Genomic DNA, 134,407 nt, shown 5'->3' with positions numbered 1-134,407 from the left:
CAGTTTTCGGAGTGGGCGAGGACGCCGAGCTCTTGAGGATAAAATATCTGGTCCTACAAGTCGCGGCAGCTTATAATGCCATCATAGGGCGAGGTACCTTAAATCGCCTCCATGCAGTGATATCTACGGCCCGCCTTGCAGTAAAATATCCCTTACTTTGCGGGAGGATAGGAAAACTGGCAGTAGACCAAAAGGGGGCGAGGAAGTGCCATAGCCATTGCCTCAACCTGTATGGCAGAAAGGGAGCTGGCGACGGGCACAGGTGCCACGAGATTGGGACGTCTGAAGGCGGTGAAGGCGAACAAGAGCGTTTGGGAGCACAAAGCCAGAGCAACGACGATGAAAGGAAGGGGAGGAATCAGGGCGAAGAATCTCATAGGATAAGAGAAGGCAAGCTCTACGCTCAAAAAGATAATGAGTGGTATGACGAGGACTGGGACATGAACGCTACCAGTAGAGGAATACTGGCAATCAAGCCCAGACTCACCAAGGACCAAGAACAACGCTTGAGTGAACTCGTAGAAGAGAACATTGACCTCTTCAATTGGGGGAAAAAAGGAACTGTTTGTGGGGAGCCACCTGCATTTGCTTGACCCCCTCGGAAGGCAGGAAAGGGAGAAACTCATTGCCAGACCAAGAATGAAGGAAAGGAAAGAGCACAAGGACGGGGTAACAAGAGGGAGGCCGAGCAACAAAGAGATGAGGACAGAAGACCAACGAAGTCAGCTCGGCCCGCCAATCGCGAGGAAGGGCGGGGACAGATCCCTCGCCACGGCAGAGAAGGCAAATAGGGCGAGGAAGACAGGATGCTGGGAGTAATACTGTGATTGAAAAGGAGACCAAAAAGCAAGGACCAAAATAAAGATGCACTCTTTTTCTCCGACACGGGAGTTTTTTAACGAGGCATCCCTTGATGTAAAATTTAAACAAATCAAGTACAAAAGGATATTCTTAGCAATACTCCTAACTATCGAAATGAGACGGCAGCCTGGTGGGAAAAACTCCCTGAAGGTGGCGATCCCAACACGACCTTGATGTTTGGGGATCGCTCCGGAAAGTGCGGCACTGACCGTTGTAAAGGAAAAAAATAAAGATGTACTCTTTTTCTCCATCGCGGGGGTGTTTTTTAATGAGACATCCCTCAATAAATGTAAAAATCTCTTTTTACGATCAAATACAAAAGGATATTCTCAGCAATACTCCTAACTCACAATTGAGTTGCACGATCGCTCGGTGGGAAAATTCCTTGAAGGTGGCGATCCCAACACGACCTTGATGTCTGGGGATCGCTCCGAAAAGTCCGGCGCGACCGTTGTCACCCGTTGGCAACGTGTGCGGATAAGCTCCTTATTCCAAAAAGCTTCCCCGAAATATGGGCGAGCATCTCTAACTAGGCTAAGCCTCGGGCAACCCACATGGCCATTGGGACCCCAACCACCGTAAGTCCTCGCCAGGAAAAACTGGCAAGGCCACACCTGATCTCACAGGAAAAGCGTGTGAACAAAGACTCAGTTCAAAACTGAGCAAAAGTCATAGTTAAACCCAGCACACACTCAAAGTCGTTGAATGCAATTCAGACTTAAATCGAAAACAAACGCAAAAGAAAACATGGCAAAACGATAAGCAGAAGAAGACAGAAAGAGTCGCAACAAATTTTCATTGCGTAAACTATTCAATAGATATAAAAATAATATTAATCTAGCATTTAAAACAATAAGTACAAAAGATAAAAATAAAATAACAACTCGAAGAAACCAAAACAAACATTTCGTAAAAAGAAAAAACAAAATTTAAGAATTCATAGTCTAAAATAAATTTATATCTTTTAATCAACAAAATATATTAAAAAAAAAACACACACACACACACACACACAAAAGCAAAAAATGAATATCCCCGTGCATCGCACGGGTAAAAAGTAATAGTTGACATATAAAATTAGAGGTGGATGGTGGCACCAAGGTGAAGTACTTAGTGAGTGTTGTACCAATACAACACCTCTTTTCCACCATTAGATATATGTTTAAAATAATCAATGGTCAGGATTGACCATAGGCTACTGGATGAGTGGGTTTTCTCCTAATACTAGTCTAGTCCCCAATCTTTCAAGTTTCCACTTTCAAACAAGTGGATGGGTACATTCGCTCCACGACCTCTTTTTGCTCAAGATCGCTCGAGTTCCCGGGTGGATCCGCCATATCCACTTCACCTTGTAGGTGGCCAGGGCTGGGCGATGCCGCTTATCCAGCGCGACAACTTCCTGGATTTGTGATGGGTGGACGTGAACATCGTCGAACCCTCTAGTGAGCCTAGCTACGTAGTGGTTGTCGTCAATTAGGGAGGTGGTCAAGTATCTCAAGCTCGTGAGGAAGAGAGGTGGCATCTATGGTGCTTCAAAGTGCAATCTAGAAAATGTAATCATAGTGCTTCACCATATACTATAATTTACTTACTTAAAAATTGTAAAATTGAAATCTAGAAAAAAAGTAATAGTTAATTAAATTTACGTGATGATAAATAAATTAAGATGAATATTTGAAAAACTCATTAATTTAGTGATTAATTTCTCAATTAATTTTATTGAATTTTGAAATATAAAAGGACACAAATTAAAGTGAAATTGAGATTGAAACTAAAGATTTTCTCTTATTTTTTATTTTATTTTATATTAACTCATTTGCATTTCATCATTATAATATTTATTTTACCATAACTAACACAATAGTCAAAACTTCAACAAACATGATATTGTCATGATTGAAATATATAACAATTGTATTTTGTTGAAAAATCCACATATCATGAGTGCACAAAATGTGATGACCAAATAATATAAATAGGCATAAAATAGAAGTTTGGTATTTAAAAAAGCATTTAAGAGTGCACCAAATGAAAAAAAAAACTCACACCATTTCTAATTTTTTGGATTATTTTAGCTTTTAACCTATTTTCAGAACATTTATTGTTTAACAATTTGCAGTGTTGTTTGACGGCGGAGAGAAAGAGAGAATGAGAATAGCGATTTGCAGTGTTTTTTGACGGCGAGAGAGAAATTTTTTAGCACTCCTCTAATTCTTAATAGTGGTAAAAAAATTGAAGAGTCTACTTGTACGAAATGTTTTTTATAAAGCAGAAATATATTGAATTCAGAATGCTACAAGATATAGATCCTCTTGACAATGAATTTTGTACAACGCAAAGCAACGAAATCAACAAAACACGAAACAAAAACAAACCCATGACACTATACGAAATAAAAATAAAAAACGTAACACAACGCAAACAATCACGGAGCCTGAGATGCCTCAAACTTCTTCGGATGAGTAGCTCTAAGATACTTCACACAAGCCTGCAAAGCCTCCTCATCAGTCTCGGAAAACACAATTCCGCATAATTTCCCGGTCTCCAGCATGCTCCTCGCCCTATCAAAAAGTTACTAAAAAAAAGTTTAAAAAATGAGAATGTTTTTCACTACTTAGTGAGAAATAGAAATGAACAGATGTAGTGTGTTTTTGCGCGGGCACAATATCACCCCCACAATGTAAAACTTGTGGATCCGTCTGCAAGCAAGCAACAACTATAGAATTGTGCAGACACGCCAAATCAACCCCAATTGCGTGCTTCCAAAACCTCCCGGCGTACAACAATGGCTACTTCGAAAACTTCTCCGTGTACTATTCCTGAGTCGTTCCACTCCGCGCGTTGTACCGGCTGCCGTAAGAACCTCCACGTGGGGCAGGGGGTGACGGAGTTGTCGTGCCTTAACTGTCAAATGCCGAACACATTCGCCAACACGGTTGATCCCTCCATCGCGCAACTTCGCTGTTCCACCTGCAAGTCCCTCGTAATCGCGCTTGTTAGCCTTTCCAGGTTCCCTTGCCCTCAATGTGTTGATGAGCTCGACGTCCAAGTCGACAACGAGGTATTTACTGTGATTTTGCTTTCACCGACTTTTTCACTCCACTAGAGTATCCATTTTTTGACCTCATTTTGTGATTTTGTTTAGATTAGATGGTACTTTAGTTTAGATTATGGTTTGGGATGCCATTTATGTGTGACGTAGGAATGACAATTCGAACGCCTGGAACAGAATCTAAAATTTGGGGTTTACATATATTCATAGATGTTGATCTCATTATTGATGTCAGGGCCGGCCCTGGGCCTGTGCAAGCAGGCCCACAACCCAGGGCCTCCAAAAAGAAGGGGCCCCAAAAAAAATTGACATTAAACTTTCCCCAAAAAACAATTTAGTTATAATAACTAATGTTCAAGATGTAATTAATAACTTTAGCTGGTCTAGTGATTAGTAACTGTTTATGTTACTTTTATGTACTGGGTTCGAATCCCACATGTTGGGTTGATAAAAAATTTAAAAATTCAAATATATAAGAGGTCCACGGGATTTGTTTTTTGTTGTTGTTACAGCTCCACGAGATTTGTGGTTCTGAAATTGAGTCGAATGGTCGGACCCGTCTGCAATAGCTTGTGCAGTGTTGTGGGCCAGGGTTTGATGGTCTTATCATTTTTGATGAGGTATGAAACTTTCTTCTATGGAAATAATTGCTACTTGAATTTAGTATTTCCAGTGTTTAATGATGAAGGGTATGAATTGATGATTCAAATATTTCTTCTATTCAATTTATGATTATTCACCTTTCATTGCTTAAGAGTGTCTGTGGCTTCAATGTAGTGTCATAAAGCAAAACCTTTGGTCCCTGAAGCTGGTAAGAAGCCATCACAAACTTGTGAAACAGTACTTGATATCCAGGTTTGTTCTTCATGCTCAGTATCTCAGAATAGTGGATTAAACTTCGAGTATCCCTCTTTCTATTTATAAAATATTGAGTTTATGTTGAGGTGGCATTTATTGTGGCTAATATATATTGCTTTTATTATAGTTTTTCGAGCCTTTTAATCCTCATATATTTTTTTTCTGTATGTGAATAATACATTTTTTTAACCTCAGCTAGTCGAAATAGCCTTATGTTGTTGTATATGAATAATACATTTTTGGAAATATTTTGCAAAAAGATAAAGCTAACTAAACACTGTACAATGTATAAACTAGAAACTGTATGAAACAGCAACATTTACAGCTCAGATTTAGTATTTCTAGAAGACACAACTGCTACCTTTTACCTCTAGAGGCAAAGGAAGAAAATATCTTCTCAATATCTATGAGTATATCTTTATGTAGGGATAGGATAACATTTACAGTTGATGTGCCTATCCCTCGTTAGTCGTTACCTATTGATACATATTTTCCCCTTAGCTAGCTGTTAGATAAAGTGATGTATATGTTTGGTTTTCAGATCATGGCTATTTCAAAGTTCTGCTTCTACTGAATTGCAGGGCGATATTGGGCCGTTTTGCTACCTTTAATTTTTAAGTGTTTCTTGTTTCATCTACTTTTGCTTGTGTTTTTCCTTTCATCTTTATAGTTGAATTTGTTTCTTCCTATTAAAATTTGGATGATTTCATGTGGATCCTAACCTTTTCAGTACTTGATAAGATTGTAATTAGATAAGCTACTAATAACTTTTGGTTCATTAAAAGAATATTTGTGGTTGGTGTCCGAGGTTATGTGAACTAGGAAGTGATCTTCTCATTATTGCTTCAAAGTGTGGATGGGGTGGGGGTGGTTGAAAGTTTTCAGTTTTTCGGTTCTTAAATGTAAATTTTGAAAATGAAACATGTTCCGCAAAAATATAGTTGAAATTGTTTTTTGCTTGATTTCAAAATGATTTCAGCCCATTTTCTAAAACCACAAAAGTGGTTTTTTAGTTTCAATAACATGTAACACCTCTATTCCCATCGTTTTATTCTACCCCTCTTCCACAACCATTGCTACCACCACCCAACAACCTCCACTGCCGCCGCTCATTGCTACCCTCATCGACGCTACCACCACCACTACCACTGTGCATCCTCCATTGCACCCACCCTCCACCATACCACCATCCAGTATCCTACATCGCTCCTTACTATTCGACTCTCTCCAATGCCGCCACGTCCCTGCTTCCTCCACCACCACTGCCAGCATGGAAATACCCCCTGCTATCCTGCACGTCCCTGTTTCTAATTTTTTTTTGTAAAAAATAATGACTTCTCTGCAGCAAACCACTAATTTTGGCTTAGGAAAACCTCTTTATGCCCTCTTTCTACATGCTTTCTCTACATTGAGCATGTGTTCCTCCTACTCTAACTTTGTCAATAACCATGTCAAAATCAAACCATTATTTTGTGATGTAATGTATTAAAATTGTGGATAGTCATTTCAATCTAATTTTATAGGCTCGTCTACCTGAAGCTCGTGTTGTTTATTGCTCTGCCGCCGGTACATCTGAATCTCGCATTATGGCTTATATGGTTCGACTTGATCTTTGGGGAGATGGGACTTCCTTTTGTGATTTTGGTGAATTTCCTGGTTCTGCTCTTTCTTTTATCTTGTTTTGCAATGTAACATTTATACTTTTTTTTTCATTGTTTTTTTTTTCGTTTATTCATGACCTAAACTTTTGGATATATTTACTGTTGGGCCTTATTTCTTTTATATAGTAGTTGCTGCAGTCTTTTATGAAGGAAATCTATTTCTGTAGTTGATATAGTAATTTGGTCATTTGGCATATTAAATTATTGCAATTGCAAAAAGTAGTTCAAGTTTTTTATTACAATATATAGTATTTTATTGTTAAGTAACGTATGCTACATGTAGAAATATTTGATAATTTTCATTTTGTGTTAATTGATATTTTAGGTTGTATTGATAGTATTAACTTAAAGGAGAAGAAGGATAATCCCTATGTATCCCGATATAATCTTACCTGAAGAAATGATAATTGAGATCCTTCGAAGACTTCCAGTGCGGTCTTTGCTTCGTTTTAAAACTGTTTGTAAGAGGTGGCTTCCATGGATTTCTAATTCCAAATTTTGTAAATCACACTGTGATATGAATTATGCACCCACCCACCGCTTTCTTCCGGAGAAAGTTGACGATTATGAAATTGAGTCTTTTGACTTACAAGCATCACTCCATGAAGATTCTGCTGTGGTGAAGCTCAAATTCCCACCCTACCGAGCTCCAGGGGCGGATCCAGACGTTATATATCAGTGTGGCTAAACATAAAAGAAATTATAGACTAAAATATATTGAAAATATAATGAAGTGTATTTAATATTTATAATGAAAATCATCTACTATCCATTTTTTGAAAATGAGCTAAAATAACATCATCGTTAATTATTCCAAGAACATCTCTTTCTATAAAAGTTACAAGATGATCATTTAACCATTAATCATCCATTTTGTTACATAACCGACTCTTCACAAATTTCATACCTGCAAAAACACATTCCACGTTTACAATTGCTACCGACAAGACTATTGCCCTTTTTTGTTTTCACAAGTTTTGCAAAAAGATATGAAAGTCATTTTAACGTTGCAAATTTTGAATCACATCGAACATTTCTAACATAGTTCTGAAGCTGATGTCGCACTACCACTTCCGTCACAGCTACAAAATCATTTGGATAAAGTTCAATCATCCTCAATAATTTTTTCACATCATAAGCTTCAAATGAAGATGAGAGACTCAAACATCAAACACATTATAAAAGTTCAATATTCTCTTCAAAATGTCAAACAATTATCAGAAAACAGTTATATATTATTAGTGTTCAATATGTATATCACCAGCCATGTTGGTTCATCTGGCACACGTCTTGTTGTTTATAACTGTCGGTCCTGGGGTATGAGTTCAAACCCCATCCCTGTGCACCGAAGAATTCCTCCTCATTTTGACAACGGGTTCAGTTTTGGGTTTGATGAGTTGAGAAATGATTATGTGTTTGTTCTAATCCAATGGCCTCAAAATAGTTTGAAAAGCCTCGACAGTTGTGTCCCTGAAGTGATTTCAAGACCTCCAATTGCGGTTTTATCAATGAAAACCAATTTATGCTCCTTTTATGAAAATGAAGTTGAGTATGTCAATATCAATTATGAGTCCAAATGGGGTGTGTTCTTGAAAAATTCAATACACTGGTTGGTTAAATCCAACCCTACACAGGTTCATGTTTTGATTGCCTTTGATTTGGTGGTAAGAAAATTATCAGAGATTCCTCTTTCACGTGATTTGGCAGCGGAATTGTCAATATATAAAGAATGTAATTTGAGGGCACTGGGAGGATGTCTTGCTGTGTGTTACTCTAGTACTGGTGGTCATATTATATGGGTGATGAAAGATTATAAAGTCCAGTCTTCTTGGGCTATATCTTTTCATTTGCCAATTGCTAATGATTTGTTATTTTGGCCATTGTTTTTCGCCAAAGATGGTGGTGTTGTAGGATCAGATGATAGCGGATCTTTTAAGAAATTCAGTGATAGTTCTGAATTATTGGAAACTTTCACATATGATGAGGAAGACAGAAAATGTTCTCTAAGATTTTTCGACATGTATAGGGAAAGCCTACTTACACTCCCACTGCCTGGTGACTTTCAGGAAGAAGAGACTGAAGATGCCTTATAGTAAGCCCTGTGTCCGTAACCCTTTTTAGATTTTTGTTCTAATTCATCTTTGATTATGCAAAAAAATAAAACTATATGCAGAATGCCTGATAAATGAATGGAAAATGGCAAGGACAGATGAAAGTATTTGATTTCTATTTACTCAGAAAGGTCAAAAAGGAAATTCGAATAGAAACGTCTTTTGGACTAAAACAATTAGTATTTCCAATTAGATTTTACAGTACTATTTCAATTATAAAATCTTATAAATTATCAAATGATATTTACAATATAGAAATTCATGGTTATACATCATACTGTGTCACTGCAGGAGCTTGAATTCGGGGAAGAGGATAAGAACCGCAATAAACTGGTGAATATATCTTGAGTTAACATTTTTAAGTATGCTTTCAGCTTCCAAATGTGTAGTATAGTGTGCAATAGCTGCACTAGTAAAGAAAACTTTATCAGCAATGTGTACTCACTTCTGGGTTCTGAAGACTATGATCATGAATCATTTTGTGGTGCAGGTTCCAAATTGGTGCTCATTATATGTTCTTATGATTTGTTTTTCTGAATCTGGAAATGAAACCATGAAAGGTTGTTGTCATGAAATTTATGTACTAGTAAACACCACTGTTGTCTGTGATAGGCACTCACATATTGTCAATGGAAGCTGGCAGAATATTGGTTATTACTTCAGCATATTTGGTCTTTTAAATCAGCATATTGCATTTATGTACAGTTGTAACTGTGATACTCTGTAATTACTCCCTTAATTAGAATAGGTCAGCAGTTAAGTCAGCATATTCCTGCATTATGTAATTAGAATAGCCAGCTGTAGGATACATTTCTGGCAGTTTAGCTAGTTTTAAGGGATATTATTATTCTATTTATATGAGAATTCTCCAGCAGGAGAGAACACAATTCAAACATATCTTTCTCAGAGTTTAACTTGGTATCAGACTTGGTTCTGATCCTATCCTAGCTTCACCTAAAATTCCTAGTTTTTTGTTTCTCTCGTTTGTCTCAAGCTTGTTCTGGTCAAGCAAGTTCCTTTTGTTTCTAGTTCATACTTCACTCCTTGTGTTGTTCTTTTTTCCTAGGCCTCTTGTCTACTGAAAAGTATGATGTTTTTTTTGGTTCGCCTTAATGGCAAGAACACTCTGCCTGGGCATTTCATTTCCAGATCTATGTCAAAGGTAAAGAACTCTGGGTTCATGTTGATGGCAGCAGCCCTGCCCTGCTCCTAATAAAGAGACACATAAAAGTGAATATGACAAGTGGGAAGTCAAAGATAATCAAGTCATGGCATGGGTCATAGGCTCTGTTGATCCAAATATTGTGCTCAATCTTAGACCATACGACACTGCAGCCAAGATGTGGGCCTACCTGAAGAAAATATACAGCTAGAATAATATTGCTCGAAGGTTCCAGCTTGAACATGACATTGCCAATTTTCAACAGAATAATTCACATGGTTTAGTTAGTTGAGTGAGGGACTTATCATATAATTAGGTAGAGGGTTAGTTAGGCTTGTGCCTATAAATAAGAGGGGGTTAGAGAACATTTTTTTTTTGGTTACATGGAGGGCTATGCCCGGAAAAGAAAAGAAACTACACTAAGATAGTGCGAGGGAAAGTGATTCCCATCCGATCAAAAAAGAAAAGATTCAAGCAGCTAGGAGGAGGGGTCTCAAAGTAGTGCAACCCCAAACTGAGGGCATGAGATTCATTTGCCAGACAATCTGCAACTTGGTTCGCCTCACGTAGGATATGAACACAAACAACATTCCAATCTCGAGCTAGGAAGACACGGATCTGATTCACAAGGGACGCGTACGGGTGAAGGATAGCACAACCCTCATTTATCAGATTCACAGCAACAAGAGAGTCACTCTCAACCATGATCCTACGCCAACCCCTATCCCAGGCAAGAGTCACCATGGTAAAGATCGCCCAGAGCTCAGTCCAAAGAATGTTAGAAGAGCCCAGATTTCTGCTAAAACCAAACACCCAGTTGCCGTGGTGGTCGCAACACACACCTCCACAACCCGCCGAATTGGTTGGACCACGAACAGAGCCATCAGTATTGCATTTTAGCCAAGCATCCGGCGGGGGCTCCCAACCAATCTGAACCATCTCATAACGACGAGCACTGCCCGCGACTGGATCCTAAAGAACACGCAAGCTATGAGCGTAGTCCAGCTTTGTTTTCATGGCCATAGGTATCATGCACCTTAAATCAAACGGAGTTCCCTGGAAGACAAAATTAGCACGCGACTTCCAGATGGCCCAAAGAAGGAGAGCGAACTCTGGAGGGCCACTCCTGCCCATCGAGTGCAGACAATTCGATTGCAGGTTCCTCATTACCCAAGCTTTCAGGTCACCGGCGAAGAACTCACTCACATGCTGCTGATCAATCAAATGCAACCATAGCGGATTCACCTTAGAGCAATCCCGGAATAGATGAAGAGGAGTTTCATCAGCTTCATCACAAAGCGGGCACGTCGGTGTGGTCGTCAGGTTCGATTGCCAGCGTCTGTAGTTAACCCAAAGCCCATTATGAAGAAGTCTCCACACAAAGTTGCAGACCTTGAATGGGCCCTTCAAACCCCACACATAATTCCACTCCCTTGACTGGGTGCTCACTTGCGAGGTGCTCAAGGCATCATAAGCTGATTTTGATGAGAAGCTACCATCACTCGTAAGGCCCCAAATAACTCTGTCCCTCCCAATGTTTGGCGCCGGTGGTGGCATAGTGAGGATTTCAGAAACAACATGAGCAGGGAGATAGTCGGCAAAATCAGATTGTTTCCAGGCTCCACGCTGCTGATCAAAATAATCTGCCACACTTCTTACTGTATCAATAAAAGGGATTGGAGAAGTCATTACGCTATCAAGAATAGTCCCTGAATGGAGCCACATATCAGACCAGAAATTTATGTTGCTCCCATCCCCAATCCTCCAACGAAGGTGCTGACCAAGATCATCCCACGTACCTCTGATCGCTCTCCAGACATGAGATTCAGAGTGTCGACGTTGGACCACAGGGATTGCTTGGCTCCCGCACGCATACTTCTCGCGGATTACTCTAGCCCAAAGTGCATTTGGGTTCGCGACCAAGCCCCAACCCAACTTCATAACCAAGGCCCGATTAAAGTCATGCATTCGGCGAAACCCTAAGCCACCCTCATGCCTTGGATGACAGAACTTGGACCAAGCAACTGGGTGGGCTGCTCGAGTTCTATCAGAAGTACCCCACACGAAATCTCTTTGAATCTTCTCAAGTTTATTGCAGACCTCTTTGGGGAGGAGGCTAGTCTGCATGCAATAAGTTGGGAGAGCACTGATGACAGACTTAGCAAGGGTTGTCCTTCCCGCAAAGTTCAACACATGAGATCTCCAAGTGGAAAGTCGCTGCTGAGTTCGATCTAGGATGTATTGATAGGACCTCGCAGTGACTCGTTGATGAGCAAGGGGAACACCAAGGTAACGACCAAGATCATCAGTTAAATGTATCCCCGCCACTTGAGCCAGCTGCCTAGAGATATTGGAGTTGACATTTGGAGAGACCATCAACCTAGTTTTTGGCAAGCTCACCTTCATACCAGAAGCTTGGCAAAAATCTTCAAGACAAGCCATTGTGGTTTCCATTTGAGAGACTAAAGCTTCTCCAAATAATAGGAGGTCATCTGCAAAAAATAGATGAGATAGGGGAGGTCCATTGCGAGAAAGTTTAATAGGTTTCCAATCTCCACGATCAAGCTCATCCTTGATTCTATGAGACAAGCGCTCCATGCATAGCACAAAAAGATAGGGGGAGAGGGGATCGCCCTGGCGAAGTCCCCGTTGAGGCTTGAAAGATGGGGAACGATCACCATTGAAACACACCTGAAATTGGCAAGAGGTTACACAAACCATAATGAGAGAGCACAAATGGTCATCCAAGCCAATCATTTGCAAAGTCTCAAGGAGGAATGACCATTTTAGCCGGTCATACGCCTTCTCAAGATCCACTTTGATTGCCATCCAACCATCTTTTCTTTTCAAGGTCCTCATAGAATGAAAGACTTCTTGCGCGATCACAATATTATCTGAGCTGTGGCGTCCCGGTACAAAGCTACACTGAGTGGGAGAGACAAGCTCCATCATCACACGTCGAAGCCTATTTGTGATGACTTTGGTGATGGACTTATAGACCACGTTGTAGAGAGATATGGGCCTATACTGGGTGATCCGCTCAGGTGCATCAACCTTCGGGATGAGAACCAAAAGAGTGTCATTCACCTGTTCAATGAGAGAAGGGTTAGTAAAAACATCTGTAACAAATTTTACCACAGATTTGCCCACAACTGGCCACTGGGATTGGAAGAAAATCGGTTGGAGGCCATCAGGCCCTGGGGCCTTGAGAGGACCCATCTCAAAAATCGCATCCTTCACCTCATTCTCTATGAAAGGAGCCTGAAGCTTGACAAGCTTTCCATGGTCAAGAACATGAAAGGTGTTCGAGCAAAGGAGAGGCGCAATCACTCCATCATCCACATAGCTATGCTGGAAAAAATTCACAGTGAAGGACAAGAGAGCATCATAATCAGTGATAAGCATCCCATTATCATCTAGGAGAGCCTCAATCTTGTTCCTTTTGCGCCTGATGATGGTTGCAGTATGGAAAAAATTAGTGTTACGGTCCCCATATTTCAACCACATACATCTTGACTTTTGAGCCCACAACAGTTCTTCTTGGATCAAAACAGTATTATACTCCTTCCACAGCTGGCGTTGGAGATTATCAAGCCCTCTGTCAAAGGTCATATTGAGTCTACGGTTAATGCCCTCCAGCCGCTTCATCAATCTCCTTTTCCGATGAAAGATATTTCCAAAAACCTCATCATTCCAGGTAGTCACCTCCCGCCTAAAATTATTCGAGCAGGTGATCCAATCCGTTTGCTGGATCCAGCTACTCTCAACCACCTTATGGAAATCCTCATGAGTGAGCCAACTGGAAAGAAAACGGAAAGGACGAGCATACTGACGCTCAACAACTATGCCATGCAAAGCAAGAAGGAGAGGCTTATGGTCAGACTTCAGTTGTGGGAGATGAAGAATGACTGACTCTGGAAAGCTAAGGAGCCACTGGGGATTACACACCCCTCTATCAATACGCTCCTTCACGCCCCTGCCTTCCCAAGTGAACGGCGGTCCCTTGAAGCCCATATCGGAGAGGCCACAAGACATCAAACAATCATGAAACCGTTGCATTGAACTGTAATTCAGGTCCGCACCACCTGCTTTGTCCATAGCTGTCAAATAAGCATTAAAATCTCCTATGACGAGCCAAGGGTCAGCAACGTTAGGTCCGACTCCTGGAAGGCTATGCCACAGGTCAACACGCAAAGCTGCTTGAGGACTGCCATAGACGAAGGTCACAAAAGATTCTTGAGTTCTCCCCACTTCCTTCAACCTTGTGTGGACAAATTGTCTATGGGAACTAAGGACTTGAATATCAAGAACAGAGGTATCCCACAACACCCAAATACCACCAGAAAACCCAGATGCGTCCTCAACATGGTAGCCTTGGAAACCCAGCTTGTGGATGATAGATAAAGCTCTCCCACCACTTACCCTGGGTTCAAACAGTGCAATGCAAGAAACATTATGTCTCCTTATTAAATCCTTAACAAGTAAAGGTACGCCCTTTGCCGCAGCACCTCGAATGTTCCAACTCATCAGGTTTATCATCATAATAAACAATTTTGATGGGGGAAAAAAGGGATCTAGCAACATTACGTTGGCCTTCTGTTTGGAGTAGGAGAGCGGCTTCTGTCCCTTCCCGCGTCAACGACATTGATCTTTGGTTTCTATAGAGAACATTGATCTTTGGTTTCTATAGAGACTCACGGCTTGCAATAGAAATTTTGTTTCTGCAAAGTTAGTTGACACTAGTTAAATTCACGTGTTGCTAGCTGTCTTTGTGAATCCTATTAGACTAGAAGGATATATTCTACATAACTTTTTTTTTGGATTGAAACTCTACTTTAAAGTCTTGGTTTGACTATATCAATTCTCGTCGTGTACAATGTCTTGAGAAGAGAGACTCGACAACCAATTTCTTAATATAAAATAATGTAGTTTGGCACAATTGTTCATCATGGTTAAAGTCCAGCCTTTAAATTTTGTGAGTCTATCCTTAATGAAAAATGACAATTGCTAATGGAGCTTGAATTAATGTATTGCTAGAATGCATGCAATGTGCTTTTACCAATTAAACTGTATTTTCATGGAGTTGATGTTCAAACTTGATAGATGTGGTTTTAATAGTACAGTCTTCTTAATTTGATATTCTCGAAATGATTTTAAATCTTAAAAAGAGTAAATTTCTTTATGAGAATCAAGTACGGATATAAATCCTAATCCTAAACTTAGAAAAGTGTTAAATCGGTTCAAAGGTGTAGTTTATTATAGATAGACGATGTATCAAATCTGCTTTTAAAGATTGATATGTTTGCATCATAATAGTAAGGCTCAGTATATATATTATTCTTGCCATCTGATTTTCTTAATTTAATTTGGATATATGGATTGGAAAGATATATCCCAAAGTTTATCTTTTTAGAAATAAGAATGAAGCCCTTCATTTATTTATCCCTATAAGCCCGAAGCAGAAAATCAATTAAGTAAAAATTAAGAGAGTTAGAGTTGATTCATGAGGTTCTTGGATAGAAAAATAAAACATTGCATTCAACATATTATCTAGTGATTTTGTTAAAGTTTGGCACAACCTGAGTCTAATGAAGTTCTTGGATAGAAAAATAAAACATTGGAAAATATGTTGAATGCAATGTTGGTTGGTGTTTTGTACTTGATAATTTATGGGGAGAAGTTATTTAATTACATGTCTGCTTGAATTAGGATTCCTAAAAGAAAACTGAAAAGACACCTTATGAGTTTTTGAAAGGCTATCAAGCCCAACTGAAATATTTAAAAATGTGCGGGGTGTCTGCCAAGGTAATATTTCCTAATTCTAAAGAAAAAATTATAATTTTTGATTGCACATTCATTGATTATGTTGAGCATGATGCTACATATAGTTTCTTAGAAAAATGACATGTATGGTTGCAATTCTATCACCGTAATTATAGAGTTGATGAGCTTTGAGCATATTTCTGTTATGGAAAAATCATATTTCTCATTGCCAATAAGTCTAATGATTACTGTCATGAATCTTAAGATGATTATGACAATAGTAATGATATGGAAATGAGGATTTGAAAAGGAGTAAGAGGCAAATGAATCAAACCTCTTTGGAAATGTTTTATATTATGACCCTCTATCCTTTCTGATGATAATTCTTCTTATGAATCGCGTTTTGAAAGAAACTATTAATAGATTTAATTTGATTTCTAAAAGAATTCATGAACTTTTGTTGATTTACCTCAAAGGAATAACTATTTAGTTGCAAAAGATTTTCAGAAAAAGAATATATTGATATTTTGATAATTTTGCTTCGGTAGTGAAAATTCTTTCATTTGCGTTTTAATTGTTTTAGTTTCTGTCTATAAGTTAGTGATTCATCAAATAGATGTAAAAACTGCATTTTGAATGCTTAGAAGAAGAAATTTATGACTCAACCTAAATGTGTTGATGTTAAGGGTCTATAAAATTAAAATTGCAAACTCCTCGAGTCCTCATATGGTGTAGAGTAGGTTCCTATACAATGGCATGAGACATTTAATCAAATTTTGAATAGTGAATAGTTCTCATCCTTTAATGTTGATAAATGTTTGTATGCTAAACATTGGATGGTGAATATATTATAATATCTTTGTATGCTATAATTTTGTACATGTGATAGAATTGTAAGTGGAAAACTCGCTTTCATCATTTTAATATGAAAGATAGGGGTGATGCATGCGCGATTTAAGGTGTTAAAATCATAAGGAAAGAAGATAGTTTCATACTATCCCACGAGCATTGTGTTGAAAAGCATCTTTGAAAGTTTGGTCCTCATATCATTATACTTGTGAGTATCCCTCATAATTCTAACACTAAATTTAAGCAAATAGTGAAGATCTTGTTTCTCAATCTGAGTATGCCTAAATTATTGGTAGCTTTACTACCTCTGATTATTTTTTTCTCTGAAAGATAATAGCATATTTTATGAACAGATTGAGCATGTATTCTCATAGTCCCAATAAGGATCATTGGGAAGCGCTTGTAGGAATTGTGAAATATTTTAGAGTTACCATGAATTACAGTATCATATGTAGTGGATTTTCCAGTGTACTTGAATGATACATCGATGATAGATGGATTTTGAATTCATATGAGACAAAATCCACAAGTGGTTATGCATTTGCACTTGGTGGTGGTACGGTAAATTGAAAATCAGCCAAGTAATGTACTATTGCTAAACCTACTATGGAGCCATAGTCTATAGTTCTAGATTTGGCTGGTAGTGAGCTGAGTGGTTAAGAAACTACTTAGCGGAAATTCCTTTGGAATGAAACTACACCATCAGTATTAATGCATTATGATAATCAATTTCATTTGTTTATGGTGGATATCCACTCTATGAGAAGAATAGAGTGATGGTTATGAAAAATTGAATTGTGAGTTTAATGTTGTCACTTGGAGGTGTCCATATAGACCTGGTAAAGTTGTCACTTGGAAGATGTCTAAGTAGACCTGTATAAATAATGTTACTTGGGAGTCATCCAAGTAGACCTAGTGAAAGTATTAAACAAAGTTTATTACTAATTTGAGACAAATATGTATACGTTATAGTCTTGAGATAGCTACAATAGGATGGGGTTGTATCCCTAATATATGTGAAGAGGATCCGTTAACAAAATCACTATGCATGAAACTAGTGATGACACATCGAGGGGAATGAGACTTGAGCCAATTGGAACCAGTGAATAATGGTAATCTGACCTTTGTGATTGGAGATCCCATGAAGAAGGTTCATATGAGTAATAACAAGTTATTCATATTGATCTGACAACACAAATAATCTTATTGTATAGTCCATTCCTAGGGTGTAAGTGTTGTGTTGCATTTTGAGAGGATAAGCTTCAGAGCTTTTAATGATTTTCATAGCCCTTATGGGTGATATATGAAGTGCAGCATATACTTGATGGAATCACCTTTATGAGTGTGAAGTGGAGCCGCTTGCATGAGATTTTTCTGGTCTCTAGAGCACTCAAAGAATATCAGGCATGCACATGGCCATTTAGCACAATGCAGCGATAACAACGAGAAATTGTAGGGTGTAATGAATAGTAAGACCTCTAGCACGCACCAAAGCGTCTTGGTTCATAGAGCTTGCTCCATCAATTCACTTGTGTGTTAAGTATTATTAGTCTATGTCTGGTTCATAGCCCAAAAGGCACTAGATTCGAAATAATTACACTCGTGGAGGTTGCCCAGGAAATTCATTCTTTCTATTCCCTTGTGGACTGGGCGAGCCCCTAGAGGGGCAACGCCCAGCATGTATCCCGCCCTGAGGCGGGGCCCTGGACTTCAGATGGGCCTTGATCTTGGAGGCCCAATTGGCCCAATAGGTAGTACTCAAGCTCTATAAATAGGAGGTAGTTATCAATTGTAAGGGACTTTTGGCTCATTTGATGAAATAACACTTGAAATTCAGCACTCCCTCTCACTCTCATTCTCTCTTGGCACAATCCCTCTACCTCTAGGTACTATGCCTCTCTTCAATGTTCATTCCCAGAACATTTGGCGCCGTCTGTGGGGATCGTAAACTTTCTACTCCCATTCACGTGGATTGATTGTGCATGAAGTTACCTCTGATTGTGATTAGGCAATTCTCTGGTTTTCCGATTTTGATTCTGTGACTAGTGTTGGTTCTCCGATCGAGTTTGCATCGTTTCTGGTTTGGATGGAGACTCGACGCAGGAGGCAGCATCATTCACCAATGCGACAGCGGATTTCGCCGCCTCGGCGGCCTCATCGTGTGGACCTGGATTCTCCGGTACGAACGACAGGAGTACAGTCGCCTTCTCCTCTTCCATCACCACCACCTCCTCCATCGCCTTCACAGGTAGGATCTCTGGAGCGCTCACCAGAGAATTCACCTGCTCCGGAACAACAGCCGGCGGTGACACAGGAGCAATGGCGCCATTTGATGCGCAGTATTGGCAACATCCAGCAGCGGAATGAGCATCTACAGGCTCAGTTAGATTTCTACCGTCGCGAGCAGCGAGATGATGGAAGCAGAGAAGCAGATTCCGTGGCTGAGTTCCGTCCGTTCTCGGAAGATGTTGAGAATGTGGCGATTCCGGATAACATGAAAACGTTAGTTCTGGATTCTTACAGCGGAGATTCCGATCCGAAAGATCATCTTCTGTATTTTAATACGAAGATGGTGATAATTGCGGCGTCAGATGCGGTGAAGTGCAGGATGTTTCCATCGACGTTCAAATCGACGGCGATGGCGTGGTTCACAACTTTGCCGCGTGGATCGATTTCAAATTTCAGAGACTTCTCATCCAAGTTTCTAGTGCAATTCTCGGCAAATAAGAATCAGCCGGTGACGATCAATGACCTATACAATATTCGCCAGCAGGAAGGGGAGTCACTGAAAGAGTACATGGCAAGGTATAGCGCGGCGTCGGTAAAGGTAGAAGACGAGGAGCCTCGAGCTTGTGCTTTAGCATTTAAAAACGGTTTGCTGCCGGGAGGGTTGAACAGCAAATTGACACGTAAGCCGGCGCGCTCGATGGGAGAGATGCGTGCTCGTGCCAGCACTTATATTCTGGACGAGGAGGACGACGCTTTCAAAAGAAAGCGCGCGAAGTTGGAAAAGGGCGACACGTCGCCCAAGCGCGTGAAAAAAGATAGGAGCGGCGAGGATAAGGGGGACGGCAAACAGCAGAGGCCAGGTAAGGGGAAGTCGGTATTCAAACCGACCAAGGAACAGTTGTATCCACGGCGCGATGATTATGAACAACGTCGGCCTTGGCAATCTAAGTCTCATCGCCAGCGGGAGGAAACTGATATGGTGATGAACACAGATGCATCGGATATGCTCCGAGGGGCAAGCGACGCCAATCTAGTGGATGAGCCGGAGGCCCCAAAGTATCAGCCACGGGGCGCCAATCCCAAGAAGTGGTGCGAGTTCCACCGGTCCGCCGGGCATGATACGGATGACTGTCGGACTTTGCAGCGGGAAATTGATAAGTTGATTCGGGCGGGATATCAAGGAAATCGTCAAGGCCAGTGGCGCAATAGTGGCGATCAAAACAAAGCGCACAAGCGGGAGGAGGAGCGAGCGGACACTAAGGGTAAGAAAAAGCAAGAATCAGCGGCTATTGCCACAAAAGGGGCTGATGACACGTTCGCTCAACACTCTGGACCGCCCGTCGGAACCATCAACACCATCGCCGGGGGATTTGGCGGCGGTGGTGACACTCACGCGGCGCGTAAGCGCCATGTTCGTGCCGTTAATTCCGTTCATGAGGTCGCTTTTGGATTCGTGCACCCTGACATAACAATCTCGATGGCGGACTTTGAGGGGATAAAGCCTCATAAGGACGACCCGATTGTGGTGCAGTTAAGGATGAACAGTTTCAACGTTAGAAGGGTACTCCTGGATCAGGGTAGTTCGGCTGATATTATCTATGGTGATGCATTTGACAAGTTGGGACTAACTGACAATGATCTAACTCCATACGCGGGAACCTTGGTAGGTTTCGCGGGGGAGCAAGTAATGGTGCGGGGATACATTGATCTAGACACAATATTTGGGGAAGACGAGTGTGCTAGGGTTTTGAAGGTAAGGTATCTGGTTCTCCAGGTGGTAGCATCCTACAATGTCATCATTGGGCGAAATACATTGAATCGCCTTTGTGCTGTAATTTCGACAGCCCACTTGGCGGTCAAGTATCCGATAAGCAGTGGAAAGGTGGGAAAGCTGAAGGTGGACCAGAAGATGGCGAGGGAGTGTTACAATAATTGCCTTAACTTGTACGGCAAGAAGAGTGCGTTGGTTGGTCATAGATGTTATGAAATCGAAGCTTCGGATGAAAATCTTGATCCCCGGGGCGAGGGGCGAGTAAATAGGCTCACGCCAATTGAGGAAACGAAGGCGCTAAAGTTTGGCGATCGCACTTTGAAGATTGGGACCAGACTGACGGAGGAGCAGGAGACGCGCCTGACAAAACTGCTTGGGGAGAACTTAGACTTGTTTGCTTGGAGCTGCAAAGACATGCCTGGGATTGATCCAAACTTCATATGCCATCGGTTAGCATTGAATCCAAGTGTCAAGCCAGTTTCACAACTTAGGAGGCGCTTGGGTGGCGACAAAGGGAAGGCGGTGCAACAGGAGGTCGACAAGTTGTTGGCGGCAGAATTCATCAGGGAAGTGAAGTATCCGACGTGGTTGGCGAACGTCGTAATGGTAAAGAAGGCGAACGGGAAATGGCGGATGTGTGTAGATTACACAGACTTAAACAAGGCATGTCCAAAAGATTCGTATCCCCTTCCCAGCATCGATAGCCTTGTTGATGGTGCCTCGGGCAACGAACTGCTTAGCTTGATGGATGCTTATTCTGGCTATCATCAAATCCGCATGCACCCGGCAGACGAGGACAAAACGGCTTTTATGACTGCCAGAGTCAATTATTGCTATCGCACCATGCCGTTTGGACTAAAGAACGCTGGGGCTACCTACCAAAGATTGATGGATAGGGTTTTTGCTGGGCAGGTGGGAAGAAACATGGAGGTTTACGTTGATGACATGATTGTTAAATCAGTACGAGGTTTAGACCATCATCAAGATCTGGAGGAAGCATTTGGCGAAATTAGGAAGCACAGTATGCGCCTCAATCCGGAGAAATGCTCTTTTGGTGTTCAGGGGGGTAAGTTTTTGGGATTCATGATCACATCCAGAGGAATCGAGATAAACCCAGAAAAATGCAAGGCGATTCAGCAGATGAAAAGCCCTTCCAATGTGAAAGAAGTCCAACGTTTGACGGGGCGAATAGCAGCTTTATCTCGGTTTCTTCCCAAGTCTGGTGACAGATCTTTCCCTTTTTTCAAGTGTCTTCGCAAGAATGTCGCATTCGAGTGGACTCACACACTCCAGGGCGCGGAGGTCAGATATCAGAAAATTGAGAAGGCGGCGCTGGCGGTCCTCGTCACAGCCCGGCGGTTGAGACCTTATTTTCAGAGTTTTCCCGTGAAGGTGCGGACGGATTTGCCCTTGAGGCAAGTATTACAAAAACCGGATTTATCAGGTAGATTGGTCGCCTGGTCGGTTGAATTGTCAGAGTATGGTTTGCAATACGATAGGCGGGGCACGGTTGGTGCGCAGTCACTAGCTGACTTTGTGGTCGAGTTGACTCCAGATCGGTTTGAAAGAGTGGACACTCAGTGGACTCTCTTCGTGGATGGATCCTCCAATAGTAGTGGCAGCGGCGCGGGAGTAACGTTAGAAGGGCCGGGGGAACTAGTGTTGGAGCAATCCCTGAAATTCGAGTTCAAAGCAACGAACAACCAAGCAGAATATGAAGCTCTCATCGCCGGATTGAAGTTGGCGCGGGAAGTGAAGATCAGGAGTTTGTTGATAAGAACGGACTCACAATTGGTGGAGAATCAAGTGAAGGGAACTTTCCAGGTCAAAGATCCTAATCTGATCAAGTACCTTGAGCGGGTACGGTATTTGATGACACTCTTTCAAGAGGTCGTGGTAGAGTACGTTCCTCGGGCAGAAAATCAGCGGGCGGACGCGCTAGCCAAACTGGCGAGCACGCGGAAGCCCGGCAATAACAAAAGTGTGATTCAGGAAACGCTGGCGTACCCAAGCATCGAAGGCGAGCTCATGTCCTGCGTAAACAGAGGGAGAACATGGATGGATCCCATAATATCTATCTTGGCGGGGGACCCGGCAGAAGTGGAGCAATGCACGAAGGAGCAGCAGCGGGAGGCGAGTCACTATACTCTCATTGACGGACACTTGTATCGCCGTGGTTTCTCGACGCCATTGTTGAAATGTGTATCGCCAGAGAAGTACGAAGCGATAATGTCTGAAGTACATGAAGGAGTGTGCGCGAGCCACATCGGGGGAAGGTCTTTGGCTTGCAAAGTGTTGAGGGCGGGTTTTTACTGGCCCACCCTCAGGAAAGATTGTATGGACTTCGTGAAGCAGTGCAAGGAGTGTCAAGTGTTCGCGGATTTGTCTAAGGCACCGCCAAAGGAGTTGGTAACGATGAGCGCCCCGTGGCCTTTCGCCATGTGGGGTGTGGACTTAGTTGGACCTTTCCCGACCGCCAGGGCACAAATGAAGTTTATATTGGTGGCGGTGGACTACTTCACTAAGTGGATTGAGGCTGAACCCTTGGCCAAGATTACTTCTGCAAAGATAGTCAATTTCTACTGGAAGCGTATTGTTTGCAGGTTCGGGATCCCAAGGGCGATCGTATCTGACAATGGGACCCAGTTTTCAAGCAGTCAAACAAGGGAGTTCTGCAAGGAAATGGGCATACAGATGAGGTTCGCCTCTGTTGAGCATCCGCAGACGAACGGGCAGGTGGAATCTGCAAACAGGGTAATCCTACGAGGACTAAGACGACGGCTCGCGGAGGCTAAGGGAGCTTGGTTGGATGAACTTCCGGCGGTGCTGTGGTCGTACAACACCACCGAGCAATCTACTACAAGGGAAACCCCCTTTAGAATGACCTATGGGGTAGATGCCATGTTGCCGGTGGAGATTGACAACTTTACATGGCGGACTCGACCAGGTTTTGAAGAGGAAAATGAGGCCAACATGGCGGTGGAGCTGGACCTTTTGTCGGAAACGCGCGACGAGGCGCACATTCGTGAAACAGCGATGAAGCAGCGCGTGGCGGCAAAGTTCAACAGCAGGGTTCGCGTCCGAGATATGCAGGTTGGCGACCTGGTCCTCAAGTGGCGATCGGGAGCCCCGGGGAACAAGCTTACTCCCAACTGGGAAGGGCCCTACCGCATTATTAAAGTTCTTGGTAATGGGGCCTATCACTTAGAAGAGCTTGATGGGAGGCGGTTACCTCGATCGTTCAATGGTTTGAGCTTGCGCTACTTTTATAGTTGATTGCAGGCGAGAAAGTGAACAAGTCGGAATCGCCGGAGCCAGATATCTTTAAGATTTTCCGAAGTGTTTTCAAATTGTCCAATGTACTGCAACGACAAATCAATAAAATAAGACGAAAATTCACGAAATTCGTGTCCAAAAAAATTCCAGGGATTCCCTGACGATCGGAATTGCCGATCGACATAAAGAATTACGGCGATCACTAAGTGGGACAAGCTTGATCCCCAAAGGGGCTTGCTGGAACCCTGAAGGTTGTGGCGATTCCATAAATGGCCTTTGACGCCTGGGAATCACCCTCCGGAAAGTCTGACGTGATCGCCGGTCCCGTAAACGATGTGCTGGGTAAGCCTCGCCAGAATACGACGAGCGCCGTTAACTAGGCAAAAGTCTTGGGACCCCCAAATGGCCATTGGGATCCAAGCATTGTAAGCCCCGAGCGGGCAAAGCCCCGGGCGAAGTCCTCGAGAATGGAGGCCGTTTCTTCCTATTAGGGAAAAAACGTCTAAAGTCTTGGTGGTGGAATACCAAGCAACAAGTCCTAGTTAAAATTAACGCACGAAATCGTTAGGCGTAATTCAATCATATGACGCGTGAAAAATAGCGCAAGATATAAGGTCGGCGAATGAATAGGGGGGAAGGCGAGGCGAGTAGTGTACGGCGAAAGCATTCCATTATGACTTACAACATATCCAACGGCGATATAAAAAGCTATGGCGAAAGGTTGCTTAAACATAGACGAATGGCGGAAAAATACACTACAAGGTGACAGTAAAAGATAAAAGTAATGTTAAAAATTACATTATTCATTATTTTCTTTCTCCTGTTCTTCTTCTTCCTCTTCTTCTTCAGTCGCTGTCCAGAGGTTTTGGTCAATCAGGGGAGGATCGTCGGGACCAACCAGTCCTGCGGCGGTTATCTCTTTCATTACTCCCATGGCGCTAAAGTCAAAGTTCGGGTACAAATGTTGGGCCTGGTCTTTGGCGAGGTAGAAACCGCGCTCGCGGTTGTCAAGGGCGATGTCAGCGGCTTGTTCCCTCGCCTCAATGGCTCTGGCCTTCTCCGTCGCCAGCTCGTCCTCTAGACTTTTGATCTTTGCTAGTTGGGAAGCAATTTCGGCATCTTTCGTGGCGAGGGCCTCGGCATGAGTTTCGGTCGCTTTCTTGATCTCCTCGGACGTAGCCTGCATCACCGCCTCCATGTCAGATTTCGCCAAGGCCAAGGACTCCGCAGACTTTTTCTCTTGCTCTGCCAACGCCTTTTTCACTAACTCCAGCTCAGCGCACAGTATGGCAAGCTCTGACTCCTTAGCAATCAGCGCCTCGCCTCGGGCGATCAAGTCCTTCTCAGCTTGCTCTTTTTCCTTCTTGCAAGCTTGAAGGCTTGCATCAAGCTCATCTGCTTCTTCCTTCATCAGCGCCAGCTGATCCTCCAGCTCGCCGATTTTAATCCCCGCCGTGCCAATCATCTTGTCGGCATAGACTTTGTCTTTTCCTGCCTGCGTCGCCAGTTTGTCGAAACGTTTTTCCCAAGCAGCGGCGGCTTCTTGATGCTTAGCACTTTCGGCCTTCAACCGCTCAGCTTCAACGTTGGCGGCATTGAACTTCTCAAATGTGTGAGCAAAGATGCACCCAGCGCGTAGGAGGCAAGCAAGAGTCTCCTCCTTGGTGACATTCAGGCCCTGACTCAAAACTTCTTTTTCTATAACGTCACGATTGAGACCAGCAAGTAAGAATTCTGAGGGTTCAATGGCGTTGGGGAGCATATTATAGTAGCTTGAAGAACCGACCTCAGGAGCAGGGGCTTGTTCAATTTGAGCTGCTTCAGAGGTAGTGGCAGCGGCGGGACAGGATTTTTCCCCTTGATGAGGCGGGGAAGGCATGGAGCCCGCATCATGTGTTGAGGGCGGGCTAGGAGGCGCATCTTGGCGAGGAGGAGACTTTGGGGTTTCATTTTCTTTTTCCTTATCTCCAATAGGAGTGTCGGAAGATGCAGCAGCTTTTGTGGCGTTAACGCCGGCGGAGGCGACTGTGGCGCCAATAGAGGACTCAGCGGCAGAAGCAGCGGTCGCACCGGCGGAGGCAGGAGAAGAAGCCAGTACGGCGGTTGGCTCGGTAGCTGCGGCGACAGAGGCTTCAGCGACATTTTTGCCTTTAGGCGCAGCAGCAGTGGTGGGCTGAGCGCCAGGGTTGGATGTGCCGGCGTTGGAGGAGGCTTTGGTCAATCTTCTCCTCTTGGGAGCTTTGGTGCTCTCGGCTTGGTTCTCAGCACCGCCCCGTTTTTTCGCGTCGCCCTCAGTGTTGAATTTTGGGGAAAAGCGAGCCATTCTCCTCTCGCGGGCCTTCAGGAGCTCGGCGTTCGTGAAATTCATATCTTCTGTAACAATAAAAAAAAAACGATCAGTGATAACATAGGAGTCGAGAGAGGAAATGTCAATAATAAAAGTGAGCTATGGGCAACCTAAGTATTTGGGAGTTCTTGAGAGGTCAGCGCCCTCAAGGACTGTGGTGCAGTCAAGGATGGGAAGTGGGGCAAGGAGATTAAGAAAGGCTTTATCGTTGGCGGACAAGGAATCCTCTGAAGGATCGGTGATCCCGTTGGGCTTCTCTGTCCAGTAAAGAGGAAAGAGGGCGGTCCCGTCTCTGAGGGTGAATGCTTCTGGGTAGGCGGGATGAACCGCCACACGGAAGTACTTTCGTGCGAAAGAGGACTTCGCGTTACTTTTGTGGGGATGCAAACACTTCCGGCCGGCTCGGGCCTTCAAGGAAATCCATCCTTTGTTTTTGATGGACTTGGGGTCGACGTCGTAAAGGTAGAAGAAACTGGTGGGGGATGGGGCGATGCCGACAGCGGCGCTTAGGATTTCAAAACATCGAATGAAGGCCCAGGCGTTAGGGTGAAGTTGACAGGGAGCCGCGTTGATGTCGCGGAGGACGGTTTGGACAAAGGGCGAGAAAGGAAGCCTGATTCCAAGCTCGCTAAACATGTATTCGTATGCAAAGAAAAAATGGGATCTCTTTACGTCGCCGTCTGGCTTGTGAAGCCAGGGGCGATCCCCGGGACTGCAAACCCAGATCCTGAGTTTGGCGTTAAACTCATCGTCATTGGACAAGCCACCCAGGGAGTTCACGAATTGCACAATGGGATCGCTATCTTGGAAGATGGAAGGTTGATCTATAGCTTCGTGTTTGGGGGCTACTTGGACTGGAAGGGGCAGAGTGGCGTAGGTTTGTAGTCGGTGAGCTGGGATCTCCGGAACCTCTAAACGGAGGCCGCCGGCAGCGGTGGAGTCAGGGTCGCTTTCGGAGGAGGAAGAAGAGTGATTAGGGGAGGTAGGGTTTGAAGCCATTTTTTGAAGACAGTGAAGTGAAAGAAAGGAAAAGATCAGTATGTGTGCGATGTAAAGATAAAGACAAGGGGACTCACCGGAGTAGGATGTGAAGAGTGGGTAGCGGAAAGGGTGATAAGCGACGGCTCCGGAGCGGAAGTGGACAGAGGGAGTTTGGTAAGCGATTAGGGAAGTAAAGAGGGGTCTCGGAAAGGGATGACAGTGGGGAAGAAGGGTTTTTATAGGAGAAGGGGAGAAGCTGGAGGGGTGACGCGTGTTGGACGCGTGTGGAAGGTTGGAAGTCATGATGGTTTTGGGGAGGTGGGTCGCGTGCAATGGGGAGTTACTGCGCACGATGGGACGGTTATGAAAGGAGAAGTGACGGTTCCGGAGAAAGAGGGAAATTGAGGTAACCAACACAGCACGTGGGGCAGCCACGTGAGGCAGATAGAGATTTGAAAGGGTTCTAAAATAAGGGAAAGCGCGAAAAGCTTCGCCACCATAAGGATCAAACACCATCGCCTGACGGGTGACACCAACAACAAAGTTCAGTCGCTCGCCGGGGTCACCGCCAGTCAATGATTGAATGATCGGCACATGACCCATGCCTGTCACCTTTCCCGCCGGCGAGCGATCATACACCTGCTCCAACTTATCGCCAATACGAAGTAATCGTTCTCGCCGCTTGTGGACTAGTGGACTTGCCAGCTCGGGTTGCTCGTCAAGTCAGTGGACTGGGTAACTGAAAATGCAAGTTTCCTTTTGCTCGCGCCGTGTTGGCGATATAGTTTACTTCTTTTTTCTTAAGCCATGTTGGCAGTGCAGATTCTGGTGTACTGTAGGACATATGTAAAAGCATTTAAAAGACACCCTTAGCTCTCGTACCTCGAGCTCGGTGTCTTGTGGACTAGTGGACTGGGCGAGCCCCTAGAGTGGCAACGCCCAGCATGTATCCCGCCCTGGGGCGGGGCCCTGGCCTTCAGATGGGCCTTGATTTTGGAGGCCCAATTGCATTTAAAAGACACCCTTAGCTCTCGTACCTCGAGCTCGGTGTCTTGTGGACTAGTGGACTGGGCGAGCCCCTAGAGGGGCAACGCCCAGCATGTATCCCGCCCTGAGGCGGGGCCCTGGACTTCAGATGGGCCTTGATCTTGGAGGCCCAATTGGCCCAATAGGTAGTACTCAAGCTCTATAAATAGGAGGTAGTTATCAATTGTAAGGGACTTTTGGCTCATTTGATGAAATAACACTTGAAATTCAGCACTCCCTCTCACTCTCATTCTCTCTTGGCACAATCCCTCTACCTCTAGGTACTATGCCTCTCTTCAATGTTCATTCCCAGAACACCTTGAACTTTCGAAATATATGGGGGATTGTTGGAAAAATTGTGAGTATTTCAAAACTTCAAACACAATTTACATGTGCCTACCATCCACCATAATTGCCACCGTCCAACCTAGAATATATTAACTTTGTCTATTGTATTACCACCTTCTCATTACGTTTACCGCCCACTATTTAAATTCTGCCACCCATCATTTATGTTCTCCACACTATCTTCTATTTGGTGAAATCATCCCTATAAATACTAAGTTTATTCTCATGAGGACATACATATAACAAAAACCAGTTATACCTCTCTCTTCCTCTCCCATCTAAAGCATATAAGTCACTATAAAGCATATAGGCGTCATAAACATACAACCCGCCGCAAGGGGCAACTAATAAAAGTAAGTGCTAACAATGGCATAACAAACATACAACCCGCCAGAAGGGGCGATTAATAATCATAAGCGCCACCGAACCGTCCACACCTGAGGAGGTGGTCCGCCAGTTGGTGAAATCGAATCTGGGAAGTATCTGACCAGCCCAGAAGCCCATAAGACATTGCGTCTGAAGCATGAAGGCAAAGTAAGTGTCTTTACTGTCTCGACTCCCCATGATTGCATGTTGTCCCTCAAGACTCGCCATGAAGCTCGCCAATCAAATCATGGCATGCTCACCTCAAATCATGCTCACCTTTCTGAAGTAAATCGTCATGTTTTGTGTGACCTACACTTGTCTTTCTCATGTGTCAACTTGAAAATAATGATTAGTTTTTCCAACAATTATAATCATCATGCTTAATCACCTTTTTATGGCGAATCATAGTATTTTGAATGCCCTGAGCGTTACTCTTTCTTTCTCATCCATCTTAAATGAACAATAAAACTTGTATATTGGAAATTACATACCATAGAGTTACTTAAACAATCAAATGTGAATAATTATGTTCTTCAATCATGTCACCTTAAACTAAGCAACAATTCTTTTAAGAACTTAACCATATTTCAGTCATTCCAGAAAATGTAAAAATGTGAAAGATAAGTATAGAAGATGTCAAACTATGCTTTATTTTGCCTCGGCTTCCATTTATTATAGGTCGCATCATTTTGAATGAGTACATCCCTTCTTTGGAAATGAGGCGTGTCTTTTGCCCGCCTTATTTCATTTGAGTATCACATGCAACAAGAGGTTCAAACCCTTTGCCAATTTTCTTTTACTTTTTTTTTAGTGCTAAATTTACCAAGACTTGGCTCGCCATGGCGAGGCTTTACATTCATGTGCTCGATTTAAATTCGAGGCTTATGCGTGTTTTACTGGCCTTAGTCCTTTTACAGACGAGGCTTGGTTTCTAGTGGCCATTAGAATTGTCAAGGTTGTGTATGCTCAGTGTCGACGCTTTCTTATTGCGAAAGTCTTACACGCGGTAGCTTGTACCTTTGACATTTTGTCATTGTAGTTTGGAAACAAACAGAATCGACTCCTGCCCCTAAAGACGTTTCTGAAAAGTAGACGCCCATGGGCGACCCGAGATAACTGCAATTTTCTTTTTCTTCTTTTTCTCTTTTTTTTTTTTTCCGATCTATCATGTTACAACTTGTTGTAACAGGAAGGGATGCCTCAACTGCATCTTCCTTTGCTCTTCCTCAACCTACTTGCTTATCAACATGCCATTTAGCCCGCCCATCGCATATTGCTTGTCAACAACATGCTACAGGCGAGCTCAACAAGTAATTAATTTGTGGAAAGATACATGATCATTTGAACTTCATACATAAAGTGTGAAGACTTAACCACTTATTCTCTTCTCTAAGGGGAACTGGGCCTTATTAATCAACAAAAGAATCACAACATAATAAACAACATTCCCTTCATTGTTGGGTGCCTATTGAGAATAATAATTTTAGCTAGGCAAACTATAAAAGAAGTCTTAAGACATTGTACTCTCTTTCTCCCTCTTTCTGAGAAGAGAAAAGAAATCAACATCCTGACTTTCAAAAGCAACACCATTTTAAAATGTTCTAAGCAATTTCACATGATGTAAATTGAAAAGAGAACATGTTACACATTTCATTATCGCATGAAGTAAGGCATTGAAACAAAGCCTCAGCTAAATCCATTTTCTTGTGAGCATCTCAGCAAAAACTTTAAGAAGCTAATGAATTCTCTCTTCTTATCATAGAATTCAGCTCTTCATAAGCATCCAACAACAGTGGTAATTTTCACTATTCATCAAAGTTAACTAATTTTGAAATCAGCACCCTCTTAAGGACTTTCAAGAGCAGCACCATTTTAATCATCCCACATTCCAATACATCAATACTTATAAAAATGAATCATGTCAAAGTTGTTGACATTAAAACGAAACAATGGTGCATGAAAGCATAAGACAGCGATAGGGAGTACCTCAGGTCCTTTGTGAGTAGTACCATTTTGATTGTCATGGGCATTGCTCAGTGACATGCTTAATGACATCCCCATCTGCATAAAAGTTCTGCTTAAATTTCCCTGTTGCACTTCTGTCTCATAACCATCTACAAAACTGAGCCTCTTCACTCCAATCCTTTTCTATTCTCCACTCCTTTTAAGCTTAATAGAGCAACCAAAACAGTCAGCTACTAACCAGGTTGACTCCTTAAACTGATGTTGGTTGAACACCAAGCATCATTTTGGTTGTTAAAACCAGAACTTGTGCTATCATCCAAGGAGATATGACATAGAATATGGAATATATAAGTTCTACCACTTGCAAGAAAATGCTTCAAACTTCCCTCTCCTGAGTGAGGCATATTATTAATCACTTGAAAGGCAAACCTTGACCACTATGCACTTTTGGCATGACACAAGCTTGAGCTTTTCCTCATCAATCATGAACATATGAAGAAAAAGAGATAGAATTAGTCAAAAATTTTAATGACTATATGGAGTAAAAGGCATACAGATGTCAAACCATTTAACCAATAGAAAGATGATGCAAAAGGCATTCTATCAACCACATAAAGTTTAAATTGCTATCTTGTAATTTTTACTTCCCCTTTTCAGATTTCTTAATCACGTTATTCTGATTGAATAAGACCATACAAGAGAATTTTTTGGATCATAGGTATGTGGAGTTGAGGCTATAGTCACTAATCAAGTCAAAGAACTGGATCATAACCAAAAGAATGTATAGCAAAGGCGACATAACTGTTTTTTTTTATAAGGCTATCAGCAGGAGAAGCCTTTGAGTTTCACAATCCACTTCAGATATTTAGGGATACCACTTAGGCTTTAATAAAGTATTCCAGATTTAATCAGTACAAGCATAGGAGGAATTATCCAAGAGAAAGAGTCAAAGATTAAAATTATCCAAGAGAAATTTCAGAGTCAAAGATTTCTAAATTTCGTGAAATGCTTGGGAAAGCAATCAACAATTTTAACAGCAAAGATTGTCAGGAACTATGAAGCTAAATTAGGAAAACACCAACAAAGAGGGGAATGACACTGCCCTGATTTATGATGTTAAAGGTTATCGAACCACTTTGTTCATCCTTTTTCTCTCTTCTCCCCTTCTTTTTCACATTGAACATAGGCTAGCTCTGGAATTGCTGCCTTCCAATAAGCAATGTCTCACAGATGCATTTCATGGAGCAATTGGTAAGCTAGATCATCTGCATCTTCCTATTGATCTGTCATGGCTCTTCTTTGGCTCGCATGGTTGCAGTGAAGAGAATGATAATATTAGTTTCAAATTAATGGTAATTAAGAACACAATCAAGCATGGTACAGACAAAACTGGCACAGTTTTAGAGTCCAAGTAATTTATCAAAACAGCAAGAGTGGTGACTTAGTTACCACACAGCCAAGAACACTAGCAAAAACATTAAAACATGATTAACATGAATAAATGCAACTGCAAGCACTGATGTTAATTGCAAAGTTGTGTATATATCCTTTTCATTGCAGATAAAATCATAACCACAAGTCCAGACTTTAAAGTAATGCCTAGAAGGGTTCTGAATTAGCAGTAGAAAAGAACAAAAGGCAAACCTCCAACTATATGTGACTGATTTAAAAAGGACAAACAAGTTCAGAAGAAAAACTAGTAGTCTTAAAAGTAGCAGTCACACAAACAGCATATGAAAGGAACATAGTCAAGTGTTTCTTGTTGCCTATAGCAACAATTATTAAGTACACTCAAATGACTATGATTAATCATTTCATCAAACATGGTATATGCTTGGAAGCTACAATGAAAACATGAACAAAGAGTCCCTCAATTGTTTCTTCAATCAGGTTATGGGAATTATTAGCAATACAAATGCAAATTTTGAGTCGAAGCTTGTAGAAATTAAACACATTGAAGAAGCTGCATCAAGCAACCATCCAAGGTTTCAAATAAAAACTTGAAGTAATAATTAAATAAGTTATTAACCATTTCTCAACATATCAAATCATGGAAAGTTCACATATCAGTCAATTAAGTTAGTAGCAGAGTGAAACTTTTAAAATAACCAAAATCCTTGCTCCATTAGATGCCCATCCAGCCATTCACCATTAAACATCAAGCACTCAAGTAATCATATCAAGAGAATAAAAAGAAATGAAAGGGAAGCTATGCCACTTTAAAACATTGCTCAATTAAATGATAACACATAACTTGGGCTTCCCCAAAATCTGATTAATATAGCCCCATGTAACTCTTGCACCTTCTCTGTAGAAACAGTAAGTTAACTAAAATACAATCGGATACCATTTGCATAAATTAGCATTATTCCGATGTATATGGATTTGATTGACAAATTATGAACCTCAAGCATGTTTATTAAGGTCTGTAAACCAAGAGCATATACGATCAAGAGAAAGGCTGTAATTGAAATTTGAAAGTACTGATGCCTGTGAAAAGTCAATTTTATCACAAGGTGGCTCTAACTCACTATAATACCTGCTTTCTAATCAACAGGTGGAGGAAAACATCATTATATTAGGGTGTTTTTAGAACTATACAGGAGGATTTGCATGGTGCAGTAATCAGGACAGAATGTTTCAAAGCACAAACAAGGTTTAAAGTGGTGTATTATTGTGAAGGGAGATGTAAAAGTATCATAGCATGAAAACTCTAGATTTTATTTGTATTTTTGTTTTCTCTTCATTTCTCCTGGGGCGGGAAATGAAAGGTTTGGCAATTGGCTTGGGGCTGGGAGTCAATGGCAACCACTTTAGTTATGTAAGAGACCAACATATGCATTTTGGATATAACTATTTTGCATCAGTCCTAGCACTACAGTTTTTTTTAAGGATGACGTAGAGACAAACATTAACGGGGCACATAAAATGACTATATATGATAAGATCAAGAAATATATGAATTGTATTTGAATTGATTAACAGGATCTCCCTCTGAAATTGAGGTGAAATCCAGTGAATACAGAATCAGAAATTTGGGGAAGAGGATGATACAGTTCTGGTGAATTCGAGAGCACCAGAAAACTCTCCCAATTTCCACTACTGTCCCGATACCCCCTTTACCCATGTTTCCTATGTATTAATACTAAGGCCAATTCACTAGCTGACCTCATCAATTAGTTACAAAATAGAAATAGCAAATATTGCAGAAATATACTAAAGCTTAGCTGGCACAACTATTACTCTAAGAAAGTTATCTACTACTTATTCCTTAGGCCTTCTATGATAGACCTTAGTGATAGGAGGCTTGATCCTATCAATACCCGACGCCAAAAGCTTCACCTTGTCCTCAAGGTGGTAAGAAGGAAAAGCTTCCTGCATGCGCTGAACTGATTCCCAACTGTTCTCACAAGTAGGTAAATTCTTCCATTGGACCAACACTTCGATTCCTCCAGCACTAGAGTCCCTGAGTTCTAGTAATTTGTCAGGCCAAACCAGTAGCTCCTGTTCTGCAGATAACATCTCAGGTAATGGTTGTGGCTGACATTGAGGTCCCACAACTTTTTTAAGTAGAGACACATGAAAAACAGGATGAACCTTGCTGGTAGGGGGTAAATCCAACCTATAAGCTACTTCCCCCACCCTGGCTAACACCTTGAAAGGTCCATAAAATCGTGGGCTAAGCTTTTCATTCACCTTCTTAGCCAATGATTTGAGACGATAAGGTTGTAATTTGAGGAATACCCAGTCATTTTCTGCAAAAACCACTTCTCTACGATGCTTGTTAGCATGTTTCCTCATGAAATCCTGAGACTTTAGTAGATTTTCCCGTAGATCAGTCAGCAATTCATCCCTTTGTGCCACCAATTGACTGACCTCCTCCATGCGAGAAGGAATCACAGCATCCCCTAGTAAAGTAGGAGGGTCCAACCCATACAAAGCTTTGAACGGAGTCATATGACTAGAAGCATTGTAATTAGTGTTGAACCAGAACTCTGCCCATGCCAGACACGAAAGCCACTGTTTTGGTCTTGTGCCACTCAAACATCTCAAATACGCCTCCAGACATCTATTAACAACTTCCGTTTGTCCATCGGACTGTGGGTGGTAAGCACTACTATAATTCAATTGTGTGCCAGCAGCTTTGAAAAGAGCCTTCCAAAAATTACTGAGGAATAAAGGATCTCTGTCAGAAACAATGGTCCGGGGAAACCCATGTAAACGCACAATTTCTTGTATAAACAAGGCAGCCACCTCACTTGCTGTATAAGGGTGACTGAGGGCTAAGAAGTGGGCGTATTTTGTGAACCTGTCCACCACTACTAGGATAGTATCCTTGCCCTTAGATTTAGGGAGTCCCCCAATAAAATCCAAAGAGATATCAGACCAAATAGTTGAAGGAACAGGCAGGGGTTGCAATAACCCCGCAGCAGATAAGGTGGAATGCTTGTTTCTTTGACAGATTTCACAAGCAGCCACGAAATCTTTGATAGCAGCCCTCATTCCAACCCAATAGACTATATTAGATATGCGTTTGAAGGTCCTAAAATATCCAGCATGCCCACCTAATGCAGAAGAGTGAAATTCCTTTAAAATGATAGGAATTCGAGCTGAATTTTGTGGTAGCACCAACCTGTCCTTGTAATATAGTCGTTGTGCCTTCAATTCATACCCAGCATGGGAAGAAGGATCAGCTATCAAATCTTGCATGATCTGTCTGACAAAACCATCTTGTTGAGCTTCCTCTAACCAATCCTCCAAATCAGGTAGTTGAACCATAGAGATAGAAGCATATGAGCTCCTTCGGGACATAGCGTCGGCAGCTGTATTATCCTTTCCAGGTTTGTATTGTACCTCAAAGTCATATCCAAACAACTTAGATATCCACTTGAACTGTTCCTCTGCCCAAAGTCTTTGATCAGTTAAAAACTTAAGACTTTTCTGGTCTGTTCTAATGATAAAATGGTTACCAAGGAGGTAATGTCTCCATTTTTGAACAGCCTTGACCACTGCCATAAGTTCTCGCTCATACACAGATTTCCTCTGATTTCTGTCTGACAAAGAAGCACTCCAATACGCCAATGGTCTCCCCTCCTGTAATAGGACAGCACCTAGACCAGTCCCTGAAGCATCAGTCTCTAGAATAAAAGTTTTAGCAAAATCTGGAACAGCAAGTGTAGGCAGAATAGTCATGGCATGCTTCAACTTTTCAAAAGCCGATTGTGCCTCATCTCCCCATAAAAAGGAATCCTTCTTCAGAAGCTGATTAAGAGGTCTAGCAATTAATCCATAACCCTGCACGAACCTCCTGTAATAGCCCGTTAAGCCAAGAAACCCCCTTAAACTCTTAATGTCTTTTGGTTGAGGCCACAACCACATGGCTTCCAATTTCCTTGGGTCAGCTGCCACTTCTCCGGCTGATATTAAATGTCCCAAGTACTCAAGCTTGGTTTGCCCAAAGGTACACTTCTTCCCATTTATTTTCAAATTATGTTGTTCCAATAATCTCAAGACAGCGGATAAATGTTGTTGATGATCGTGCATAGTCAAACTAAACACCAGAATATCATCAAAGAAGACTAATGCAAACTTTCTTAAACAAGGCTTCAAAACCTCATTCATTAATGCCTGAAATGTGGAAGGGGCATTGGTAAGGCCAAATGGCATAACAACAAATTCGTAATGCCCTTCGTGCGTCCTAAAAGCTGTCTTTTCCACATCTTCTTCCCTCATCCGAATTTGATGATAACCTGACCGCAAATCCAGCTTAGAAAATATAGTCGCAGCCCCTAACTCATCTAAGAGTTCATCTATAACCGGTATAGGAAATTTATTGGGGACAGTGACCTTATTTAAGGCTCGGTAATCGACGCAAAACCTCCAACTCCCATCTTTTTTCTTGACAAGAATCACTGGACTAGAGAATGGACTGACACTAGGTCTTATGATCCCTGCAGCCATCATTTCTGCCACCATCTTCTCAATCTCAGTCTTTTGATAATGTGGGTATCTATAAGGTCTCAAATGGGGAATATCTGCACCTTCCTTCAAGTGTATAGCATGATCGTGTCTCCTGTTCGGAGGTATGGCAGTTGGGGGTTCAAACAACTCCTGAAATTCTTCCAACACCTGTGTAAGTTCCACAGGTTGAGCTAGCTGTGTGTCCACTTCTCCTTGTAGCATTCTGCAGTCTACAACAAAGCCTTCTCCTTGAGAGTGCAGTGCCTTCCACATGGAGTTTAAGGAAGCAGGACCCCTGATCAACTCTGGTTCCCCCTTAATCATCACTTGTTGGTCTCCCATATTAAACTTCAGAGTTAATTTCTCAAAATTAGCCCGGATTTCGCCCAAACTAGCCAGCCATTCCAACCCCAACACAACTTCTACACCACCCAGTCCAAACAAATAAAAATCTTGTTGGATTGTCACCCCTTGTATCAGTACTGAAACTCCTTTACTCATCCCTTGACTTCTCACCTTATGTCCATCTCCCACTTCCACAAGATAACTAGGAGTGTTTTGCACTGCCAAGTGTAACTTTTCCACCAACTCATGAGCTATAAAATTATGAGTAGCTCCACAATCTATTAATACCACTACTTGCTGCCCATTGATAGTGCCCCACACCTTAAGAGACCTCTTGGAAGTAAACCCAGCAATACTCTTCAGAGATAACTGTTTGAAGTCCATAATGTCTGCCTCTATCTCCTGTACAAGTTCCTCCTCATTCTCTTCTTTTTCCCCAGCCTCCTCTTCCAACAACATTACTCTAAGTTGTTTATTTTTGCAAATATGATTTGGTCCATACTTTTCATCGCACCTAAAACATTCACCCTTCCTGAGTTTCTCCTGCATTTCAGTTTCAGATAGCCTCCTAAATCCCCCTGGCCTTCCCTTGCTAACTGTTTTCTCCTGATTGCTGCTACTGCTCGAACCCACTGAAGGTGTAGTAGTTTGTCCTCCTTTCGATCCACTCTTTTGTCCTGTATCCACTGAAACTGTTCTGGAAAATGAGGAGCTCTTAAAAGCACTACTGCCCTTGTTCCATGTGTTACTACCAACCTTCATTACCGCTTGATTTTTTTGATCAATCATCAAGGTTTTCTTCATCAATGTAGACAGGTTGCCCGGTTCATACAACTTCACCTCAGCCCTGACCTCTTCCTTCAAACCATTCAGAAACACATCCATCAAATGATCCTCTCCCACACCTTTCAACATACCTGCAAATTTCTCAAATTGAGTCACAAACTCTTCCGCTGTACCCTCTTGTTTCAACGCCAGCAACGCTGCGAATGGGCTATGAGCCTCAGTTGATTGAAATCGCTCTATAATTGCTACCTTAAATTCCTCCCAACTCACTGTTTGATTACAAGACTCCCACCACTGAAACCAACTCAACGCCTTCCCGTCAAGAGCCACAATCACAGCCTGAAGTTTCTCATGCTCTTCCGCTCCTCTGATGCGGAAAAACCGCTCCAACTTGTTTACCCAGCCAAACGCATCATCCTCTCCATCGTACACAGGGATATCCAGCTTCTTCCAACGTTCGTTACCTCGATTCTCGGCGTCCACCGTTTCCGATCCGAGTCGCACCTCCTCCTCTGTGTGTCGCACCGGTTCGCCGTTCCCGACGTGAGGTCCTGATCGTTCCGATGTTGGTTGTTGTAACGATGCGATCAAACCCTCTAATCGTTGAAATCGATCATCATCTCGTTCACGATCTGCGATCCGATTCCTCCGATCTTCCTCCCTACTCGCGCCCAGAAATTCCAACAGCTTCTCAATCCGTTCTACACGCGCTTCCATTTTTGTAAGTTTCTTAACCATTCACCGAAACAATGCCACAGCTCCTGGAAAGAGCTCTGATGCCAATTGATAAGATCAAGAAATATATGAATTGTATTTGAATTGATTAACAGGATCTCCCTCTGAAATTGAGGTGAAATCCAGTGAATACAGAATCAAAAATTTGGGGAAGAGGATGATACAGTTCTGGTGAATTCGAGAGCACCAGAAAACTCTCCCAATTTCCACTACTGTCCCGATACCCCCTTTACCCATGTTTCCTATGTATTAATACTAAGGCCAATTCACTAGCTGACCTCATCAATTAGTTACAAAATAGAAATAGCAAATATTGCAGAAATATACTAAAGCTTAGCTGGCACAACTATTACTCTAAGAAAGTTATCTACTACTTATTCCTTAGGCCTTCTATGATAGACCTTAGTGATAGGAGGCTTGATCCTATCAATATATCCTAACAAAACCAGTTAATATTTGGCAAAAGCTAGACAAAAAAGTTATTGCTAACAGTAATAGATTTCCAAGCTCAGTAATGATGTTGCTCAGTTGAAAATCAAAGTGATCAAGAAAAACCAGCACATGTACCTAGTTGTATAGACGCCTGCAGCCAATGCAGTGGTTCCTCTAACAGTCATAAGCAATATGTCCCTATCAGTCAATAAGACCCTTAGACTACCTGCATGTGTTAAGCAGACAAATGGAAGTTATACCAACATATTCTTAATCTTATATGATTTCCAAATCAAACAAAGGTCATGCAGGACTGGTTTTCTGCAAATGAAAATAGTTGACAAAAAATAATGGTACTGTCACAGTAATATATATATAGCAGTGATTATTTATGGATGCGTCTATGACCTCTATAATATGACGCAACCATGAATCATTGACTCATATGCGTTCCAAACAAAGAAGAACTTGAAAAATTATAAGACAGGCTTGTATGGTATGGACTATGGAAGCAATTTTATAAGCTCATAGTGTATTGAAATTTCGTCAAAGTCAGCAGATCAACAATTTTGGGAAACATTACTGGCAAGACTTATCCTAAGATTGATTTATTCAAGAATTATAATTAGAAGTAATCAATAGCTAAGATTGATTTATTACATATTTGACCATGGAAAATTTTCACTCATGTGTATTGAATTGTTTGAATTACAATTTTACCCTCTAAATTGCCAAACTTTGTTGATAGATATAGATAACGTGTATTACTGTATTATGAAATGAAATATAACTCATGCCTAATAGCTAGTTTATCCAAGATACTTATTAAGTGGTGGTAAATTAAGAAATAGATCACTTTAAAATAGTGGGATAAGTCAAAGGGAAAGTCATTTGTTCTGCTAATGCTTTCATTAACTTTGTCAAGCTTTCCCACTGCTTCCACAGTGGGATAAGGCGCAATTATGGTATCACAAAAAGCTTAGCTAGTGTTGGTAGAGGTAGCACTAATCATCAATCAACAATTGAGATTTAAAAACACTATTCCAAGTATCTACACCCTCAAGAACAAGAGAATGAAATAAACAATGAAAGCAAATAAAGAAGGAGCTGATCATCAGATCCAAACAGTGCATCTTCATCTTCCATAGGTCCCATAACTTTTATGGCCTTCATCTCAAACTGATCATCAGAAGGAGCTGCAATTCGTCTTTGGCGCTCTTGTAATACAAGCAAATGTTTCTGGTCCAGTATAGCGCTGTCCTGTTCAGGGTCAATAGCTTCCTCATCCTCCTCATTGTGGTCAACATGCAACAATTGTGGTGAAAATGATCCAGCCTCATCTTCAGCTTCTTCAGTTAGTAGCAAATGCTTACGCATTTTAGCATGACATTGCTCTAAAAAAGCCTTGGCCTTGTATTTGTGGAGATGTTTCAAAATGGCTTCCCAGTAATCAACCACCTTAGCTCTACCGGTACGCATCTCTGAGTCGATATGAATATGTAAAGCATCCAACTCTGCAAGTGACTTCCCCAGCAAAAGCCTCTTCACATCTGGCTCAACACTGGAATGCAGACCCCTATGTTGTTCACTTGTTCTCGCTTGACCTAGCTCCCAATCACATACCACAAGGAGAGCCTCCCAATATTTTACATGGGTTGTGTCAAAATCCAGATGCATTTTGATGTCATCATGAAGCTCATTTAATTCTTTCACAGTCAAACCCTTGAAGATGATATACGGTATTTCGATATCGAAACCATCATCATGAGAGCCATTGAGGTGATGGGTTAGGGCATTGATTGGCCTCGCACGCCCTTCACGCATTCTAATCTCTGACCTAACTTTGCTTTGATGAAAATCAAACTCCTATTCCTTTATTTCCCAGTCTTGGAACTCAGCTCGAGCGCCTGCTCTGGCTAACAATGCAATTTGTTCTTGACGTTGTGCTTTCTCCATTGCCTTGAGTTGTTTTCTGGGAATTAGATTTCCCAGAATTAGATTTCCCACCCCTGGGTTTAGAATTGCCACCCCATTTAAAAGTGGGGAAAAACCAATATTGCCCCTCCGTGTTTTAGTCATGTCGGACTCAGTTAATAATAGAACAAAACTATCAATTCAGATTCACATTTGTAACGGGACAGAACATCAACTCTCGGACTGGTTCAGGAGAAGCGACCCAGAGGCACCCAAATCGACCCACACATCACGACCAAAAGCAACCAAGAATCATCTGTGATTCAAAACCGACCACACTGAGGTAATTTGTTGGAATCCACGACCAAGAATCATTTGTATTTTGAATCATGTGTATTTTGATGAGTTGGTGTTGTGATTTCAAATTTAGGGTTTCAAATTTAGGTATTTCAGATTAGGTTAGGTTTCGAATCCCTTTTTATGAGTTGATTTGGTGAAATTTCATTCCTATTGTGATTTCTGGGGTATATGGGGTTCTGAGGTGCGAATTTGGGGATATTCGTACTCCGAATCTTGAAGATTCGGACTGGTTCAGGACTTCAAGATTCGGACTGGTTCAGGACTTCAAGATTCGGACTTGAGAGATTCAGTACTGTCTCTCCTATTGCTTCTGTTATTGTTTTTCATGATAAGATGAATGGGCTGAAGATAATTTCCATGTTTTTGGCTATCTTAGGGTAGTGGTTAAGGACATAACCAACTTGAGATTTCACATTTGAATTTCATAACATTATTTCAATTGTATTGAAATTTCATAACATTAGTTTACTGTGTATACTTGTGGATTGCTTCAACTAGTTAGTTACTCATTACATAGCTATTAATCTGTTTTCCTTATTTTTTCTGATAGATTATGGCGAGGACAAAGCAAACTAAGAGGGTATCGTCTGAAGAGTTGGCCGATCGTCGTGCCTATCTCCACACTTCTCATAGGCGAGGTGATCATGATACAGATGTGTCGACTTCTCGGAAGCGGGCTAGGAAGGGTGCTAGGAAGGGGGCTCCGAAGGCGACCACTGAGGTTACTGCCCCTGCTACTGAGGTTCCTACTACTCAGGTTCCTGATACTGAGGTTCCTGCCCCTGCTACTGAGGTTCCTGCTACTGAGGTTCCTGCTCTCTCGACGCCTGAGGTTACTGCTACTGAGGTTTCTCCTCAGTCGACGCCTGAGGTTACCGCCCACGATACTGTTGAGCCTTCCACCTCTTCACTTGATATTGATGCAGTTGAGGAGCCGGAGTCGGAGTCGGGGTCGGAGTCGGGGTCTGAGTCTGAGATTGAGGGTGAGGATGTAGAGGTAGAGGATCCGAATATGCCGCCGCTCCAGAGAGATCCATCGTTTCCTGGTGGGCCGGTTGAGTTGTCACTTCTGCAGCATTACCCGGATCACATAGCGCCGTGGACGTGGCATACCCTACTAGGCACCACTGACCCTCGTTATTCTGAGCGAGGTGATTTGAGGCTTGCCACTGCTGGTACGAAGCTCGGGCTGATGACGTGTGAGGGGGACAATTACAGGGAGGTCCGCTTGATTGTGGAGAGGAGCGGACTGTATCCACTGGTCAGGTGCAGCTATGTAGAGACAGATCCAGGGCTTATATCGGCCCTTGTGGAGAGGTGGCACGAGGAGACTAGTAGTTTCCACATGCCATTTGGGGAGATGACTGTCACCCTTGACGACGTCTCCGCTCTTCTTCACATCCCGGTTGGTGGGAGATTCTACACTCTAGGAGTGGCCTCGAGATATGATGTGGCAGAGACCTGCGCTTTGCTGTTAGGGGGGGATGCAGATTTGTACATGGCTGAGTTTGATAGGCTTAGGGGTCCGACTATGAGGTTCAGCTTCTTGCGAGACCTTTACCCGAAAGCTGTTGCAGGTTTGTTTCATTCATTATCTGAACTTTTTCCAACTATTATTTATATTTACTTAATCATAATTGGTATTACATTGTAATGTAGAGGGGCGGTACAAGCATGCAGCCAGGATGTACCTGATGCATCTTGTTGGCGCGACATTGTTCGCCGACAAGAGTGGGGGGCACTCATTCTCCGCCCGTTGGTAGGCATGCTACAGGATCTTGAGCGGGTGTCGGAGTTCGCGTGGGGCGCCATGGCCCTTGCCACGTTGTACGACCAGCTTAGACAGTCTTCTCGCAGCGGGGTCAAACAGATGGGCGGTTACACTTCCCTGTTGATGGCCTGGGTCTTTGAGCACTTTCCAGACAGGCTCGTTCGCCGGTATGCGAACCAGGCTTACACAGAGGACCAGCCCAGAGCTCGTAGGTGGACAGAGTCACGGTCGGGGCATGCTAGGCTTGACGAGAGGCGAGTACTACTTGATGAGTTGACGGCCGACGACGTCACTTGGACTCCATATGAGGCCCACAGGGAATGGCGACAGCGGGATGACAGGGCTTTGTTTTCAGGCTACATTCGGTGTCCCTATCCCCCTGCTGTGCGACCTCATCTTCCGGAGCGGGTCATGCGACAGTTTGGGTATATACAGACGATCCCGCGCCACCCTAGTGAGATGGATAGATCTCCCGCAGCTGAGGCTGTTGATGCGGCATTCGCAGGTTATGTGCAGTACTTGTTCCCTGAGGGCGACCCTGCTATAGAGGAGGGACAGGCTGTGGGCGGTTACATGGATTGGTACGCTAGAGTGTCTCATTGTTTCATCATACCGGATGAGAGGAGGATTGATCTCAGTGCCGTGGTAAATTTTAAATTTTATTTCTATTTTCTTTATGCACTTGTGGTTTTCTGTATGTGATTTACTAACAGCGTTTTTTTTATTATTTACTTTCAGGCTGCTTTGCGTAGGGCTTTAGAAGTCCTTGAGTTGTCACTTGAGGTGGATGATGCTTTGCTGCCAGGCACACAGGCCCGCGCTTTAACGGAGAGAGCACTTCGCATCCTCCAGGACTTGGCTGGGACACAGGGCATTGCTTACGCTGCTGGGAGAGGAGGTCTGGGAGCAGGTGGCCGAGTAGGTGGCCGAGCCGACGGCCGAGCAGGTGGCCGGGAGGGCGGCAGGGCAGCAGGTGGCCGGGAGGGCGGCAGGGCAGGAGCCAGGGGAGGTCGTAGGGGTAGGGGAGGTCGTCGGGGTAGGGGACAGTAGGGGACATTAGTTGTATGAGCATTTTGTTGACATTACTATTATGATATTAGGGGACTATGTATTTTGCACTACTATTTCGGATTAGTATGAGTTTTATCTTCACTTTAACGTATATTTTTTTTTTTTTTTTCACTTTTACCCTAAACCCTAATAATTTGTGAGCTTTATCTTCACTTTAACATTTTTTTTTTCTTTTTCACTTTTATAATCAACCCTAATAATTTTAAAAATCAATAACTTTTATAACCAACCCTAATAATCAACCCTTGTAATGGAAACCAAAACCTGGCACTCAACAACACAAACCCTTGTAATGAAGTTTAATCTTCAAGATATAATCCGAAACTTCAACCTTCGGATCAGTATGAAACTTCATCCTTCGGATTAGTATGAAACTTCAACTTCCGGACACCTCTGACAGATTCTACCACCTTTTTCAGCACCATTACTCCATAGCTTCACCTACCTCACCATCATTATGGCCTGCATAAACTCCTCAACCACCAAACCACCCCCCATTACATTTCACTTCTGATCACCCTCACTCCCTCACTTCCTCTTTTCTTACTACCCCTCAACCCCCCACCACCATCATTGCACCACCAACAACAACCTTCATGCACCACCAACAACAACCTTCATCAACCAGCACCACCTTGGTATGTATCATTGCATCCATTATAATTTGCCAATAATATACGTTTGTTTATATTTTCTACCATTTAAATTTCTCTTCATTTTTTGCCACCACCATCACTTCAACTTTTCTGCCTCGACATAAATCCGAATGTTTAAGTCTCGGATTAGTACGAAAGTTATAGTCTCGGATTAGTACGAGAGTTATAGTCTCGGATTAGTACGAATGTTCATTATACGGACTGTTAACCAGTGGCAGATTGGTTTATGCAGGCAGTATGACGAGCACATTTTTCTATGATGATGAAATGCTGCTTCTAAAACAAGATAATGATGTCAGTGAAGGAATGTTACTTCAACAACAAGATAATGTTCAGCCTATAAGTGTGGATACCACTCATTTATGGTCGACCAATCAGGTATTCATTGCGTATACCATAATGACATTATTGTTTAGTGATGCTTGAATTGATTACTAATTTTAAAATGATATGTTACCACTGTACAGATATTTGAAACTGTTGATGACCTTAAACAATGGGCTAAGAATGTTGGGAAGGACAATGGATATGCGATTGTGACTGGAAGGTCTGATTATTCCAGAAAAGGTGGAAATATGTATATTGTTCTGCGGTGCTCGAAGCATGGTGTGTACATCCCGTACAAGGACCCTAAGTCCTTCAAGTACAACTCCACCGGATCACAAAAATGTGATTGTCCTTTTAAACTTAAAGGACGACCTACGGAGGGTGATAAAAATTGGTGGCTGAAAGTGTTGGAAGGGATACACAACCATGAACCAGCTAGATCTTTGGTTGGCCATTCCTATGCTGGTCGACTAACAGAAGAAGAGAAGGTTCAAGTCGACAGCATGAATAACAATTGGGTCCCACCGAGACACATGTTGGCCACTTTGAAGGAAAATAATCCGGGTAACTTGTCTACCATCACTCAAGTGTATAATCGCATCAAAAAAGTTAAAGAATTAGACCGGGGTCATGGTGAGAAATGCGGTTGCGTGATGAAAGTCACTCATGGACTACCTTGCGCTTGTGCACTTCAGAGTATGGCCTCAATTCCGTATGCAGCAGTTGATCCATTCTGGAAGATACTTTCTTGGGAACAAGTGCCTGTTGTGGAGAGTCAAACCTCAAACAGTGGATGCATGCCGCTAGAGATTGAGGCTTTGTGGGCTCATTTCAATACCTTGGATGATGCGGGCCAAAGTATGCTGAGAAGGAAGCTTAAAGAGCTTTATTGTCCTCAAATCAGTTCATTGTGTCCTTCTGAAGTGAAGATAAAGCACAATCAATCGTCCAAGGAGAGGAAAACCAAACCTCCCAGAGGTCAATCAATAGGATCCACCCAGCGTGACCTTTCACATTGGGAACATGTTGACAATCAGACCAAAGAACAAGAATCGAAAGCTAGCAAGAGGAAACCTAGGCTCACCAAAACTCCTAAAACAACTCCAACATCGCAAGCTCCTAAGTCAAAGAACAAGAAGGCTATGACGGCCACCGGCTCCAAAATCTACTTACCGGAGTTGCCATCTTTTTTATGGCCATATATACATGAAGTGATAGATGTTGTCGGGGATGGTAATTGTGGATACAGAGCCGTCGCTGCATTGCTGGACCTTCAGAACGGTCAGGACGGTTGGCCTCGGGTTAGGGAAGAGCTGATTATAGAACTCACACTCTATGAGAAACACTATACACGCATGTGGGGTTATGATGTGGTACAAGCCATGCACAATCGTCTCACTCTCCCTCCTGATGGTAGAGCCACTAAAGCCAAATGGATGCATCTACCGGAGATGGGGTACCTTATTGCTAACCGGTTTCGGGTGGTTTTCATCTCCATCTCGTTAAAATCTAGTTACACTTACCTTCCGATGAGAGGAGGCGCCCCACCGTTAGAACATCCTGTCATAGCTATTGGTCATGTGACCAATCACTTTGTACAGGTATATCCTCAATTAAATACATATCTTCTTTTTTATTAATACACTCTCTTGTCACGTTAAACAATTTATATTGAAATATATCTAATTTTACTACTATACTCTTAAATGTAGCTGAAGTTGGTGTCTGGACATCCTATGCCGCCAATTGCTCCCCAATGGGAATACAACGTTGAAGAACCCGAGTTCGAATGGTGTAAACCGTATAAAGAGCGTTTGGATAAATTTATGGCTGAACACATTGTTTGGATTGGTCCTTGTGTTATTACCAACTTTGATTTAACAGACATAACAGAAGATTGATAATATGATTCATGTTTGTAATGTTGTAACCATGTCTGTAACCATATTATTAGCAAGAATATTTTCCTACATGTATTAAGACAATGCTCCAGTATTGTAACGAGGTCTGTTTGTCCCATATTATTGTCACTGCATTTTCACGTTTCTGTCTGTGACAGTATCTGGTTTTAGAGGTACGAATCTTGAAGTTTCATATTAATCCGGGTTTTCAAATCTCGGACGTCTTAAAAAGGGGGGGGTGGTAAATTTAATTATGAATCAGTCCGGAACTTATAGTCCTGGATTGATCCGAAACTTAAAGTCCTGGAGTGATCCGAAACTTATAGTCCTGGATCACCCTTATCAAGCAGCAGAATGCCTACACAACCAACTCTGACCACCATCAATTACAATCTCAACCACCATCACTGCCTACACAACCAACTCTGACCACCATTAATCTTCACCACCAACCCCATTACTCATTCCTCCTACACCATAAATCCCTTTACTTCCTATATTAGTCCCCTATGCACCAAAGGCATCCTACACCATTACATTACTTCCCTTCTTCCCTTGTTGCAGGAAATAACCAGAAGAAATGGAATAAGATCCACCATCAACCTTCATCCGCCCTTGCAAACGCCAAGACAACCTTGCCTCCAGCTCTCGTCCTCTCATTCCCGGCCCAGCTGGCGCCGTCCAGGCCGCCATGATTCACCGCAGATCCACCGACGACAAACCAAACATTTCAACCCAACAATTCGTTAGGCAAGTCCTCCAAGACGGCCACGACACCGATCCCGATTTCCAATCCAATGCTTGGCTTTCAGCCCTGCAATTAAACGGATCTGCCACTCCTCTGGGCGCAATCACTCACCATCATGAAAGAGTAGATCACGTCATCGGTGTTATCAAATCCTGCAATCCCAATGGGTTTGGAGATGCAACAGTTACACTCAAGGTATTTCCTTATTCCTCCTTATATTTCAGTGAAATGATTCATGTTTCTCTCATGACATCTGAGATTGAGATTCAGGACCCTACGGGCACTGTTGGCGCTAGTATCCATCACAAGGTCTTCACTGAAAGCGTATTTGCGAAAGACATAACTGTTGGATCTGTTTTGCTTCTCCAAAAGGTTAATCTATAGGCAACTTTAACATTTTAAGCTTCTTTGGACAACTTGGACATCACATCGTTTCTTCACTTTGCTTTCAGGTCGCTGTGTTATCTCCTAGAAAGTCTAATTGTTATCTGAATATAACCTTGTCCAATGTAGTCAAGGTATGATAATCTTCTTCCACATCTAAAATAAAGCATTTGAATCTTTTCCACATCTACAACAAAGCATTTGAATCTGTTTTCATTATACAGGTATTTTCAAAGGACAGTGCACCTCCACCTGGAAGCTTCACAAACATAACAGAAGATTAATATTAGTTCTTTACTAATTCTATATTAAGGACTATTTGTGTAACTTTTGAAATGCTGAACTTAGATTTCGTATTGTTATTTTGCTTTACTTTTCCAATGCTTAACTTGGATTATGTATTGTAATTTTGTTTAAATTGGATTATGTAACTTTTCAATTTTAAAGTCATGTTATATTTGCTGCAATTGGACTAAAGTCATGTTATTTTAACTGTAATTAAAGAATCCGAAGGTTTAACTCTCGGACTAGTCCAGAACATCAACCTCTGGACTGGTATGGAGGTTTAAGTCCCGGAGGGTATTCCCGGCATTTTTTTAAAAAGGCTAGGGTGGCAATTCTAAACCCAGGGGTGGGAAATCTAATTCCCTTGTTTTCTGTTCTTCACTTTTTCAATTTCCATCATTCTAACCCTTTGTCTCTCCTTCTCTAATAGAAAAAGCAAAACCTTGACCTAGAGAAAGGTCGCGCTCAATTTTCTTCAGCCAAAGAAACTTGTCATTCAGATTAGAGTCACCAAATGGATTCAACGGGTTCGTCTTCAGTTTTTTGACCAATCTCAATGCCTTCTTCTCAGCGTACCGCAGTATCTCGTCTTCCGCCACGGCACGACTAGTTCGTTTGCGACTGCAATCCATCGTCGGAGGAGAGATGGTGGGATGGTGCGGCGGCGAGAGGAGATTGGGTTTCAGGGTGCGACGGCGAGAGGAGATTAAGGTTAGGGTGCGGGAATAGCGATTTGCGCGATTTGCAGTGTTTGGCGACGAAAAAGGTTCAGGGTTCTATATATAGTTTATCGATTTCAGAATAAAAATTATTAAAATAAAACAAAACAAAATCTAATCTAATCTAATCTAATCTAATCTATTTGACCACTATTATTAACATATTCATTTTGCAGATTGTTATAGGAATTTAACATAAATCAATTTCATAACAAAATGCAAATGTAAATTACAATTTTTTTACAACAAAAAAATGCTTTATTGATCACCCAAGAGAGAATCAAAACAAGGAGTCAAAACATGAAACTCAGCCCCTCCCATAGCACAACATATCTATCCAATTAAAAAACAGCAAACAATTCCAGATGAGATTCCCTGCACAAGGCAATGCACATCACATATTAGGCTTAAATACTCTAAAAGTCCCTATAATTGTAAAGGGAATCAATCCTGGTCCTTAATTTTTTTTTGCATCAAATGTAGTCCCTAAATTTTATTTTTTAATCCAATTGGCTCCAAAGTGTGTCTGTTGCTTATGTGTCAATTTTTTTTGCCACTAAGCATTTCCACGTGGCTTTAAGCCTAATTAAAACCTAAATGAACCTCTCATCAAAATTAAATACATAATCTTCATCTTCATCATTCTTCAATCCTCAAAACAAAACAAGAATCAGAAAAATCCAGAGAAAAAAAACAAGTACTCCCTCACATAAACAGATTAGCAAAAGCTCAAAATAAAAACCCATCTTAGGCAACTCCTGTATCCTTCACGAGCCCAACAACCTTCACACTATATCTCCTCTAACAGGAATTTTCAGCAGCCAATCATAGGATTAGGGAGCAATAGATTTCAAGCCACCGGATTCATGGTCCATTCATAAATAGAATAAAGGAAGCCTTTAAACAAACCTTGTCCATCTTTGGCATCCTGCTGCAACCCAGAATTTAAGAAGAACCCAGGAGATTCCAGAAAGCAAAGCCGAGAAACTGAACAAGAGAACGAAGAGGAACTTGAAACTGAACGCCTCCAAAACCCACTCGCCGGAGAAGACGGCAGTGGCGGCGCCGGAGTTGACGGCGGCCGATCATCAAATTGATTTAGGGGTTTTGAAGCTGACTTCAAGGGGAGTCTAGTCGTGATGTTGGTTTCACCTTTGGCTCAACCATCTCGCCGGAAAATAGGAGAGAAATTGACGTCGTGGTGGTGGTTCAGTCTCTAATTCTCGTCGCTTTCTCTCGTCGTACTTCTCTGCTCCTTCGTCCATGGGGCTTGTGGATGAAGCTCGTCGGAACAGAGGAGGCTACGGTGGTGGTGTGGCCGGTGGTGGCTCTGTTTCGTTCTTGCCGAAGACAGGGGGAGAAGAAGGAATATGCTTGAGTGGTGGTTGTCACGTTGGGGAGAGGAAGAAGTAGCATGGTGGTATGGTGGTGTGGGTACTGCACCAGAAAAGGGAAGACAAGAAGGAGGTCGGTCGTGTGTGATGAAAAGAGATGACAAATTAGGGTTTTAATTTGGGTTTAATTTTAATTTTTTAAAATCATTTACACATATGCATTAAAAATAAAAAAGTAATCCACCTGGAAATACAGATTGGACAAAATTCATGCCACATCATGCTCAAACACACTTTGGAGCCAATTGGATTAAAAAAATAAATTTAAGGACTACATTTGATGCAAAAAAAATTTAGGGACCAGGATTGATTCCCTTTACAATTATAGGGACCTTTGGAGTATTTAAGCCCACATATTACTATGCTTTGTTCTCCTAGCACAAGGCCACAAGCCATGCCACAATTAACCACTAGTGCTCTGAGCACACACAAATAGGTAAAAAAAACAAACTCATATTTTTTTATGACATATTTGATATTATTTTTTGGACGTAAGATATTATATTCAATTTTTTTATTATATAAAAATAACAATAATCATTATACATCTTAATGATGGTAGAAAAGTCACAATTAACTTTCATTAATTATTCTAATGTTATTAAGAACCATTAAATGTCAAATTAATACCCTAGTTATTTTTGAAAAAAGTCACAATTGACTTTTGTTAGCTATTCTAATGTCATTAATAACTCTTAAATGCAATATTAATACATTAATTGTTTTCAAAAATATATAATTATTTAATATTTAAATTACTAAAAATCATAAAATATAAATAGGACATCATCTACATACTAATTATCAAGGTTATTAAAATCGAACCGGTGAGGCACTGGTTCACGGTTCACTGGTTCAACCGTAATTGAACCGTGGTCCAACCGGTTTTATCGCTATCAATAAATTAATATTATTTTAAAATAAATATATAACATATTAATATTGAATAAAAAATAAAAACATCAAACTAAAAATGAAAATGACACAATATAGTCAGAATTATATAACTAAAATAGTAGATTTAAAATGGCAATAGATAAGATTAACTATAATTTTACAATAATAAAATAAAGAAATATAAATTACAACCATTTTATTTAATATTATTAATTATGAAGTAAAATGATTGGTATTATATTACACCATTTTATATCCACTAAGAAGTAAGTGACTGCAAAATAGTGAATACAAAAAGTTGGAAATGAGAAAACGTAAGAAAGAGATAATGGTGAGAAGTGTAAAAGACAAAAAGGAAAAGGTTGAAATAAAAAGTGGAAATGGTGAGATGATAGTATGATACGTTCAGTGGGTCCGGATCCTCTCCAGTGAAATTCTCTCAATTTTTCTTCAATGGACATTTGTGGCGGTTTAAAACCGCCACAAAATTTTTCCAGCTGCCACAAAATGTTGCTGAAAAAAATTGACAGACTTTGTGGCAGCTGACAACATTTTGTGGCGGGCTAAAACCGCTACAAATGTCCACTTGAGAAAACTTGAGAGAATTTCACTGGAGAGGATCTCAACCCTACGTTCAGTAGGTAGGTGCCACACAGGGAATAGAAAATTTATGCGAAAAGTCAAAAAGGTAATATTGGGACTTGGGGTGCGTGTGAGACAGTGAGAATTAAAACTGAGCATTAGTTTTTCTCCTTTTCCATGTGCGTGGTACACCGCACATGTTTTCATTTATGGTTAAAAATACTGAACCGGTTAAACCGTTGAACCACCGGTTTTGACCGGTTTACCGGTTTTTTGACTGGTTTAACGATTTTTGACCGGTTTTAAATACCTCCGGTTATGATAGAGGACCGAACAGGCCAAGGTTCCGGTTCCCGGTCAGAACGGTTGGACCGGCCGGTCCGGTCCGGTTCTGACAACCATGTTAATTATAGTATGAGAGAGAAAACTTATGAAGAAATACATAAAATGAGAGGGTAACACTTGTCGAAATTGTCACTTTTTGGTTTTGAAAATAATATATAGTATATGATTAATATTCAAGGGGATGTATCACATGAGAAAGTCTTCTGTATGTGAGAATGATAAGAATGATTTTAAAACCATTAGATTAGAATAAATGGCTGAGATTAAAACAATGGATTAATGAAGTCACGTGCCTAGACTGTCAGTCTTCCTCCCCATAAAGTCAGCTCTCCACGGCTGTTTAGCACTTGCTACTTGCGAGACTCATTCATGCCCCAATCATTCTCCGATTTCCAGACCTTTTCGCCAATCTCCCACCGCCATGCTCCATACTCGTTTCAGCATACATCTGAAAATTATCTTCTTTATTTTTTCATTGCTATCTTTTCCACTGTAATTTTATGTACCAATATAGGAAAAGCAAATTCCATCTGTAATCAACAGAAGAACTACTCAACGACCGACATTATTCTTGTATTTTTTTCCTGAAATTTGATGAACCTCCAATGCGTCAAACAATTCAACCTCCTTGTACCGCGTCTACGGATAATTAAGTTGAAGGTAGTTGAGGTTTAGAAATTCGAAAAGTCTATGTGTTAATTTTTTATGGATGAAGAAATTATTGATTACCTTTTATTGGGTTTATGATTCCTATTAGGAATATAGATTAGGGGTTGTGTGTGTTGATTGAAGAATACCTAAGATGGTGACGGTCTGTCAGTCACAGCAAATTGATGATGAGAAGACGGTGGAGGAGTATAATTTTTCTGAACTGAAGGAATATATCATGTGACTTCATTAATCCAGTGTTTTAATCACAGACATTCATTCCAATCTAATGGTTTCAAAATCATTCTATTCATTCTCACATAAAGAAGATTTTCTCATGTGATACATCCCTTAATATTCACAACATATATAATGAATGAGAATGAAAATAACTATTATAGTTTAGCACGCTTGTGCTAATTTTGAATATAATTATTTGGCTTATAAAAAAAACTATTATTCACATTGTTATTTAGAAAATTACATATAATTTACTCCATTTATTAGTTATGCCTATGAGCTAATTATGTACAAGAAATATTATTCCTTAGAAGATATTATCGAGATATTATTCCGAATTATGTATCGAGATATATTCTCTCAATTATTCCAAATTTGTATGAGCTAAGTATTTGTTTTTTGAATGAGTGTAAGCTAAGTATGATATTCTTGAAGATATTTTCCAATAATATATGTATGAATATTGGTTTAATTTATATGTATATACTTAAAGATCCTATACTCACTTTCAAAAGGAAAAATCATATACTCAATAATAATTTGAATATATGTACTAATTAGTAATTTCAGAATTTATTTTTTTTCTTCGAAAAACTAACAAAAAGACAAAAATGTTATGAAATGAATATAGTACAAGTAAGAGAGTGAGAGACTCAGAGAGGAAAAGACAGAAGCAAGAGTCATATAAATTGTGGAATGAGAAGTGCTCATCTTGATGCATCTCCTTTGTTTTTATAGGGGTGAATAAGGATGAAAGGCCAAGTTACACGGGCTTGGCCTTGGCCCATGATGGTCATCTAAATTATTCATAACACTCCTCCTTGGATGACCATCCCTTAAGAATGTGCCTCAACCTTACTAGGAAAAACCCAGTGGGATAAAAACCTAGTGAAGGAAAAAGAGTACATCATTCTATAGTTCGTCTTTGTACATTGCCTCATTAAAAACCTTACCATGAAAAACCCAATGGAAAAAAAAAACACGGTTAAGGAAAAAAAGAGTACAATGCATATTAATTGAGATCTTTCAGCCGACGAACTCCGATATTTTGCACAAGCTTTTCAAATGTTGTTGTTGGAAGAGCCTTCATAGATAAGTCTGTCAAATTATCAGTTGAACGAATTTGTTGGATGTCTATGTCACCATTCTTTTGTAGATCATGAGTGTAGAAGAGTTTCAGTGATATGTGCTTTGTTCTATCTCCCTTGATGTATCCTTCTTTAGCCTTGTGTTGTTTGATGCATGAATCTCCGATGTAGAATTTTCTCATATTCAGATTTGGATAATGAAACCGAAACTGGTTAAAAGCATGTTCCATTTTGTCAATCAATGACCATTTCAGAACAAAACAACTATGCAATATGCTTTTACGCCTTTGAGGTTTAGACTTCAAGTCCAAAGACTCTTTTTTTTTTTTTGCAAATGAATTGCTTCTTTATATGTTGGCCGACCACACCCTTTAATATGGGTTCAATATTCTCACACTTATAATATTGAGCGCTACTTCATCTGTCGACAATTTTTCAAGTTCCTGGTTCTTTGTTTCAATTTGTAGAGATATAATCGATTGAGATCTCTTTGTATCAATAGCCACAGGTACCTGAACCTTTTCAGGAGGTTTAAACAGTTTTCGTAATCTCTACACTTTTCATGATAATTTTCCTCATCACAAGACCATTTGCCTTCTCTAAGATTTATCTTTGAAACCAAGTTTAGGCATGACTTAGCCTAATAAAATTTCAATAGAGAAGGACATTTGCAGCATCAAGAAATTTAGAAATCTCTTTTAGGTCAGAGAATGCATTCTTTTGAACTTTAGGTTCACATTATTGTGCGCGAGTATATATCTGAATTTTACACAAATTTATAGAGTTGCTTAGTTTTTCTCTCCCCCTGATGCCGAGAAATAACGATAAGTAAGATATGCAATATCTTCTGGCAATATCTCAAATTTATAGCATAACCTCAGCTTTCTTTTAATCTCATATAAGTGTTGTCGGCTGGACAACGAAGAACATATAGCATAAAAAGTTATTAGATGAGAGATATTAGGTTCCTGACAATGAACCAATTCAACAGAGAGAATTATAATAACTCATTGGTTTGATGCATATAGATGTTGTTACTAGCAATATCACATGTCCAAAAAGAATAAGGACATTTGTTCTCGTAATAATTGTCTAGCTATAAATAAGAAGCATTTAACTAAATATCTTTACCAGATCATTTCATAAATGAACATGTGCAACTCGACATTCAAAATCATGTCACATAACAACTTGATCAAGGTTGGAAATTTCACTCATCTAAGTCGATGCATCGATAAACACTGAATATATGCAAATGTATTACATCAAATATATTCAAGAATCATAGGAAATTCTCCTTATTTTGCCAAAAAAAATTTGGCTTTAAGAACAACATTTGAGAAATAGACTTTTGCATCATAAGACTCGGGATGGTCTAACCGGTCATATGCCAATCACAATCACTTCTTCCACATGAAGAATTTCGCTAATCAAAATAATGCTTCAATATTTCAAATAATATTTTTTCTCACATTTTGAATCCTTCAAAGATTTTCATATTTCCTCATTTTATCTTCATACTTTGATAACAGTAGTGGTTGGGGAAATATGAGAGCTCAAAGTAGGAGAGTCTCTAAATTACACTTGAATTCTCAACGTACTTCCCCTCAAGTGTAAGTTAGCACCACTTTGACGTACTCCCCATCAACGGAAGTTGATATCTTTTGAAATATTGTTTTTTAGAGCCTTTTCCGGAGAACCACCATACAATATCATATATACCATTACATGTTCTTCAGGAACAGTAAAATATCACAACTTTTGTCATGTTAGATGAAATATTTGCTTTAGAAAATATCTCAATCACAAAAATAGATCCAAAGTATTTCTATCATTTATTTTTTCAACAAAATTTTAGCTCTTCCGGAGTGTTCAATCATTTTTGCAGTGCAATTGATTCTCCCATTGTCAAAGGCGAGAAATACAATTTACTCTTAAGGAGTGTGTGCATTGTTGCGCAATCAACGGGACAAACATCTTCACTATTAAAATGGGTACTCATAACTCAACAAATATTATATTATGAGCATCAAATTTTCTAGTGCACTTCAATTCATGCACTTTTCCTTTCAGAACTATCCTTTGTTTATATGTGTTATAAATCATAAATCTTCAAGATTTATGCATATTATACTACAGTTCTTCTGGACTTGTAGTTTCTGAATCTTCAAGATTCACAAAAAGAATTTTCACTACGATTAACACATAGGATATCAATATAAAATATAAAGAAAAAAAATGAAACGACAAGTGTGGAAATGGCCAAACATACCATTAACAAAAAAAATAGAAGATAGAATTTGACTGCAATGTCAACAGAAGTAAAATTGGTCCTTGCTTGTACTAACATAGATAATTGAAGGAAATGACCTTCAAAATGGAAAGATATGGAAACAACCATTTCTTTTTCCTTCCTTTTGTTTATAAGGCACATAGATATTCACATAATAAAGAGCTTATGTTCATAATCACATTTATTGTATTGAACATGAATTATCAGTTTTTATTTTTAAGTCAAAGACATTTATCAATATTAATATCAATATCAATCAATATATATTAGAAAATAAGAACTTCTATCGGGATGATTTATTGACGTGTCATTCTCACGTTAGTTCTTAGTGACGTGTCATTCTCACGTTAATTCTCATAAAAAAATTCCACGTGTCTTTTTCTTTTTATTTAGCTTCTGATACTTTTTTATTGTACTTCTGTGTAAGTGGCACAAGCTGACTCAAAAGACTAACAAGAATGGTGATCTAAGAGCCATGAAATTAGTCTTTGTTTCCTTATTCTCACATTCTGTTGTTTGATTTTTGAAACCGTGTTTGTTCCCTTTTGATCATTGCTTAAGCCTTCTGTTATTTGCTATATTTCATATATTACTTTTTGATGTATTTTTTTTTCTTGGATGTGTGGCTAGACACCTCGAACTTTATTTTATCTAATTGTATATCTATCGAACTCTGAATTAGAACTACCCTTTTGTAGGTTTGCGATACCGGAGAAGGGAAGGAGTTATAGCGCACAAAGGACACCAAAATCATAACTATCTGTTCAATATTATTTTGATCAGGTTGGAAAAGTATCTCTTATCCTTTTTTATTTTTATACTATTATTTTCATCCCATTTATGTTTGCAGTTTCCAACGTGGTGTTTTAACATTTAATTAGACAACATCTCATTCAAAAACGTTGCAACATGTTATTGGATGACATTGTGAAACTTTTTAACCCCAAGAGGAGTTCAAATTAAATTCTTCAATCATTAAGAATACCAAATTCTGAGTACGATGCATGAATTCATTTTTTCACATTTATTTACTGAAGCCACCTTTCAGTGTGCAGTAGGTCATTTTTTCACATTTATTTCGCTTTGATATGCATCTCATAAGACATTTATGTTAGGGTACATTCCAACATGTGAATAACACTAAACAATTGAATGTAGTGAAATTAAAATAGAATGTGTAAATTGGCTAATTAATTTCATGCATGCATGTGTCTGATTGCCACTTCAACTTTAGATGGAATAGTATACATGCTATAGTATACATGCTACGTGTATCCAAACTGCTTTGAGAACTTACTATGCAAGAGGTATAACACAAAAAGATATTTACCCGGATTGTGATCTCTTTGTCATGTTTTGTTGTGTTGTGATCTATTTTGAATCTGAGTTTATATAAAAAGTATGATTATATAAAAAGTATCAATTGAAATTTCTGCACCTAAAATATATTTCCAAAACAAATCTATCTTGGTGGACTGGGTGAGACCCCCAGGTCCCTCGCCCAGGGGCGCTGGCTTAAGGCGGGAATTACATTAGGGACTTGGGCCCTTGTCCCGAAGGCCTAACTGGCTCATTAGGATGATTTAGAGGCGCTAGGCCCAACTCCCCCACCTATAAATAGGGGAGGGATACCAATTGTAAATGACTCTTAGCTCATTTATGCAATAACAAGCTTGAAATTCAGTTACTTTCTCTCTCTAAGCGGTTACACTCTCACTTCTCTCTAGAAATCTTGCGTCACGTTCCTTGTATCTTAGGTACTACACCTCATCTCAATGTTCATGATGGAACATTTGGCGCCGTCTGTGGGGAACGGTAGATTTTGATTCCCAGACTACGTGGATTGCAGTTGGATTTGGAGAAGTTCGATTCTCCGTGTGAATTTTCTTCAGTTATCAGTTTTCGCTCGAAGTTTTTCAGTTCACTATTCAGGATCGATGGAAACACGTCGTCGACGACGCGACGAAGATCAGGAGCGGCAGCGCGGCTCGCCTCCACGTCGCGTAAGAGGCAAGCCGCGACGCGAGCAAGTTCGTCGTGAAGAAACCGATCAGTTAACTCCTCCACCACCACCGCCACCACCACCTCCACCTCCTTCTCCAACGCCACCGTTACCTTCTCCGCCGACTTCACCGGAGCAACAGAGATCACCAACGCACTCACCTGGAGCTTCGAGAGAGGAGAATCAGGCACCTCAGGCACCGATCTCTGGCCAAGACTGGAGGCGCTTGATCCGTAGTGTTGATGATATACGACAGAGGAACGATTACTTGCAAGAACAACTAGAGTATTATCGTTCCGAGCAACAGGATGAAGGGGAACACGAGGCGGAGGTCGTGGCTGAATTCGAGCCATTCTCAGCGGCAGTAAGTAAGGTTGCCATACCAGATAACATAAAGAATACTGTACTTGAGACATACAGTGGGAAAGCTGATCCCAAAGAGCACCTGTTATACTTCAACACAAAAATGGTGATCAGTGCCGCTTCGGACGCTGTGAAGTGCAGGATGTTCCCAGCTACGTTCAAAGGCACAACCATGGCCTGGTTTACCACGCTACCCCGGGGATCCATCACTAATTTCTGTGACTTCTCATCAAAATTTCTCGTCCAGTTTTCCGCCAGCAAAACCAAGCAGGTGACGATCGAGGATCTCTATAACGTTCGCCAATCCGAGGGCGAGACTCTGAAGCAGTATGTAAAACGATTCAGCGCAGCATCAGTCAAAATTGAAGAGTCAGAGCCGCACGCCTATGCGCGTGCCTTCAAGAATAAGTTGCAACCGGGGAAGCTAAACAGCAAATTGAGCCGCAAACCAGCTCGGTCCATGGCGGAGATCCAGACGTGAGCAAACACCTACATCCTGGACGAGGAAGATGATGCTTTCAAGCAAAGGCGCGCGAAAAAGGAGAAAGACAGTGAGCTGGGGGACGCTTCGCACGAAGAAAAACGAACTAAGGAAAGGGGAGAGAGCAGCAAAAAGCGAGACATGAAGGTAAGGACAGGAGAAAAGACTGCGAAGGAGCCATTGTATCCTAGGAGAGAAAACTTTGAGCGCCGCAGACCGTGGTATCAAGCTGACCGTCGCGGGCGAGAGGAGTCCGGAAAGAGTCTTAATGCCCATCTGACTGAGTTGCTTCGAGAGGTCAAGGCAACTTATGCAGTTGATGAAGGCAAGAAGGAGGCCGACCCTCCCCGAGTGGCTTTGGATAAAACAAAGTGGTGCGAGTACCACCGCTCGGCAGGCCACGACACGGGAGATTGCTTTACCCTAAAGAACGAGATTGAGAGGCTCATTCGAGCGGGACGATCGCAGATGAAAGACTGTGACGATCGGTGGAATGGAGAGCGGCAGCAAGGGAACTGGTACAAAGGGGGCCGTCAGTAGGATGACCGCAGGCGAGACGACCGCAGGCACACGCCAACTGCTGACAAGAAGGAAACACTGGCCACAAGGAAGAAGGGGGTGGAGGAAACCTTTAATAAAGACCTTGAGCCGCCAGTTGGTACGATAAATACAATTGCGGGTGGATTCGGCGGGGGCAGAGATACAGCGTCGGCGAGGCGAAGGCACGTGAGAGCAGTGACATCAGTGCAACAGTACGAAACGCCATTCGGTTTCCAGCATCCAGATATTATGATATCGTCGGCCGATTTCGTAGGGATCAGGACGCACAAAGATGATCCGGTGGCTGTGATGATAAGGATCAACAGCTTTAACGTGCGACAGGTTCTTTTGGACCAAGGGAGCTCCGCTGACATCATCTCTGGGGATGCTTTTGATCAATTAGGATTGACGGACAAAGACCTGATGCCCTATACAGGAACGTTGGTAGGCTTCTCGGGCGAGCAAGTTTGGGACGCGGATATGTGGATCTGGACACAGTCTTTGGTATCGACGATAACGCCAAGCTACTCCGTGTAAGGTATCTTATATTGCAGGTTGTGGCATCCTATAACGTCATCATTGGAAGGAACAACTCAATCGCCTATGCGCGGTAATCTCGATGGCACATCTAGCGGTGAAATATCTGCTGATAAGTGGAAAAGTGGGAAAGATTGTAGTTGACCAAAGGAGGGCGAGAGAATGCTACAACAATTGTCTCAGCTTGTATGGAAAGAAAGGAGCTGGCGAGGGGCACATGTGTCATGAAGTTGAGATCATCCAAGGAAATCAAGGCAGGCAAGGGGGTCAAAGCAGGGGGTTGACAAGAGGATGGCAAGACCAGGGAGCGGCGCAGGAAAGGTCAGGGAAGATGGCAGAACAGGTAAGGACGGGCAGTTTACGGACGCTCGTGCAGAGGAGCGTTGGGCAGGTGTGGTCGCAGACTTAGAAGCATACAAATTCAGCAGGGGGTGTTGGCGATCGAGCCCAGGCTCACGGTTAGACAGGAGAGATGTTTAGAGAAGCTGGTAGAGGACAACTTTGACCTCTTCAGTTGGAGCTCAAAAGACCCAGAATGTTGGGAACTGCCAATGTTCAGAAAATCGAGTCTCTCGAGTTTGGGGCGATATGAGGAAAAGGGAAAGGGAATCATGATTCAAGAAATGGATCGGCGCACCGCCCAGCAAAGCAATGGCAAGAAAAGAGGTGATGAGGCGCGCGAGTGGTCTAAGGACAAAAAGAGGGCGAGGAGAAGGAAACTGGTGAGTCGTCGCCGGGGAAAAGCAATAAGATAGTCGAAATATTGGAAGCCTGTGGGTGCGGTAGTTTTTAAGCCAGAGATGTCAAAGCACGACAGGCAGAAGGGAAAGAATGGTAAGAAGGTCCCTCGCCCAGGGGCGCTGGATTAAGGCGGGAATTACATTAGGGACTTGAGCCCTTGTCCCGAAGGCCCAACTGACCCATTAGGATGATTTAGAGGCGCTAGGCCCAACTCCCCCACCTATAAATAGGGGAGGGATACCAATTGTAAAGGACTCTTAGCTCATTTATGCAATAACAAGCTTGAAATTCAATTACTTTCTCTCTCTGAGCGGTTACACTCTCACTTCTCTCTAGAAATCTTGCGTCACGTTCCTTGCATCTTAGGTACCACACCTCATCTCAATGTTCATGATGGAACATTTGGCTAATTTAAAAAGTTTAAATCTTCTTTTTTTATATAAAAAGTATCATTATATTTTTTCAAACAATCATTATATTCTAAACTAAATGATAGATATTATGTTAAATTTCAGATAAAATCCAATGAGATAACAACCGAATGCATTCTATTTTTATTTTTTAAAAACAATTATCATGTTCTAAAATAATTATATTGATAGATATTTTTTTAAAAGATTTTCTTTTTTTATCTATGATACTGCATTAGCCATATCTTGGCTAATTTAAAAATCTTAAATATATTTAAATCTTAGTTCATATCAAAGTATTTAAATAGGTAAATATATTTTTTAAATAGGCTATAATATTGTTAAACAAAATTAATGGAAAAGAGAAAATTGGTGACGTGTCAACTCCTAATGCATTCTGTCCCACGTGTCCAGACAAGGTTAATTCTCACATTTCTTTTTCCACGTGTCATTCCATTAGATAACTTCTCTTTTATTGTGAGTCTTTTATTTTATTTTAGATTTATTTTTAGAGTATTAATTAATTTTTATGGTATTTTTATTGAATTTTTCGTATTATTATTTAATTCAGGATTTTATGAGTTTTAATTGTAATTTGCTAGATTATGATAGTTTTTATCTATCTTTAATTAGTACTTTCTTAAATTTTAGATTTGATTAGGATTTATGTTGTTTATTTCTTGATTTTATCTTAATTTATCTTATTATTTATTTAATGTTAATTCTAGGAAAAAGGATCTGATCTGGTGCTGAAGGTCCACAGAGCTACCATGGACACAGAGATTTGATGGCTGTTATTTCTACCTCTGCCACGTGTCGCGATCGGGACAGAGGTCTGTCATAAGATGATGTTGCGCGAAGCACTAGAATTTATGCTTTAAAAGTGATTATATTAAATATTAAAATAAATAAAATCCAACGCGATCATGCTCCATTTATAAGAGATTCACGTCAAGGAAAAAGAAAAATGATATTCAATGGGTAAATATAATAAGGCTTAACTGCAACTTTGGTCCCTGACGTTTACCAATTCCACAATTTTTGTTCCCCACCTAATTTAATTACACGGATGGTCCCTGACTTTGCTGCCCATCTGCAATGTTAGTCCTGCCGTTTATTTGTTAACGGAGGAGGCTTACGTGGATGTCCAATTGGAGAGAGAAAGAAGGACTGAAGAGAGAGGGAAGCACGCGAGTTGCACGTGAGACCTGCAACGATCATCTTCTACCCTCTTCCTCCTTAAAAAATAGAGCACAGTGAGGAAGATGTTTCGAAACTTGAGATTTAGCGAAAAGGGAAGAGATAAAGAACGAACGAGTCCCTAGAGGCGAGGAAGAAGGTTGAATCAGTTGCTGGTCTCTTTCTCTCTCCAATTCAACTTCCACATCAGATAAGTGACCATCCACATAAACCTCCTCCATTATCAAACAAACGGTAGGACCAACGTTGCAGACTGCCAGCAAAGTCAGAGACCATTTGTGTAATTAAATTAGGTGGGGGACTAAAATCGTGGAATTGGTAAACATCAGGGACCAAAGTTGCAATTAAGCCATATAATAAAGAAAGAGTAATTCTTGCCGCAACCCTCGAGAGTGTTGAGCAAGTCAATAACTACATGTTGTCAAAGCTTCCTGGTGTCGAGAGAGAGTATTTGAGCTATGATAACCCATGCAGATCGGATGAAAATTATGAAGTTGACGCAGAATGGTTCACCTCTGAGTTTTTAAACGACGTTCAGTGCTCGGGAATTCCAAACCACATACTAATATTGAAAGTTGGAGCTCCGATCATGCTTCTTCGAAACATAGACCAAGCGGCCGGTTTGTGTAATGGGACCCGGTTGAGAGTCACTCATCTTACTCAATATATAATTGTTGCAACTATTTTATCAGGGATCAGGCCGGGTAAAACATAGTACATTCCAAGGATAACCTTAATGTCTTCTGACTCTGGTCTTCACAAATTATTGAAATTGAAGCCATGAAGAAAAAAATCAGAAGCACCCTCTTTTGCCATATTTTATTTAAAAAACACCAAAATTAACTTGAATGTTGATACACAACTATAAGAATTCGGTCAAATAAGGGTGTGTTTGGATTCAAGTCGTGATCAACTTGAAAGCACATTCAACCCAACATAAGTAAGAAGTTTCTTTCACATTTACTAAATTGAAATTTGTGCTTTTCTGCTATTGTTTATTAGACACCGTAAAACCATCCTCTTTTATGTTTTGGAGTATTTAAGATTTCTTTAACCAATCTTCTTATTAGTTAATCAGTCGTTTGCTTCGCATTTCAAGCACTTATATTTCATCTGTCTAATATATTAAAAAAAAACGTATTGATTGATGTATCAAATATGGCAAATTCGTCCCCTTATATGTTTTGTAGAATTTGAGATTTCGTTAACCAATCTTTTTATTAGTTAATCAATCGTTTACTTTGCATTTCAGACTCTTATATTTCATCTTTGTTTATTATATTTTTAAAAATCAACGTATTGATTTACATATAAAATACGACTCGTGCATCGCACGGGTAAAAAAACACTAGTATATTAGAAAAGAAGAACTTCTATCAGCCTGATTTAGTGACATGTCATTCTTAGGTTAATTCTCAGTGACGTGTCATTCTCAGGTTAATTCTCATAAAAAAAATTCACGTGTCATTCTCATGTTAATTCTCATTTAAAAAAAATCACGTGTCATTCCATTTTATAACTTCTCTTCTGTTGTGTTTTTTTTTAATCTTAAAACTGAATGTTAAAAGATTTGACATAATTATCTAAGATTTACCTAAGATTACTCCTTACTAAATTTATTTCCAAAACAAATCTTGAAACCGTTTTCATTATCTCTTTAAATTAGGAAAACTCTCAAGCCTAATTTACTGCATATTTACAACAATCTCCTGATTTCTCCTTTTATTCTTTCTTATGATCTACAATATAAAAATAAAATATGTATTCTTATTCCATGAATCTTCAAGATTCATCTTAAAAACTTGTATGTCATGAATCTTCAGGATTCATCTTCAAAAAGAGAAGGAAGAAGAAGAAACAAAATTATAACCTTCCACATGGGTGTGGTACTTAGAGGAGAAGAGAGAAGCAAAAGTGATACAAATTGTGGAATGAGAGGTGCTCATCTTGATGCATCTCCTTTGTATTTATAGGGGTGAATAAGGATGAAAGACCGAGTTACATGAGCTTGGACTTAACCCATAATGATCATCCAAATTATTCATAACAGAAAACACTAATCAAAATTTGTTTGGGTAAATAGCCAAGTTGGTCCCTGAAAGTGTCCGTCGCCTTCAACTTCGTCCCTAAACTTTCAAAATGACGTCTGTGGTCCCTGAAGTGCCAAATCTCCTTCATCAGGAGTCCCTCCGTTAAAAAATGTTCACGTCCGTTAACGGAAGTGCATGTGACATGGCTTTTTTTTTTAAAGGCTGAGGCTGATGTGACATGTAAACGTTAGGAATGGTTCAATTTAGTCCTTGAATGTTGGAAAAGTTTTAAAATTTTCAATGTAGTCCCTATGGTTGAAAACAAGTTCTTTCACTCCCCATCTTCCTCTACCTCTCCCCACCACCATCACCCTCTCTCCATCTTCATCTTCTTCATCCTTCTTCTTCTTCCCACCGTCATCCCCTCCCTCTCACAATCTCCCTCACCCCAACCATTTTTCCCTTCCAAAAACCAAAATCCTTCAACCCAAAATCATTGAGAAGATGGTATGTCTCTTGCAGCACAGACAAATTTAAACCTAGAGAAAAACCCAATAAAATTGAACTAGAAAAAACAGAGAGATGGAATTCAAAACAAACCCTTCCACTCCCAATCCAAGAACACATAAACACAGCATGCCCACTTTCTCTATTTTTTTTATAAGCAAAGATTGTATTAAAGGGAGCACAAGGGGTGCCCCAAGCCCTTAATACAAGTGAAAATACATGAGTAAAGCAAATCCATGAAAGGAATTGCACAAATGAGTGAAATCAGCAAAGTTGCTGCAACACCTTACATAGAATGAGATATATATACCAATGATAGATCACCCCCCTTGAAATGTATCCTAAAATGAAGGTATCTTGACAAGTTCTTGAAATACAAAGCCGCAACATTTACTACCTGATGAAGGTCACATGACCCAAAGATTTCCTTGAACAAAAACATTCCTTCTTCTAATATCTTCAACCTCCCTGATGAAATTCTAGATCCTTTACAATTATATCCACATCACCACCCGTGCCACAATGTAGCAAATGAAACAAAATGGAATTATCTGATAGACAAGGAGCTCAAACAAGCAATTGGATTTTCAAACCATCGGAAAAAAAAAGCCATGGAATCTTTCCCCTTCACTTTGAGCCACAACCAAACTCGAAATTGGATTAGATCAATTGCTTTTTCAAGATCAAAAGCCTCCTCCCAGAACACCAAACCATTTCTTAAATTCCAAATCACTCCAACTGGATGAAATGGTCTCCCATAAAGAGCGGAAAAACAGAGAGAAATCCCAGCCACCCTCCAATTCTCAACCAAATCTTCCATGAAACTCCACAATTTAAAAAGAGGTGAGAGCCTAATTCAGCTGAACAGTTGTAAAGCGCACAAACTGTATCAACCCCCCGGGAAACCTAGACTCAACCTTCTCGCCGGCGATTTGACCCTTCGTTCTCTCCCCGGCGGCGTGTGGGCGCTTCCTAGACGGAGATCGACTCCATTTTTGCGTCCATGTTCCCTCTCACACGCTCTGTTTGCTGGTCGGTTCGTCTTCTCTCTTCTTTGTAACGATAGCAGTGGTGGGAATGGAAGGAGGTTCAGGTGAGGTGTTGATGTGATGATGAAGAGGGTGAGATGATTGAAGACTAATTTAGGGTTAGATTTTTTTTATTTTCTGAAGTTGTTTTTTTTTTTTCAATTTAACTATTTTATTTTATTATTTTCTGGTTTTAAATGCCACACCAGCATCAGCCTTTAAAAAAAAAAACCATGTCACACTTCCGTTAACGGACGTGAACATTTTTTAACGGAGGGACTGCTGATGAAGGAGATTTGACACATCCAGGGACCACGGGCGTCATTTTGAAAGTTTAGGGACAAAGTTGAAGGCGGCGGACACTTTCAGGGACCAACTTGGCTATTTACCCGAATTTGTTTTGCTAGGTCAATCAATCTATTTTTTATTTAATTAAAATAAGACATTAGATAAAAAAAAAACATTACTTTTGTTTTTGACAATAAAACATTAGACTTGAAAGTTGAAAGTACCATCAAAAGTACATTAGATTAGAGTTGGAACTAGAAAGATACGTTTCTGACTTTCTAATCCACGCACACAACCATGAGTCGCAAGCGGGACAGACCCAATGTTTCCCGCCAAGCTTCCAAGCGCCGCCGCCCCCTGCCGGAGCCCGTGGAGGAGGAGAGACCCTCGATTAGGCCGTCACCGCCGTCAGCATTGGTCGTAATGGGTCTCCCTATCGACTGCTCTGTCCTCGATCTCAAGTCCCGATTCGAGATCTACGGCGCCATCTCTCGCATCCGCATCGACCGCGACGCCGTCGGATATATCACCTACCGGAGTAAGGACTCCGCTGACGCCGCCATCGCCGCCGGTGTTGACCCTTCCTTCGGAATCACCGTCAATTCGAAAAAGGTGCGTTTTTTTTGTCACCTAGGGTTTTCTAATTTGTTTTCAAAATTGGCGAATTTTCAGTATGTATGTTTCGAATTTTGATTAAAGTTTGAAACTTTGAAGTTGAAGACAGTAATAGTGAAGGCTAAAATTGCACTTTATTGGCAAATTTCTGCTTAACCTAGCTTGATAAAAAATTTAGAACTTTGTAATTAAGGCATCAATTGCAGCTTAAATTTTGAAATTTAAGTTAAGAAAAGAATTTGAGGAAGGGGTTCATTGCATTTTTCACTTAGTAGCTTAGAGCTTGATGACTGTGAAGTTAAGGCAACACTATTAAAGCTTGAAACTGAGCGTATTTGACAAAATTTCCACCTAATTTTTTAGAATTTTGGTTGAAGTTTGAATCTTAGTTAAAACAACAGACAGTATAGAGTATAGACTGAAAGTTGAATTGAAGGCCTGTTTAGTTTGTTTCATGTGGAATTGGAGAAAGGGGCTAATTGTATTTTCCACTTAATAGCTTAGAGCTTGATAACTGTGTATGTAGTTAAGGCAACACAGCCTGAAACGTAAGGAATTTGGTTGAAGTTTGAAAGTTTAAAACAAAATAGAGATTGAAAGTTGAATTGAAGACTGTTTAGTTTTTTTCATTTGGAATTGGGGGAAGGGGTTAATTGCATTGTTCTAGTACTTTCTGCGGGAAATTTGAAAGACATTGGTTTTATGGTGTGTGTAACAGGTTCAGGTTCTGTGGGCAACTGACCCTCTAGCCATGTGGAGGGAAGGAGTTGGTAATAACAAGGATAAAAGCTCCATGTCAAAGCTTGTGCGTGCTGAGGTGCCCTTGAGAAGGCATGGAAGGGGTAATAGACTCGCATCATCTATAGGGAATACCAAAAGTATTCAGGATAGGTTGGGTACTTCAGTTCTAGAAGCGCCTTTCAGGGGCAGGGAAATTGTTGCTTATGATGATATTCTGTAACTTTGAAAGTAGATAATTTTATGGGGTTTTCTTATTTTGTATCATTGATCTGAATTTGAGATTTATATCTTCCTGTCTTCGTAGTTTTTTCCTTTTTCATTTTTATGTTCATGAGAGCTTCTAGGAAGTATTAGTATGGAAGCTAATCATGTGATTTAGTTTGTGGTTGTGTTGTTTAATGCCATAATATAATGTAATTGGTAGTAGCTGGTTTCACCTTGTGTTTTCCCCTTTTAAGTATTGGGTTAAAAACTATAACCGTCCCTGAACTTTGGGCGAGATTTGAAAACCGTCCCTCGCCGGAAAATTATCTGAAAACCGTCCTCAGACTATTGAAAACTAAATTGACCCGTCCCTCCGGCCACCATCCCTCCGGCGAGCACCTTATGTGGCACGCCACGTCATTTAATGAGATGACGTGTAATATTTTTTTTTTAAATAATAACAATTAACCCTAAATCCCCAATTAACCTTAAATCAACCATTTATCTAACACTAATTTTACCTAAATCCCAAATCTATCTACACATAAAACCCCCAAATCTGAGTTAGGGTTCATCATGTTCCTCTTCTGCTCTCCCTTCGTGTTTCCCTTCTTCCTCTTCTGCTCTCCCTTCGTGTTCCCCTTCTTCTCCCATCGTGTTCACCTTCTTCTCCCATCGTGTTCTCCGTTTTCTACTTCTGCTTCTCCCATCGAGCAACACGAGCAACACGATGAGAAGACCAACAACTTCTTCTACTTCTGCCACTGGTTCTCGTGCTTCTTCTCTGAACGCATTGCCTCCTGGAGGAACTTGCGAGTGTGGAGAATTGATTTTGCACCTGACCTCACACACTCCTAAGAACCCAGGTCGGAGGTTCTGGAGATGCAGGAATTTCGAGGTAAATCATACTCCTCTACCCCTTCATGGTTCTGTTTTACCTCGAATTCAATGGTGTGATGATTTTCTTTTTGATTTGCAGACATCTAAAGATTGTGGGTTTTTCTTGTGGGATGATTTTGTCCAAGGGCAAGGTGCTGAAAGACAACCAGACCTTGAATTACTGAAAATAATGCATGAATTGGAGGATTTGAAGAGGAAACATGATGAATTGAGCAGAAAATTGGAAGAAAGCAAGAAGAAGAACAACAAACTGCAAAGGAAGCTTGACTGTGAAACCATGAAGAATAATGTGGCCTTTTTTAGTGTTGGCTTTGCTGTGCTGTTGTGGGTTGTAGGATTAGGGTTGTTCTTCACTTCTGGGAAATTCAAGTAGGTAGAATTGTGACTAGTTAGGTTGATGCATCTTTGTTGGTTGTGGTTGCAATAGCACTATGTAAGCTTGACAAAATTTCAACTGTAACAGCTTTGGTATTGAAAAGTAATGACAAAAGTATGGTTGTTGTTGTCTTTAAAAAGTTGTTGTATTCCCTTGTCCCTGTATTGTTTCTGATTTCTTTACTGGCCTAGAAAGCACAAATAACTTAAATAAAGCATATTATAACCTTTAATCAATGCTAACAGCAATTAGAGAAGAGAATCTCATTGACTAAATTGATCCCAATAGGAAAAAGTGGTCCATCCCACTTGCAATAAAAAACATAACATCACAACTTGTGGTCCACATTGAATGTCATCTACATCAGAAAAACCCACCCATATGGTGTCCAAAGTATATCAAAATGAGCACACATGTGCTATGCAAAGTACATCAAAAAGAGCACCCATGTGCTACCAAAACAAAACAGAGAGTAATTAGCCCTAATTACATCAATCATTCCTCCTCATACAGCTTGAGATGCAGATGCAGCTGCCAGATCTTCCCCACCATGAACCTGAGATGCAGCTCCAGATCCTGGCAGATTCGCCACACCTTCGACCTGAGTTCTTGCTCCATCTTCAACCTGAGATTGCACAGCTTGGGAGGCTCCATCCTGCAATTTCATGAATTGTTTTAGAATAATGATTTGTTGTATATGACCTTAGATCTGTCAAGTATACAATAAACTTACATGAACAGCTTGAGAAGTAGCAGTTTGAGTTATGACAGGAAGACTGCATCTCCTTGAATTGTGTCCAACTTGCTTACATCTGCTGCACCTACGAACTTGAGGTGGTCTAGCAACCTGAGATGGCCCAGGCTGAGAAGGCCCAGCTTGAGAGGTTCCTCCATCCTGCAATTTCAGTTCATATGCATATACAATTTTCAGTTAATATGCAATTTTCAATTTTCAGTTCATATGTCAATTATAATTGAATTATACTTACTGTGGGAACTTGATTTTGTGCTTGGGTTTCAGTTTGTGTTTGAGTTTCATTAATGACCTGACTTTCATTTTGTGCTTGAGAATTTTCTCCTTCTTCATTTACAGGTGGGGGAAGTGTGCATCTCCTTGTATTATGTCCATGCTGCCCACATCTACTGCACCTGTGCCTTGCAACTCCTCTGTGTAGATGTGTCTGCTCTGTATCTTCATAAGGGTCCCTTCTTCTCAGTTTCTTAGGTCTTCCAGGCCTCCTTTTAAACAGTGGTGGTAGTATGTCAGGGTCATTGGTAGGTTCCCACATTGTCTGGCCATTAATAGGACTGATCTCATGACCATAGGTTGCTTCATAAGCCGCTCTTTTGTAGTAATCATGCACAAAGGACTCTGGGTTTAGACCATTGTATGATATGCATGCAACAACATGCCTGCATGGAATTCCTACCAACTCCCACAGATTACAAGTGCAAGACTGTGCCCTCAAGTCTACAATGAAGCTATCACCATTAGTACCCATGAACTTAACCTCAAACTTATCCTCTGAACTGCATGTAGGAAACCAGTATGCACTTTTCTCTATCTCCACTGATAACCTCTTCATGGGTTTGGGCATCACCTCTCCTCTATATTTCTGAAACTTTTCCCTCAGAGTTGCAAATCTACCCATTAGGTAAGTTCGAATCCAATCCATCATAGTCAAGATTGGCTTGTCCCTTGCCAGAAGGATGGTTGCATTGAAGGACTCACTCAGATTGTTTAGGAGCACATCACACTTAGGGTAGAAGCTAAAGTCATGCTTACACCAGGACCTTGTAGGTATGGCAATAAGGTACTCCCATGCTGCTTGATTTTGTGCCCTCAGCTCATTCATCTTATTTTCCCATAATTGTCTATATGTTGCCTTGGCTGCTCCCATCATGAGATCTCTAATCACAACCCCACCTCCAAACTTCTTCTTGAAGTTGGCATAAAGGTGCCTCAAGCAGAATCTGTGCTCATATCCTTCCAAACATGACATGAGGCCCTGCAAACATAGAGATGCTAAGTATTCATTGACAATTATTGTATTTATGCAAATAAAGGGTCAGTTTATTGACTTACCTTCTGCTGATCAGATATGAAGATCCACCTTCTATCAGGACCAATGTCATGCAAAAGTAAATCAAGGAACCACTCCCAGCTGTCCTTGCATTCAGACTCAACAGCAGCAAATGCCAATGGAAAATATTGGTCATTTGGGTCTCTTGCAACAGCACATAACAGAATCCCACCAAATTGTGTCTTCAAATGACACCCATCTAAGCCAATGAAAGGCCTGCACCCCTGTAAAAATCCTCTTTTGCAGCCTTCTAGACACATATAGAATCTCCCAAATCTTGGTTGAATAGCCCCAGTAGGGTGTTCTAGTTGCATCTTACATGTGTTACCTGGGGATACCCTCCTCAGCTCTGCACTGAATCTGTAAAGCAAGGAGTATTGCCTGCTAGCATCTCCCTCAACCATCTCCAAGGCCATTTTCCTTGCTTTCCATGCTTTGTACCTTGTTATTCCAGTTGAGAAACCTATCCTGATCTCCTCAACCACATCATTGATCTTCATCTTCCTTGAACCCCTCATCTTATCAACCACCTTCTTTGCAACCCAGCTGGATGTTGCACTTTTGTTGTTAAAAACTCTGCCACATGTATGAGGAGCAATCAGAGTCTTGATTGCAAATGTCTGCTTTCCACCAACCTTGCTACACAACATCACAAAAGGACATTGATCTTTCTTCTTACACACTGCCCTAACTCTGTCAAAATCATTCTTTGGGAAAGTGATTCCCCTACCAGTAAGTGTAGCATGGTCTTTAGCTGCCTCTTTAAACTGCTACAATGAAGTGAATTCCATTCCCACCCTGAATTTGAACTCTGGCCTCATATCTTCAGGTCTGAACTGCAGATGTCTCCTATCAGGTTCATTAGAATCATCACTGTCACCTTCTGACATGCTATTTAATTCCTCACTCTCCCAACCAGCTTCCATGTCATGATCACCATGAAATCCACCAATTTCCTCATCCACATTCTGTACAACATGCACATTAGAATCCTCATCAGTCATTTTCCTCAACTGCTCATTCAAAAGTGCTTCAGCCACACCAACAGTGTTTGATTGAAATCCATCATCAATACCTTGTGTCCTCTCCTCTTCACTGTCACTGAAGTGCACATCAAGTTCAGAATCATCACTACCTGAAGTAGGATCTCCATCAAGTGTATTTTCATTATTCTCCTCATTCATCACTTCTTCTTGCACATCATTATGCCCTTCATTCATCACCTCTTCTTGAACATCATTATTCCCCTCATTCATCACCTCTTCTTGCACATCATTAACTGGAACCTCAACTTCAGGGCCTTCAAACATAAAGACATTGTAAGTCTTCTACACAACTATTGTATGTATTAATGAAAATAAAGGGTGACTTTATTGGACCTACCTTCAACCTCCACATTTGCCTGAACTTGAGGTTGTAATTCTGGTTCAAGTACAGGTACAACTTCTGGATCATGAACAATATCATTAATTGGAAACAACTATTGTATGTATTAATGCACATAAAGGGTGAGTTTTATGGACTTACCTTCAACCTCCACATCTGCATCAATTTCATCCTGGTTCTCTGCCTCACCCTCTCCATCATAAGCAATATCATTATCCAGTTGTGTTAGCACCTCTTCTTGTACTTCTGGTTGATCCTCTTCATCACTAGACAATTCCAATAAAACAGGAAGCCTCTTCTGCTTTGTCTTTGGAACAGTGCACATAATCCTATATGACCTTCTGGTAGGCTTGGGTGGAGCAGGTTTCTTTGCATGTGAAACATCCTTTGAAGGAGCAGGCATTTTTCCAGATGAAGCCATGAATGAAAGAGTAGCCTTAGCCTTTGATGGAGCCATGAATAAAGGAGTAGCCTTGGAAGTAGCAGGTTTCTTTGCAGATGAAGCAACCTTTGAAGGAGCAGGCCTCTTTCCAGTTGAACTCATTGAAAGAGTAGCCTTGGATGGAGGCCTGCTAGAAGGAGTAAGCTTGGATGGAGCCCATAATGAAGGACTAGGCTTGGATGGAGCCTTAGAAGGAAGCTTAAAAGGCTTATTTGATGTTGTAGCCTTAGCTGCTGCTGCAGCACACTTAGAAGGAGGCTTCAAAGGCATACTTGTAGACTTAGTTGATGTTGGTGCATAGGCAAGATGAGGAGTTCTACCATCAAGGAACCTCAGCAATTCCATTGGACTAGAGGGCAGTTCATCAGCAGTATGCTCCACAAACAAATGCACAGAACCACCCATGTTTTTGATAGCAAATGTTGCAAGGTCCATGGCATCTTTGTCAGTCAATACAGGCCTGAAGTTGTGAGCAATAATATCATCGCGTGTCCTCCACCAAATTTTGAACTTCCCTCTTGTGTACCCCAAGTCCTTCACGGTATCAAGGCACTCGAAATAACCCCACCTATCCTTATCAACACCAACCTTAGTGATTTTGACATCTTTGTAATGCCAGTGTGGCTCCCTGGCGAAAACCCCATGGTGATGAACAAGCACACTGAAACTCATCCTACAAAATGCATAACAACACATGTCAAGAACAAGCAATGGTGATGAACAAACATGCATAGTTTCAAGCATCACTAAACCCAAATCGCACACAAATACCCTAAAATAGCAACAATCCGATTCAACTCCAAAATAGAAACCAAGTAAAAACAGCACACAACTAGCAATGAAAGGCACAAAAACACATTACGGACTCACAAATCGTATTCGAAACCCTAAAATGTTAAGCGATACGAGTAGACTACAAACCTGGAAATCTTCTTTCGATGTTCGTGCTCTTTGTCGCCTACTTCGTCCTCAGATCATCGAATCACCTTACCCAGATCGCAGCCTTGTCTCCTTGTTCTTCGTGTTCGTCAAGGATGAAAAACTGCAAGGGAGAGGGATGGGATTCGGACGAAAGCTATAACAGAAAGGATAGATGTTGATTTTGTTGTTTACAGTTAATTTGGGACTTTAGGGTTAATTTGGGATTTAGGGTTAATTGTGTTAATTTGGGATTTAGGGTTAATTGTTATTATTTAAAAAAAAAAAATATTACACGTCATCTCATTAAATGACGTGGCGTGCCACATAAGGTGCTCGCCGGAGGGATGGTGGCCGGAGGGACGGGTCAATTTAGTTTTCAATAGTCTGAGGACGGTTTTCAGATAATTTTCCGGCGAGGGACGGTTTTCAAATCTCGCCCAAAGTTCAGGGACGGTTATAGTTTTTAACCCTTAAGTATTTAGTTTTTGAAAATGTAAGATTATCTCAACTCAATTGACTCTACATTGCATTTTACAGTCATTGGTTACAAGTTTTGGTTTGGTCATGTTTAAATTGAGTGTTTCATGCTCGATATAATTTTAGTTTCTTTTGTGATTGATGGACACTAATCAATATCTGTGTGTGTGTGGATTAAAGTTATTTCTCTCTAGCAATCATTTAGCATTCAGCAGTAGTTTCAAGAAGTGTTAACATTGATTCAACAAGCAGCTAACAAGATTTTGTATCAGATTTGTCGATGCATAGAGTGTTAAAGTGAATGTTAGTTAGTAATTTTCTATAACAAATGGATCTTTTGACAAGTTTCACTGCAACGTCTCATCCGTTTATGTCACTTTTTTATTTGAAGTTATACATATATTCACTTGTGTGATGCCTTACACTGTGTTTGTTTGAAAGTAATATGGAAGGATGTAAGTTGGTAGCAGGAAAATGAGTGTAAAATAGAATCTTGATTTGTTTGGGAGAGGGGTGAAAATGGAGGGGATGGTAAACTGCACATATATGGAAGGATGTAAGTTGGTAGACAGGAAAATGGGTGTAAAATAGAATCTTGATGTGTTTGGGAGAGGGGTGAAAGTGGTGGGGGACGGAAAACTGCACATAAACAGTGGTGTCAGTTTTCCTTCCATTAATGCAAAGAAAAGACTAAACCGTCATTTTGGTCCCTGAATGTGTTCACTTACTACAACTCAGTCCTCATACTTTGAAAATGGTATTTTTTTTGTCCCTGAAATCGCCATCATCGGTCAAGTGAGTCCTTGATTGAGTTTGTCGTTGGTCCCTGAAACGGAAAAGTCCAAATGGCAGGTTTTTTTTCCACGCTGGATTGCCACATGATCAACGACTCAGATCTTATTATGTCACTCTTAGTCAATTTAGTCCCCTCATAAAATAAAATAAAAAAAAACTCTGAATAAGGGATCTTGAATGCATGCAAGTTATCTTACCTTTCTTTGCACAAATCGAAATTTGGTTTAGAAATGGGGACCTGGGGTTACGTTTATTAGAGCAATTTGCACCTTAGGAATAAGAGCAACGACTAGTAATTGGTGGCCTAAACTAAATTAGACTGCTCATAGGTGGTGAGGAATCAGACTGGTGAAGTCTATTGAAAGCTCTTTTTGACGTGAGGACTCAGCACTAATAGAAATAGGCTAGATCAGTAATAAAAAGATTCCATTAATTATCAAAAAAAAAAATCCATTACATTCTATATGCACTCAGATTTCTTGAAACATAACTTGTTTTGGTAAAGCTAACCCAAATGGTAACTTGCATGAGATATGAGTTGTTGGTTTTCATGTCATATCCATAAGAATCAACAAGGTTTCCTGCTGTGAATGTTCGGACTAGAACGTGGTGACCACCAAGGTTCGGAGCTATGAAGGTTTGACAAGTCGGAGCCGTGAAGTTTTGACAAGAGTATGTGAAATTCAAGTTCCCTTAGAACAGATGTCCAACGCGATGTTGGGACAACATGTTCAACAATCGGCTAACAAATAACAACATAAATTAGAAAGCATAAGAAAACAAGACACATCAATTGTTAACCTAGTTCGGTGAAACTTCACCTATGTCTGGAGGGTTTGCACCCAAAGAAAGGAAATCCACTATATCAAGATTCAGGAATTACAGACACTCATGAACACCACAGTTCATAGTTCACTTCCTAATCTACCCAATGTATTTCTACTTAGTATCTCAACCTAAGTATGAGAGCCCCTCTCACTTTCTCTCAATCACTGCCCCAGTGATTGGTAACAAACAATCAACAATCAGAGTTTGCAGAATCAAACCACACAGAACACAACTTTGCTTTATAGAATCAGGGAGCAAAGTGTGTTCACAAGTAACAAGGATAAAGAACAATGAACAATCCTAAAACACGTGATCTCTCTCAATTAGCTTCGGTAGTCTACTTGTTTTAGGTCTTCATCCTTTTATATACTTCAACAGCGGCAGCATGAGCCCTAGAGTTAGCTTGGGCTGAAGAAACAGATTGCAACAACAATCCAATCAAAACGCAATCTCCAAAGATCTTGTTGTGTTTTACACAAGTAAAGATACAAACAAATCTTCTATCAAAGATTGTTTCAACAAATAACAACTTGCAAATAAAACCTTTCTGGAACAGCTACTTGAATGCCAAGTAACTTTTAAAAACATATCTTCATAAGATCTTCAAGGGCCCACACTAACTTTCCAAGCAAAGGGCTGATGTCTTAGCTTTACAAAGTCAGATGCCAAGGCATCTGCTTCGACATCCGGTTGTTTTTGACAAAATGCAAGACAACAAAGTAACAACAATCCCCCATTTGTCAAATTTTGTCTAAAACAACTTGAGAATCAGAGAGGGTAAAATTAGAGAACCAAAGCTCCCCGTTAGTAACAGAACTCCCCCTCAAATGATGCATCCATACCAACAACGAGTATACTCCATAACACATAGTTGGAACAAGGAACATAGCAGCAAAACACTAGTAGCAAAACACACTAACTATCAATCAAGTGCAAACCAGTAGAAACTTGAACATAAAACAGTAGCAGCTTGAGTACTACACAACCAATTACTTGCCTTGTCTAGATGATGTCTTCAAATTATTACAGACCAAAGCTATCAAAAAGAAAACACATAGTCTTCACAGCAACAGAAACACATAATAGTCTTCACAGCAACAGAAACACACATAGTCTTCACCAAACTACTCTCCTTTTTTAACACAAATTTGGCAAAGGAGCACAAACTACAACAACAAACAAAAGAAATAGCAACAAAAGCACAAAAGAGCTGCAATTAATCTTCAGAACTGGATTCCCCCTCAGATTCTTCTGCACTTTCTTCAGATCCTCCCTCTTCATCAGTGCTTGCATCCTGAGTAGCAGTAGTATCAACACTTGGCTCACCCCCTTGGCCTTCTTCCTCTTGAAGCTTGAGGAGCAAAACATCAACCTTCAGCTTCCTAGCTGTGTTGATCTTGATAGTCTCCTGCAAAGCCTTAGAGACTTCCTGCAATTCAGCAATAATGACCTTAGTACCATATTCACCCACATGAGCAGGGGCAGATGTCCTGCTAGATGGTACAACAATGTATGGGACATGCGGCTCCAAGAACAAACGATGATCCAAGGTAATTGGAACACCCTTGGACATAGCAACTTCATCAGTCCTTAGAATCTGATGATGTTGTTGAAGGATGATCTCTGTAAGAAGAGATGGAAATGAGATTGGCAGCTTCACAACACAAGTCTCAGCATGCTTCAAGATCTGCTCAAACACAAAAGAACCAAAATCAAAATTAGTAGAAGTGCCAACTTTGTAGATCAACTTGGCGAGGGTAGCAGAAACTCCAGAAGTATGTTGGGTAGGAACCCAATTCACAGCACCAATCCTGTTAAGGATTGCATACTTCACACTGAGATTCCCAGTGGATAACAACTTCTTGAAAGGCCACTTCTTGACTTGGCCAACAGAAGTTCCTTAGCAATCACATCCAAGGACAATTCCTCATTAACAGACTCAATAACACCTCTCCCAAGTGCTTTGTTGATCACAGCAGGAGATAACTCAACACTTTTACCCCTAACATAAACCTTTCTAAACTCAACACTCTCAGGAAGTCTCACTTCCACAGAAAGATTCACCAAAAACTCCTTCACCAGCCTCTGTTGAAAGATTATTTTACCACTCTACTTTCGAATCTTTCAAGACTCAATTGTAGTACAGTAAAGGGCTTTTTCGTATCCACAGGGAGGTGTAATACTTACGCCGTTCAATAGTTAACAAACTCAAATGATGGTTTTAAAAAGAGATTGATTGTTGTTTGAACATGAAAATAAGTGAAAAGCCTTAACAAAACTATATAAAAGAGGTTTGAAATCAAGAGGAGACAATTGTTGGAATTGGAATTCACCGATTAACTTTTACGCACTCTAAGACTTCATACATAAATCTTATCCTATGATTGGATCCATCACACCATATCTTATCTTGCTACACGGTCTCCCTATGCGAAGATCATCGTCTTACTAAATTAACCATCAATCTCTTGATTGATTAACAAAGCAAGAAACATTAAACATAGATGTTAGTTTGACTAATGATCCAATCCTATCTCTAGATCTTAGATTCATTAGATGATATTTACCTAGATCAGATTCAATTAGCTAGTTCTCACTAAACTTATCAAATCCATTTTCATGTCTTAGGTGATCAAGCTAAAACAAGCATTAAGAACAAAGTAAAATCATTGAAACCATCCATAGAAACATAGGTTCATATATATAAGATCATAGTGAGGGCATAAAGGCCAAAAGGCTACAACCAATCCCAACAAAGAGAGATTAGCTATCCATGGATAGCTATAAAATCATGAAGAAGAAGAAAGAAGAACCGAAGACGCCGTGATGTCTCGCCGTCGAATCCGATACCCAAGCTTCCTCTCCAGCCTCCTAAGCTTTCTCCCTTGTTTTTCTCTATTTGGGTGTGTGTTAAAATGAAGAAAAATGGCCAGCTTCCTTGATAAATTTCGAGCTCCCCTATTTATAGTGTTCATGTCTGTTTCGGGTTGCTTCAAGATTGCTCCAAGCGGCTTCAAGCAAGCTTTCCTTTGTTGTGAAGAATTCTCCACCGTCTTAACATTGCTTCAAGCATGCTTCAAGCAATCTTCACTGGAAAAGAATATCTTTGCTGTAAAATGATTGCTTCAAGCAATCCTTGAGCAAGGAAGTCATCTTCACTTTTGTATTTTCCATGCTTCAAGCAAGCTTCAAGCATCAAGGAACCAATGCTTTCCTACACAAAATATGAGGATTAAACTAGTATTTGACATAAAATCTAACCTAAAACTAGATTTTTAATAAACAACTAAAATGAGGGTTAAATGATATATAAATGAAGCACACATGTCAGATAAGTGTCCAAAATAAGAGTGAAAAGTACGTAAAATTGGCACTTATCAACTCCCCCCAACTTAGCACTTTGTTTGTCCTCAAACAAAAGGTCAAAACTGTTTTCAGACAAGCATGAATGATATATTTTGAAAGTTTCAATTGCAAGATTTCACCAAGATTGAATGAATGATCCAAAACATAAATATGATGCCCACAATAGAATGCTGAACAAAGATACAATTGCTTATCCAACATGAAACTCAATAAGCATTCCATTCAATCACTTATCAACCAGGGGCTCACTCAACAACCTGAGATATATCAATAGAATCAAGAAAGGTAAGTGTTTAATTCATTTCATCACTGAATCACAGAAGTCAAAGTTGTTACCTGTCTCCACAAACATCAAAGTTGCATGTTCAATTAAAGATCACTAAGGACTTTTCTGGGTTGTAATGAGGCTAGGCTTCAAAGAACTTGGTTTTTCAGATATGCAAAGTAACTCAACAAGCCTAAGAGAGCAATCACAACTTACTTTCATGATATTCACTCTCATTCTTGCTTTTAACCAACTCCATTCACCATTTTCAATTCAACTCAACCCTTTTCTTCCATCAATCTCTCTTTTATTCTCTTTTTTTTTTGTCTTTTTTTTTCTTTTTCGCTTTTGAATTTTACACTTTTCACTTTTTCAAAGTATATACAAAGAGATTGATATAAATTACACAAACCATAATAGTGTAAGACCCAAGTTTTAAGCTTAGAATAAGTGAATGAAATCCCTATTCACGATTAGGTTTGATGTATCGTGAAGGAAAAACTGAACAAGTGTTTATCGAATGGAATAAATTTATGAAGGAGAAAGTTCAGGAAAAGGATAAAGATTGTATCAAAGTCGATAAAAGTTATAGTACAAGTAGTGTTCGCTTATACCTAGGGCAAGAGCGCTAGTAAATAGCTAATTTGCACTTAAAGACACGATTGAAACTAATTTCAAAAATCTTCAGAGAAATGTTAGAACTTCTCTTAATCCCTCCATGACAAGCGTTTCGATGCGAAACCCTAGAATGTACGAACGTCCGATTCTAATTCTCGGAGGTTTGCCGAAACTAAAACCCTGATAGTTCAAGAAACCTAGAATAAACGGTTGATGAAGACTTTTTCTATTCGGAACTTCAAACGAAGATTCCACACGCGTACACCCATTTCTCTTGATGTTTCCAACCTTTCTTCAGAGAGAAGTTTTCTCATCCGACATCCACTGCAAAAAGTAGTTTTTCGGGTAAAATAGATTTACACCGACTTTTGATTGTTTACCTTAATTCCAAGAAACCTCTTTTGAGTTCTGGAATTCTGTCGCCAGAACCTATCTTAGAATTCACGGAGGATGGCACAAGAAAAATCGAAATCGCGAAATTTTCATTTTCCCGCATTTTCCATCCCCTATAAATAGGAGAAAAAAATCAAAACTCTTCACCATTTCATCACCCAAACCCGCGAGCTTAAGGAGAAGAAGGGGAGAAGAGATTTTTCGCCGATTCTTGCCTGATCGTTGCATCGACAGTTGCTACTTGAAGATCTCGAGGTATAGATGCTAATCCTTACTTCTGATCGTCAATTCCGTCGTTTTTCACTATGTCTTTCTGTGCTCTAAGTTTTGAGCTTTTTGCAAAACTGTCCAAATAACTTCATCTTTCTATCTAAACCTCTTCCCTGCGTGCCCAAGAGCATGTTTAGCGGATTACATTTCGCCGATTCTCGTCGAACTGCCGCCGAATTTCAATTCTGCTTAAAATACCCATTTTTGGCAAAAGTTTCATCCTTTAGGCTTAAAACTCTCGACTGAGCTTAGTGTCATTAGGATTAGTCACCATAAACGTCGTTGGTGACGTCCCCATCAAGTTTGTTTTCGAATTTCTAATTTTGAAATTCTGAGCTAAAAATATTGACCAAAATACCCATGCGATAGTTTTCGATCCGATAATTTTTCCGAGTTTTGATTCGCCTTAGTTACGACTAATGATAACCTAGGAACCAAGTTTGATCGAAGAAAAATCGGCGCACACAATTAGTGTGTGTGGCCGTGAGCACCTCCAAGGGGGGAAGAAAATTCCTTTTTCGAAAACTTGTCCTATCGCGTTAGATTATCGTACTTCGGAGTATATGCTGCTTCGTGTAACCTTAGAAAGTATTAGGTGCTGAGTTTCTGACTGATTATGATGGAATTCTGTGGTTTTTGTTCTAAGGTTCGTTTGAGGAATTTCAAGGAGAAGAAGGAGGAGATTGTGAGGGAACGCTTCAGGATAACACTGGAGGAGCTACAGGTGAGGACTACTCACTGAATACTAGTTAATGCTTTAGGTGTCGACGAATTCGACTTGGTTTATTGTTTATGCACTTGTCTGTGTTTGACTGGGAAATGTTTTCTGAGGCTTCGGCTGACAATGATGATTATTCATCTCTGAATTGTTTTTGAGATTGATTCACATGCTATGTGCTAAGTGGTTAATCTAGGATGTGTGATATCTGATCTATATGCTATATGCTAAATGATTAATCTAGGATGTGTTGATATATGTGCCATGATTTGGGTTGTGCTAATTTGACAATGCAAATACACATATATTTGTTGTACGTGAGAGTGAGGATAACGGGCAGTTATGCCACACTTATCATGAGATTTGGGAAAGTTTGACGGGACGAACGGAGGTTCGGGCCTTGTTATTGTTTTAGTGGATCGAGACATTCTCTGGGAGTTACTAGGGATTATGGGATCTTTGAAACTCATAAGATTATCGATAAAACTAAATGGGAACTATTTTACAAGGAAAACAATCTCGGATGAAAGCTTAGGGTTTGAATATTAGTTTTGGAAAATGAGAAGTGTCGCCGAATCCAAGTTGTGGGGAAACCAATAAGTTTCTGAGTATGTTAATACTCTTTTGCTCGAGGAGCAGTTTTGTTGTTTGGCTATCTAAAAGATAAGCCGAGAAACAGGTAGTTTCCGAGTATGTTGATACTCCTTTGCTCGATGAGCAGTTTCGTTGTTTGGCTATCTGAAAGATAAGCCGGGAAACGGGTAGTTTCCGAGTATGTTGATATTGTTTGCTCGCTGAGCAGTTTGTGACCATCGGATGGAGATGAGTCGGATGATTTGAGAAATCATCATGAGTTAATACTTTTTATTATTAATTGTCTTTTGTCGCAGAATCGACTTTTGCCTTAGGGTATTCTTTTAAGAGACAATAAGTTAGCTAGAACACGTGGCGACGTGTCGAGTGAGGTCGGAGACGTTGTTTGGCTAATCACTTTGCATGCATGCACACATTTCTGGGGTTAATACACGGTGGATTCCAAAATGGTCATAAGACCCGGATTTCCACATAAGAACACTGCGGTGATTCTTCGTAGCAGACATAAATGGCAGACCTTCGGGTTCACTGCTGATCTGACTACCTTTTGTGTTTGGTATAAGAGACACGCGAGCAGAAATGGTCCCACCGTGGCTGGTGTTAGGGCTGACTCGTTGATGCCCATCCCTCCGGACTGCATCTTGTTCCTCGTCATCTCATTCATGCAACATGCATACTGACTTAGTTGCCGAGTGTGATTGATACTTGTTAATCTTACTTTATGCATGTTAATTGTTATTATTGTCATTTATATTCATTGGGAAATATACAACCTTATGATGTTATCACTAACTTATAAGCCTAAGTAGCTATCCCCTAAACTTATTCTACATGGAGTTATTACTTATATAATTCTTTGGAGTTGACCCTCGCGTCTTCTGTGTGTGCTTTGGCGGACTACGCCCATTGTCAGATGTCCATGGCGGACTGGTTCACGATGGTTCACCCTTCGGGGGGGACTAGATTTGAGATGCTTGACCAGGAGGACCCCGACTCATGGGCGGTCGACCCCGCTGGCCACCGAGCGACTTACTCAGGGAGGATTATGGAAGACCGTGTCGACAGTTTGGGACACTTGACGGAAGAAGTGTTGAGGAGATGTACCGTTAGCTTCAACCTGCCACCCGGCGTGCACTACGGACCCGGTGTAGGAGCACCACCACCACCATCATCTTCGGATGATGAGGACCCCTCAGAGGAGGAGCCTGTGGGAGGGACTTCTTCGGATTCTAGCTCACCCACTGTTGCTGGCATTGATGACCTTGGCTCGGGCCCTAAGCCCGTGAGACCAGCACAGGAGCGTGTCGCAGTAGCGAGAGGAGGAAGGATTGTGTACATTGACCTAGTCGTTCTGGATTCCGATTCGGACGATGATCACACTAGCACGTAGTTGTGAGTGCTGGTGTGAACTCCTCTAGATAGGATTAGTGTAGGAGTAGAGTCATAGCTCTGACCGTCATGTTTCATTTTGGGACAGGGTAGTTTCCTGACCGTTAGCTTTTTGTGTGGTTTTCTTTATGGAAATCACAGAGAGTTGGTTGGACTAGGAGGTCTTGTTTAGGCCGTTTGGGCTGACTTATTCTCGTTTTTGAAGGATTGTGTTGCGGACACTTGACCTTTCTTTTTGGCTTGTACATATTGCCTACGGGCGCTACTTTCGGTTACTTCCCGTCACTAGAGGTTACTCGTGACGTGGTTCACTACTTACAGCGGGGGCTGTAAATATATATTGTACATTAGTCATGTTATCTTTTGTTGTAGAGTTTTATTTCATTAAGTCTTTAGTTTTATTATTTAAACAAATCGAAAAAAAAAATATTCACGTTTTTTTCCGCTTTATTTTCTTTTTGGTTACTAAAGTGACGCCACCGAAATCGGAGTGTTACAAATAGCATTTCCCCCCAACTTGCATACAACCCACACTAATGATGCTCTCTTAGCCTATCAAGCTTAGGAAAGTCATTGTTTTTATTTGAGGCTTAAGGCTTATAAGAAAGAACAAAATACATGATTTTTCAATTTTAGGCTCAAATGGGGTAACTATGGAATTCACTTGAAAAAGGTCGGTTATTTGGCTAAGTAGCTGTATATAAAGAACAAAACATGTCTTGATCATTTCTTATCAATTCCATGCAACCAACGATCACAAGAGACTCAAACAAAATCAACCATGCAAATCACTGATGATCTCTTAACTCACAGTGTATAGGAACACTCCCTCACAGGCTAAAAAGTTTAAAATTTCCCTGATTTTCAAGCAATTTTCATGTTTGGCCTATGAATACCATGTGGATCATGCAATCATATAAAGTCATGGCATAATGAGTGCAAACACAATCTCAGTCATGGGTTCAATCAATTCAATTCATTTTCAGAGAAAAAGATCAAGCAAATCTCATGATAATCATGCTAGTGCTGAAAAAAACCAGTTAATCATGTAATCTAGGACAAAAGTGCTATAAACACTAATATACACTAAAAGAAACTACAACAAAAATCAAGACTACTTCGTCATGATGTATGATGTTCATTCTAGTGAAATCCAGAGTTTCTGCCTCAGATTCTTGATCTCTCACCCCTTCCAAGAGTTTTGGACTGTCCACAGGCCAACTGGTATAAGAATCATCATGAACCTGCCTTTACAGTCACTTCAAATCCATGTTAGATTAAAAAGAATAGGAATGAGAATGATGATAATGATCTATAACACATTTTTCATGCTAAAAGGTCAGATTTTAAGTTCAAGGTCTGTTTTCTCTTTTCAGCTTGCTTGAAGCATTGATGAAGCAAGCAAATTCCAGATTCAGTGTACAACAGGTTGCTTGGAGTTGGCTTGAAGCATGAAAACTAGAAACAGGGTATTTTTCACCAAGCTTGAAGCATGAAAACTTCACTCCGGTCACAAGTCCTGCCTTCGGCACCCCCTTGCTGTTAAGGTAATGACTTCGGGCATGGCCAGCTCCCATAGTGTGACGATGTTTGTGTGTGTGTATGTGTGTGTTTGTGTGTGTGAGAGAGAGAGTGAAGCATGAAAGAAGAGAAAAGTAAGTGAGATGAAAAAGAAAGATACTTAGAAAAAGAAATTGAGATTGTGAGATATGGAAAAGATCATGTTGAGGGGGAGCACACATGTAGTTATTTGTTGTATCTCTTTGAAGCTGAGGTTCTACTCAAGCAAGATCATGTAACTAAAGACCTCAAGAGAAAGAGAAAGAGTGAAGAAAAAGAGAAGAAATGTTGAATAGAAATGGATACAATATCTATGTCTATGCTATAAAAGAAAGAGTGAAAAGAAAATAAAAAGTCTTAAAACAAAAGATACAAGCTCTAAGCCTTAGAGAGAAAAGCCGAGAGTGACTGTGATCATGTGTCTACAACGTCTACACTACAATCTAGTCATCCATATCAGGATTGAGAGCACCCTGAACCAACCAGCTCTATCATATACAACTAGAGATGATTGCTTTTGTTAGATCCGTGAGCGTCTCTTAATTATGTATGAATGACACCTCATGTAAACCAAATGTAAATCTAGAAAGCCCGATGAGGCTTGTAGAATAATACGTGATAGGAGAAGTCTTGAGAATACTCCCTCCGGTCCTATTTATAAGCAACAAAAAAAAATTCACATAGTTTAAGAAATGTAGTAAAACTAGATAAAATGCATTAAATTTGTCTTGAATCAAAATAAACTTCCAAAATTACCCTTTGTTATTCATGTTGGAAAGTGGGAAAGAGAGAGAATAATTAATGAGACACATTCTACAAGTTAGAATTAATAAGGGCATCATTGGAAAAAAATAATTAATATAGTTCAAACTTTCATTTGGTTCTTATAAAAAGGACCAAGATTTTTCTTCTCTTTCATGCTTATAAATAGGACCGGAGGGAGTATTTGCTAGTGGCTTAAGAGGCATGGGAAAATAATACATGTGTAGTGCTTGAAAAAGCATGGAAAAAGAATACTCGTTTGTACATGAAGAGGCCTGAGAAAGAATACTTGTATCTTGTGCCTGAAAAGGCATGGTTAAAAAAATACTTGTAAGTAGAAGTCGTTTATACTTGCTTAGTGGAAATCTTGGTGGTTACCAAGGACTGAACGTATTCCTCTGATTTTGAGTGAAATAAGATAAAAGTAGTGTGTGCACTGTCCTCTACTCTATAAACTACTTATATCGTCTACACACTTCCCTAGACGATACACATATCTACAACTATCGACAGAAACCATGAGTTATCTAGTCAATCGCGATTGAATTCCATAGACACAATCCAACCCCCTAGTTGTGTCCTTGTGGTTTTCCTCTACATCCTCCGTCTAATAGAAAGGTATATCGTCTAATGAACCCCTTTTGATCAAAATTACAGTGCGCAACTATAAAGTTAGATCTACAATAACCTTTATCATAGACTTAAATAAAATACTTTTATGCGCTAGTAGACAATCCAAAAAAGTACAAAGTCTTTTCTAAGCTTTCAAAGAAGATGGTACAAAGACTCATTTGTTTATTACTTCTAGTACTACCTCTCTCAGCAAAAATCTATGTTAGGTTTTCCAAGCTTTCAGAACGGCCAAATAGCACAAGAAGAACTAGGAATCACATAAGGAAAATAAATAAAAATGAATAAAAGAAGATAACCCCCATATCTACAACGGTCATATCTTGAACATGCACGGGATAAATCATAAAATCCATACAATAAGAACAATAAAGAAATAAAGAAGGACACAAAGAATTGGTAACCCAGTTCGGTGCTGTAAGACCCGGTTTTAGGGCATATAATATTACTAATAATGTTGAATAATATTCTGTGAACTATTTGTGTTATATGTGATACTATGTCTTTAGAAAGGGAAATTATTTTATTAAGGACATTATTAGACCTTAATAATATCTAGATGACGATGTACTCGTCATTACGGTCGTTTTGGCTGTAATATTGCTAGGGTTATTTTCCGACGACTTTTAGGTCAAAATCAGCCTGATAGCGGCGATGAGCTGGCGAATCGAGTCGAAGAGGACGATCTCGTGGGCCACACCTCATGGGGAGGTGTTGGGCATATTTTAAGAATATTCTATGAGGGGATATTCCTTTGTTTTGTTTTTGAAGGTTTTATTTAAATAAAATGGGGTTTTATTTAAATAAAATGTATTTAATTATTTTTAAACATATGGTTTATTAGATAATTAATTCTGAAAAATATGTTTGAGTTATTATGAGAGTGATGCACGAAATTTTGGAGCCAAAATTATTGATAAGGTTTTTGAATTCAAAATTTTGAGTTTTAATGCATTAAGGGTGGAAATTGTGCAATTAATACATTAATTCTTTTAGGGTTTTATTTAAATTTTCATTTTAAATATTTTTGGGTGAAAATATGCTGAAGATGGTGAGGTTGGACGGCCAAGAGCCTTGCAGGAGAAGTAAGGAGACTTTTTTTTCCAATTATTTCCTTATTTAACTAGGTTTTTATGAAAGGAGTGATTTAAGAGATTGATTTATTTTAACTTTCAATTAATGAGAGGATGGAGTTTTTATTTATAAAAGGAAGGGATTATTTTATTATTTAAATTATATTCATATTTATTTATAAAAGTGATGCACTATTTTTATTCAAATATTATGAGATATGAGTTGTTTTTGAAAACCCTAGAAAGGGTGATGATGGCCGCCGGCCACATAAGGATTAAGGGGGGTTTTATTTTTTGTTTAATTATTAATTAAGAGGAATTAAATCCTTTAAGTTGGGCTTGGGAAAAATTTGTGAAAAACCCTAGCCCATTGTGTGTAGCCGCCGGTTTTACAAGGGAAAGGGAGGGGTTTTTCTTTTCTTTTCTCAAGCCAAGGAAGAGGGAAAAATAGAAAGGCTAGCATACAACTTTCATGTATGTTTTCTATAAGAGAGAAAAGAAAAGTTTAGAGAGAAAAGTAGGTTTTTGAGAGAGGAAAAGAAGGAGCAGCCACCCTAGGAGGAGAAGAGAGGAGCCGCGAGAGAGAGAGAGAGAGATCAAGGAAGAAGAGAGGAACTTCGAGCAGAGGAGGAGAGCAAGGATCATCTCTTCATTCTTCATCTTTTCTTTCTCAAGTTTAAGGTAAAGGTGAGGGCTTTTCCGATCTTAGGTAAAGTCTAGGTTATGTGATGCATGTTTTGGTGTGATTGCATGAAAAAGCTTTCTTGTGATGATGTTTGTGATCTTTCTAATATGTGAAACCTTGTATGAACAAGTAGAATCCTTGTTGAGCATGCTTTAGGGCCAAGGTTCTGTTTTTACCTTCTCTTAAGGTTGATGTCATGATCTATGAAATTCTTAGATGAAATCATGCTATACTTGATGAATATGTTTGGATCTATGTGTTAGTCTGTAACATGTGTAAGACCCAAGTTTTTAAGCTTAAAATAAGTGGAAGAAATTTCCATTTACGATTAGGCTTGATGTATCGCGAAGGAAAAACCTGAACAAGAGTTTATCGGATGAAATAAATTTATGAAGGAGAAAGTTCAGGAAAAGTCTAAGGATTGTATCCGAATCGATAAAAGGTATAGCACGATCGATTCGCTTAAACCTAGGACAAGAACCTTAGGAAAAGACTAAGTTCCACCCTTGGAACACTGTAGGAATTTATTCCAAAAATCTTCAGAGAAATGTTAGAACTTCTCTTATTCCATATATAACCATCGTTTTGAGGCGAAACTCTAGGATCTACGAACGTCCGATTCCAATCATCGGAAGTTTGCCGAAACCGAAACCCTGGTATTTCAAAACCCTAGAATCACCCGACAATGAAGACTTTTTCTATTCGGAGCTTCAAATGAAGATTCCACACGCGTACACCCATTTCTCTTGATGATTTCAATCTTTCTTCAGAAGGAAGTTTTCTCTTCCGACATCCACTGCAAAAAGTAACTTATCGGGTAAAATAGTTTTACACCGACTTTGTATTAGTCACCTAAAATACAAGGAAACCTCTTCTTAGTTTTGGAATTATGTCGCCAAAACCTATCTTAGAATTCACGTAGAACGAAGCCGGAAAAATCTGAATCGCGAAACTTTCATTTTCCCGCGTTTTTCCATCCTCTATATAGCAAGCCTCGAAAACCAAAAATCATGCTGATATGTCTTTGAAGAATTAGAAGATTCAGCGGGGTGAATATCGTGTCTAAAATACGTTGGAGTCAGTAGGAAGAAATCGGAATCACTCTTATATTTTTATCTTAACTCTATGAGTTAAATCCTCCGATATCTAAACTAATCTGTACCGGTTTACAAAATATCTTCTCAAAATATCTTTGATAAATATCTATTCATCCTTATCCCTCCACCAATCCGTTCTTATCTCTCCCTCTCTTCATTCCAATCTTCTTTTTCTTCATTCTGCAGCAAACTTCCCTTTCATTATTCTCTCTAATTCTTTTCTTCTTCTTATATATATACATTCTTTCCTCACTAAAGCAGCACACCTTTCCATTCTTTCTACTTCCTCTAACGTGAGTTACATCACCAGACCATGTTCTTGTTCTTTCTTTCTTCCTTCTTGTTTTCTTTTTCTTCCTCTTGCCGCAGCAACCCACAACACGCACACCATGCCTTCTCATTCTTCCCATCACCAAGTCTCTTTTCTTTTCCCTTTCCTCACACCTAAACATGGCAGCACCACCACCACCGTGAGAGCCACTAACAGCCGTTGTCAAACAGCCACCACGAGATCACCACTCCTCCTCCTCATGACCGCAACAACCATGAGGAATCCAGCCTCCATCGTCCCTCCTTCTCCTTCACGCACAAGCCACAAAGAAGCCATCACAAAGCTTCTTCTTCTTTTCTCCAAGGAACCACCACCATGGATCATTTTTCTCCACCCAAAACAAAGCACCAGCCATCACCACAAGCTTCTTTCTCCATGGCCAAAAGCACCACAACCATCTCCATGGAAGCAACGAAGACAACGTGAAACAGAACCAACGACGCCGTCGACATCGCAAAACTTCGACCTCCGATTCCGGTGTGCTCGGGCCTCCGTTCACAGTGAGGTTAGTACCGTTGGAACCCTTGCGGTGTCCACAACAAAACCCATATTCCGGATCGTCGTTCCGTCGCCGTCGACTGCCGCCGCTGCCGCCTTCGGGAGCTATTTCCGGTCAACTCCGGCGACCGATGGAAAAACAGAGGATACTGCTATGATCCTTGCCGTGAGGAGAGCAAAACCCTATCTTCAATTTCGTATTTGGGTCATTTTATTTGACGACCCCGACAACCACCGTCGACCTTCGGCTGAGCTTTCTGGGCAAACTGTCGACTCTTTGGGGAAACGGACAGCGCCGTTGAGTTTCTGGCCGCGAAAGGATGAAGGAACAACCTTCCTTTGTGTCTCCGGCGACAGTTCCTCCGTCAACCCCGTGAGCCGCAACTTTCTCTGGCGACTCTTCGCCGACAAGTTTCAGAAACTTGATTTCCGTACGATGAACGGAAGCACCTTGCATCGAAGCTACACAATGGGAGGAATCGAGCCAACATATGCAAATAAAGATGTAATCGGATTGGAGTTGCACCTTAGTATGGAAATTGGCTAAGGTGAGGGCTTCTCACTGAACTATTAGTTAATGCTTTAGGTGTCGACGAATTCGACTTGATTTACTGTTTATGCACTTGTTTGTGTTTGATTGGGAAAAATGTTTTCTGAGGCTTCGGCTGACAATGATGATTAGTCATCTATTAATTGTTTTCGAGACTGACTTACACGTTATGTGCTAAATGGTTAATCTAGGATGTGTGATATCTGCTATATATGCTAAGTGCTACGTGGTTAATTTAGGATGTGTTGATGCATGGATTTTGATTGTTATATTGTGCTAATTTAACTATGCTATTGCACATATATCTGTGGTACTGAGGAGTAAGAATAATGGGCAGGTCATGCCGATTTTATTTTGAGAGTTTGAGAAAGTTTGACGGGACGAACGGAGTTCGGGTCTTGTTAGTGTTTTAAGTGGATCGAGACATTCTCTGGGAATTACTTGGGATTATGGGAACTTTGAAACTCATAGGAAATGCGATAAGACTAAAAGGAAACTATTTTTACAAGGAAAATTCATAAGATATTAAACAACCTCTAAACCTTTAAATAATGATAACAATCTCGGATGCAAGCTTAGGATTGAATATCAGTTTTGGAAAATGAGAATTGTCGTAGAGTCCAAGTTCTAGGGAAACTGTAAGTTCTGAGTATGTTGATACTTTTGTGCTCTGGGGGCAGTTGTGTTGATAGGCTATCCAAGGGATGAGCCGAGAAGCTTCACTGAGGCGTGAGACCTTGTGGATGCGTGATACTCCACTAAGGCGTGAGACCTTGTGGAAAGCATGGATCTTCACTGAGGCGTGAGACCTCGTGAACAGCATGAAGCTTCACTGAGGCGTGAGACCTTGTGAATGCGTGAGACTCCACTGAAGCGTGAGACTTCGTGAGAGCATTGATGACTCGAAGAGTTATCGTGAGTGGTTGCACTCATTTTATGATTATTGTATTTTGTCGCAGAATCGACTTTTACCTTAGGGTAAGCTTTTAGAGACATTAATTTAGCTAGAACACGTGGCGACGTGTCGAGTGAGATTCGGAGACGTTGTTTGACTAATCATCCTGCATTCATGCAACATTAATGAGGTATTAACACAGGACGTACTCTGGACCTCGTCGGTTTCCAAAATGGTCATAAGACCCGGAATGCCGTGTAAGAGCGTTTGTAGACGACTCTTGTAGCAGACCGAAATGGCAGACCTTCGGGTTTACTGCTGATCTGGCTACCTTTGTGTGGTGTAAGAGGCGCGCGGGCCGAAATGGTCCCACTGTGGCTGGTGTTAGGGCTGATCCGTTTGATGTCCATCCCTTTCCGGAATGCATTTGGTTAACTGGGTTAACCGTCATATCATTTCATGCAACATGTATACTGACTTAGTTGCTGTGTGTGATTGATAATTGTTAATCTTATCTGATGCATGTTAATTGTTATTACTGTCTTTTATATTCATTGTGAAATATACAACCCTAGGATGTTATCCCTAACTTATAAGCCTAAGTAGCTATCTATATCTGTATCTATTGGATTTATTATTTACATAATTCTTTGGAGTTGACCCTCGCGTCTTCTGTGTGTGCTTTGGCGGACAAACGCCCTTTGTCAGATGTCTATGGCGGACTGATTCACGATGGTTCACCCTTCGGGGGGAACTAGGTTTGAGATGCCGGAACCGGAGCGCATCGCGGTTGCGAGAGGAGGACGGATTGTGTACATAGACTAGGTCGTTCTGAATTTCGAATTCGGACGACGATCATGCTAGCATGTAGGTTTTAGTGCTAGTGTGAGCTCCTCGAGATGGGATTAGTGTAGGAGTAGAGTCTTAGCTCTGGACGTTATTGCTTTCTTTGGGGACAGGGTAGTTTCCCGCCTATAGCTTTTTGTGTGATTCCTCTACGGGGATTGCAGAGAGTTGGTTGGGCTAGGAGGTCTTGTTTCAGGCCGTTGGGCCAACTTATTCTCATTTTTGAGGGATAGTGTTGCGGACACTTGACCTTTCTTTTGGATTGTACCTCTTGCCTACGGGCGTTCCTTTCAGTCTTGATTCTAGTATTATCAAAGAAAAATATATTCACGTTTTTCCGCATTAGTTTCTTTTTGGTTACTAAAGTGACGCCACCGAAATCGGGGTGTTACATTGTGGTATCTGAGCTTGTCGAGTCTTTCGGGAGTCTTTGGGGAATAGGTCTTCTGTGCTAGGTTGTGTGACTCTGCAAAGAGTAAAAATTGATTGTCTGCCAAGCGATTTTTCGCTTAGAATTGATTGAAGTTATTGCTTAATCATATTGTATAGCATGTTAGATGCTATCTCATAATGAGTACTAACTGTTTGATTGACTTAACAGAACCTAGATGTTATCCTAGGAATGGATTGGTTGTCTCACTATCATTGTCTTTTGGACTACAACCGAATAAGAGATTTAGTGGGGTTAGCCTTTACGAATGTAGTTAAATCTCGGAAAGTTGAAGATGATATGTCTGTTGAGACGCCGTCGGTCAACATTGGGACTAGAAGAATGAAACAATCGAGGGGAAAGCAGAGTGCTTTAGTGAAAGTTATTTGGAACAAAGACACGGACGGTGCTATATGGGAATTAGAGGAGGAGATCAAGGGATAATATCCGGAGCTTTTACTGAACCCTAAGTTTCGAGGACGAAACTTTCTTTTTGGAGGGTAGTAATGTAAGACCCAAGTTTTTAAGCTTAGAATAAGTGGAAGAGATTTCCATTTACGATTAGGCTTGATGTATCGCGAAGGAAAAACCTGAACAAGAGTTTATCGGATGAAATAAATTTATGAAGGAGAAAGTTCAGGAAAAGTCTAAGGATTGTATCCGAATCGATAAAAGGTATAGCACGATCGATTCGCTTAAACCTAGGACAAGAACCTTAGGAAAAGACTAAGTTCCACCCTTGGAACACTGTAGGAATTTATTCCAAAAATCTTCAGAGAAATGTTAGAACTTCTCTTATTCCATATATAACCATCGTTTTGAGGCGAAACTCTAGGATCTACGAACGTCCGATTCCAATCATCGGAAGTTTGCCGAAACCGAAACCCTGGTATTTCAAAACCCTAGAATCACCCGACAATGAAGACTTTTTCTATTCGGAGCTTCAAATGAAGATTCCACACGCGTGCACCCATTTCTCTTGATGATTTCAATCTTTCTTCAGAAGGAAGTTTTCTCTTCCGACATCCACTGCAAAAAGTAACTTATCGGGTAAAATAGTTTTACACCGACTTTGTATTAGTCACCTAAAATACAAGGAAACCTCTTCTTAGTTTTGGAATTATGTCGCCAAAACCTATCTTAGAATTCACGGAGAACGAAGCCGGAAAAATCTGAATCGCGAAACTTTCATTTTCCCGCGTTTTTCCATCCTCTATATAGCAAGCCTCGAAAACCAAAAATCATGCTGATATGTCTTTGAAGAATTAGAAGATTCAGCGGGGTGAATATCGTGTCTAAAATACGTTGGAGTCAGTAGGAAGAAATCGGAATCACTCTTATATTTTTATCTTAACTCTATGAGTTAAATCCTCCGATATCTAAACTAATCTGTACCGATTTACAAAATATCTTCTCAAAATATCTTTGATAAATATCTATTCATCCTTATCCCTCCACCAATCCGTTCTTATCTCTCCCTCTCTTCATTCCAATCTTCTTTTTCTTCATTCTGCAGCAAACTTCCCTTTCATTATTCTCTCTAATTCTTTTCTTCTTCTTATATATATACATTCTTTCCTCACTAAAGCAGCACACCTTTCCATTCTCTCTACTTCCTCTAACGTGAGTTACATCACCAGACCATGTTCTTGTTCTTTCTTTCTTCCTTCTTGTTTTCTTTTTCTTCCTCTTGCCGCAGCAACCCACAACACGCACACCATGCCTTCTCATTCTTCCCATCACCAAGTCTCTTTTCTTTTCCCTTTCCTCACACCTAAACATGGCAGCACCACCACCACCGTGAGAGCCACTAACAGCCGTTGTCAAACAGCCACCACGAGATCACCACTCCTCCTCCTCATGACCGCAACAACCATGAGGAATCCAGCCTCTATCGTCCCTCCTTCTCCTTCACGCACAAGCCACAAAGAAGCCATCACAAAGCTTCTTCTTCTTTTCTCCAAGGAACCACCACCATGGATCATTTTTCTCCACCCAAAACAAAGCACCAGCCATCACCACAAGCTTCTTTCTCCATGGCCAAAAGCACCACAACCATCTCCATGGAAGCAACGAAGACAACGTGAAACAGAACCAACGACGCCGTCGACATCGCAAAACTTCGACCTCCGATTCCGGTGTGCTCGGGCCTCCGTTCACAGCGAGGTTAGTACCGTTGGAACCCTTGCGGTGTCCACAACAAAACCCATATTCCGGATCGTCGTTCCGTCGCCGTAGACCGCCGCCGCTGCCGCCTTCGGGAGCTCTTTCCGGTCAACTCCGGCGACCGATGGAAAAACAGAGGATACTGCTATGATCCTTGCCGTGAGGAGAGCAAAACCCTATCTTCAATTTCGTATTTGGGTCATTTTATTTGACGACCCCGACAACCACCGTCGACCTTCGGCTGAGCTTTCTGGGCAAACCGTCGACTCTTTGGGGAAACGGACAGCGCCGTTGAGTTTCTGGCCGCAAAAGGATGAAGGAACAACCTTCCTTTGTGTCTCCGGCGACAGTTCCTCCGTCAACCCCGTGAGCCGCAACTTTCTCTGGCGACTCTTCGCCGACAAGTTTCAGAAACTTGATTTCCGTACGATGAACGGAAGCACCTTGCATCGAAGCTACACAATGGGAGGAATCGAGCCAACATATGCAAATAAAGATGTAATCGGATCGGAGTTGCACCTTAGTATGGAAATTGGCTAAGGTGAGGGCTTCTCACTGAACTATTAGTTAATGCTTTAGGTGTCGACGAATTCGACTTGATTTACTGTTTATGCACTTGTTTGTGTTTGATTGGGAAAAATGTTTTCTGAGGCTTCGGCTGACAATGATGATTAGTCATCTATTAATTGTTTTCGAGACTGACTTACATGTTATGTGCTAAATGGTTAATCTAGGATGTGTGATATCTGCTTTATATGCTAAGTGCTACGTGGTTAATTTAGGATGTGTTGATGCATGGATTTTGATTGTTATATTGTGCTAATTTAACTATGCTATTGCACATATATCTGTGGTACTGAGGAGTAAGAATAACGGGCAGGTCATGCCGATTTTATTTTGAGAGTTTGAGAAAGTTTGATGGGACGAACGGAGTTCGGGCCTTGTTAGTGTTTTAAGTGGATCGAGACATTCTCTGGGAATTACTTGGGATTATGGGAACTTTGAAACTCATAGGAAATGCGATAAGACTAAAAGGAAACTATTTTTACAAGGAAAATTCATAAGATATTAAACAACCTCTAAACCTTTAAATAATGATAACAATCTCGGATGCAAGCTTAGGATTGAATATCAGTTTTGGAAAATGAGAATTGTCGTCGAGTCCAAGTTCTAGGGAAACTGTAAGTTCTGAGTATGTTGATACTTTTGTGCTCTGGGGGCAGTTGTGTTGATAGGCTATCCAAGGGATGAGCCGAGAAGCTTCACTGAGGCGTGAGACCTTGTGGATGCGTGATACTCCACTAAGGCGTGAGACCTTGTGGAAAGCATGGATCTTCACTGAGGCGTGAGACCTCGTGAACAGCATGAAGCTTCACTGAGGCGTGAGACCTTGTGAATGCGTGAGACTCCACTGAAGCGTGAGACTTCGTGAGAGCATTGATGACTCGAAGAGTTATCGTGAGTGGTTGCACTCATTTTATGATTATTGTATTTTATCGCAGAATCGACTTTTACCTTAGAGTAAGCTTTTAGAGACATTAATTTAGCTAGAACACGTGGCGACGTGTCGAGTGAGATTCGGAGACGTTGTTTGACTAATCATCCTGCATTCATGCAACATTAATGAGGTATTAACACAGGACGTACTCTGGACCTCGTCGGTTTCCAAAATGGTCATAAGACCCGGAATGCCGTGTAAGAGCGTTTGTAGACGACTCTTGTAGCAGACCGAAATGGCAGACCTTCGGGTTTACTGCTGATCTAGCTACCTTTGTGTGGTGTAAGAGGCACGCGGGCCGAAATGGTCCCACTGTGGCTGGTGTTAGGGCTGATCCGTTTGATGTCCATCCCTTTCCGGAATGCATTTGGTTAACTGGGTTAACCGTCATATCATTTCATGCAACATGCATACTGACTTAGTTGCTGTGTGTGATTGATAATTGTTAATCTTATCTGATGCATGTTAATTGTTATTACTGTCTTTTATATTCATTGTGAAATATACAACCCTAGGATGCTATCCCTAACTTATAAGCCTAAGTAGCTATCTATATCTGTATCTATTGGATTTATTATTTACATAATTCTTTGGAGTTGACCCTCGCGTCTTTTGTGTGTGCTTTGGCGGACAAACGCCCTTTGTCAGATGTCTATGGCGGACTGATTCACGATGGTTCACCCTTCGGGGGGAACTAGGTTTGAGATGCCGGAACCGAAGCGCATCGCGGTCGCGAGAGGAGGACGGATTGTGTACATAGACTAGGTCGTTCTGAATTTCGAATTCGGACGACGATCATGCTAGCATGTAGGTTTTAGTGCTAGTGTGAGCTCCTCGAGATGGGATTAGTGTAGGAGTAGAGTCTTAGCTCTGGACGTTATTGCTTTCTTTGGGGACAGGGTAGTTTCCCTCCTATAGCTTTTTGTGTGATTCCTCTACGGGGATTGCAGAGAGTTGGTTGGGCTAGGAGGTCTTGTTTCAGGCCGTTGGGCCAACTTATTCTCATTTTTGAGGGATAGTGTTGCGGACACTTGACCTTTCTTTTGGATTGTACCTCTTGCCTACGGGCGTTCCTTTCAGTCTTGATTCTAGTATTATCAAAGAAAAATATATTCACGTTTTTCCGCATTAGTTTCTTTTTGGTTACTAAAGTGACGCCACCAAAATCGGGGTGTTACAACATGTGTTTTAGAATGAGTTATTTGATGATATATATGTTGAAAAGCTTGTTGGATTTGTCATGTATTGTACGATTAAGCATGATAACAAGATTTGATGATGCTCTAGATATGGTGGCCGAAACCCTAGTTTGTTAGGGTTAGGCACATGTAACTTTCTTTTGTCTATGGATGCATGTGTTGATGTTAGTTGCTGGACTTTGTACTTGATATGTGAAGAAGCATGTTGCCATGATTACTTGATTGAGTTGATGATGCTTGGGCCGAACCCTAATGGCTCTTTGGGGTTAGGTGTTGACTATGTTTATTGATGAGAGCTTATTGATAATTTTTCTACTTCTGTGAGGAATGGGACAAAACCCTAAACCTCTTGATGACCATGATGTGCATGATAACTCATTAAGTTACCTCTATATAATGATATTAGTAACTAAACCTAGAGATATGAACTTCGCTTGCAAGTAGTGAATGTGTATGGCTATAGTGATTGGGTATAGGCTATGGACCATGAGAACGATGGTGTTGTTAGAGACAAACGGTATACTTGCACGCGATGGTGTTTTTGTTGATTGACTGTGTGGTATCCACGTGATAACCATGATTTAGTCATGGGATAAGGATTGACTGTGTGGTCTCCACGTGACTTGGCTTGACTGTGTGGTCCCCTTGTGTTGTTCATCTGCGGATGATCGAGATTGGATCCATGGTGTTGAGGTGTTCGTGTGATGGTGAGGACGTTAGTCTGACTAACTTTAGGATTGCTAACCCTAAAATATGAGAATAAGAGACTGATATATTAATGTATGATTACCATGATTTGTTTATTTGTGATGTTGCATGGGAATTGACCCTCAGTTATGTGTTATCTGTTTGTTCTGGGGGGGGGCAGATGGTTGTGTCCAAGAGTGCGATGCGTTCTTGGGAGCTGATTCTCCTTGAAGAGCACAAGGACAAGGCTTGGGTTCCGACGCGCACCAAGTCTGTCGGATTTACGTCGGCAAGAGAATTCACCAATGAGCCACTACCCAATGACGACTACACCACAGACGAAGAAGAGGGTGAAGAGAAGGCTAAGGAGTAGGCTGGGTTGAGTGACATTCATTTCCTTTTGGGGTTGAGAGCACCGAGTTGAGAATTGGACTATTTTCTCGTTTTCATTTCGGTTATTACAATTTGATGTAATTTTTACCTTGGTTTTCAGACACATGTTCTTACTCTTTTAGTTGATTACTTAATTCAGAAGTTTTGCGTTATTGATTATTTCCGCGAGTTTAAATGGTTAAGTTTCAAGATTTCGTAAAATTGGACGTTTGTCATTAATTCAAGAGTAATTAATTAAACGACGAAAATTCTTTATGAAAGTTGTATGATTTGGTTATTGTGTGACACTCGAGAAATCGGGGCGTTACAGGTGCAACGTCACCTGCGTCTAGGGGGTTTTCACTCGAGAAAGGAAATCCACTCTCAATAGTATTGGTACACCTGGTCTAAGTTGAACAAACCTTGTTCAAGGCCTTCCTACATAATACTACATGTGTCTTTCTACCTAGTACTTCCCCTAAGTATGAGACCCCTCTCACCATAGTGACTGAAACACCCAAACAATATGAGATTGAAGAGATTATAAATCAACTAAACAAACCAACTCTATGCCTAATTATTATCAATGGAGACAGAAGAGTGGTGTACAAGAAAACACAATGAGAACTCACAAAACACAACCCTAAAACACAATAGCTCTTCGGACAAAGCACACACTAAGCAACTGGGGTTGATTCTCCATAAGTAGCCGGTCTTCTGTCGGCCTTGATCTTCAATGGGCTTGACCGACAGAGTCCACAAAACAAATGTGGAACAAATCTTTTTCAAAGATTTGATCTCATAAATATTTTCTCCACCAAGTAAAGCAGAATAAATTTTTTTTTTTACCGTTTTTATCTCAGTAAAACAATCACCACAGATACATTGAAGAGCTACACCAAGTACAACTTGTAGTGCACGACAAATAAATCAAACCTTCTAGAAAACACATAGAATATTTAACAGCACCGTGAAACACACATGATAAACATCATGTTAGAACATCTTATCCAACATCTTGTTTTAGCTAAGTGCAGCCAATTAACCATCAAAAGAACAATAATTGCCCACCATGAAAAGTTTTTCAGATCAAACTCAACCCCCTTCTTGTGTTCTAGTATTTAAACTTCATTAAGTGGGTTGTATCTTGCAAACAATAATGGTGTGACGACTTTGCTGGAAGGGCATATTGAACTCATAAGCTCCTTGGACATTATCTATGTCTTTTTATCCCAAGCCCAACCTGTATTGATGTAGTTTAATTCAGAAATGGGCTAGTACAAGGACCTAATGTATTGGATAGGTTATTATTCTATGTCGAATAACACAACCATTCACCTTATCTCTAAATCTTGATATATATTTGTTTGAAAAAGCAAAGATGAGAGAATTGCTCAACGACTTGAAGTGCATAGTACTTGCACTTTACTTTTTACCATTATGTATTTTGGTTGCAATATAAGATCAAATGGATTTCCATGTTAAATTTTTCATTTCTTTAAATAAGCACGCCAAAGAAAAATAGTACCAAAATCACTATGTTAAACTTTGAAAAACAATTAAATGATATTCATAATTACCAAGTTGGATTTGCGCAACTGGAAATAGGTTTCTAGGTTGATCAGTTCTCCCCATGTAACCAGTAAAACCTCAATTGGTGGGAACCCTTCCTCATAGGTAGTTCTACCATTTTTGTAACATAAAATGACAATCATGGTTATTTAATGACACGATTTCAAACAAAAGGATCAAATATCTCAATAATATGCTGATGAAATGGTATGCAATTAAAATCTCATAAAACCTTATATAAGGAAATGAACAAACCATAATAAAAAACTAAATTAACATCCACATAATTCAAGGTATTCTTCACACACCGATTAGGACATCACAGCTGATTGAGTTCCTTCAAGGTCACTTCATAGACCTTATTCATCACTTCATTTTGATTGTTCATGTCGTTCATTAAGGCATCAAAAGTTTCACCTTTGACCAAATATTCAACAGCCTTTGTTTGCACAGTTGAGTTACTGACTGTACTTAGAATAACCTACAAGAATTCAAATAATATGAGCATAAAGATATGTTCTATACACGATCTAAACTAGATTAGAGACAATAAGGATTGAAAATAAAACCTGAACAAATGATTTTGCAATTAAGCTCTTCACTGGTCCTCCTCGAAGACCATTTGCTCCATTCAAAAGAACATTTGCCCAGCTCGCCGAGTTCTTACCATTTTTTTTGGGGTAGACAATATTGCCTTCGAGTTTGACAATTTCAAAATCTGCCTGCAAGTAGGCTTGATTTATTAGTCTATGATTGGATTTCCATAAGCATAGATTATAAGAACTTTTAAGGAAAATTTATATCTCATAATTTCTTTAAAAAATATTTTTTATAAATTTAATGGTAAGAATATACTCAATCAATAGTTAAAATCTAGCATGATTTGGTAGAGATTTATCTTTGTCATAAATAAGGAAATCACTTATCCAAGGAAATATTAATGAAAGAATATTATGTTTTAGTGTTATTCAAAATAAGATTTTGTTCTTAAAAATTGAAGATTTGTTTTTTGAGATAGGACATATGAGTAAGGTCAAATAAACAAATCTATGATTAACTCAAATATATCTGATTTGTGTATTTAACCTACATGCAAATATCCAGTCTTGGAAAAAAAAAAAAAACTACTATCTATTATTGAATTAAATATTATCTATGTTTCAAAACTTCTTACAAAATCATAAATAATATAACTTTGAAAAACATTAATTATGTCTCTACTCACTAAAGTTTCTTTACTTTGACCAAATTGCATACAAAAATATTTCAAAACTTTAAAATAAAATCTATTTATAAATTTATTTGTATTATATGTTAAATAAATTGATATAATTTTTATTCAAATAAATCATATAGTAATATGATAGAAAATTAACGAAGACTTATATATGGTTGGGAGGTTTCGTTACTAAAATCATGTTGAGAGAGGTTATTTCTCAACTTTCTACATACTTCGGTATATTTTTCTTTAAGAAAGGTAGACTTATATATTTTAAAAAATGAAAACAACTTGAATTTGAAAAAAAAAAAAACTAGTGATAATATATAAAAGGTTAAAGAAAAGAAGTACAAAAGATACAAACATGAACAGGTACTGGAGCTCCTTGCCGATTAAGAAATTCAACATGCGATACGATTCCTTGCGCATTCACGATAGACAAATCTGCCTCTTTAGCCCATGTTGTTAAACTTGCTAAAATATCCTGCAACAGTTATATATATATATATATATATATATATATATATTTATTTATTAAATGTGAAGCATTATATCTCATATATATATATATATTGCTTTATGAAAGGGGAATAATAATTTGTCCTAATTCAAATGTGAAGATTTTTTGTTGGAATGATTTTGTTCAATAGATTATCAATGACATTGTAAAGACTAGAAGAAGCATTTACATGAGTGAACAAAGATATAATTTTCTAATAAAATTAATATTATAAATATGTGTACAATTTGACAATAAATATTATTTGTATTATAAAAGATAATATACATTACATTAAATAATATTATGAAAAGTATTAATACAATCAACTGATTGATATATATATATATATATATATATATATATATATCAAGTTGTGATATGAATTGATCTTGCGTGTAATGGATTCAACCACATTGTCACATTGGTCTAGTGTTTGATTTGATAAGGTTTTTTTGTATAGTTTCATGATATCCCTAAAGATGCTTTGTAGTTTGATGTCTTTATGGCAAGGACAGTGCAATGGATGAAAAAAATTAGAATTTCACCGTACGTGACTAATTCTCCCGATCAGTATTTGAGAAGGGATGATGATGCGTTAGGGGATTTTCCTTTGGGAGTGTCATCAACCGCTATAGAGAACTCTCAAGGTTCATTCCGCTCACTAAAAGGAAAATAGGGAAACCTAGGAAATGCAAAGTAGATGCTAGCTCAAATGTTTCAGGCTTTGAGGTCAGAGTTGCGCCAAGGAAAAGAGATCTTCCTTTGAAATTGAAAGAAGTTAAAGGAGTGGGTGCCGAAATCACCACTAGAGGAAGAGTGAATGAGGCTGGTGTTGCTAGGAAACGAGGACGTCCTAGAAATACTTCTAATTGAGGAAGGAAGAAGAAGGATCTAGTTGGGTGGTTGATAATGACATAGGAACACCGAAGGAGGATGAGGTTAATTCTTCTAGGGAGGATCAACTGATTCTGTCAAAGGCCGAGGGTTTGGATAACATCTTGATGAGACCTATAATGACTTTACTCATGGGTAAAATATTATGAGTTTTTATGAACGTTCAAATGAGTCTGAATTTCAAGGGTTAATGAAGCAATTGGAATCCCTCAAAGCTAGCTAGGTTTTTTTTTTTTGCGTCAGTGATTCCATTTGTTGGCTTGTCTTGGGTTATTGTGGTTTTTTCTTTTTGGTTTGTTTTTTCCTGTCTTTGGACTCTTTGATTTTGGGGGTCTTTGGTTGGTTTGAAGAGCTTGACGGTTTTCTTTTCATTTTCTTTTTGTTCTTTCTTGAGTTTACTCGATTTGTTTATTTTAATAAAACCTTTTGCTTGCTAAAAATTATTGCACAATCACTTGCATTCAATTACATATACATTCTTGTTTTTTTTTTGTACATCGGAAAATATACATTCTTTTTTGGTTCATAATTACAATTACAATTATAATTCTAAGTAGATGTAAGTGTAAAGTAAAAGGGAAGAAATAAAATTATAATGAGACATGTAATAATAAATAAAAATAAAAAAACTAATCAATAAGTGTTAGAAAATCAAGTTGTGACAGTAGGGTGTCATTGTTTTTAGCTTTTGTTTGTTGGAACTCACTTGAGAGAGATGTTCTCAATTGTTTCTTAATGTTCTTAATCATGTGAAAAAATAATACTAGTTTTTTTTTTGAAAGTTAAAAAATAATACTAGTTTAAAGTAACTTTTCTTAGGATAAAAATGATAGTTATGGGGATAAGGAAAAATATAAGCACCTCAGACTCCCGGAAGAACACTTTGGTCACCTTTGATTCAATATTAGGTCCTGCAGAAGTAAAATATAATTACTTTTCAAATAAAAAATGACAATTAATTTACGCCTATATGCACTAACTATACTTCTTCATATGTTAAATACTATTTTCCTTTTCTTCCTAATATGGCCCAATTTTTTTTAATTTATAGAAATACTAATTATGTGTGTTTTAACAACATTCCCATGAAATAGGTATTTACAAAAGATCCAGTTTTGAAGAAAAACAAAGGTCCAAAAAAACAAGATCAGACCAATAAGCAACTAAGGGAAATATTATAGAGAAGAAAAAGTTGAAACAATCCAAGACAAAAGCTGATCCTCAAAATCTCCACATCATATTAATATGAGAGCCACAAAAGGAAGATTTAGCACCCTGAAAATTTTGGCATATGATCAAGCTAAAACTTTGGCACCCACATCATATGATTTAGCAGCCAATACAAGACCAACAAAGACAGTCCACATGAAAAAAAAGAAGTCTGCACATTTTTTAAACAACAACAAAACTCTTGGCTACACAACACATCAACATCAAGAGAGAACACCACATCCAAGATAGTAAAGACAGAAACAGAGCTAGAGGTTTGTTTTTATTATAAGAATTATTTTTGAAAATTTTATTTTCTAAAACTAATTATGTTACAGAAAACCCATCTTATCTTTTGGAATAGCTTTGGATTTAGGCTTCATATCACCAAAATATTCATGGCAACAATTTTTAGTTTTCTAAAATCTACTATTATATTTAATTAACGAGTATTTTATAACTGGTATAAAGTATTTCTAATACCACTGCTCTAAATTGAATTTTTTTAAAAACAAAAATAAAATAAAAAAATGAATTCAGCAAAATAATGACCAAGCTCTTACCAACTTCTCTGATGATATCCACCATCTTATCAACCTCTCCTGAATTTGTTGCAATTGTGCCAACATCAGTGTTGGTAATAGACATCATGGAGGGCTGTCCATTTTCTTCACCATAGAGTGTTGATGAAGGTCCTGTACGATCAATCATCATAACAACATGACCAAAGGTGAGTGAAATTGTTAGTGAACGAAGGAAAATTATCTGAAAAACGATAAAAGTGCAAATCAAATATATGTAATACCTTGAGGATTTCGACTGTTCTGATTGCCTGATCTTAGATCTTCGAATTGAGATGGATTCGCCATTTTTCTCTCTCTAAACCACAGAAGATATTTTAATGACGGTGATCATATGCCCTTTTATATGCTGAGATTAGGTTAACACCAATCTTTACATTCAATCTACTTTATTTTTTCTCTTTTATTTTATTAAAATATAATATTTTAATATAAATATATATATATTTTACATTATAATATTTTTTATATTATATTATTATTAAATAGATAAAGTATTGTATTATTTTTTATAATTTTTTATTTTAAAAAATAATCATAATATTTATTAATTATTTAATTAAATTACTAAAATTCTTATTTTGTTCCATCGGAAGATTCATAACTTTCGTCGTGTTCAAAATAAATAAATTCATTTATTAATTTATTTTATTTTGATTTTTTTGAAATTTGAAATAAATAAATCAATTCATTTATTTTTCTTTTTTGGAATTCCAAAAAAATCAATACATCAATCCCATACTATCTATCTAATCTAATTTAAAACTATACTATACTATACTAAAAGAATATGTTTATTATGTGGAAATTCTTATGAGATGTTATGGCCATCAAATAGCTTTTAAGGACTCCTCCTACCTTCAAGAAATATACACTTAATATTAAATCAATTTAATAGTTAACTTAATTTTAAATATTATTTTTACCCTTCCAATATAAATATTTTTTTTGTATTTAATTGTATAAATTGACCAATAAGATATTCAAAAATTGATTACCTTTTATAATTAAATTTATTTTTTATTAAAAGAAAGATCACATAGTTATAACTCACTTACCTTTTTATTTAAGATTAAATATTTAAGTTTCTTATAATTATTTTGAACACTATTTTTTGTTAAATTTTAAAACATTTGACCCATTAATGTTCATTCGTAATTGAACTACAATTATGTTCTACATAAGAATTTTTCACATAAGAATTTTTTATATAATATTTTTGGAATAAAAAATTGAGGTTCAGGTAATGAAATTCATGCACAAACTATTTATTTTTTTAACATTAATGCATAAACTAAAAAATATAAGTAATACAATTCTCTATAATATAATAATACATGAGTGGTTAAATCGTATAACTTCAATGTTTACAAGTTCATTTTTTTGAAAGGATTGACCCTAAAACACTGTACTTTGCAACATCAACTTCGCCAATATTGATTTCTCTTTTTTGGACAAAAAACTTAATATTTTTAAAGAATTAAATTAGCATATTACAATCATTCACTGCAACCAAGATGAAATAAACACAGCTATGGTAAAATATATAAAATTTACCAAGCGATTACAAAATAAAGTTCACAATTTCTTTATAAACACAATGAAACTCATATATAATTTTAAATTCTTCCGTGCAAGGCACGGGTCATAAACTAGTATGAGAAGATATACACGATATTTACCCTCTTCAAAGGGGAACCAAAAAGCCAAAGCAAACCAAAAAGCCCTAAAAAGAAAACTCGGCAAGCCAACCTAATAACAACATCCAAACGGTCAAAAAAGTCTAGACACCTGCTAAGACCTAGCTAAACCCGCTAAAGCCCACACACAAAAAAGCCTCATGAGAGAACCACCCTATAACAACAAAGAGCCTAGAATAACAAGAAAAACAGAAACAAGGACCTCACTCCTCCCTCAACGCAGTCTAAACGCGTCTGCTTTCCAGCATGTGAGCTGCAATCTGCCCTTCAGCAATAACGTATGGGCAGTCGTATGTCAAGCCAAGACGCTTCCCTTAAAGGATAACGCACGAGTCATAACGTCATACGGATTTGACAGCTCCTTAGAGAGAACCATCAATTCTTTCCCTGTTGACATCGTCTCACCATCGGTCACGGTCGCTAAAGGAAGCTTCCCACTTCCCTTAACCCCAACCTTCTTAAGTCGATCTCTTGGTCTTGAGAGTTGACCAGCCTCTTTCGGAGAAGGACGGGGTAAGGATGCGAAATTAAGAAATTAAGTTCGTCCTCCTCCCTGCAAGAAGACCCAAAATCAGAGACAACGTCGGTCATCACCTCACCAAGACTGTCCCCGACTCCACTTCCTTCGACCTGGTCGCACCCTGAAGGAGACAAGGAAGGCACCTCCCCAGTTATGTCTGCTGGATCAACTAGAGATGGCGAAGCTAGTTCGAGGAAAAGAACAACAACAAAGACTCTTTCCCCTAAGCAACAAACTTTGACAAGCCCCGAAACCATCTCCACTTCTCCCTTCACCGACTCTCTGTTCTAGACTTGAGCCGCCATCTCCAAAGGTGGGACCTTGCTGAAATAAGCTTTAGAAATAGAGGGATGCGAGTCCTCTCGTGGGAACCTTGCTGGTGCCACCGAAAGGGCTGCCCCACTCACCTTAAGACATTCTAGAGCAGCAATGACGATGGCAGCTTGTTTTTGAGAGAGAAAATGAACGAATCCGAAGCGAAATCGCCTCCCAAATTTGCGATACCGCTGGAAAAAAACCCGTGAGATGCTACCAAACAAAGAGAACAAGCCTCGGATGTGATGGTAGCCAATAACCTCTTCAATGTCGTCGATGAAAAGAGTAGCGGTGTTACTCCACGACCGTCTGGGGTTCAGAAACGCACCACCCCTCACGTCCCCTGTTCTGCCAGCAACCGATTTCTCTCCATCATCGTCCAAGGCCAAAATCGGGCTGCCCCTGACCTCCTCTGTGTCACCTTCTTCAACCTCGTCATCTTCAGCCGCCAAATCGCCTCCAACCGCTGTCGCCTCACCTACAGCCGCCACTAGATCCGCTTGAGTAAGGGAAACCCGAGCGAAGCATACGTCGTCATTCATCCTTTCTGGAATCGCGCAAGCATAGGAGATTGTGAGACGTTAAGAAGGGATTGTAGACCTTCCTTTCACCACGTCGTTGTCGGGCCAAGCGGCGGCGGCCGCCGCTTGAGAAGCTGGCCGGGAACTGGAACCCTAGCAGATTGCAGAGAGCGTACGTTTTTGAATACTACCTTTATTGTTAATATGTTTACAATTCTTGTCACAATCGGAGTAATGGTGAAACAGTTCTAAGAAATCTTAATACTCCCTCCGTTCCTATATATAAGTCACAAATAACTAATTCTATTAGATTAAGAAAAGTAGTTATTAGTAATAAATTTGTAAAAAAAAATGATTTACTTTCCTAGATTACCCTTATTTACTTTCCTATGATTTTCTCTCTCCAAGTTAATACTACTAAAGTTTATCATCTCTTTCATATTAAATATAAGGGTGAACTTGGAAAAAATTATTTAATGCTTCATAGATATTAGAAAGTGACTTATATTTTGTAACAAAATTTTTTCAAAAAATGTGACTTATAATAGGGAACGGAGGGAGTAATATATAAGGCTCATCCACTAAAGTGGGCCATATTGCAATTTTAATATCACATGTTTTTCTCTTATTGGTTTTTTCTCTTATTGGTTGTTACAATGATTTTTCAAATGTAAGTTTTTGATTGATCCATATTAAAGACTTTTCACTGATCCATGTTGATGACTCAATAAATAAATAAATACAAAAAATGAACTAATTAAATCATTGAATCAATAAAATATTTCAAATGTGATTGATACTATATATAATGTCTAATTATTAAAATCTATTAGCAATTTAACTATCTAATTAATGACTTAATTAATTTTTGTGTATATTGTATCAATATATACTATATAGTCACCAAACTGTAAATCTCAATAAAGTTCTTTTTTACGAAAAAAAACTCAATTAAGTTGGATGGTATATGCTTAAAAATCAATATTTGGTGATATATGTGGAATGACACCTCCTTTCCAATAAAACTAACTAGAAACGCACGGTTTTTTTTTAAAGTTATATGTTAAATTTATCTTCGTATATGTAATAATATAGTAAATTTATTGTGTAGTAGATAATTAAAAATAAGGTAAATATATGAAATGTAATTACATTGATAAAGTTTAATAAAATATTTATTGTAAACTAATTTTTTAGTATATTAAAAAATATTTTATGTTGCTTACTAAAATTAATTTTTAATTCATTTCGTGATCATATATTTCATAATAATGCACTTTCTATAATAAGTAAAAGGAGGGAAATATATAATTAGAGTTGAATAACTTAGTTTGTGTTTTGTGCAAAATGATGTTTCTCTCTTACTTTTATGCATGTTTTCACCTTGAAAGCAATGTTTGCAATTGAATTTTTATGGGAACAATGGTATAGAAAAAGTTTAATTATGAAAAATATTTTTAGTGATGCATATAAAAAATTATATTATTTATTGTTTAATAAGAATTTAATTAGTTAATATGCAGTTTGTAAGAAATTATATTTTTTAATTTAATTAGTTGATAAATGAATTAAGATAATAGTTTATATTTTTGGTACATCAGAAAGATATATTGCACCCTTCATGGATTGATATTTTGACCTCCCCCACCCTAACCACATGTCCTCTAACTCTTGTCACTTGAGCTATCATTCGATGACAGATAATAATTTATCTTATTCAATATAAACTTTTTACAATTTTGAAGATAGTAAAAAATTGAAAAAACTTTATAAGTGCAAGTTACAAACACAAATCGTTCTATCTTATGTATATCTATCATAGTGCTTAAAATTAACTCTTTAATCCCTAAGGTTCGATCATTAAGAACTGTACTGTATGGGAGACCTTTGACTTTAATCACACTCGAGTATAACATGGTTTCCTCAGTAGAAGATACATATGGTTAAAAAACTAACAAAAATTGTAAAGACTTAGTTAAAAAACTTCATAAGCTCGTCTACTATGAATATAAAGATAAAAATAAGTGGAAGTTGGTTAAGAATAATTTTTATTTTTTTATCAATTAAGAAAAATTTAAAGTATACCAAATATAATTGCATTTAGGAAGTTCATTAAACACTTTATTGTATGCTACTTTTTTTTCCTATTATAGGTGAGTGTAACAATAATAAACCTCAGAGAAAGTTAGTGCAATATGTCCATATTTATGTAAAAATCATATTAAATATTATTACCAAAAACATATTTTTAATATAAATTATAATTATTATCAACCAAAAATTTCAAAATTAAACTATTTTGAAAAATGAATTTATTTGAGTTATTCTTTTATTTTTTTATAATAAATATGATATGCATAATATTTTAAATATACCTTCTAATTTTATTAATTTATTTTTAATATATTTAATTTATTTATTATCATATATGTATTTAATTAGGAAAATTACTCTATTATAATCAATAATTACTTGATAAAAAATATAAAAGTAGCAATATTAAGAAGAATCATTAAATGATAACCACAATATGTAATTAATGTAAAAACTCAAGTGAGCTTTATATATATATATATATAGATTAAGGTCCGGCCAAGAAAATATTCAATTGTAGTTAACAGTAAAAATGGTACATTTCAAAAAAAAATAAAAACAGTAAAAATGGTAAGAAAATATATGTTGAGAATTAAAAATGAAATAAATGTACAATTAGTCAATTACAAATTAAGAAAATAAAATTGATGGACGTAATCAGGTAAGAAAAACGTAATGATAAGATGAAGAAAGTTTTTTTTTTTTGAAAATGATATATATATATATATATATATATATATATATATATATATCATTAATAGAAGACCAGTGCAAAAATGCGCAACAGGCTGAGTACAAAGTACAAGTTACTGAGAAAAGAACCCACCACCAACCCGCAAAATGGCTCCAATGCAATTCCAAACAAGAGCCTCATTAAAACCTTACTAGGAAAAACTCATTGGGATAAAAATCTAGTAAGGAAAAAGAGTCCCACAAGCTTGGGAAAGCCACTTTGCAACTATAAACATCAAAGAAAAACTCAAAATAATCTGAATTAACTAAGCTTCAATTTTTTGCTCTACGTAAATTTTGATCCAAAAATCTGCAACAGTGCAACGAGCAAACGGCAACAGCAAACAGCAACAGTAAACAGCAACCAACAAGCAGCAACACGAAACAGAACCAGCAACAACAGCAAACAACAAACTGCACCAGCAAACAACAACCAGCAAGCTCCACAAAACAGCACCAGCAGCAACAGCAAACAGCAACACCAAACAGCAAGATAATAACAACAACATGAAACAGCAACAACAGCAACAACCAACAACAACAAAAGTAGCATTATGCGCCTATTAATCCCATAATGCAAGTTGCAACATGCTAGAGAATTTCCTGCAACAAAAAGGAAACTTGAGGGGGTTTCCAAGCCACAACAGGACGGACACCATCCTTACCCTGAATATTAATTTTTCTGAAACCTTTAGGAAATTGATCTGCCCCATATGGACAATCCTTCCACCAGGCCTTTATCCATGTAAATAGCATAAAAATGTGAGACTCCCATGCGTCTTCTTCCGCTCAAGGACAAAAAACGAGAGCTCTATAGACCCAAAACGAGAGCTCTATAGACCCAATCTTGCCGTCAATCTCTCCAAAAAAGGATTCCAAAACGACAACCTCCTAGGATTGCCTCGAAGAGGAGAACCAAAATACATAAAAGGTAAAGAGTGAACCTTAAAATTCCACCAAGTTGTTGCTTCCTGTATCAGTGCAGAAGGCGCATTTACCCCATAAAATTCGGATTTACTAAAGTTTATTTTTAGCCCTGAAACAAACAAAAAAGTTTCTACCACCAAAGCCAAGTCCTCATACTGATTTTGATCACAATCTGTAAAAAGAAAGGAGTCATCAGCAAACTGTAAATGGTTAAGATGAAGCCATGGAGCCACTTCCACCCCACATGGGGCGTCACTTTCTAGCAACTGATTCAGCATACATGACATCCTGTTTGCGACAATACAACATTGCATCCACCTAATCCATCTTCCCCCAAATCCCATCTCTTGCAGAAGCTCCAAAAGAAAGTCCCATTCCACACTGTCATAAGCCTTTGAAAAATCAATTTTAAATAACAAACCTCCTTGCGGCCTCGAGCTCATAGAATGGACAACTTCATTTGCAATTAAAGAACAATCAGCAATCTGTCTACCTGCTATGAAAGTGGACTGGGCGAGACCCCAGGGTCCCTCGCCCAGGAGCGCCAGCTTAGGGCGACGAGCGGACCAGGGACTTTGGCCTCTTCCCAAAGGCCCAACCGGCCCATTAGGAAGGGTTAGAGGCGCCAAGCCCAACTCCACATCTATCAATATGGGATGAATACCAATTGTAAAGGACTCTGAGCTCATTTGAGAAATAACAAGATTGAAATTCAGTTACTTTCTCTCTCTAAAGTGGTTACGCTCTCATTCTCTCTAGGAATCTCACATCACGTTCCTTACACTCTAGGTACTATACCTCATCTCAATGTTTATGGATGGAACATCTAGCGCCGTCTGTGGGGAACGGTAGATTTCGATTCCTGGACTACGTGGATTGTGATATGGTTGAGTGAAGTTCGATTTTCGGAGGAGATTTTTTTCGGCTTGTGGATTTTCGGTTCCCGATTCTTTGTTTGGATTCTCCGTCCGTTGATAGATCTAGATGAAGCCATGCCGCCAAGGGCGTAGTGGGGAAATGGAGCAAAAGCACGAATCCTCACCGCGCTGCAAAAGGATAGGGAGACTGCACCGCGAAAAAGCGCGACGGGCACAAGCTAGCGACGTGAGAGTGAAAACGATTGTTTGCAAGAGGAATTGGAGTATTACCGCCTCAGGCAGTGGAATGAAGAGGCGAAGGAGGCTGAAGCTGCTGCGAAAGTCGATCCGTTCTCAATAGCGGTGAGAGAGGTGACCCTACTGGATGGCATGAGAAACCTTGCGTTGGAGACATACGATGGGCGAACCGATCCAAAAGACCATTTGTTTCAGTTCAATGAGAAGATGGCGGTGAACACAGCTTCTGATGTTGTGAAGTGCAGAATGCTTCCATTTACATTTCGAGGTGTGACAATGGCTTGGTTTATGACTCTGCCTCAAGGATCCATAGCGAAATTTCGCGACCTCTCGTCCAAATTCCTTGTCCAGTTCTCTGCAGAAACGATCGAAGATCTGTTCGATATTCGGCAGAGGGAGCAGGAAACCTTGAAGCAGTACATGGAGCAGTACATTGTTGCATCCACGAAGTTCGAGGAATTGGAGTCTCGGACGTGCATGTGCGCTTTCAAAAGAGGTTTGATGGTAGGAAAGCTGAGCTGCGAGCTGAGTAGGAAACCAGCACGCTTGATGATGGAAGTTCGCGCCCGAGCAAGAAACTACATCCTAGAAGAGGAGGACGACGCATATAAGAGGAAACGCGTGAGGGCGGCAAAGGTGTCGCTGGCGAGGAAACAGATACTGGATAAGGAGGTAAGTAATGTGCGAAAGGTTAAGGAAGTTGGCCAATTCATTAAGAAGTTCAAGGGAAAGCTACTCTATTCGGGAAGAGAGAGCATAGAGTGTAAGCGTCCTCGGCGGACAACTAACTCTCGCTGGCGACGGAGGCCGAGGTGGCACTTGAGTGAGGAATTTGCAAAGTCGCTCCAGGAAGCGACGGTTGCGGAAACGGGCGAGGATGGCAAATGCGGAATCAATCCTTGGCACGGGGTAAAGGACCGATCCTAGTGGTGTGAATATCACAACTTGGAAGGCCATAACACCATTGACTACTTATCGCTGAAGGGCCAAGTTAGGCAGCTGATCAGGGCGAGGCAACCACGAGTGACAGTTCACGGATTAGACGGGGACCAATGTGATAGCCGAAGGCGAGCGCCAATCGTAGGAAAAAGGAAGATGAATACGACGAGGGGAAAGGAAGCGGAGGAAGCTGTCAATGACAAAGGCGGGGCGTCAGTCGAAACGGCCAACACAATTGCGGAGAGAGCTAGGTGGGAAAAATTCCCTGAAGGTGGCGATCCCAACACGACCTTGATGTCTGGGGATCGCTCTGGAAAAGCCGACGCAGCTCGCCGTCACTCGTTGGCGATGTGTGTGGATAAGCTTCTTATCCTAAAAACCTCCCCGAAATATGGGCGAGCGAACCTAACTAGGCATAAGTATGGGTAAACCTATATGGTCATTGGGTCCCCAACAGCAATAAGTCCTCGACAGGACAAAACTGGCGAGGCCGCACCTGCTCTTACGGGAAATACGCTGTGGACAAAGCCTCGGTTCAAAAACTGAGCAAAAGTCCTAGTTAAACAAGGCACACCATCAATGTCGTCAGACGTAATTCAGGAACAAGGGAACTATGGGGGGTGCGAGAGAGAAAAACTCTAAAAAGCGCTAAAACAAGCATAAAACATAAAGAAGTAAAGCTGAATCGATTAACTTGAAAGTAAAATACAAACAAAAAGTTTAAACGAAGTAAAGAGGTACTAAGCGTTACAATAACTCGAAATGAGTTAACATTTTATCTTTTTCTCTTATTCCACAGGGTCTCCAAGGTCAACGAGAGCAACTTCCGGCTGATCTTCTGGACCCTCCAGTCCGGTGGGGGTAATCTTCTTAAAAGTCCCTAGGAGGTCAAGGTTAATAGTAGGATGGAGGTGCTTGACTCGAGCCTTGGCAATTAGGAAGCCGCGGATACGCTCATTAGCCGCCGCATGAGTAGCCTCCCTCCTTATCTGCTTCTCCAAGGCGATGGCCTGGACATCCTTCTCAGCCAAGAGTTTGCATTTCGATTCCAAATCCGACCGGGCCTCAGCAAGTATCTTACCCTGTTCCGTCAGTCTTTCGTGCAAATTAGCAATCTCCTTGTCCTTAGCAGCAAGGGTTTCCTCCTGAGAAGCAATGATGGCCTCCTTGGCGCCAAGGTCCTTACGGAGCTCCTCAACCTGGGCTTCAAGCTTCCTTTCTTTCTCGTCCGCTGCTACCTGTGCAAGCTTCGCTTCCGCAAGTTTCTTCTGCATCTTCTTTATCTTATCCACCTCAGATGCTAACTGGTTGGACAATTTTGAGCAGGTCTTGTTGGCCTGAAGGTTGATAGAATGCAGTTTTCCACCTCCAGACGAAGCCCTGCAATTTCGGTGAGGGGTCGAGCCTGCCAAGCCACTTGGGCGAACAGACAACCGGCGCAGAGAAGATTTGACACAGGTTCTTTGGCAACGTCCTGCGGGTTTTGGCTGGGAACTTCCCTTAATTTTTAAAGATAAGGGTGAGAGAGCAAGAAGGAAAAAGGGTTGGCGGGAAAGCTGTTGGAAGGGTCCTTTGGGCGGTTCGAGGAAAGATTTTCTTCCTCGCCACCAACCCTAGGAGAGCTAGGGGTTGATGAATCATGGGTAGTCTAGACGGGCGGAGGAGATAGAGACCGGATAGAGGACGGTGGCTGCTGGCCCGCCGTTGGAATCAGGGGGCGAGAGGTACCCACGGCTGGGGAAGCGTTCACCTCGCCGTGCTAATCGGGCGCCAAGGAATCGTGTGCGCTATCCGGGACAATGGGGTCGGGCATGATGGACCCATCGCCCGCGACAGTCAAAGATGCAACTGGGGTGCTTGGCTCGCCGAGTTTCCTCTTCTTGGGTGAACCATCGCCCATCGGTGAGCTTCGTCTTTTCTTTCTAACCTGGACCGGAGAGGGCGCCTTAACGTTCCCGGAGAGGAAGGCTTCCAGCAGATCGGCAGTAGAGAACTTCATATTTCCTGAAAAGAAAAAAGAGAGAATCATCAGAAACGAAGAGATTCGGAGGAAGGTGTGAAGAAGACGGTAAAAGGGGGAAACCTAATTGAGGGAACAGCTTGGAGCCCGGAGGAGCGCCAAGTAGTTCAGCGCAATTGAAAAGAGGAAGCTGGGATAAGACCCCAATGGCGAAACTTTCTCTAGGGGAGGAAGACGTTTTGGGAGAATCGGATATGGGTTTGGGACACTGTGTCCAATAAAATGGAAAAAGGGCTCTCCCTTCCTTCTGTGTGAATGACGAGGGGTAAGCAGGGTGGACGAGGACCCGGAAGTACCGGCGGGCCAAGTAAGATTCGGAACCAACCTGATAAGGAGCAAACCGTTCTCGACCCGGCCGGGGCACCAGAACGACCCAACTGTGGGTCCCCAGGGATCGAGAATCTTCTTCAAAGAAAAAATAAAAGAGAGCAGGGGAAGGCGCCACATCAATGCTACGACAGAGAATTTCAAAGCACCGCAGATAAGTCCAAGAGCGAGGGTGAAGTTGGCAAGGAGAAACGTTGATATCGCACAACACTTGGGTAAGAAAGGATGAGAAGGGGAGTTTAACGCCAAGATCAAGAAACAAGTATTCCTATACAAAGAAGAAGTGGGAGTACTTGGGGTCATTAAACACGCGGCGTTGCCAAGGGCGGTCTTGCCCCCGGCATCCGGTGGTATGAAGAAGGTCCCCTAATAACGGGGAACAGCAAAGCCCACCAGTCCTACGGGCAAGGTCAGAAACAGAGCCGCTGGTAGAAAGCTCTGATGGTTGGTCAAGGATCCCCTGTTCAGGAGCTTTCGAGATGGGGGAAGGGAGAGTGGAAAAGGTTGCCAAGCGATGAACTTTGATTTCCTCTATAGAAGAAAGGGCCCCCAGCTGAGGGCATCGTAAAAATGACAGAAGAAAGAAGGGATGAAAAACTAACCAGGAAGGGACTGTGAGAAGAGGAGTAAGAAGGGTCGGAGCTTTGAGTTCGCAAGATCGGCGAAAGGAACCAGTATGAGAGTCAGGGACGAATATGGGAACAGTTGAAAGTAAGTGATGAATGATGGAAAGAGGAAGAATTTAAAGGCTAGGGAGAATAACGATTGGGAAATCGTGCCTCGACGTGGCAAGATAAAATTATTACTCGAGGGAGTGTGACACGGATTTCGGGAAGTGGGAACAACGCGTTAAGCGGAAGGTTACAACGACTAAAGCTCATTGGTTCAAATTCAAATCGACAGGTTCATTGACCATTGCACTGTTTCAGCACATTACATGTGGTGTACACGCGTCAAGACATCATGGACTTCGGCGGCCACAACTAAAATCAAGGCGAGGGAATCAAGCGTCATCGCCGCAAGCCCGCTTGTGGACTTGAGCCGCCAAGGGAACGTGGCAAGACGTTTAAAATGTTAATTTTAAAGCTTTAATAACCAAGCCATGTTGGCCATTATTCTTTGTTGTTAGACCTCAAGTTTTAGCATTAATTAGCTTCTCATGGTCGTCGCCTTAGTTTTTCTACTTAAAGACACGCTTAGCTCTCATGCTTCAAGCTCGGTGTCTTGTGGACTGGGCGAGACCCTAGGGTCCCTCGCCCAGGAGCGCCAGCTTAGGGCGACGAGCGGACCAGAGACTTGGCCCTCCTCCCAGAGGCCCAACCGGCCCATTAGGAAGGGTTAGAGGCGCCAAGCCCAACTCCACATCTATAAATAAGGGATGAATACCAATTGTAAAGGACTCTGAGCTCATTTGAGAAATAACAAGATTGAAATTCAGTTACTTTCTCTCTCTAAAGCGGTTACGCTCTCATTCTCTCTAGGAATCTCACATCACGTCCCTTACACTCTAGGTACTATACCTCATCTCAATGTTCATGGATGGAACAGAAAGCGAATTGATTATGGCTCAACAATCCTAGAAGTACCAAACTTAGATGTACTGATAAGACCTTTGACAACAATTTGTACACACTACCAATCAAGTTGATTGCCCTATATTCTGAAATTTGTTCCTGGTGTCCGCCTTTGGGTATAAGTGCAATGAAAGTAGAGTTTAACCCCTTAACAAGGCGCCCTGTTTGGTGAAAATCATTAAAGAAATTAATCAAATCATCCTTCACTAAATTCCATAAATTTTTAAAGAAATCCATGCAACGCCATCAAGTCCTGGTGCTCTATTTCCATCAAAAAATTTCACAACTTCCCAAATCTCATCAAGTGAAATAGTTGCTTTTAATAATTGATTCTCAGCTTCTAACACCTTCAGATTCTGATTATGAAACCAAGGCATACATCTGCCACCCAAAAAAAATTCTGAAAATGGTCCCTCATAGCCTCTTTAATTTCTGCTGGAGCTGTTAAATCTCTTCGTCGATATCTTAGCTGAGTAATATTTTTCTTTACAGTTCGTGCCTTACAAATACGATGAAAGTATTTAGTATTCCTATCACCCTCCTTCAACCATCACACCCTTGATTTCTGACGCCAATTTCGTTCCTCCTCACGGTATGCTTTCCCTAAACCCTCCAAAATCTCCCTCCTTTCCTTAGTCAGAGTCTGCGCCCCCCTGTTCCTCCATAGCCCCCATCACCTCCTGCAATCTATTCACTAAAGAAGCAATTTTTTCCACTCCCCAAGCCCCTTTCCCCTTACGCCACTCTCTAATTTTTTCCCTCAACCCCTTTAATTTTTGCTACAAAATATAACCCGACCAACCTTGATAAATAGCAGACCGCCACTAAGTCTCCACCACCTCATTAAAACCATCCTCATCCACCCAATGATTAAAATAGCGAATGGTTTAGGACCAGCATCAGGTACACGAAACAACAAACCCACTGCCCTGTGATCAGAAACATTCCAAGGAAAAACAGATTGTGAAAGATTAGAAAATGATAAAATCACCTCATCAGACACCAACCATCTATCCAATAGACTCCATAAGCCATCATTTCCACCCAAGGACCAGGTATACTCGCCATTCAGAAGAGGTAAATCTGTTAAGTTACTATCCGTCACAAATTGCTGAAAAACAGCATCACCTGCATCAAGCACTCCACCTGAAGAGCATTCTGATCCCGGCAGTACAGCGTTAAAATCACCACCAAGAAACACCATACCATCATGGCTCAACACATGCACTTTCAAGGCCTCAAAAAATACTCAGCGCTGCAGCAAAGTATGTGGTCCATAGACGTTCCCCACCAGTATTGTATTTTCATAATTTGGTATTTTCAAAGTCAAAAAGATAAAGTTACTATCTGACACCACTGACTGAACTTGAATGTTGTCCTCCCTCCACAAACACATGAGACCACCCACCGTTCTTACTGATTGAACCTCAACGTGACTCATCTACATTCCTTGCGTCCACTTTTCAATTGTTCTCTGTCACTGCTCATATAATTTAGTTTCTTGAAGTAAAAGTAATTCCGATTTCAAATGCTGAAGAGCTTTTTCACAGCCTCCCTCTTCGTTGTCCCACCTAGACCACGCACATTCCAGGTGAGCCAAGGCCCCAGCATGTCAATTGAGGTGAGGATGATTTTCACGGATTTGAGCTTCCAAACCTATCAGCATCAAAGATTCTGATCCGCGTGGTTTAAGGCCTAACTGCTTCCCGATCAACCAAGCTCTTTGAGCATTTGTCGTCACCTCGTATTCTCCCCGACAAGGATTTATGTGGCGTCTGGGTTCCTGTGTTTCACGCACCAGAGGGAATAAGGAGGTAGCGGGAGGATTTTGACTAACAATTTGATGAGGTGAAGTTCGGAAATATTTTTCACGTAATACGTGACGTTGTCCTTGTGAGGCAGAAGCTGGCGAAGTTGTCGAAGTTGTCGCGAACCTCAATAAGTCGTTTGGATTGTAAAAACGGGGAGGCCAACACGGACTTAGCATTTGTTGGTGGAGAATATGTTGTGGGTCCCAATAAGTTTAGTAAAGGGGCCAGTTATATTTCTGAAACAAATCATGTGTTAAAATAGTAACCTGAAACAGAAAATTTGTTATCAACATTAATAACGGGATTTTGAATTTTATTAAGGTAGATTTGATTTCCTTTTATCATTATTCCTTCTGCATTTAAATTTCTCCTCCAGCCATCAATCTCCTTTAACGTATAACCTGATTCCCACAAAACCTGTAACTGCTCCTTCAGGTCCTCTCCGACATTGATGGGTACATTATTAGCGTCTAATTTTGAAATCATGGCTGCCTCTCCTAACAGCTCCATCTCCGACCGCTGCCCCTGGACCACCGCCGCCACCGGTGAAAGAGCCAAACGTGGCAAAGCTCCAGGCCGCCACCAGATAGTGCCATTGTGCCAAGCTCTGCCACCTTTGAAACCTCCTCTGCCTCCATAATTTGAAGCCCTTCTAATTTGTCATTCCTAAAAACTTCATCTGATTTAACATCATCAGTAGATTCATAATCCTTCTCAAAAAAATATACAGGAACATGTGCTTCACCAACGTCTTTGTCATCCTTATTCTCAGGATCATCCTCTGACACCACATCATCCTCAGAGTTGTATATCTTCACCGGCGTAGACGGCATGCCTTCAACCATTCCATAATCATAAGCAGATTCATCTTTCTCTACCATAATAATACATGAAGTTCCATCCACATCACTTATCATTGTAAAGCACTGTAGAAGCGGATGATGCATTCGAACCAGTATACGTGCAAAATCAGCCCGATAGTGCAATTTAGTTGCAGTATCCAGGTTCACAAAACTCCCCAATCTATTTCCAACGGCTGTAAAAAATGACTCCAACCACAACCCCATCGGAACTTGCCATAAATGAAGCCACACCAGATTTGTCACACCAAAGGTAACAGAGTACACGGTTTTAGCTCTGTTAACTTTTGTTCAAGAAACAATCTGCATTCCGCTAAAGTGTCCTCCATCTCTTCCTTATTCTCAAACGCTAATACTACTTCATTTTCTCCGAGCGGGATGAAACGAAAATTATACATACCAATTTGTGCAAGTTCATCCTGTATGACGTCAACTGGCTTTAGTTCGTGTATGCGCGCTTGTACACACCGTTGGTACCAAAGGTTGTCCAAATCAGAAGCCGAAAAGTGCAATTGACACGCACCTGAAACGCGTTCAGCCTCCTGTGTTTTGTCAGGATCATCTTTCTTAATCAGCACACCATTCTTGACCATAGGCCGTTTATTTTGCTGCACTTTAGGACGCCACACTTTTCCTTGCTCTTGTGCTGGTTGTCGTTCCTGTGATACTCTTTTATCCTTCATGAGAGCTTGCTTGATCCTTTCTCGTTGCACAGCAAGGTAATTACCCTTTAAACACATCCCGTTAAACAAACAAATAGCCTCCTATGCCTCTTCATCATTCTGAAATCGAACAAATCCATAACGGAAACACCGTTGAAACTTTTTTGTATTGGATGAATACATCGGTCACCCTCCTTATCTTTCCAAAAATTGTTCTCAATTTTAGCAAGGTGATCCGATCTCTCAAACCATCAACGAACACCGAGAAAGACTCCCCTTGCAGCTTAGAGTTCTTCTGATCACCATACACAAACTATTGTTTTCGCTTTACGAATCTGTGATCATGTGTATTGCCATGCTGCTTTTGCTGGAATTGGCGACCACTTCCAGCCCCTGGCCTCAAGAAATGGGGCCCTTGATCAGTCTCCGATCGCTGCCATGTTGGACGAGCAGGTTGCTGGGAACGCCTTGGGTAAACAGCCCTCTACGGCCATGAAAACAATCTGCATTCCGCTAAAGTGTCCTCCATCCGCTTCCTTTCTTGTCCAAATCGCTGGAAATGTCCTTGACCGTTCCTCACATCCGGCGACCACCGCCGTGGCCGGAGCCACCGTGGCTGAGGCTCCCACCCAGAGCCTCTCTCTCTCTACTTTCTCTCATCTCTCGCTTATCAAAACATAAATATATGTCTAGATGATGAAGAAAGTTAAAACGCGTGTGACTGGGATATTATATAAGAATTCTCATAAAAATATTTTTCTAATCTTAATAATATACTATAAAGCTCATCCACCAAATTGTAGCTTTTTTAGTCAAATATTTTCGTTCTCCTTTACAAATTCTCTTTTGTTTTTATTGACAAGAGATTGCAGATAAAATTCAAAGCTTTAGTTTTTCTAAGCTTACTTAAACAAAGATCTCTTTCTATTTAGTTTTTAGGGGATTTTCTGTTTGACCCAAGTATCTTTTGGTATTTCTTTGAGGAGGTATGTTGTGCAAATTTCTAGCACTCAGCAATCTCATGCATGCAATCTTTTATTATTCATTTGCTAAATTTTGTTTCACTACTAAGATTTTTAGTGGCAGGAAACCAAGAAGTCCATTTTTGCAAATCTAAATTCAAGGTCGATTTGGGGAGTGTGTAATTGTTGATGATGAATACAAGCCTGAAGACCATCCAGTGCCTATATCTATAGAGAAAAATGAACCAATGCATACCGAGGTAAATAATTTTGAGATGGTTGATAGTTCTTATTTATTTATTTGTATCATTCCTTTTTCAAAGCAAACAACAGTTTCTCCCCAATGTTTTTCTTTATTCAAATTGTTGGTGTTAAGAGTCTGGCATAAAAGGATGTTATCCACACATTTTTTGGTTTTGTGAATTTAAGTACTTTCTTTTACTAACATTTCAAGTAATTTGGCAGAAGATGATAAGTATTGAAGTTGTTATTGAAGTTTTAATCTCTGCAATTTATTGAATTTCTTATGCTGGTTATTGAGTTGTTATTTTCACTGTCCAGGTGCTACTTGGTGATTCATTCTTCCGAGAAAATGAGTACAATAGAGCCATGGTGAGGGACTGTTCAATCTCTTTCTCCCTTTTGCATATGTTGTTGTAAACCATTGCTTATTTGTTTTTTTTTTCTCTTGAGGCATTTATGAAATGGATGATGGACATGTTATACCTTTATGAGAGAATGGAGAGGTGAAAGTTTTATTAATTAGCCTATCTTTTTCTCTTGGTGTATAAAATATTAGGTTGCCAATATTGGAACTTTTTCATTGGAACAGACATTAGCATTGGAAAGGGGATTATTGATAACTTAATGTTTAGTATGAGTTTTAGAATGTTGAACTCATTATATGCGCATCATCTTGGTGCTTAGGTCATGTTATTGATTGAGTACCCCGCACATCATATGTTACTCAGACTAGCAAAGTAGTTGTGACTTTTTCCCAACCCTCCTCTTCATTTTTTTTTTTGGAAAAACCAAATATATAGATAGGAGGGCTAAAGCCCATAGTTCAATACACAAACTACACTAAACAAAAACCATAACAGAAATAAGACAAAACAAAAGCAACAACAAAAACCCAATAAAGGAGAACAGTGTGTCTCTTCATTCTCTTCAATTTGTTTAGCATGTTATTAATTTCGAGTTGATCTTAACTTCTTTTTTTCAATTTCTTTGCCACTATATAGATTATGTTGTGTGATTGTTGAAATTGATGTATCATAAGCTGGATGGTTCATATTCTTTGTTGTCTTCAGTTGTAAGCTTTGATTTTGATTAAACGTTTCCAATTTTTAAACGTACTTTTTTGTTTTCCTTAACCGAGCCAATGCTATAATAAAGAATCAATGGTAGCGTCAACATGAAGCACGCCAAGATTTTTCTTCTTTATTTCTGTAACGTCTTTTTTCCACCTATCAGATTAAAATGTGAATCATATTTTTATGAACTTACAAAAAAATGAAGAGGCAGTATGTTGGATTAAAAATCTAACATTCTACTTTGTTGGCTCATTGAATTAAAATGGAGATTCATAAGTTTCATGAAACACTACAGAGAGTCTTTTTAAATACATATAGCCTTTTCGACACAATGATTCCCTTCATCAAATGTTCATCATTCTCTTCATGGGGAAATTACTTACTTTATTGTTCTCTATCAAACTATGCTTATCTATTTTATGATCTTGAGATGGTTATTGAAAACTTTATTCACTTATCTAGAACTTTATTGTGTTTTTGACGGCTTAATTTATTTGAAGTGGAATATTCAAGGCACAATCATTTGTGGCAAGAGTCTTCAACCAATCCAAGTTTATGGTTTATTGAGTGAGTATAGAAGCAGTGACCCTTTCTGCAATCCTTTGGATGAATGGCTCAAAAGCAGCATGTGCGGCAAGGGGAATCAGTAAAGTGAACAATTAAACTCATCAAGCTAGATTTATAGCTGTGTTTATAATTTCTTTAAACGACTTCAGATTGATTATCTTTATTAAGCATAATGTAGATTTTAAAGTTCTTTTCTAATTGTTCCTAACATGTTTATTGAACTTGGATGCCTGCAAATGCCGAAAGAAAAGGGAAGTATATGAAGTGATTGTTGAAGCACGATTTTTAGGAAAAGCAAGCACCATGCACTCACTTTAGAGGGATCTAAGTGAAATTTTGTTAACTCATTTGAAACAAGTATATAAATGATTTTTGTAGTTTTGTGATAAAAGGAATGACTCAAAAAGAGGAACAATGAGTATTTTTCAGCAACAAGGGAAATTAAGGAAAAAGTTGAAAAGAACAATTTTATGGAATGTTTTTAGCTTCTTGATGGAATACAATGTGACCGTGAGTCACTTTACGGAAGCCGTTCATCTAGAAGGACACTTTTCTATCGACAAAATTGAGAGTATTGTTTTTTGTGGAGTTGAGACAAAAAAAATTAATAATTGAAAGGGAAAAACGCCCAAGAAGAAACAAAATAGGTCAGGGGACCAATATGGGATATAAACCCCTACAACATCATCACGTAAAGTGAAATAAGGGAATTGAGGATATTGGTTCCTATCAAAGCTTACACTAGTAGAATTGTGGCCAAGTCTAGCTAGATGGTATGCGCTATGATTTACCTCACGGAAGAACAACCGGAACTTTACCTCCCAATTTTGGGTAGCAAGGGATTGAATTTCCTTAATCAAATCCGCACTAGGATGAGCAATAGGGCACTTGACAATGATTGAGTTGAAAGCAGTTTTACAATCCTTCTCAAAAATAATGATTGTTGGGATAAGAGTAGAAACTAATATGAGCATGTCACACGTGGATTATAAAGTATTTTTTTATATGAGGAAAAGTATTAATATATAGATTATTGTTATTTTGAAAATTATATGGTAAAATGCTCTCATAAGGAAAAATATTTTAGATGAAGATAATTTTATGTTTAAACTAATTTAAAAATATATTTTCATAAAATTTAAGTACGAATTTCATAAATTTTAATAATTTTAGAACTACAAGTATATAAATATGAAATGAGACAGTAAAATTCGCACATAAGATATTACAAAATGTTAATATATATATATATATATATATCAGGTGAGAGGAGTGGTTTATTGTGAGAGATGAGAGTAGTTAATATTAGCCATTTGATTATAATCAACGGCTTAAATAAAAATTTCACAACTCGTGTATCTTCCTCTGGAATACTGAAACTTTATCTCGCACTCCATACCCAATTCACCGTGTTTGCTTTTGATGCCCAAGCAACAATAATTGTTCGTGAATCATTCACAGGTTCTCATCGACTCCAAATTAACCATAATATTTATATGCTCATGGGTTGTGGAAAGTTTTAATTGTCAAAAACATGAGTGTGCGAAATTGATTTGGGGATTATTGCTCAATTCACATGTGAAATTGATTTGGGGTGATTGCCTAATTCACTGCACCCTCTTGACAGTGTGGCTGTGTGAGAGAGCAGTTTTGAACGATTAGCGGTGGTTTTGGTAGGTCGATTATCCAGGGCTCAAGGCTGACGGCGGCGGAGAGGAGCGAGAGGAAAATCTAGATCCAAATCAAAATCGCCGATGACGAGATCTGGACAATGCCACCATTATGGACCATGAACGTGCCTTTGCTCCACCGGTGAATCACAACCGCAGTCAATCTCCTTCGGGAGGTGGGAGCCACCATGACGAACTCACAAATTTCACGAGCAACATGTTGGGGTTGCTGTTGATGGTCGATTCGCCGATCTGCAACATGATGTTGCTCAGACGGTTTCGGAAGTAAGTGGGTGCGGCGGAGCAAAGGCTTTTGGCGTTGGAGGGAATGAAACAGAGCCGGCCGCGGTGAAAGACAGAAGTGGGTGGGCGGTAGAGAGCGAGAAAGAAGAGGGAACAAGGTAATGGATCATGTGCACGTGCACGTTTTCTGAATGCTCTCACCTCTCACCATAAGACAGATCTGAATCGTTTATTTTTATCTAACTGTCACTAATGAATGCTCTCACCTCTCACCATAACACACTCCTCTCACCTGATATGCTCCCTATATATATATATATATAGTTACAATTATATACATTTAAATAACATATATATATATATAGTTACAATTATATACATTTAAATAACACAACAAAGTTTGTTAAAAAAAATTACATTCAAAAAATCTCTTTGGAAGGAATATTTTACATGAATCATGTTAAAACTTAAATATAATTTCATTATTTTTTTCATATATGTAATTTACAAATATATCTATGGTTTGATTCAGATATGTTCTTTCTCTTATTTGATCCTTTAGTCTCCTTCACATACTGCATGGTGGAGCACTCAAGACGGTGGTTGGGTGTTTTTCTTGAATAGTGCTAATACAAGAAAAACGATCAACTGTTCTCCTGCTGATTACTAAAAGTCAGTATAGATGTAGTCCTAAAAGATCAATGTGTTGGCAAAATGATTGAACCATTAATGGAATTGATGGAATTGATTGAATATACATATCCTGACCTTCTACACAAAATGAAAAACCCACAATTCTTTCAAGATAGAGCAATATTGACCCCTACACTAGAGGCTGTTGAAATGATAAACACTTACATGTTTAACATGATAGCTGCACCAGAACATGAATATCTGAGCTCCAACTCTGCTGATGAGGATTCTGAAATCCGAGGTGAGTGGTTTACCACATAATTTTTGGACGACACAAAAAGTTCAGGAATGTCAAACCACAAACTATTATTGAAAGTTGGTACTCCAATCATGCTTTTGAGAAATATAGACCAAGCAGCAGGTTTATGCAATTGAACCAGGTTAATTGTGGATGAACTTGGTGAATGTGTTATTGGTGCAACTGTTATCACGAGAACTAATGCTAATGACAAAATGCACATTTCAAGAATGACCTTGGTTCCTTATGAATCCAAATTTCCAATTAAATTCAGAAGAAGTCAGTTTCCAATTGCAATATGTTTTGCGATGACCATAAACAAAAGCCAAGGACAAACTGTGAAGCCCCGATTTCTCGAGGGTCACTTTAGTAACCTTTACCCAAATTAAACATGGTGACTAAACTTTTGAAGTCCAAAAATGCGAGTATATTTTTTTCCAAAACATTCTCTAGCAAATGCATAGTAATTACCCAATAATAGATAATTTTATAACCATATGTATTCATACAAATAAGTCTTCAAAAGAAATATAAAAAGACTTCTTATGCCCGACAAGCTTCTTGTGATCTCTACGCTGGATAGACCATAAAACAACACAAATCGGGACCTACTCATTCTCTGAATCATAGAGAACACAGACTCATAAGATCATCCTACAAGCTTCAACCTACAACTGTAAGCTCTCTACCCCAAAAGGCTCTAGCCTTACACAAGACTCTACTTCTCCTTTGAGTGAGTCTCCTCGACGGTCGGAAAATCAATCTCTGATAAGATCTACAACAGGGTTCTGGCATCAGCAGACATATAGTCAATCCGACAAACGACTCACAACGAACTTCACTGAACTGATGCAAAAGCATGGTTCTTTATCACATCACGAGTTCTCCTCATCGGGTAGCACCACTGTGACTTATCCCAAAAGCATGGTGCTTGATCTCCTCGTCGTCCATCACCTAGCAGTCGCCGGCCGCCCAAACACAAGCAATACAAACAATGGTGCGCGAGGGTCAACTTCCAGAATATAGGTATATATATATATATATATATATATATATATATATATAATAGTAGGTCACACAATATACACATAATCACATACTTATACGTTTCACGCTCACTCAGCAGATCTATCGATCACGTGGCTTACGTAAAATATGAGGGTTGTCCATGACAAACCTCTCCCACACACATAACAATTAAATCACATTTAGCTTATCTCAAGCATATCAAAACTCATAGCACATATCACCTCATCACCAAGCTCAATCGACAACCCTAAGGTTAGTCTATATGCTCGTGCAAATGCAATGCCACACAGGCACATCAAATGATCCGGATATAAACGCCATTTCCATATGAGGTAGGCGAGACAACACTTTGTCGGTACGATACCCACTCCAGTATCGACCTCTGACTAGTGAATGCCACTTAGTTGATAACCGCTCCATTATCAACATCTGAAGGTACGACCACTCCATCGTCCTCAAACGACAGGCATGGCCACTCCACCATCATGACAAAATGTATGCATGCATGATATGAATCATGGTTAGCCAAACAAACAAGAACGCCATTTCCAGTGTTTGTGTTTACTGCTAAGAAAATAGTCAAACTAGGACACCAATCTGGCTCCATCACCAACGGTTGCACTCCGCTCCAAGTGACCGAAGTTTACACTACGACAGGTCACTCCACTCCAAGTAACCGTGTCGTCGAGTCTCGTCTTTCTTCCCTCTAAGTCATCAAATAAAGTCCCCCTTTGAAATTCTCTTTTCTAAAAAGGATTGAAGTCCCCTTTGAAAATATCCTTCTTATTCTTTAAAAGTTTTACAATGCAAATAAACTCTCTTTTAATTTTCAAAATATGTGTACACTTTGATTATTTATTTTATATGAAGTTTATAAGTAAATCATGAATGAGTTTGTTCTTTTTCAAAAACGTTGGAAAGTTTAAATAAAAGTCTCACCCTATATAACTCTTTTTGAGAAAAAACTCTTGATCCAACCACAATAGATCTAAAGCATGGTTAGAGTCTCCTCTAACCGACACTCGGAAAAACGCTCCGGTTACACAAGCGATAGGCCGCCAATAGATAATCAAATATCACAATGAAAGTACAAACATCATCACAACAAGCCATTATATCAAATAGCAAGCATCAAAGTGCTCTTACAACAATCATATAGCATATATCCAATGATATAAATAGCCTAAGAGAATAGCCCTCGCAACAAGCATATATTCAATAATATAAATAGCCGAAGCGAAGTTCCGCACAAGAGTAAGATGGACTCTCTCAATTACATCCTATCAGGAGTCTTGTCAACATAGGATCTTTGAAATTAAGAAACATTAATTGCATACACTCTCTAGCCTGCTTTTCACTTCACATTTTTTGAAAGACTTCTTGCCCAAAAGTTGTCAATGTCAAATCAAACCAAAGTACGTATAACAAGGAAATAATCCAGAATAGATCCGTTGAAGAAGTTCTCATTTAATCAAGACAAGCTCATCGTCTATTAAGTACAAACGTGAAGAAAAGAGTCGTTGGAACTAAATGAGCATAATTGAAATGAGACTGAGTGTCACATCCTTAGAGCATAAAAAAATAGCAACGACAATATATCTCAACAACAACATATATATATATATAAACGATGTATCTTATGAGAAATGTGATTTTAAGTCAGAATAAATCACAACTGTTAGTTCTAATCATGAATAAACTAGATTATAACATGAAGTAATGTGATTTTTTTAAGTGATCACATGACTATTAATTTGTTTTAATTTGAACTATTCATGATTAGTGATTAGATCTAATGATTGTGATTTATTTTCACTTTCTCACATAAAATCATCTTTCTCATAATCTGCATTATATGAGAACGTATCATATGAGAGATATATTTTTATATGAGAATGTAAGAATAAATCACGACTGCTAGATTTAATCATGAATGATCAAGATTAAAACATGAAGTCATGTCACTTTTTAAAAAAGTCACATGACATTTTTAAGTTGTCATGTGACCATTAAATTGTTTTAATCTTAATCGTCAATGATTAAATCTAACGGTCATGGTTTATTCTCACGTTCTCACATAAAAACATCATTCTCATATGATACATCTCATATTTAACAATAATGATTATATTTATACCTCATTTTTTCTCCACTTCATTTCCACTTATTTTTATGTCTATCTCTCTTCTCTTAACATCTTATACTTTCTCTCTCCTACGTTTTCTTTTCTTCATATCTCTCTCATCTCCACCTCTTTCCCATAATTTTTTAGGTGTGAAAGAATAATTATTCCATATTTATATACTTTACTTTTTTGACAAATTATGATTTGTTTTAAAATCCCAAATAATAGCTAAAGTTGTAAGAATTATAAGACACATGAGTTGGAGGGGAAGGTGTATAAATGAATTGTTTGATGACGTAATTTATCTTTTCCAACATATCAAAAAATATTTCGATTTAAAAAAAAATAATGCACCAGTGTCCAGTAGTAAATAAATATAATAATTTCAAAAAAAAAAAAGTAGTAAATAAATACGCTGACAAGTGCAACGACGCGCGTTCTCACTTCTTCCCTCTATTGACTGACGAGGTTAGGGTTTCACGACATTGTGCGACACGGTACGATGTTTCTCTTCCTTGTTCCTTTCTCAGAATTTCTTGCCATTTCCATGTATAACAATTTTGATTATTCGCTTTTCACACTGTGGCTCATTTTTTTAATAGTGTATTATTAATTTTCTATTTATTATTTTTTTTGGGATTCTGGGGTGTTAAATTTCTGCGTATTGTATGTTATGCTGTGTTTGGCATTGAGAATTTTAAACCTGAGTAGCATGAAATTGATTTGCAGTGGCAATGGCTTATGTGGATGATGATGATGCTTCTACGGACTCTGGAGATGATGTGAACATGTTGTTGGATGGACACAAGCGTCAGGCGGGTGTGCCGTCGGGTTCTAATGGTGGCCGGAAGCGAGGAAGGAAAGCTACTGGCAGTGCTATAGTGGATGCTATGATGGAGATTGCGGCTGCTTCGAAGATGAGGGCTAGCGCGATTGTGAAGAATGAGGACAGATTCTCCATAAACAAGTGCATCAAAGTGTTGGATGAGATGCAAGGTGTTGATGAACAGATTTACTTTCTTGCTTTGGATTTGTTTGAGGATCACCCCAATGCCCGTGAGGTTTTCATCTCTATTAAGGGTGAAAAAAGATTGCCATGGTTGCAGGGCAAATGTGGTGTTTCCTCTAGTTGAATTGTTTGAGAAAACTGTCCTGTTTTTTGTGAAAGTGGATCCTTACTTTTGTACAGTTATGTAGACTGTAAGATGCAAGGGAACATATAAGTCACTATTATTAATTTGATCTTGTGCTTAATGCTGATGTTACTCCGAGTTCATCCTTTTCGAGTTGAGTGCAAACACAGTACTTTGTTTTCGAACTAATTTTTTACTTGTTTTATGCATGATTGGAATGCTTTCTTGATCTATTGACTAGATATATTAGAAATATGTATTCTCTTGCACTTTTCGTATCTTTGAAGTTTATCTTTACAGATACACCAATCAGCTTGGATGACATTGACTTAGAATTGGATGAGATGGAACTAGTTGCCGCTGCTGCTGGATACTATTACTATAGCTGTCTAACTAAACAGCCTTCCCGCAGGAAATGTGAATTTATGGCAGAAGTGCTGAATGGGCATGATGACTTTTTTCGGGAAATGTTGCGTATGGACAAGCATGTATTTCACAAGTTGTGTGACATTCTCCGTCAAAGAACCCTGTTACGTGATACTCCTGGGGTAATGATAGAGGAGCAGTTAGCAATATTTTTAAACATCATTGGCCATAACGAACGTAATAGAGTGATTCAGGAGCGGTTTCAGCACTCCGGTGAAACCATTAGCCGACATTTTAATAATGTACTGAAGGCTGTTAAATCACTGTCACGTGAAGTTTTACAACCTCCTCAGCCCACAACACCTCCAGAAATTCTCAACAGCGCTAGATATTACCCATATTTCAAGGTTCCAACTTTGAGCTCTTTCTCCCTTGCCATTTTCTATTCCGTTGAAATGTCTCCTGTGTTTTACTACTTGTGTGTGCTAGTTTATTGACAGTTCCTCTCCCCCCTCTATACTTTCAGGATTGTATAGGAGTAATTGATGGTATGCAAATTCCTGCACATGTTCCCGCCAAAGATCACTCTCGATTTCGCAATAAGAAAGGTATCCTAGCTCAAAATGTGCTGGCAGCTTGCACATTTGACCTGCAGTTTATATTTGTTTATCCTGGTTGGGAAGGCTCAGTCAGTGAATCACGTGTGTTAAGGGCAGTCCTTGATGACCCAGATCAGAATTTCCCCCAAATACCTCAAGGTTTGTTACTTGGTAGTAGTATATCTGTAGTTTTGGGTTTACTATCTGCCCATGTTGCACATTACATTAGTGATAACTGATAACTTATTCCCTTTGGATTTATTTTATAGGAAAGTATTACCTTGTTGACATGGGATACTTCAATACCGAAGGTTTTATTACTCCTTTTCAAGGTGTTCGGTACCAGCGTCATGAGTATAGAGGTGCTAATCAATTCCCCAGAAATGCAAAGGAGCTGTTTAATCACAGGCATTATTTTCTGAGGGGTGCTATCCTGAGGTCATTTACTGTGTTGAAAGCTAGATTCCCCATCCTTATACCTGCTCCTCAATATTCCTTTCAGATTCAGCGCGACATAGTCATAGCTGCATGTGTTTTGCATAATATTATTCGCCGTGAAGATAGAAATGACTGGTTATTCAATAGCCTTGGGGGGACACCAGTGGACGAACTTACAGTTCTTGATGAACTTCCTGATGTTCAGTTGCTTTCTTCAATGCAAGAACAACTTGCATTCTCGTTACGGGATTCAATTGCTTCAGCTATGTGGGATGACTTCTTAAATAAATGGGATGAGTGGTGATTATTTGCTTGAAATATTTCATGATACTTTTGTGACTCAATATGGGGGCGGCCTTTTGCAAATGGGCGTGTAGGCTCTGATGGAACTGATGGCCACCTTAATTTGATGTATAGGTCACTGTCCATTATTATTGTTAGTAACATGAAATTTTGTGTAGTCTCTGCTTATATTTGTCAAATATTTACATTGAAATGGAATTGTGAATGCTGCTTTGAGTTAGATAAAGATATTGCTGTGACTGTACATTTTACAGAAGCCTAATTGTTGCTAGTTTTAGTACTTCAATATTATCTTCATCATTCAGTTAGAGGAGGTTTGATTCAACATGAAACTACAGTTTATACTTTATAGTGAACCCATAAATTTAATTCTCCCAAACGTTACAGGGGTCATCAAATTAGTAGTAGCTTATCAAAAAAAAATTCAAATTAGTAGTAAAAAAATAATTGATCTTTAAATTTCCATTTTGAGAATTTAAAGCGCCAACACATTCTTAATTGCTATTCACCCCTGCCTGCTGATTTAATTTGAGTGTTTCTATGGTGATCCAACATGATAGGCAGAATGACCTTGAACTAGTGGAAGAGTCCCAAATTGTGATCAATGCAGAAGAAAGTAAGCACTCCTTTGACAGAGGAAGAGGTAGTTCCAATACCAAGGTGCAAGCTTAATGCAGCAAAGCTGGGGATACAATTGATGTGTGCTATAGGAACACGGTTTTGCTCCTACTTTTTAGATTTCCAGAATTGATGTGTAGAAAACTACCCAAAAACACTGCATAGTACATACTCCCTGCTTATGTACCATATTGTCCGAATCCTATAAAATTACAAAGAATGGACTATTTCATAATTTTGCAAATTTGAAAACCATTGACGCAGGGACTAAAAGACAATTACTAAAACATAGAGATAACTGTCGAGCTCAGGGTCCTGTAAAAAATACTCATAACGAACAAGGTAAATTCTCGCTAAATGAGCAAGAGGTTGGAATTTTGGTATGGGATTTGATGCAAAAGTATGGATACTTAAGTATATGTTGTATCAAATAAAAATGAAAAGAACCTTTAGCCGGCCTAAATTTCAAACATTTTTTAAAACTAAATCTAACTTTTTTTTTGAACTTAAACTAAATCTAACTTAAAAATTAAATAGATGGCTAAATCTTTAGGGGAATCTGATGATTAAGGTAAAAATAAACTATTTTATGTTAAAGGAGTGCTATCAACACAACACTTAGCACTCTTTTTCCAACACTCTTATTATTGATTGATTGAAATTCATGTGTATCTCACTATCTCATTAAATTGGAAGTGAAACCTATATTTTAGTGGA

General features: G+C 39.7%; 7 protein-coding genes, 1 long non-coding RNA gene and 1 pseudogene across 9 annotated transcripts; 5 read left to right on the top strand and 4 right to left on the bottom strand.

Annotated features, from left to right (window-relative positions):
* Window positions 1-38,827: 38,827 nt before the first annotated feature.
* Window positions 38,828-48,934, bottom strand: LOC130736717 (splicing factor Cactin-like; annotated as a pseudogene).
* On the top strand, window positions 40,677-44,765 carry LOC130738507 (protein MAIN-LIKE 1-like). 2 transcript variants are annotated; one of them, XR_009019425.1, is made up of 3 exons: window positions 40,677-41,142; window positions 41,710-43,575; window positions 43,669-43,857. XR_009019425.1 is itself a non-coding variant. In XM_057590496.1 (3 exons), the coding sequence occupies exons 2-3, from the start codon at window positions 42,925-42,927 to the stop codon at window positions 43,978-43,980; spliced, it is 963 nt and encodes a 320-aa protein (XP_057446479.1). In that variant the 5' UTR covers window positions 40,951-41,142; window positions 41,710-42,924; the 3' UTR covers window positions 43,981-44,765. The 2 variants fall into 2 exon arrangements, 1 of the variants encoding a protein (XP_057446479.1); XM_057590496.1 differs by having other exon boundaries at window positions 40,951-41,142; window positions 43,669-44,765.
* Window positions 48,935-58,445: 9,511 nt separating the features above from the next.
* Window positions 58,446-59,354, top strand: LOC130736716 (uncharacterized). The gene has a single exon (XM_057588509.1). It carries the CDS (start codon window positions 58,446-58,448, stop codon window positions 59,352-59,354), a length of 909 nt encoding a protein of 302 aa, XP_057444492.1.
* A 7,511-nt stretch (window positions 59,355-66,865) lies between these two features.
* LOC130738506 (uncharacterized protein At1g27050) lies at window positions 66,866-68,427 on the top strand. The gene is made up of 2 exons (XM_057590495.1): window positions 66,866-67,247; window positions 67,969-68,427. Exons 1-2 carry the CDS (start codon window positions 66,933-66,935, stop codon window positions 68,209-68,211), a joined length of 558 nt encoding a protein of 185 aa, XP_057446478.1. The 5' UTR covers window positions 66,866-66,932; the 3' UTR covers window positions 68,212-68,427.
* A 498-nt stretch (window positions 68,428-68,925) lies between these two features.
* LOC130736715 (uncharacterized protein At4g04775-like) lies at window positions 68,926-69,468 on the top strand. The gene is made up of 2 exons (XM_057588508.1): window positions 68,926-69,093; window positions 69,175-69,468. The coding sequence occupies exons 1-2, from the start codon at window positions 68,926-68,928 to the stop codon at window positions 69,466-69,468; spliced, it is 462 nt and encodes a 153-aa protein (XP_057444491.1).
* A 290-nt stretch (window positions 69,469-69,758) lies between these two features.
* Window positions 69,759-70,631, bottom strand: LOC130735490 (uncharacterized). Its single transcript, XR_009018472.1, has 3 exons — window positions 70,461-70,631; window positions 70,205-70,366; window positions 69,759-70,126 (listed from the first exon to the last, which is right to left on the bottom strand). It is a non-coding gene; the product is annotated as an uncharacterized LOC130735490 (long non-coding RNA).
* Window positions 70,632-72,325: 1,694 nt separating this feature from the next.
* Window positions 72,326-74,115, bottom strand: LOC130736714 (uncharacterized). The gene is made up of 3 exons (XM_057588507.1): window positions 73,083-74,115; window positions 72,939-73,001; window positions 72,326-72,855 (listed from the first exon to the last, which is right to left on the bottom strand). The coding sequence occupies exons 1-3, from the start codon at window positions 74,113-74,115 to the stop codon at window positions 72,326-72,328; spliced, it is 1,626 nt and encodes a 541-aa protein (XP_057444490.1).
* Window positions 74,116-77,620: 3,505 nt separating this feature from the next.
* On the bottom strand, window positions 77,621-101,011 carry LOC130736713 (uncharacterized). Its single transcript, XM_057588506.1, has 3 exons — window positions 100,877-101,011; window positions 78,241-78,489; window positions 77,621-78,091 (listed from the first exon to the last, which is right to left on the bottom strand). Exons 1-3 carry the CDS (start codon window positions 101,009-101,011, stop codon window positions 77,621-77,623), a joined length of 855 nt encoding a protein of 284 aa, XP_057444489.1.
* A 29,609-nt stretch (window positions 101,012-130,620) lies between these two features.
* On the top strand, window positions 130,621-133,318 carry LOC130738505 (uncharacterized). The gene is made up of 5 exons (XM_057590494.1): window positions 130,621-130,730; window positions 130,963-131,229; window positions 131,667-132,139; window positions 132,259-132,490; window positions 132,601-133,318. The coding sequence occupies exons 2-5, from the start codon at window positions 130,968-130,970 to the stop codon at window positions 133,071-133,073; spliced, it is 1,440 nt and encodes a 479-aa protein (XP_057446477.1). The 5' UTR covers window positions 130,621-130,730; window positions 130,963-130,967; the 3' UTR covers window positions 133,074-133,318.
* The last annotated feature ends 1,089 nt before the right edge of the window (window positions 133,319-134,407 follow it).

This window comes from Lotus japonicus, chromosome 2 (assembly GCF_012489685.1).
Source record: "Lotus japonicus ecotype B-129 chromosome 2, LjGifu_v1.2".
NCBI lineage: Eukaryota > Viridiplantae > Streptophyta > Magnoliopsida > Fabales > Fabaceae > Lotus > Lotus japonicus.
The sequence above is the reverse complement of the archived record's forward strand: the minus strand, read 5'-3'. Positions and strand labels throughout refer to the sequence as shown.

Excerpts from the sequence above, each read along its gene's own strand:
- LOC130738507 (XM_057590496.1), top strand. The coding sequence starts at position 42,925 with ATGCTACAGGATCTTGAGCGGGTGTCGGAGTTCGCGTGGGGCGCCATG. Across the intron at positions 43,576-43,668 it reads GGATTGATCTCAGTGCCGTG|GCTGCTTTGCGTAGGGCTTT; the intron begins GTAAATTTTAAA and ends ATTTACTTTCAG.
- LOC130736716 (XM_057588509.1), top strand. The coding sequence starts at position 58,446 with ATGGAAACACGTCGTCGACGACGCGACGAAGATCAGGAGCGGCAGCGC.
- LOC130738506 (XM_057590495.1), top strand. The coding sequence starts at position 66,933 with ATGAGTCGCAAGCGGGACAGACCCAATGTTTCCCGCCAAGCTTCCAAG. Across the intron at positions 67,248-67,968 it reads TCACCGTCAATTCGAAAAAG|GTTCAGGTTCTGTGGGCAAC; the intron begins GTGCGTTTTTTT and ends TGTGTGTAACAG.
- LOC130736715 (XM_057588508.1), top strand. The coding sequence starts at position 68,926 with ATGAGAAGACCAACAACTTCTTCTACTTCTGCCACTGGTTCTCGTGCT. Across the intron at positions 69,094-69,174 it reads GGAGATGCAGGAATTTCGAG|ACATCTAAAGATTGTGGGTT; the intron begins GTAAATCATACT and ends TTTGATTTGCAG.
- LOC130736714 (XM_057588507.1), bottom strand. The coding sequence starts at position 74,115 with ATGCATGTTTGTTCATCACCATTGCTTGTTCTTGACATGTGTTGTTAT. Across the intron at positions 73,002-73,082 it reads TGCAGATGTGGAGGTTGAAG|AAGTTGTACCTGTACTTGAA; the intron begins GTAAGTCCATAA and ends TTCATGATCCAG. Across the intron at positions 72,856-72,938 it reads GGCAAATGTGGAGGTTGAAG|GCCCTGAAGTTGAGGTTCCA; the intron begins GTAGGTCCAATA and ends TTATGTTTGAAG.
- LOC130736713 (XM_057588506.1), bottom strand. The coding sequence starts at position 101,011 with ATGATTGTCATTTTATGTTACAAAAATGGTAGAACTACCTATGAGGAA. Across the intron at positions 78,490-100,876 it reads AGTTGCGCAAATCCAACTTG|AGGCTGGTGAAGGAGTTTTT; the intron begins GTAATTATGAAT and ends ATCTTTCAACAG. Across the intron at positions 78,092-78,240 it reads GTTATCCACTGGGAATCTCA|ATCTTGAAGCATGCTGAGAC; the intron begins GTGTGAAGTATG and ends GTGTTTGAGCAG.
- LOC130738505 (XM_057590494.1), top strand. The coding sequence starts at position 130,968 with ATGGCTTATGTGGATGATGATGATGCTTCTACGGACTCTGGAGATGAT. Across the intron at positions 131,230-131,666 it reads AGTGTTGGATGAGATGCAAG|ATACACCAATCAGCTTGGAT; the intron begins GTGTTGATGAAC and ends TTATCTTTACAG. Across the intron at positions 132,140-132,258 it reads GATATTACCCATATTTCAAG|GATTGTATAGGAGTAATTGA; the intron begins GTTCCAACTTTG and ends CTATACTTTCAG.